General features: G+C 61.9%; 6 protein-coding genes across 6 annotated transcripts; 2 read left to right on the top strand and 4 right to left on the bottom strand.

The window, feature by feature from the left end:
* Positions 1-14,850: 14,850 nt before the first annotated feature.
* On the top strand, positions 14,851-15,990 carry KCNJ10 (potassium inwardly rectifying channel subfamily J member 10). Its single transcript, XM_068998893.1, has one exon. It carries the CDS (start codon positions 14,851-14,853, stop codon positions 15,988-15,990), a length of 1,140 nt encoding a protein of 379 aa, XP_068854994.1.
* Positions 15,991-20,213: 4,223 nt separating this feature from the next.
* On the bottom strand, positions 20,214-46,019 carry F11R (F11 receptor). The gene is made up of 9 exons (XM_068998895.1): positions 45,906-46,019; positions 40,474-40,530; positions 38,899-39,012; positions 36,385-36,528; positions 34,195-34,397; positions 29,170-29,272; positions 25,934-26,045; positions 22,812-22,860; positions 20,214-20,789 (listed from the first exon to the last, which is right to left on the bottom strand). Exons 1-9 carry the CDS (start codon positions 45,991-45,993, stop codon positions 20,754-20,756), a joined length of 906 nt encoding a protein of 301 aa, XP_068854996.1. The 5' UTR covers positions 45,994-46,019; the 3' UTR covers positions 20,214-20,753.
* Positions 46,020-50,947: 4,928 nt separating this feature from the next.
* Positions 50,948-78,794, bottom strand: USF1 (upstream transcription factor 1). The gene is made up of 11 exons (XM_068998894.1): positions 78,719-78,794; positions 71,837-71,905; positions 68,715-68,764; positions 66,870-66,988; positions 65,387-65,488; positions 61,525-61,714; positions 58,643-58,730; positions 57,861-57,919; positions 54,847-54,941; positions 54,622-54,750; positions 50,948-51,049 (listed from the first exon to the last, which is right to left on the bottom strand). The coding sequence occupies exons 1-11, from the start codon at positions 78,775-78,777 to the stop codon at positions 50,960-50,962; spliced, it is 1,050 nt and encodes a 349-aa protein (XP_068854995.1). The 5' UTR covers positions 78,778-78,794; the 3' UTR covers positions 50,948-50,959.
* A 7,434-nt stretch (positions 78,795-86,228) lies between these two features.
* Positions 86,229-112,467, bottom strand: ARHGAP30 (Rho GTPase activating protein 30). Its single transcript, XM_068998889.1, has 14 exons — positions 112,438-112,467; positions 111,574-111,898; positions 108,967-109,069; positions 103,115-103,259; positions 102,913-102,995; positions 102,701-102,808; positions 99,216-99,343; positions 96,929-97,064; positions 94,996-95,096; positions 94,811-94,907; positions 93,656-93,686; positions 91,802-92,138; positions 90,628-90,905; positions 86,229-89,258 (listed from the first exon to the last, which is right to left on the bottom strand). Exons 1-14 carry the CDS (start codon positions 112,465-112,467, stop codon positions 86,229-86,231), a joined length of 4,932 nt encoding a protein of 1,643 aa, XP_068854990.1.
* LOC138101042 (pulmonary surfactant-associated protein A-like) lies at positions 92,603-93,560 on the top strand. Its single transcript, XM_068998876.1, has 3 exons — positions 92,603-92,721; positions 93,041-93,116; positions 93,516-93,560. Exons 1-3 carry the CDS (start codon positions 92,603-92,605, stop codon positions 93,558-93,560), a joined length of 240 nt encoding a protein of 79 aa, XP_068854977.1.
* A 4,603-nt stretch (positions 112,468-117,070) lies between the features above and the next one.
* NECTIN4 (nectin cell adhesion molecule 4) lies at positions 117,071-139,400 on the bottom strand. The gene is made up of 9 exons (XM_068998877.1): positions 139,146-139,400; positions 133,065-133,412; positions 130,614-130,904; positions 129,461-129,575; positions 127,593-127,756; positions 125,094-125,241; positions 123,456-123,534; positions 120,409-120,528; positions 117,071-118,553 (listed from the first exon to the last, which is right to left on the bottom strand). The coding sequence occupies exons 1-9, from the start codon at positions 139,210-139,212 to the stop codon at positions 118,275-118,277; spliced, it is 1,611 nt and encodes a 536-aa protein (XP_068854978.1). The 5' UTR covers positions 139,213-139,400; the 3' UTR covers positions 117,071-118,274.
* Between the last annotated feature and the right edge of the window lie 1,195 nt (positions 139,401-140,595).

Here is a 140,595-nt window from a genome sequence, read left to right as displayed (position 1 = left end):
CCCCATATTCCCATATTCCAATATCCCCCTGTCCCTCTATCCCCATGTCCCCATGTCCCCATGTCCCCAAATCCCCATCCCCTTATTCCTATGTCCCCATATTCCCATGTCCCAATATCCCCATGTCCCCATATCCCAAAATCTCCATACCTCTCTCCCAATATCCCCATGTCCCCACGTCCCTCTATCCCCATGTCCCCATGTCCCAAAATCCCCATCCCTCTATCTCAATATCCCCATGTCCCAAAATCCCCATCTCTCTATCCCAAAATCCCCATCCCTCTCTCCCAATATCCCCATGTCCCCACCTCCCCATATCCCCATCCCTCTATCCCCATGTCCCCATGTCCCCATGTCCCAATATCCCCATCCCTCTATCCCAATATCCCCATGCCCCCAAATCCCCATTTCTCTATCCCAATATCCCCATCCCTCTATCCCAAAATCCCCATCCCTCTCTCCCTCTATCCCCATGTCCCCATATCCCCATGTTCCCACCTCCCCATATCCCCATCTCTCTATCCCAATATCCCCATGTCCCTCTATCCCAACATCCCCATGTCCCCATGTCCCAAGATCCCCATCCCTCTACCCCAATATCCCCAATATCCCCATGTCCCCACCTCCCCATATCCCCATCCCTCTATTCCCATGTCCCTCTATCCCCATATCCCCATATCCCCCTATCCCCCTATCCCCATATCCCCATCCCTCTATCCCAAAATGCTCATCCCTCTATCCCAACATCCCCATGTTCCCATGTCCCTCTATCCTAATATCCCCATCCCTCTATCCCAATATCCCCATGCCCCCATGTCCCAAAATCCCCATTTCTCTATCCCAATATCCCCATGTCCCTCTATCCCCATGTCCCTCTATCCCAAAATCCCCATCCCTCTCTCCCCATATCCCCATGTCCCCACGTCCCTATATCCCCATCCCTCTATCCCCATGTCCCCATGTCCCCATATCCCCATATCCCCATCTCTCTATCCCAAGATCCCCATCCCTCTCTCCCAATATCCCCATGTTCCCACCTCCCAACATCCCCATGTCCCCATGTCCCAAGATCCCCATCCCTCTACCCCAATATCCCCAATATCCCCTTGTCCCCATGTCCCAAGATCCCCATCCCTCTATCCCAAAATTGCCATCCCTCTCTCCCCATATCCCCATATCCCCATCCCCATGTTCCCATGTCCCTCTAACCCCATATCCCCGTATCCCCATATCCCCATGTCCCTCTAACCCCATATCCCCATATCTCCATATCCCCATACCCCATATCCCCATGTTCCCATGTCCCTCTAACCCCATAACCCCATATCCCCATATCCCCATATCCCCATATCCCCATATCCCCATATCCCCATATCCCCATGTCCCTCTATCCCCATATCCCCATATCCCCATATCCCCATATCCCCATGTCCCTCTATCCCCATAACCCCATATCCCCATATCCCCATATCCCCATGTCCCTCTAACCCCATATCCCCATATCCCCATATCCCCATATCCCCATGTCCCTCTATCCCCATGTCCCTCTAACCCCATGTCCCCATGTCCCCCTAACCCCATGTCCCTCTAACCCCATATCCCCGTATCCCCATATCCCCATGTCCCTCTAACCCCATATCCCCATATCCCCATATCCCCATATCCCCATGTCCCTCTAACCCCATATCCCCATGTCCCTCTAACCCCATATCCCCATGTCCCTCTAACCCCATGTCCCTCTAACCCCATATCCCCATGTCCCCCTAACCCCATGTCCCTCTAACCCCATATCCCCGTATCCCCATATTCCCATGTCCCTCTAACCCCATATCCCCATATCCCCATGTCCCTCTAACCCCATGTCCCTCTAACCCCATATCCCCATATCCCCATATCCCCATATCCCCATATCCCCATATCCCCATGTCCCCCTAACCCCATGTCCCTCTAACCCCATATCCCCATATCCCCATATCCCCATATCCCCATATCCCCATATCCCCATGTCCCTCTAACCCCATATCCCCATATCCCCATGTCCCTCTAACCCCATGTCCCTCTAACCCCATATCCCCATATCCCCATATCCCCATATCCCCATATCCCCATATCCCCATGTCCCTCTATCCCCATGTCCCTCTAACCCCATGTCCCTCTAACCCCATATCCCCATGTCCCCCTAACCCCATGTCCCTCTAACCCCATATCCCCGTATCCCCATATCCCCATATCCCCATATCCCCATATCCCCATATCCCCATGTTCCCATGTCCCTCTAACCCCATATTCCCATATCCCCATATCCCCATCCCTCTATCCCCATGTCCCTCTAACCCCATATCCCCATGTCCCTCTAACCCCATATCCCCATCCCTCTGTCCCCAGGTCCCTCTAACCCCATGTCCCTCTAACCCCATATCCCCATGTCCCCCTAACCCCATGTCCCCCTATCCCACTGTTCCCATTCCCTGTGGATTTTCCCTCTCTCCCAGCACAGGGACAGCGGATGGGGGGTGGGAGGTGGGGAGGGGGCTCACAACACCCCCTGGCTCCCCCAGAGGTGTCCCCCAGCCTCGGCTGGGATGGACCCCCCCCCCCCAGGATGGAACCCCCGGCTGGGCTGTGGTGAACTGGGATGTGGATTATTCTGGGATGTGGGTTATCCCGGGTGTGGGTTATCCCAAAATGTGGGTTATCCCAAAATGTGGGTTATCCCAAAATGTGGGTTATCCCAGGAATGGGTTCTCCCGGGAATGGGTTATCCCAGGAATGGGTTCTCCCGGGAATGGGTTCTCCTGGGTGTGAATTATCCCAAAATGTGGGTTATCCCGGGAATGGGTTATCCCAAAATGTGGGTTATCCCAAAATGTGGGTTATCCTGGGTGTGGGTTATCCCAGGAATGGGTTATCCCAGGAGTGGGTTATCCTGGGAGTGGGTTATCCCAAAATGTGGGTTATCCTGGGAGTGGGTTATCCCGGGAATGGGTTATCCCAAAATGTGGGTTATCCTGGGAGTGGGTTATCCCAAAATGTGGATTATCCCAAAATGTGGGTTATCCTGGGAGCGGGTTATCCTGGGAATGGGTTATCCCGGGAATGGGTTATCCCAAATTGTGGGTTATCCCAAAATGTGGGTTATCCTGGGAGTGGGTTATCCCAAAATGTGGGTTATCCCAGGAATGGGTTATCCCAGGAGTGGGTTATCCTGGGTGTGGGTTATCCCAAAATGTGGGTTATCCCGGGAGTGGGTTATCCCAGGAATGGGTTATCCCAAAATGTGGGTTATCCCAAAATGTGGGTTATCCCGGGAGTGGGTTATCCCAGGAATGGGTTCTCCTGGGTGTGAATTATCCCAAAATGTGGGTTATCCCGGGAATGGGTTATCCCAAAATGTGGGTTATCCCAAAATGTGGGTTATCCTGGGAGTGGGTTATCCCAAAATGTGGGTTATCCCGGGAATGGGTTCTCCCAGGAGTGGGTTATCCCAGGAGTGGTTTATCCTGGATGTGGATTATCCTGGGATGTGGTTTATCCCGCATGTGGATTATCCCGGGAGTGGGTTATCCTGGATGTGGCTTATCCCGGATGTGGTTTATTCCGGGATGAGGGTTATCTCAGGTGTGGGTTATTCCAGGTGAGGTTTATCCGCGTTATTCTGAGCATCCCAGGTGTGGGTTATCCTGGAATTTGGGTTATCCCGGAATTCGGGTAATTCCAGGTGTGGGTTATCCCAGGAGCTGGTTATATGTGTATGGGTTTTCCTGGAATTTGGGTTATCCCAGGTGTGAGTTATCCCAAATGTGAATTATCCCAGGTGTGGATTATCCTGAGTGTGGGTTATCCCAGGTGTGAGTTATCCCGAATTTGGGTTATCCCAGATTTGGGTTATCCCAGATTTGGGTTATCCTGGGTTTGGTTATCCTGGGTTTGGGTTATCCCAGGTGTGAATTATCCCAATGTGAATTATCCCAGATTTGGGTTATCCCAGATTTGGGTTATCCCGGATTTGGGTTATCCCAGGTTTGGGTTATCCCAGGTGTGAATTATCCCAATGTGAATTATCCCAGATTTGGGTTATCCCAATGTGAATTATCCCAGGTGTGAATTATCCCAGATTTGAGTTATCCCAGATTTTGGTTATCCCAGGTTTGGGTTACCCCAGGTGTGAATTATCCCAATGTGAATTATCCCAGATTTGGGTTATCCCAGATTTGGGTTATCCCGGATTTGGGTTATCCCAGATTTGGGTTATCCCTGGTGTGAATTATCCCAGATTTGGGTTATCCCAGATTTTGGTTATCCCGGATTTGGGTTATCCCGGATTTGGGTTATCCCAGGTGTGAATTATCCCAATGTGAATTATCCCAGATTTGGGTTATCCCGGATTTGGGTCATCCCAGGTGTGAATTATCCCAATGTGAATTATCCCAGATTTGGGTTATCCCGGATCTGGGTTATCCCTGGTGTGAATTATCCCAGATTTGGGTTATCCCAGATTTGGGTTATCCCGGGTTTGGGTCATCCCAGGTGTGAATTATCCCAATGTGAATTATCCCAGATTTGGGTTATCCCAGATTTGGGTTATCCCAATGTGAATTATCCCAGATTTGGGTTATCCCGGATTTGGGTTATCCCAGGTGTAAATTATCCCAATGTGAATTATCCCAGATTTGGGTTATCCCAGATTTGGGTTATCCCGGATTTGGGTCATCCCAGGTGTGAATTATCCCAATGTGAATTATCCCAATGTGAATTATCCCAGATTTGGGTTATCCCAGATTTGGGTTATCCCAGATTTGGGTTATCCCAATGTGAATTATCCCAATGTGAATTATCCCACATATGGATTATCCAGACATCCCTTATCCCGCATGTGAGCCACAGCATCATTTTGGGGTCCACCCTGGTGCTGTGAGGGGGCACCTGGGACCCCCACCTTGGCCATGACCGGGACCCCCCGTGGTCACCATGGGGGTGGGCGACATCCCCCAGAACCCCCAGTGGGGCCATGGGGTGGGCTGGGACCCCCTTCAGGGCCATGGTGGGGACAGGGGTCCCCCAGGACCCGCAGCGGGGCCAGAGCGGGGGGCCTGGGACCCCCATGGGGGCCGTGGCAGTGACAGGCGACCCCTGGCACCCCCGTGGTGGCCGTGGCAGTGACAGGGGACCCCTGGCACCCCCATGGTGGCCATAGCGCTGACAAGGGACCCCTGGGACCCCCATGGTGGCCGTGGCTGTAACAGGCGACCCCTGGGACCCCCGTGGTGGCCACAGCAGTGACAGGCGACCCCTGGGACCCCCGTGGTGGCCATAGCAGTGACAAGGGACCCCTGGGAACCCCGTGGTGGCCGTGGCTGTGACAGGGGACCCCTCTCACCCCCATGGTGGCCATAGCAGTGACAGGGGACCCCTGGGACCCCCATGGTGGCCGTAGCAGTGACAAGGGACCACTGGGACCCCCGTGGTGGCCATGGCAGTGACAGGCGACCCCTGGGACCCCCGTGGTGGCCGTGGCAGTGACAGGCGGCCCCTGGCACCCCCATGGGGGCTGTGGCAGTGACAGGCGACCCCTGGGACCCCCATGGTGGCCGTGGCAGTGACAGGGGACCCCTGGGAACCCCGTGGTGGCCATAGCAGTGACAGGGGACCCCTGGCACCCCCGTGGTGGCCATAGCAGTGACAGGGGACCCCTGGGAACCCCGTGGTGGCCGTGGCAGTGACAAGGGACCCCTGGGAACCCCGTGGTGGCCATAGCAGTGACAAGGGACCACTGGGACCCCCGTGGTGGCCATGGCAGTGACAAGGCGACCCCTGGGACCCCGATGGTGGCCATAGCAGTGACAGGCAACCCCTGGGACCCCCGTGGTGGCCATAGCAGTGACAAGGGACCACTGGGACCCCCATGGTGGCCATGGCAGTGACAGGGGACCCCTGGGACCCCCGTGGTGGCCGTGCCTGTGACAGGGGACCCCTGGGACCCCCATGGTGGCCATAGCAGTGACAAGGGACCACTGGGACCCCCATGGTGGCTGTGGCAGTGACAGGGGACCCCTGGCACCCCCATGGGGGCTGTGGCAGTGACAAGGGACCCCTGGCACCCCCGTGGTGGCCGTGGCAGTGACAGGCGACCCCTGGGACCCCCGTGGTGGCCGTGGCAGTGACAAGGGACCCCTGGGAACCCCGTGGTGGCCGTGGCTGTGACAGGGGACCCCTGGGACCCCCGTGGTGGCCATGGCTGTGACAGGGGACCCCTGAGACCCCCATGGTGGCCGTGGCTGTAACAGGCGACCCCTGGCACCCCCATGGTGGCCATGGCAGTGACAAGGGACCCCTGGGACCCCCGTGGTGGCCATAGCAGTGACAGGCGACCCCTGGCACCCCCATGGTGGCCATGGCAGTGACAAGGGACCCCTGGGAACCCCGTGGTGGCCACAGCAGTGACAGGGGACCCCTGGCACCCCCATGGTGGCCATAGCAGTGACAGGGGACCCCTGGCACCCCCATGGTGGCCGTGGCTGTGACAGGCGACCCCTGGGACCCCCACTGGGGTGGGTGAGGGGGGTCCCTGTGCCCCCCACGGCAGCCATGGCACTGTCGGGGGACCCCTGTGGTGACAGTGACAGTAATGACAGGGGTCCCTGTGCCCCTCCTGGTGGCAGTGGCGGTGGCAATGGGGGTCCTGTGCCCCTCTTGGTGGCAGTGGAAATGTTGGGGACCCCCCCGAGACTCCCGCCCTGGCGGTGTCGGTGGCAATGGGGGTCCCTGTGCCCCCCTCGGTGGCCCTGGCGGTGTCGGGGGTCCCCCGGGAGCCCCTCGGTGACAGTGACAGTAACGCTGGTAGCCCCTGTGCCCCCCTCGGTGGCCCTGGCGGTGTCGGGGGTCCCTGTGCCCCCCTCGGCGACAATGACAGTAACGATGGTAGCCCCTGTGCCCCCCTCAGTGGCCCTGGAGGTGTCGGGGGTCCCTGTGCCCCCCTTGGTGGCCCTGGCGGTGTCGGGGGTCCCTGTGCCCCCCTCGGTGACAGTGACAGTAACGATGGGGGTCCCTGTGCCCCCCTCGGTGACAGTAACGCTGGTAGCCCCTGTGCCCCCCTCGGTGGCCCTGGCGGTGTCGGGGGTCCCTGTGCCCCCCTCGGTGACAATAACGATGGGGGTCCCTGTGCCCCCCTCGGTGGCCCTGGCGGTGTCGGGGGTCCCCCGGGAGCCCCTCGGTGACAGTGACAATAACGATGGGGGTCCCTCGGCCCCCCTCGGTGGCCCTGGCGATGTCAGGGGCCCCCCAGGAGCCCCTCGGTGACAGTGACAGTAACGATGGTAGCCCCTGTGCCCCCCTCGGTGGCCCTGGAGGTGTCGGGGGTCCCTGTGCCCCCCTTGGTGGCCCTGGCGGTGTCGGGGGTCCCTGTGCCCCCCTCGGTGACAGTGACAGTAACGATGGGGGTCCCTGTGCCCCCCTCGGTGACAGTAACGCTGGTAGCCCCTGTGCCCCCCTCGGTGGCCCTGGCGGTGTCGGGGGTCCCTGTGCCCCCCTCGGTGGCCCTGGCAGTAACGATGGTGGCCCCTCGGCCCTCCTCGGTGGCCCTGGCGGTGTCGGGGGCCCCCTGGGACCCGCACAATGACAGTGACAGTAACGATGGTAGCCCCTGTGCCCCTCTCGGTGGCCCTGGCGGTGTCAGGGCCCCCCTGTGCCCCCCTCGGTGACAATGACAGTAACGCTGGTAGCCCCTGTGCCCCCCTCGGTGGCCCTGGCGGTGTCGGGGCCCCCCTGTGCCCCCCTCGGTGACAGTGACGGTAACGCTGGTAGCCCCTGTGCCCCCCTCGGTGGCCCTGGCGGTGTTGGGAGCCCCTGCGCCCCCCTCGGTGACAATGACAGTAACGCTGGTAGCCCCTGTGCCCCCCTCGGTGGCCCTGGCGGTGTCGGGGGTCCCTGTGCCCCCCTCGGTGACAGTGGCAGTAACGATGGTAGCCCTTGTGCCCCCCTCAGTGACAGTAACGATGGTAGCCCCTGTGCCCCCCTCGGTGGCCCTGGCAGTAACGATGGTGGCCCCTCGGCCCTCCTCGGTGGCCCTGGCGGTGTCGGGGGCCCCCTGGGACCCGCACAGTGACAGTGACAGTAACGATGGTAGCCCCTGTGCCCCCCTCGGTGGCCCTGGCGGTGTCGGGGGTCCCTGTGCCCCCCTCGGTGACAATGACAGTAACGATGGTAGCCCCTGTGCCCCCCTCGGTGGCCCTGGCGGTGTCGGGAGCCCCTGTGCCCCCCTCGGTGACAATGACAGTAACGATGGTAGCCCCTGTGCCCCCCTCGGTGACAGTAACGCTGGTAGCCCCTGTGCCCCCCTCGGTGGCCCTGGCGGTGTCGGGAGCCCCTGCGCCCCCCTCGGTGACAATGACGGTAACGCTGGTAGCCCCTGTGCCCCCCTCGGTGGCCCTGGCGGTGTCGGGGGTCCCTGTGCCCCCCTCGGTGGCCCTGGCGGTGTCGGGAGCCCCTGTGCCCCCCTCGGTGACAATGACAGTAACGCTGGTAGCCCTGTGCCCCCCTCGGTGACAGTAACGCTGGTAGCCCCTGTGCCCCCCTCGGTGGCCCTGGCGGTGTCGGGGGCCCCCCGGGACCCCCGCGCTGGCGGTGGCGGGCGCGCGGGGCTCTGCATCTTAACGAGGGCTCCGTCAAAGCGCCTTTGTCCCCCCGCCAGCCCCATTGAAACCTCGGCTCCGGCCGCACAATGGCCCCACTGTCCCCTGTCCCCGTCCCTGTCCCCCCCCCCCTCCGCCACTGCCACCCCACCGCCACCCCCCGCTCCAACCCCGCCGCACCCAACCCCGCACCCCCCGCACTCCCCTTCCTCAATTTGGGACCCCGCCGTGGGGTTGGGGGCCGGTCCCCTCCCCCCCCCCCCAAATCCCAGTTACCCCAGTGCGGAGCAGCCCCGCGCCCCAGTTTGGGGGTGGGGAGGGGGGGTGGGGGGGCGCGGCTGGCGGGGAGCCCGGTCACGCCTGGCACCGCCGTGGCGTGGGAACGGTGCCCGCGCCGCCGGTGCCAGCGGGACGCGGGGAACGGGGACGTGTCCCTGGGGCCCCCCCCAGCTCGAGCCGGGCCCCCCATGTAGGGCCGGGCCTCTGCGGTGACCCCCCCAAAGTGACCAGAACCCCCCCCCGGGGGGGGGGGGGGGGAAACTGAGGCACGGAGGGGGGGTAGTCGGGGAGGGGGGGTTAATGGGTAACCGGTTGTGCCGCGGGCACCGGGAACAAGCTCCGGCTTGTCCCGAGCCGTGTCCGGCCACCAGAGCACGGCCAGGGGGCACGGGGGGCACGCGGCCCCCGCGGGGCCCTCGGGGAGGGGGGGGGAAGGGGGGCGGCGACCCCAAAAATGAGGCGGAGAGACCGAAAACGGGGGTGGGGAGCAGAAAAGGGGGGGGTCAGGAGGCGAAAGAAGGGGGGCAGGGCCACAAAGAGGGCGGTTGGGACCACCCTAGAGGAGGGCAGGGGAGCCTGGAGTGTGCAGAGACCCCCAAAGAAGGGGTGGGGGGCAGGGTGGCTTTGGGGTCATGGTGGCTTTGGGGTCACCCAGTGGCTCTGGGGATGTTGGGGGCCCTTGAGGGGCACAGGGGCCATGGTGGGGTTCCAGGAACACCCAGTGACTCAAGGACTTGGTGTGGCTTTGGGGACATGGTGGCTCTGTGGGGACATGGGGGGCTCTGGGGACAGAGGGGGCTCCGGGGACCCCCAGAAGCTCCAGGACACATTGTGGCTTTGGGGACACCCAGTGGCTTTGGGGACACGGTGGCTCTGTGGGGACATGGGGGGCTCTGGAGACCCCCAGAAGCTCCAGGACATGCAGTGACTTTGGGGTCACCCAGTGACTTTGGGGTCACCCAGTGGCTTTGGGGACACGGTGGCTCCAGGGACAGAGGGGACTCCGGGGACCCCCAGAAGCTCCAGGACATGCTGTGACTTTGGGGACACCCAGTGGCTTTGGGGACACGGTGGTTCTATGGGGACACGGGGGGCTCTGGGGACCCCCAGAAGCTCCAGGACATGCTGTGACTTTGGGGTCACCCAGTGACTTTGGGGACACGGTGGCTCTATAGGGACACGGGGGGCTCTGGGGACCCCCAGAAGCTCCAGGACACATTGTGGCTCTGGGGACACCCAGTGGCTTTGGGGACATGGTGGCTCTATGGGGACATGGGGGGCTCTGGAGACCCCCAGAAACTCCAGGACATGCTGTGACTTTGGGGACACCCAGTGGCTCTGGGGACACGGTGGCTCTATGGGGACACGGGGGGCTCTGGGGTCCCCCAGAAGCTCCAGGACATGCTGTGACTTTGGGGTCACCCAGTGGCTCTATGGGGACATGGTGGCTCCAGGGACAGGGGGTCTCTGGGGACCCCCAGCAGCTCCAGGACATGCTGTGACTTTGGGGACACCCAGTGGCTTTGGGGACACCCAGTGGCTCTGTGGGGACACCCAGTGGTTCTGTGGGGACACGGGTGGCTCCAGGGACCCCCAGAAACTCCAGGACATGCTGTGACTTTGGGGTCACCCAGTGGCTCTATGGGGACATGGTGGCTCCAGGGACAGGGGGTCTCTGGGGACCCCCAGCAGCTCCAGGACATGCTGTGACTTTGGGGACACCCAGTGGCTTTGGGGACACGGTGGTTCTATGGGGACACGGGGGGCTCTGGGGACCCCCAGCAGCTCCAGGACATGCTGTGACTTTGGGGACACCCAGTGGCTTTGGGGACACGGTGGTTCTATGGGGACATGGGGGGCTCTGGGGACCCCCAGAAGCTCCAGGACATGCTGTGACTTTGGGGACATGGTGGCTCTATGGGGACATGGTGGCTCCAGGGACACGACGGCTCTATGGGGACATGGGGGGCTCTGGGGACCCCCAGCAGCTCCAGGACATGCAGTGACTTTGGGGACACCCAGTGGCTCTATGGGGACATGGTGGCTCCAGGGACAGGGGGTCTCTGGGGACCCCCAGCAGCTCCAGGACATGCTGTGACTTTGGGGTCACCCAGTGGCTTTGGGGACACGGTGGCTCTGTGGGGACACGGTGGCTCTATGGGGACATGGTGGCTCCAGGGACAGGGGGTCTCTGGGGACCCCCAGCAGCTCCAGGACATGCTGTGACTTTGGGGACACCCAGTGGCTTTGGGGACATGGTGGTTCTATGGGGACACGGGGGGCTCTGGGGACCCCCAGAAGCTCCAGGACATGCTGTGACTTTGGGGACACCCAGTGGCTCTATGGGGACATGGTGGCTCTGTGGGGACATGGGGGGCTCTGGGGACCCCCAGAAGCTCCAGGACATGCTGTGACTTTGGGGACACCCAGTGGCTTTGGGGACACCCAGTGGCTCTGTGGGGACACCCAGTGGTTCTGTGGGGACACGGGTGGCTCCAGGGACCCCCAGAAACTCCAGGACATGCTGTGACTTTGGGGACACCCAGTGGCTTTGGGGACACGGTGGCTCTATGGGGACATGGTGGCTCCAGGGACAGAGGGGGCTCTGGGGACCCCCAGAAGCTCCAGGACACCCAATGGCTCTGTGGGGACACGGTGGCTCTGTGGGGACACGGGTGGCTCCAGGGACCCCCCCACCAGCCCAGCTGCTGGAAAGGAGCAGCTCCGTGTCCCCTCTTTGGGGACACCGCTGTCCCCTCTGTCCCCTTCCAGGACCTTTCTCTGTGAGGGGACACGGCGCAACCGGAACAGTGGCAGTGCCACCCGTGTCCCCCTGCTTTGGCTGGCACACCGGGCTCCAAGGAGACCCCCCGTGGTGCCACCAGCTCCCGGTGTCCCCGTGTCCCCGTGTCCCCGTGTCCCCGGCACGCTGCCCTTCCGCGGCGGAAACGGTGGCGGGGGCCAGAGGCTGGCGGGGGCTGAAAGGGCCTTTTTTGGGATGGGGACACCGGGCTTTGGGGACACGGGGACACCGGGGAGGAGCCTGGCGCTGCCCCCGGCCATTTGTCCCTGTCACCTCCCATTCATCTCCTTCCTCTTCCTCCCGGACGCCGGGGACGATTCCACGGGCACCGGAGCTGCCAGGGGACAGGGGAGGAGACGGGGGGGGGACACGGAGGGGGTTGGGAATGGGGGCTGGGGGGGCACGTGGAGGGATGGAGGGAAATGGGGATGGACAGAGGGATGAAGGGATGGACAGGGATGAAGGGATGGACAGAGGGATGAAGGGATGGACAGAGGGGTGGAGAGAGGGGTGGACAGAGGGAAAAAGGGGTGGACAGAGGGGTGGACAGAGGGATATGGGGATGGACAGAGGGATAAAGGGGTGGACAGAGGGATAAAGGGGTGGACAGAGGGATGGGCAGAGGGGTGGACAGAGGGATAAAGGGGTGGACAGAGGGATATGGGGATGGACAGAGGGATGGGCAGAGGGGTGGGCAGAGGGGTGGACAGAGGGATAAAGGGATGGACAGAGGGGTGGACAGAGGGATACAGGGACGGACAGAGGGATAAAGGGATGGACAGAGGGGTGGACAGAGGGGTGGACAGAGGGATGAAGGGATGGACAGAGAGATACAGGAATGGACAGAGGAGTGGACAGAGGGATAAAGGGGTGGACAGAGGGGTTGACAGAGTGATGGACAGAGGGATGGACAGAGGAATAAAGGGGTGGACAGAGGGATACAGGGATGGAGAGAGGGATGGACAGAGGGATAAAGGGATGGACGGATGGACAGAGGGATACGGGGATGAACAGAGAAATACGGGGATGGACAGAGGGATGGACACAGGGATACGGGGATGGACAGAGGGATACGGGGATGGACAGAAGGAGATGGGGATGGACAGAGGGATACGGGGATGGACAGAAGGAGATGGGGATGGACAGAGGGATACGGGGATGGACAGAGGGATTTGGGGATGGACACAGGGATGGACACAGGGATACGGGGATGGACAGAGGGAGATGGGGATGGACAGAGGGATACGGGGATGGACAGAGGGATTTGGGGATGGACAGAGGGATACAGGGATGGACAGAGGGGTGGACAGAGGGAAATGGGGATGGACAAAGGGAGATGGGGATGGACAGAGGGATACGGGGATGGACAGAGATATGGGGATGGACAGAGGGATGGACAGAGGAATACGGGGATGGACAGAGGGATACAGGGATGGACAGAGAGATATGGGGATGGGCAGAGGGATGGACAGAGGAATACGGGGATGGACAGAGGGATTTGGGGATGGACAGACGGGTGGACAGAGAGACGGACAGAGGGATAAAGGGATGAACAGAGGGATACAGGGATGGACAGAGGGATACAGGGATGGACAGAGGGATACGGGGATGGACAGAAGGAGATGGGGATGACCCCCTGATGCTCCCTGAGGTGGGACGAGCCCACCTGGCCTCAGCCCCAGCTGAGGAGGGAGGGGGTGTCCCTGTCACCTGTCTCCCACGTCCACCCCCTCGATGACCTCCTTCACCCTCTCCTTGTCCCCAAAATGTCCCCCACCCCCTCACACGTCCCCCCACAACATCCTCCCCCCCGTCCCCCACACCCCCCCAGCTAACGTTCCTCCCCCACCCAACTGTCCCCCATGGCCTCCCCCCATGGCCTCCTCCACTCCCTGACGTGTCCCCCCCGAGGACATCCTCCACCTCCCCCTGCCCCCCGTAGCCTTCCTCTGTCCTCCACCTGTCCCTCACCTGTCCCTCACCTGTCCCTCACCTGTCCCTCACCTGTCCCTGTGTCCCCTTTCAGGACCTCTCCCGTGTCCCTCACCTGTCCCTGTGTCCCCTTTCACAACCCCCTCCACCTGTCCCTCACCTGTCCCTCACCTGTCCCTCACCTGTCCCTATGTCCCCTTTCAGGACCTCTCCACCTGTCCCTCACCTGTCCCTGTGTCCCCTTTCACAACCCTCTCCACCTGTCCCTCACCTGTTCCCGTGTCCCCTTTTATGACCTCTCCCCCTGTCCCTCACCTGTCCCTATGTCCCCTTTTATGACCTCTTCAGCTGTCCCTCACCTGTCCCTCACCTGTCCCTGTGTCCCCTTTCATGACCCCCTCCACCAGTCCCTCACCTGTCCCTCACCTGTCCCTCACCTGTCCCCGTGTCCCCTTTCACGACCCCCTCCACCTGGCCCCGTGTCCCCTTTCATGACCTTCTCCACCTGTCCCTCACCTGTCCCTCACCTGTCCCCGCCTCCCCTTTCATGACCCCCTCCACCTGTCCCTCACCTGACCCCGTGTCCCCTTTCATGACCTTCTCCACCTGTCCCTCACCTGTCCCTCACCTGTCCCTGTGTCCCCTTTCACAACCCCCTCCACCTGTCCCTCCATCTGTCCCTGTGTCCCCTTTCATGGTCTCTCCACCTGTCCCTCACCTGTCCCTCACCTGTTCCTCACCTGTCCCTCACCTGTCCCTGTGTCCCCTTTCACAACCCTCTCCACCTGTCCCTCACCTGTCCCCGTGTCCCCTTTCATGACCTTCTCCACCTGTCCCTCACCTGTCCCCATGTCCCTTTTCATGACCTTCTCCACCTGTCCCTCACCTGTCCCTCACCTGTCCCTCACCTGTCCCTGTGTCCCCTTTCAGGACCTCTCCCCCTGTCCCTCACCTGTCCCTGTGTCCCCTTTCATGACCCCCTCCACCTGTCCCTCACCTGTCCCCGTGTCCTCTTTTATGACCTCTTCAACCGTCCCTCACCTGTCCCTCATCTGTCCCTGTGTCCCCTTTCACAATCCCCTCTGCCTGTCCCTCACCTGTCCCTGTGTCCCCTTTCATGACCTCTCCACCTGTCCCTCACCTGTCCCTGTGTCCCCTTTCATGGTCTCTCCACCTGTCCCTCACCTGTCCCTCACCTGTCCCCCGCAGATGACGTCCTCCACCAAGGTGTACTACAGCCAGACCACGCAGACCGACAGCCGCCCGCTGATGGGGCCGGGGCTGCGGCGGCGCCGGGTGCTGACCAAGGACGGCCGCAGCAACGTGCGCATGGAGCACATCTCGGACAAGCGCTTCCTGTACCTCAAGGACCTGTGGACCACCTTCATCGACCTCCAGTGGCGCTACAAGCTCCTGCTCTTCTCCGCCACCTTCGCCGGCACCTGGTTCGCCTTCGGCGTGGTCTGGTACCTGGTGGCCGCGGCGCACGGCGACCTGCTGGAGTTCGAGCCGCCCGCCAACCACACGCCGTGCGTGATGCAGGTGCACACCTTGACCGGCGCTTTCCTCTTCTCCCTCGAGTCCCAGACCACCATCGGCTACGGCTTCCGCTACATCAGCGAGGAGTGTCCGCTGGCCATCGTGCTGCTCATCACCCAACTGGTGCTGACCACCATCCTGGAGATCTTCATCACCGGCACCTTCCTGGCCAAGATCGCGCGGCCCAAGAAACGCGCCGAGACCATCAAGTTCAGCCAGAACGCGGTGGTGGCGCAGCACGACGGCAAGACCTGCTTGATGATCCGCGTGGCCAACATGAGGAAGAGCCTCCTGATCGGCTGCCAGGTCACCGGGAAGCTGCTGCAGACCCACCTCACCAAGGAGGGCGAGAGCGTCCGGCTCAACCAGCTCAACGTGGACTTCCAGGTGGACACATCCTCGGACAGCCCCTTCCTCATCCTGCCGCTGACCTTCTACCACGTGGTGGACGAGGCCAGCCCGCTGCGGGACGTGTCCCTGCGCTCGGGGGACGGCGACTTCGAGCTCGTGGTCATCCTGAGCGGCACCGTGGAGTCGACGAGCGCCACGTGCCAGGTGCGCACATCCTACCTGCCCGAGGAGATCCTGTGGGGCTACGAGTTCACGCCGGCCATCTCCCTGTCGGCCAGCGGCAAGTACGTGGCCGACTTCAGCCTCTTCGACCGCGTGGTCAAGGTGGCGGCGCCCTGCTGTCACCACGAGGCCGTCCGGTTCGGGGACCCCGAGAAGGTGAAGTTGGAGGAGTCGCTGCGGGAGGCGGAGCGGGAGGGGGAGGGGGCCCCGCTCAGCGTCCGCATCAGCAACGTCTGAGGGGGGGCAGAGAGGTGACATCGGCACCGGGGTGGTACCGGAGCAAGGGGTGGCATTGGGCCCCAGGTGGCACCGGAGGAAGGGGTGGCGTTGGAGCGAGGGGGTGGCAGCAGATGCTGGAGGTGTCGCCAGATTCAAGGGGACATCAACATCTGGAGGTGTCGCCACGTCTGGAGGTGTCACCACGTCTGGAGGTGTCACCACGTCTGGAGGTGTTACCATGTCTGGAGGTGCCACCACGTCTGGAGGTGCCACCATGTCTGGAGGTGTCGCCATGTCTGGAGGTGTCACCACGTCTGGAGGTGTTACCATGTCTGGAGGTGTCACCACATCTGGAGGTGCCACCAGCCTTGGAGGTGTCACCACGTCTGGAGGTGTCACCACGTCTGGAGGTGCCACCAGCCTTGGAGGTGTCACCACGTCTGGAGGTGCCACCACGTCTGGAGGTGCCACCAGCCTCAGAGTGTCACCAGCCCTGCAGATGTCACCACATCTGGAGGTGTCACCATGTCTGGAGGTGTCACCACGTCTGGAGGTGCCACCAGCCCTGGAGGTGTCACCAGCCTCAGAGTGTCACCAGCCCTGCAGATGTCACCACATCTGAAGGTGTCACAGCCTGAGAATGTCACCAGCACCTGGAGGTGCCACCAGCCTCAGAGTGTCACCAAGTCTGGAATTGTCGCCAAGTCTGGAGTTTTCACCAGTTTCAATGGGACACCAATGTCTGGAGGTGTCACCAGCCCCAAAGTGTCACCAACGCCTGGAGGTGCCACCAGCCCTGGAACTGGCATCGGCCCCTGGAGGTGTCACCAGCCCCAGAGTGTCAACAAGTCTGGAGCGTCACCAACAACTGGAGGTGCCACCAGCCCCAAAGGGATACCAATGTCTGGAGGTGCCATCAAGCCCCTGGAGGTGTCACCGAGTCTGGAGGTGTCACCATCCCCAAGGAGACACCAATGCCTGGAGGTGTCACCGAGTCTGGAGGTGCCATCAGCTGCAGGTGTCACCAAGTCTGGAGGTGTCACCATCCCCAAGGAGACACCAATGCCTGGAGGTGTCACCAAGTCTGGAGGTGCCATCAGCTGCAGGTGTCACCAAGTCTGGAGGTGTCACCATCCCTGAGGAGACACCAATGCCTGGAGGTGTCACCAAGTCTGGAGGTGTCACCATCCCCAAGGAGACACCAATGCCTGGAGGTGTCACCAGCCCTGGAGGTGCCACCAGACCCCAAGGGACACCAACAACTGGAGGTGCCACCAGCCCTGAAGGCATCACCAATGCTTGAGGTGTCACCAGTGCCTGGAGGTGCCACCAGCCTCAGAGTGTCACCAAGTCTGGAGGTGCCACCAGCCCGAGGGGGACATCAATGTCTGGTGGTGTCACCAGCCCTGGAGGTGTCACCTGCCTCAGGGTATCACCAATGCCTGGAGGTGCCATCAATGTCTGGAGGTGCCACCAGCCCCAAAGGGACATCAACATCTGGAGATGTCACCAAGGCTGGAGGTGCCACCAATGTCTGAAGGAGCCACCAGTCCCAGAGCGTCAACAAGTGTGGAGTGTCACCAGCCCTGGTGGTGTCATCAGTCCTTGGAGGTGCCACCAGCATCTGGAGGTGCCACCAACCCCAAAGTGCCACCAATGCCTGCAGGTGCCACAAATCCTCCAGTCCTCCAAGGTGTCCCCAGTTCCAAGGTGCCACCAGCCCCTGGAGGTGCTGCCAGCCCCTGGAGGTGCTGCCAGGTCCTGGAGGCGCTGCCAGGTCCTGGAGTTGCCACCAGCCCCTGAAAGTTTCACCAGTGCCTGGAAGTGCCACCAACATCTGGAGGTGTCACCAACACCTGAAGTGCCACCAGCCCCAAGATGCCACCAAGCCTTGGAAATGCCACCAATACCTGGAGGTGCCACCAGGTCCTGAAAGTGCCACCGGTCCCAAAGTGTCACCAACACCTGGAAGTGCCACCAACACCAAGATGCCACCAACACCTGGAAGTGCCGCCAATCCCTGGAAGTGCCACCAACCTCTGGGGTGCCACCAACCCCTGGAAATGCCACCAGCCCCAAAGTGCCACCAACCCCTGGGGTGCCACCAACCCCTGGGAGTGCCACCAACCCCTGGAGATGCCACCAACCCCTGGGGGTGCCAACAACCCCTGGGAGTGCCACCAGCCCCAAGATGCCACCAACCCCTGGGGGTGCCACCAACCCCTGGGAGTGACACCAGCCCCAAAGTGCCACCAAGCCCTGGAGATGCCACCAACCCCTGGAGGTGCCACCACCCCCAAAGTGACACCAGCCCCAAAGTGCCACCAACCCCTGGGAGTGCCACCAACCCCCAGGGGTGACACCAGTCCCAAAGTGACACCAGCCCCAAAGTGCCACCAACCCCTGGAGATGCCACCAACCCCAAAGTGCCACCAACCCCTGGGAGTGCCACCAGCCCCAAGATGCCACCAACCCCTGGGGGTGCCACCAACGCCAGGGGGTGGCACCAGCCCCAAAGTGCCACCAACCCCTGGGGGTGTCACCAACACCTGGAGGTGTCAGCAGCCCCAAAGTGCCACCAACCTCTGGGGTGCCACCAACACCTGGAGGTGTCACCAGCCCCAAAGTGCCACCAACCTCTGGGGTGCCACCAACCCCTGGGAGTGACACCAACCCCAAAGTGCCACCAACCCCTGGGAGTGCCACCAGCCCCAAGATGCCACCAACCCCTGGGGGTGCCACCAACGCCAGGGGGTGGCACCAGCCCCAAAGTGCCACCAACCCCCGGGGGTGACACCAGCCCCAAAGTGACACCAGCCCCAAAGTGACACCAGCCCCAAAGTGCCACCAACCCCTGGGAGTGCCACCAACCCCTGGAGGTATCACCAACCCCAAAGTGCCACCAATGCCACCAACCCCTGGAGGTGCCACCACCCCAAAAGTGTCACCAACCAACCCCTGGAGATGCCACCAATCCCCAGGAGACCTCTGCTCCCCCCCCCCCCCAATCCCCAGGGGAAACTGAGGCAGGAGACCCCCCCCAAACCCCTCTGAGACCCCCCCCACAACCGCTGGACCCCCTCCCTGTCCCCCCTCCCCCACTCCGGGCAGTGTCGGGGGGTCCCCCCGGGGTGTCACCGATAATCGGCCACCGTGTCCCCTCCCCCTCCCCGGGCCGGGGTCCCCCCCCGCCCCCCGCCCGTCGCTGCTGCTTAACGTAGACCCCGCAATTAACGCGGCCCCCCCTCCCCCCCCGCGCCGGGGCAATTAGTGCCACTAATTAAAGGTGTCAGTAATGAGGAAGGAGCGGGACCCCCCCCACCCCCCCCACCCCGGGACCGCCCCCCGAAGCCGCCCCTCCCCCTCCCCCAGGGGGGGGGTCCGAGCTCGGGTTGGGGGGGCGGGGGGTGGGGGAGGGGGGGGAGGGGCAGAGGTTCAATAAAGGTGACGTCGATGGAGGGGACGGGGCTGCTCCGCTGGCGGGGGGGTCCCCACGGTGTCCCCAATGTCCCCTCAGCCCCCAGGGACCCCCTCGACATCCCCCAGGGTCCCCTCATGGTCCCCAGGGACCCCCCAATGTCTCCTCAATGTCACCAGAGACCCCCCCCCCAAATATCCCCCAAGTGACTCCCTAATGTCCCCTCAATGTCCCCAGAGATCCCCCAATGTCCCCACGGTGTCCCCAATGTCCCCTCAGCCCCCAGGGACCCCCTCGACATCCCCCAGGGTGCCCTCATGGTCCCCAGGGACCCCCCAATGTCCCCTCAGTGTTGCCAGAGCCCCCCCCCCGCCGATGTCCCCAGTGTCCCCCCAGTGTCCCCCCAATGTCCCCCAGTGCCTCCTGAATGTTCCCAGACACCTCGATGTCCCCAAGAATGTCCCCTCAGTGTCTCTCAGGTCCCCCCAATGTCCTCCCAGGGTCCCCTCAGTGTCCCCAGGGTTCCCTTAGCATCCCCCCAAGGACTCCCCCAATGTCCCCTCAATGTCCTCCAGGGTCCCCCCAATGTCCTTCAGGGTCCCCCCAGTGTCCCCTCAATGTCCCCAAGGCTCCCTCAGCGTCCCCAAGGGCTCCCCCAATGTCCCCCCAATGTCCTCCAAGGTCCCCCCAATGTCCCCCCAATGTCCTCCAGGCCCCTCCCAGCATCCCCAGAATCCTCCCAGTATCCCCCCAGTGTCTTCAGGGACCCCCCAATGTCCCCCCAATGTCCCCAGCCCCCCCCCCCCGATGTCACCACACCGAGTAAAGGACACAGGTTTATTTCCAGTACCCACCCCCCACCCTCCCAGTACAGGGTGGGCACTGGGACCAGTGGGACACGGGTCCCCAGATGGTGGCACCAGCCCCACCCCCTCCCAGAGCCCCCCTGGGGACAAAGAGGGGACGGGGGGGGGGGCAAAGGGGGGGTGAGGGGGACGAGGGGGGGGACAAAGGGGACGGGGAGGATGAAGGGGGGACAAAAATGGGGGACAGGGAGGGGGACAAGGGGAGGATGGGAGGGGACAAGGGGGGACAAAGGTGGAGGACAAGGGGGGACAATGGGGGACAAAGGGGGGGACAAGGGTGGGAATAAAGAGGGGACAAAGAGGGGGACAAGGAAGAGCCAGGGGGACAAGGAGGGGACAAAAGTGGGGACACGGGGACCCCCCCCCCCCCAAGTTCCAGAGGCAGCGGCAGCGAAGGCACCGGGCGAGGCATAAAAAAAAAAAACGGCGTCGAAAATCCCGTGGGAATTCCAGGAATTGGGAAAAAGTGTCCGGAGGGGGGGGCGGGGGGGGCGACTTCACACCAGGAACGAAGAGGTTTGCTTGAACTCGCCCTGTGGGGACAGGGGACAGCCATGGGGACAGGGATGGGGACAGGGATGGGGACAGGGAGGGGGAAAGGGATGGGGATGGGACAGGGATGGGGATGGGGATGGGATAGAGGGGACAGGGATGGGACAGGGATGGGGACAGGGATGGGGACAGGGACGGGGACAGGGATGGGGACAGGGATGGGGACAGGGATGGGGACAGGGATGGGATAGAGGGGACAGGAATGGGGAAAGGGATGGGACAGGGATGGGGATGGGGACAGGGATGGGGACATCGATGGGGACAGCCAGGGGGGACAGGGATGGGACAGGGATGGGGACAGGGACAGGGATGGGGACATCCATAGGGACAGCCAGTGGGACAGGGTCAGGGATGGGACAGGGATGGGGACAGCCAGGGGGACATCGATGGGGACAGCCAGGGGGACAGGGACGGGGATGGGGACAGGGATGGGGACATTGATGGGGACAGGGATAGGGACAGGGATGGGAACAGCCATGGGGACAGGGACTAGGACACTGATGGGGACATTCATGGGGACAGGGACATCGATGGGGACAGGGATGGGGACAGGGATGGGGACAGGGATGGGGACAGTGACAGGGCGTTAAGGGGGCCATTCATGGCGACAATAACAGGACAGTAACGGGACATTCATGGGGACAGCAATGGGGACACTGAGGGACATTAACGGGGACAGGGAGCCCCGTGACCCCCTCCCTTCACCCCCACCACAGGGACATCAATGGGGACCCAGGGACATCAATGGGGACATCGATGGGGACATCAATGGGGACATCAATGGGGACATCACTGGGGACATCACTGGGGACATCACTGGGGACCCGGGGACATCAATGGGGACATCAAAATGGGGACATCAATGGGGACATCAATGGGGACCCAGGGACATCGATGGGGACATCAATGGGGACATCAATGGGGACATCAATGGGGACATCAATGGGGACCCGGGGACATCACTGGGGACATCACTGGGGACATCACTGGGGACCCAGGGACATCACTGGGGACATCACTGGGGACATCAATGGGGACATCAATGGGGACCCAGAGACATCAATGGGGACATCAATGGGGACATCAATGGGGACCCAGGGACATCACTGGGGACATCGATGGGGACATCAATGGGGACATCACTGGGGACATCACTGGGGACATCACTGGGGACATCACTGGGGACCCAGGGACATCAATGGGGACCCAGGGACATCACTGGGGACATCACTGGGGACATCACTGGGGACATCAATGGGGACATCAGTGGGGACATCAGTGGGGACCCAGGGACATCACTGGGGACATCACTGGGGACATCACTGGGGACATCACTGGGGACATCAATGGGGACATCAGTGGGGACATCACTGGGGACCCAGGGACATCAATGGGGACATCACTGGGGACATCACTGGGGACATCAATGGGGACCCAGGGACATCACTGGGGACATCACTGGGGACATCAATGGGCACATCAATGGGGACCCAGGGACATCAATGGGGACATCAATGGGGACATCACTGGGGACATCAATGGGGACCCAGGGACATCAATGGGGACATCACCGGGGACATCACTGGGGACATCACTGGGGACCCAGGGACATCACTGGGGACATCGATGGGGACATCAATGGGGACATCACTGGGGACATCACTGGGGACATCACTGGGGACCCAGGGACATCACTGGGGACATCACTGGGGACATCACTGGGGACATCAGTGGGGACATCAGTGGGGACCCAGGGACATCACTGGGGACATCACTGGGGACATCACTGGGGACATCACTGGGGACATCGATGGGGACCCAGGGACGTTAACAAGGACACAGTGACATCACTGGGGACACCGTCACCTCCCACCACCCCTGCCAAGGGACACTGGGGACACCGGGGTGTCCCCCCCACCCCACCACCGGGGTGTCCCCATTGTGTCCCCCCCAGGGTGGTGGCAGGTCCCTGTGGTGTCCCCACGGTGTCCCCACGTCCTCACCTCGCTGCGCCTCGAGGGTTGGCTGTAAATCACCTTCTTCCCGCTGGCACTGCGGGAAAATCGGGATTGGGATGTGCCACCCCCTCCGGGTCCCCTCTGTCCCCACCGGGGGACACCCCAAGGGACCGAGGGGACACCGGGGTGACACCAAGGGGACACTGGGGGGGTGGGGTGGGATCACCCAGGAGGAGGAGGAGGAGGTGGCGCTGGTGTCACTCACTCTGTTTTTTCTGGAAAAAAAAAGGAACAAAAATGGGATCAGGGAGGGCTCAGGGAAGGGGGGATATGGGGGGGGGACACTTTGGGGACATTGGGGGGGACATTAATGGGACACGGGGACATTCACGGGGACATTGGGATATGAGGCCATTCCTGGGGCTGGTGGGAACGTCAGGGGGACATTCCCAGGCCATTCCTGGGTCATTCCCGGGGTCATTCCTGGGTCATTCCTGGGGTCATTCCTGGATCATTCCCAGGGTCATTCTTGGGGCCGTGGGGCCATTCCCGGGGTCATTCCCAGGCCATTCCCGGGGTCATTCCAGGGTCATTCCTGGATCATTCCCAGGGTCATTCCCAGGCCATTCCTGGGTCATTCCTGGGGTCATTCCCGGGGTCATTCCCAGGGTGATTCCTGGGGCCATTCCCGGGGTCATTCCTGGGTCATTCCTGGGCCATTCCCAGGGTCATTCCCAGGGTGATTCCTGGGGCCATTCCCGGGGTCATTCCCGGGCCATTCCCGGGGTCATTCCCGGGGTCATTCCTGGGTCATTCCTGGGCCATTCCTGGGTCATTCCTGGGCCATTCCTGGGTCATTCCCAGGCCATTCCTGGGTCATTCCCGGGGTCATTCCCAGGGTGATTCCTGGGGCCATTCCCGGGGTCATTCCCGGGGCCATTCCCAGGCCATTCCTGGGGCCATGGGGTCATTCCTGGGGTCATTTCCAGGCCATTCCTGGGCCATTCTCGGGGCCATGGGGCCATTCCCAGGGCCATTCCCGGGGCCATTCCTGGGCCATTCCCGGGGTCATTCCCAGGGTGATTCCTGGGGCCATTCCCGGGATCATTCCCAGGCCATTCCTGGGTCATTCCTGGGTCATTCCTGGGTTATTCCCAGGGTCATTCCCAGACCATTCCTGGGTCATCCCTGGGGTCATTCCCGGGATCATTCCCGGGGTCATTCCCAGGCCATTCCTGGGCCATTCCCAGGGTCATTCCTGGGTTATTCCTGGGCCATTCCCAGGGTCATTCCCAGGGTCATTCCCGGGGCCATTCCCGGGGCCATTCCCAGGCCATTCCTGGGGCCATGGGGTCATTCCTGGGGTCATTTCCAGGCCATTCCTGGGCCATTCTCGGGGCCATGGGGCCATTCCCAGGGCCCTTCCCGGGGTCATTCCCAGGGCCATTCCCAGGGTCATTCCCGGGGTCATTCCCAGGGTCATTCCCAGGCCATTCCTGGGTCATCCCTGGGGTCATTCCCGGGATCATTCCCGGGGTCATTCCTGGGTCATTCCTGGGTCATTCTCGGGTCATTCCTGGGCCATTCCCGGGGTCATTCCTGGGTCATTCCTGGGCCATTCCCGGGGTCATTCCTGGGGTCATTCCTGGGTCATTCCCGGGGTCATTCCCAGGGTGATTCCTGGGGCCATTCCCGGGGCCATTCCCAGGCCATTCCTGGGGCCATGGGGTCATTCCCGGGGTCATTCCCAGGGCCATTCCTGGGCCATTCCCGGGGTCATTCCTGGGGTCATTCCTGGGTCATTCCTGGGTCATTCTCGGGTCATTCCTGGGTCATTCCCAGGGCCATGGGGCCATTCCCGGGGTCATTCCCAGGCCATTCCCAGGGTCATTCCCGGGGTCATTCCTGGATCATTCCCAGGGTCATTCCCAGGCCATTCCCAGGCCATTCCTGGGTCATCCCTGGGGTCATTCCTGGGCCATTCCCGGGGTCATTCCTGGGTCATTCCTGGGGTCATTCCCAGGGTCATTCCCGGGGTCATTTCCGGGGCCATTCCCAGAGTCATTCCTGGGTCATTCCCAGGCCATTCCTGGGTCATTCCTGGGGTCATTCCTGGGCCATTCCTGGGGTCATTCCCGGGGTCATTCCCAGGCCATTCCTGGGTCATCCCTGGGGTCATTCCCGGGATCATTCCCGGGGTCATTCCTGGGTCATTCCCAGGGTCATTCCTGGGTCATTCCTGGGTCATTCCCAGGCCATTCCTGGGTCATTCCTGGGGTCATTCTCGGGTCATTCCCAGGCCATTCCCAGGGTCATTCCCGGGCCATTCCCGGGCCATTCCCAGGCCATTCCTGGGTCATTCCTGGGTCATTCCTGGGTCATCCCTGGGGTCATCCCTGGGGTCATTCCTGGGTCATTCCTGGGCCATTCCCGGGGTCATTCCCAGGGTGATTCCTAGGGTCATTCCCGGGGTCATTCCCAGGGTCATTCCCAGGCCATTCCTGGTCATTCCCAGACCATTCCTGGGGTCATTCCCAGACCATTCCCAGTCCATTCCTGGAGTCATTCCCACACCTCTCCCAGACCATTCCTGGTCATTCCCAGACCACTCCCAGTCCATCCCAGACCATTCCTAGTCCATCCCAGTCCATTCCTGGTCATTCCCAGACCACTCCCAGTCCATCCCAGACCATTCCCAGTCCATCCCAGTCCATTCCTGGTCATTCCCAGACCATTCCCAGTCCATCCCAGACCATTCCTAGTCCATCCCAGTCCATTCCTGGTCATTCCCAGACCACTCCTAGTCCATCCCAGACCATTCCCAGTCCATCCCAGTCCATTCCTGGTCATTCCCAGACCACTCCCAGTCCATCCCAGACCATTCCCAGTCCATCCCAGTCCATTGCTGGTCATTCCCAGGGCCATTCCCAGACCATTCCTGGCCATTCCCAGACCATTCCTGGTCATTCCCAGTCCATTCCCAGTCCATTCCCAGTCCATCCCCAGTCCATCCCAGTCCATCCCAGTCCATTCCCAGTCTATCCCAGTCCATTCCCAGACCATTCCCAGCCATTCCTGCTCATTCCCAGACCATTCCTAGTCCATCCCAGTCCATTCCTGGTCATTCCCAGTCCATTCCCAGTCCCTTCCCAGTCCATCCCAGTCACTCACTGCTGAAGTAGCCGCGCCTGTGGGCGAACCAGATCCCGAAGCCGGCGAGCGCCAGGACCAGGAGCAGCAGCACCACGGCGGCCACGATCCCGCCCACGTTCACCTCACCTGCGGGAAAAGGGGATCGGGATGGGATCCAACGGGATCAGGGGGATCCCAGCACGGACAGGGGGAATCCTGGGGATCCCGGATCCAAATGGGGCTGGGATCGGGGTTGGATCCAGTGGAGGGGGTGGATTCCAGCAGGGAGAGGGGTCCCAGTGGGAATTTTGGGATTCCTGGATCCAAACAGGGCTGGGATCGGGGTTGGATCTGGATGGAGGAGGGGGAAACTGCCAGGGAGAGGGGTCTGGGAAAAAAATGGGAAAAAAATGGGGGAAATGGGGGAAAAAAGGGGGGGAAAAGGGGGAAAATGGGAAAAAATGGGGTGGAATGGGGGGAAAAGGGGGGAAAAATGGGGTGGAATGGGGGGAAAAGGGGGGAAAATGGGGGGAATTTTGGGATTTCTGGATCCAAACAGGGCTGGGATTGGGGTTGGATCCAGTGGATGGGGTGGATTCCAGCAGGGAGAGGGATCCCAGTGGGAATTTTGGGATTCCTGGATCCAAACAGGGATGGGATTGGGGTTGGATCTGGATGGAGGAGGGGGAAACCGCCAGGGAGAGGGGTCTGGGAAAAAAATGGGGAAAAATGGGGGAGAAATGGGGGAAAAAAGGGGGGGAAAAGGGGGGAAAAAAGAGGGGAAAGGGGGGAAAAGGGGGGGAAAAAAGGGGGGAAAAAGGGGGGAATTTTGGGATTTCTGGAGCCAAACAGGGCTGGGATCGGGGTTGGATCCAGTGGAGGGGATGGATTCCAGCAGGGAGAGGGATCCCAGTGGGAATTTTGGGATTCCTGGATCCAAACAGGGCTGGGATCGGGGTTGGATCTGGATGGAGGAGGGGGAAATTGCCAGGGAGAGGGGTCTGGGAAAAAAATGGGGAAAAATGGGGGAAATGGGGGAAAAAAGGGGGGGAAAAGGGGGAAAATGGGAAAAAATGGGGTGGAATGGGGGGAAAAGGGGGGAAAAATGGGGGGGAAAAGGGGGGGAAAAGGGGGGGAAAAGGGGGGGAAAAGGGGGGGAAAAGGGGGGAAAATGGGAAAAAATGGGGTGGAATGGGGGGAAAAGGGGGGGAAAAAGGGGGGGAAATGGGGGGAATTTTGGGATTTCTGGAACTAAACAGGGCTGGGATCGGGGTTGGATCCAGTGGAGGGGATGGATTCCAGCAGGGAGAGGGATCCCAGTGGGAATTTTGGGATTCCTGGATCCAAACAGGGCTGGGATCGGGGTTGGATCTGGATGGAGGAGGGGGAAACCACCAGGGAGAGGGGTCTGGGAAAAAATGGGAAAAAATGGGGAAGAAATGGGGGAAATGGGGGAAAAAAGGGGGGGGAAAAGGGGGAAAATGGGAAAAAATGGGGTGGAATGGGGGGAAAAGGGGGGAAAAATGGGGCGGAATGGGGGGAAAAGGGGGGGGAAAAAGGGGGGGAAATGGGGGGAATTTTGGGATTTCTGGAACTAAACAGGGATGGGATTGGGGTTGGATCTGGATGGAGGAGGGGGAAACTGCCAGGGAGAGGGGTCTGGGAAAAAATGGGGAAGAAATGGGGGAAATGGGGGAAAAAAGGGGGGGAAAAGGGGGAAAATGGGAAAAAATGGGGTGGAATGGGGGGAAAAGGGGGGAAATGGGAGGAATTTTGGGATTTCTGGAACTAAACAGGGCTGGGATTGGGGTTGGATCCAGTGGAGGGGATGGATTCCAGCAGGGAGAGGGATCCCAGTGGGAATTTTGGGATTCCTGGATCCAAACAAGGATGGGATTGGGGTTGTAGTCAGTGGAGGGGGGTGGATTCCAGCAGGGAGAGGGGTCTGGGAAAAAAATGGGAAAAAATGGGAAAGAAATGGGGGAAAAAAGGGTGGAAAGGGGGGGAAAAAGGGGGGAAAAAGGAAGAATTTTGGGATTTCTGGAGCCAAATGGGGCTGGGATTGGGGTTGGATCCAGTGGAGGGGATGGATTCCAGCAGGGAGAGGGATCCCAGTGGGAATTTTGGGGTTCCTGGATCCAAACAAGGATGGGATCAGGGTTGGATCTGGATGGAGGAGGGGGGAAACCAGCAGGGAGAGGGGTCTGGGAAAAAATGGGGAAAAATGGGGGAAATGGGGGAAAAAAGGGGGGGAAAAGGGGGAAAATGGGAAAAAATGGGGTGGAATGGGGGGAAAAGGGGGGAAAAAAGGGGGGGAAAAGGGGGGGAAAAGGGGGGGGAAAGGGGGGGAAAAGGGGGGAAAATGGGAAAAAATGGGGTGGAATGGGGGGAAAAGGGGGGGAAAAAGGGGGGGAAATGGGGGGAATTTTGGGATTTCTGGAACTAAACAGGGCTGGGATCGGGGTTGGATCCAGTGGAGGGGATGGATTCCAGCAGGGAGAGGGATCCCAGTGGGAATTTTGGGATTCCTGGATCCAAACAGGGCTGGGATCGGGGTTGGATCTGGATGGAGGAGGGGGAAACCACCAGGGAGAGGGGTCTGGGAAAAAATGGGAAAAAAATGGGGGAAATGGGGGAAAAAAGGGGGGGAAAAGGGGGAAAATGGGAAAAAATGGGGTGGAATGGGGGGAAAAGGGGGGAAAAATGGGGTGGAATGGGGGGAAAAGGGGGGAAAAGGGGGGGAATTTTGGGATTTCTGGATCCAAACAGGGATGGGATCGGGGTTGGATCTGGATGGAGGAGGGGGAAACTGCCAGGGAGAGGGGTCTGGGAAAAAATGGGGAAAAATGGGGAAGAAATGGGGGAAAAAAGGGGGGAAAAAGGGGGGGGGAAAGGGGGGAAAAAATGGGGGGGAAATGGGGGGAAAAGGGGGGAAAAATGGGGTGGAATGGGGGGAAAAGGGGGGAAAATGGGGGGAATTTTGGGATTTCTGGAGCCAAACAGGGCTGGGATCGGGGTTGGATCCAGTGGAGGGGATGGATTCCAGCAGGGAGAGGGATCCCAGTGGGAATTTTGGGGTTCCTGGATCCAGCCAGGGCCGGGATCCAGCCCGGCTCTCCTTCACTCCCTTCGGGATCGGCTCCTCCCTCATCGCCGCCATCCCGGGAGACCACAGGGGGCTCATTAACATAATTAACGAGGCGATAACGAGGGCGGGGGCCGGGGAAAAGGGCTGGGAAAGGTGGGAACGGGATGGGGTCGGGTTCCTTACTGGCTTCCATGCGGAACACGTCGGATTTTTGGGGGGTCCCCACGTTGTTGGAGGCCTCGCAGTGATAATCGCCCGTGTCCCAGCCCCCCACGGGCTCAAAGACCTGGAAGGAGGGAGGGGGTCAGGGAAAAGGGGGAAAAGGGGGGGAAAATGGGGGGAAAAGGGGGGAAAATGGGAAAAAATGGGGTGGAATGGGGGGGAAAAGGGGGGGGAAATGGGGGAAATGGGGGGAAAAGGGGGGGAAATGGGGGAAAATGGGAAAAATGGGGGGGAAATGGGGGGAAAATGGGAAAAAATGGGGGGGAAATGGGGGGAAAATGGGAAAAAATGGGGTGGAATGGGGGGGAAAAGGGGGGAAGAGGGGGGAAATGGGGGGGAATGGGGGGGGAAATGGGGGAAATGGGGGAAAGTGGGGAAATGGGGGGAAAAGGGGGGAAAATGGGGAAAAATGGGGTGGAATGGGGGGGAAAAGGGGGGAAATGGGTGGAAAAAAGGGGGGAGAAATGGAAAAAATGGGGAAGAAATGGGGGGAAATGGGGGAAAAGGGGGGGAAAGGGGGAAAATGGGGGAAAAGGGGGGAAAAATGGGAAAAAATGGGGGAAAAGGGGGGAAAAATGGGGTGGAATGGGGGGAAAATGGGAAAAATGGGGTGGAATGGGGGAAATGGGGGGGAAAATGGGGGGAAATGGGGGGGAAATGGGGGGAAAAGGGGGGGAAAATGGGGGGAAAAGGGGGGGAAAGGGGGGGAAAAAGGGGGGAAAAATGGGAAAAAATGGGGGGAAAGGGGGGAAAATGGGGAAAAAGGGGGTGGAATGGGGAGAAATGGGGGGGAAATGGGGGAAATGGGGGGGAAAAGGGGGGGAAAAGGGGGTGGAATGGGGGGAAATGGGGGGGAAATGGGGGAAATGGGGAAAAATGGGGTGGAATGGGGGGGAAAAGGGGGGAAATGGGTGGAAAAAAGGGGGGAGAAATGGAAAAAATGGGGAAGAAATGGGGGGAAATGGGGGAAAAGGGGGGGAAAGGGGGAAAATGGGGGGGAAAAGGGGGGAAAATGGGAAAAAAAGGGGGTGGAATGGGGAGAAATGGGGGAAAAAGGGGGGAAAAGGGGGGGAAATGGGGGAAAATGGGGGAAAATGGGGGGAAAAAGGGGTGGAAATGGGAAAAAATGGGGAAGAAATGGGGGGAAATGGGGGAAAAAGGGGGGAAAATGGGAAAAAATGGGGTGGAATGGGGGGAAATGGGGGAAAAAGGGGGGAAAATGGGAAAAAATGGGGTGGAATGGGGGGGAAAAGGGGGGGAAATGGGGGAAAATGGGAAAAATGGGGGGGAAATGGGGGGAAAATGGGGAAGAAATGGGGGGAAATGGGGGAAAAGGGGGGAAAAAGGGGGTGGAATGGGGGGAAAAGGGGGGGAAAATGGGAAAAAATGGGGTGGAATGGGGGAAATGGGGGGGGAAATGGGGGGGGAAATGGGGGGGAAAATGGGGGGGAAAAGGAAAAAATGGGGGGGAAAGGGGGGAAAGGGGGGGAAAGGGGAGGAAATGAGGGGAAAAGGGAGGAAAAGGGGGGAAAAGGGGGGAAAATGGGGTGGAATGGGGAGAAAATGGGAAAAAATGGGGTGGAATGGGGGAAAATGGGCAGGAAAAGGAGAATAAAAAGGGAAAATAAAACAGGAAAAGGGAGAATAAAAAGGAGAAAAGGGCAGGAAAGGGGAGAGGAAAAGAGGGAAAATGGGTGAGAAAAGAGGAAAACTGGGAAAATGGGTGAGAAAAGGGAGAATAAAAAGGAAAAAGGGCAGGGAAAGGGAGAATAAAAAGGGAAAATAAAACAGAAAAAGGGAGAATAAAAAGGGACAAGGGCAGGAAAAGGGAGAATAAAACAGAAAATGGGTGAGAAAAGGGAGAGGAAAACAGGGAAAAAGGGCAGGGAAAGGGAGAATAAAAAGGGAAAAGGGAGAATAAAAAGGGAAAATAAAACAGGAAAAGGGAGAATAAAAAGGAAAAAGGGAGAATAAAAAGGGAAAAAGGGCAGGAAAGGGAGAATAAAAAGGGAAAATAAAACAGGGAAAGGGAGAATAAAAATGGACAAAGGCAGGAAAAGGGAGAGGAAAACAGAAAATGGGAGAATAAAAAGGAAAAAAGGGCAGGGAAAGGGAGAGGAAAAGAGGGAAAATGGGCAGGAAAAGAGGGAAAATGGGTGAGAAAAGGGAGAATAAAAAGGGAAAAAGGGCAGGGAAAGGGAGGAAAAAAGGGAGAATAAAACAGGAAAAGGGAGAATAAAAAGGGACAAGGGCAGGAAAGGGAGAATAAAAAGGGAAAATGGGTGAGAAAAGAGGAAAATAGGGAAAATGGGTGAGAAAAGGGAGAATAAAAAGGGAAAATAAAACAGGAAAAGGGAGAATAAAAAGGGACAAAGGCAGGAAAAGGGAGAATAAAACAGAAAATGGGAGAATAAAAAGGAAAAAAGGGCCGGGAAAGGGGAGAGGAAAAGAGGGAAAATGGGTGAGAAAAGAGGAAAACAGGGAAAATGGGTGAGAAAAGGGAGAATAAAAAGGAAAAAGGGCAGGGAAAGGGAGAATAAAAAGGGAAAATAAAACAGAAAAAGGGAGAATAAAAAGGGACAAGGGCAGGAAAAGGGAGAATAAAACAGAAAATGGGTGAGAAAAGGGAGAGGAAAACAGGGAAAAAGGGCAGGGAAAGGGAGAATAAAAAGGGAAAAGGGAGAATAAAAAGGGAAAATAAAACAGGAAAAGGGAGAATAAAAAGGAAAAAGGGAGAATAAAAAGGGAAAAAGGGCAGGAAAGGGAGAATAAAAAGGGAAAATAAAACAGGGAAAGGGAGAATAAAAATGGACAAAGGCAGGAAAAGGGAGAGGAAAACAGAAAATGGGAGAATAAAAAGGAAAAAAGGGCAGGGAAAGGGAGAGGAAAAGAGGGAAAATGGGCAGGAAAAGAGGGAAAATGGGTGAGAAAAGGGAGAATAAAAAGGGAAAAAGGGCAGGGAAAGGGAGGAAAAAAGGGAGAATAAAACAGGAAAAGGGAGAATAAAAAGGGAAAATAAAACAGGAAAAGGGAGAATAAAAAGGGAAAAGGGCAGGAAAAGGGAGAATAAAACAGAAAATGGGTGAGAAAAGAGGAAAATAGGGAAAATGGGTGAGAAAAGGGAGAATAAAAAGGAAAAAGGGCAGGAAAGGGAGAATAAAACAGAAAATGGGTGAGAAAAGGGAGAGGAAAACAGGGGAAAAGGGCAGGGAAAGGGAGAATAAAAAGGGAAAATAAAACAGGAAAAGGGAGAATAAAAAGGGAGAATAAAACAGGAAAAGGGAGAATAAAAAGGGAAAAAGGGAGAATAAAAAGGGAAAATAAAACAGAAAAAGGGAGAATAAAAAGGGAGAATAAAACAGGAAAAGGGAGAATAAAAAGGGAAAAGGGCAGGGAAAGGGAGAATAAAAAGGAAAAAGGGAGAATAAAAAGGGAAAAGGGAGAATAAAAAGGGAAAAGGGAGAATAAAAAGGAAAAAAGGGCAGGGAAAGGGAGAATAAAAAGGGAAAATAAAACAGAAAAAGGGAGAATAAAAAGGGAAAAAGGGAGAATAAAAAGGGAAAAAGGGAGAATAAAAAGGGAAAATAAAACAGAAAAAGGGAGAATAAAAAGGGAGAATAAAACAGGAAAAGGGAGAATAAAAATGGAAAAGGGCAGGAAAAGGGAGAATAAAAAGGGAAAAGGGCAGGAAAGGGAGAATAAAACAGAAAATGGGTGAGAAAAGGGAGAGGAAAACAGGGAAAAAGGGCAGGGAAAGGGAGAATAAAAAGGGAAAAGGGAGAATAAAAAGGGAAAATAAAACAGGAAAAGGGAGAATAAAAAGGGACAAAGGTAGGAAAAGGGAGAGGAAAACAGAAAATGGGAGAATAAAAAGGAAAAAAGGGCCGGGAAAGGGAGAGGAAAAGAGGGAAAATGGGCAGGAAAAGAGGGAAAATGGGTGAGAAAAAGGAGAATAAAAAGGAAAAAAGGGCAGGGAAAGGGAGAAAAAAAGGGAGAATAAAACAGGAAAAGGGAGAATAAAAAGGGACAAGGGCAGGGAAAGGGAGAATAAAACAGAAAATGGGTGAGAAAAGAGGAAAATAGGGAAAATGGGTGAGAAAAGGGAGAATAAAAAGGAAAAAAGGGCAGGAAAGGGAGAATAAAACAGAAAATGGGTGAGAAAAGGGAGAGGAAAACAGGGAAAAAGGGCAGGAAAAGGGAGAATAAAAAGGGAAAATAAAACAGAAAAAGGGAGAATAAAAAGGGAAAAAGGGAGAATAAAAAGGGAAAATAAAACACAAAAAGGGAGAATAAAAAGGGAGAATAAAACAGGAAAAGGGAGAATAAAAAGGGAAAAAGGGAGAATAAAAAGGGAAAATAAAACACAAAAAGGGAGAATAAAAAGGGAGAATAAAACAGGAAAAGGGAGAATAAAAAGGGAAAATAAAACAAGAAAAGGGAGAATAAAAATGGAAAAGGGCAGGAAAGGGAGAATAAAACAGAAAATGGGTGAGAAAAGGGAGAGGAAAACAGGGAAAAAGGGCAGGGAAAGGGAGAATAAAAAGGGAAAATAAAACAGGAAAAGGGAGAATAAAAAGGGGAAAAGGGCAGGAAAGGGAGAATAAAACAGAAAATGGGTGAGAAAAGAGGAAAACAGGGAAAATGGGTGAGAAAAGGGAGAATAAAAAGGGAAAAGGGAGAATAAAAAGGGAAAATAAAACAGGAAAAGGGAGAATAAAAAGGGACAAAGGCAGGAAAAGGGAGAATAAAACAGAAAATGGGAGAATAAAAAGGAAAAAAGGGCAGGGAAAGGGAGAGGAAAAGAGGGAAAATGGGCAGGAAAAGAGGAAAAAAGGGAAAATAAAACAGGAAAAGGGAGAATAAAAAGGGAAAAAGGGCAGGGAAAGGGAGAGGAAAAGAGGGAAAATGGGCAGGAAAAGAGGGAAAATGGGTGAGAAAAGGGAGAATAAAAAGGGAAAAAGGGCAGGGATGCCCCCTGGCACTGACCAGCTCGCCCGTGCTCGGGTCCAGGCTGTAGGAGGAGTTGCGGAAGGCGGGGCTGGATTTGGGGTCGGGGGGCAGCTCGGTGCCATCCTTGTACCAGCGGAAGGTGGGCGGGGGCGAGCCCTGGGCCTCGGAGCAGCGCAGGACCACCCGAGCCCCCACCGTGGCCGAGCTGGGCACGTGGGCCAGCGGCTTCCCGGGGGGCACTGCGGGGCAGGGAGAGCGATGGGCAGTGCCCGGACCCAGGGACAGGGATGGGCAGTGCCCGGACACGTCCCAGGGACAGGGAGAGGGATGGGCAGTGCCCGGACATACCCCCAGGGACAGGGATGGGCAGTGCCTGGACACACCCCAGGGACAGGGAGAGGGATGGGCAGTGCCCGGACATACCCCCAAGGAAAGGGAGAGGGATGGGCAGTGCCCGGACAGATCCCCAGGGACAGGGATGGGCAGTGCCCGCACACACCCCAGGGACAGGGAGAGGGATGGGCAGTGCCCGGACAGATCCCCAGGGACAGGGATGGGCAGTGCCCGGACACACTCCCAGGGACAGGGAGAGCGATGGGCAGTGCCCGGACATATCCCCAGGGACAGGGATGGGCAGTGCCCGGACACAGCCCCAAGGAAAGGGAGAGGGATGGGCAGTGCCTGGACACACCCCAGGGACAGGGAGAGCGATGGGCAGTGCCCGGACACACCCCAGGGACAGGGATGGGCAGTGCCCGGACACGTCCCAGGGAGAGCGATGGGCAGTGCCCGGACAGATCCCCAGGGACAGGGAGAGCGATGGGCAGTGCCCGGACAGATCCCCAGGGACAGCGATGGGCAGTGCCCGGACACACCCCAGGGACAGCGATGGGCAGTGCCCGGACACACCCCAGGAACAGGGATGGGCAGTGCCCGGACACACCCCAGGGACAGGGACAGAGATGGGCAGTGCCCGGACACACCCCAGGGACAGCAATGGGCAGTGCCCGGACACACCCCCAAGGAAAGGGAGAGGGATGGGCAGTGCCCGGACACACCCCAGGGACAGGGAGAGGGATGGGCAGTGCCCGGACACACCCCAGGGACAGCGATGGGCAGTGCCCGGACACACCCCAGGGACAGGGAGAGCGATGGGCAGTGCCCGCACACACCCCAGGGACAGGGACAGGGATGGGCAGTGCCCGGACACACCCCAGGGACAGGGACTGGCACTGCCCGGACACACCCCAGGGACAGCGATGGGCAGTGCCCGGAGCCACCCCAGGGACAGGGACAGGGATGGGCAGTGCCCGGAGCCACCCCAGGGACGGTGACCGGTGCCACCCGGAGCCACTCGGCCACAGGACGGGTCCCCCACAGCACAGGGACAGGGACAGCGATGGCACCACCCAGAGCCACTGGGACATGGGACATGGGACAGGGAGTGGCACTGCCCGGAGGCACCCGGGCACGGGACAGGGATGGGATGGAATGGGATGGAATGGGATGGGATTGGGATGGGATGGGATGGGATGGGATGGGATGGGATGGGATGGGATGGGATGGGATGGGATGGGATGGGATGGGGATGGGATGGGGATGGGATGGGATGGCATGGGATGGGATGGCATGGGATGGGATGGCATGGGATGGCATGGGATGGGATTGGGATTGGGATGGGATGGGGTGGGGTGGGGTGGGGTGGGGTGGGATGGGATGGGATGGAGTGGCATGGGATGGAGTGGAATGGGATGGGGTGGGATGGGATGGGATTGGGATGGAATGGGATGGAATGGGATGGGATTGGGATGGGATGGGATGGGATGGGATGGGATGGGATGGGATGGGATGGGATGGGATGGGATGGGATGGGATGGGATGGGGATGGGATGGGATGGGATGGGGATGGGGTGGGATGGGATGGGATGGGATGGGATGGCATGGGATGGCATGGGATGGCATGGGATGGGATTGGGATTGGGATGGGATGGGGTGGGGTGGGGTGGGGTGGGATGGGATGGGATGGAGGGGACAGCAGGGACAGCAGGGATGGTGTCCCTCCCCCAGGAAATGTCGGGACAAATCCTGGACCAGGAGGGGACGAGGACCAGAGCCAAGGCCAGGACCAGAGCCAAGGCCAAGGCCAGGGCCAAGGCCAGGACCAGAGCCAAGGCCAAGGCCAGGGCCAAGGCCAGGCTCAGGGATGGCGACACGGGGTGGCCTCACCTTGGACGATGAGGTTGACCTCGGACTTGGCGATTTGGCTACCATCCCCCACCACCTCGCAGATGTACTTCCCGCTGTCCTCCCGCGTCACCGACTGGAAACGGATGGACGTGCGCGAGAACTGGACACGCTCCCGGTACGGCTCTGGGGGGGGACACGGAGCTGGGACACCTCGGGGACACCCCCTGGACCCACAGGGACACCCCAATGTCCCCCCGGTATGGCTTTGGGGGGACACAGAGCTGGGACACCTTAGGGACACCCCATGGACCCACAGGGACACCCTGATGTCCCCCCAGTACGGCTCTGGGGGGGGACACGGAGCTGGGACACCTCGGGGACACCCCCTGGCCCCACAGGGACACCCCAATGTCCCCATGGGCACAGAGACCCCTGGATGGCCCCACAGGGACACCCCAATGTCCCCATGGGCACAGGGACACCCCAATGTCCCCCCGGTACGGCTTTGGGGGGGACACGGAGCTGGGACACCTCGGGGACACCCCCTGGCCCCACAGGGACACCCCAATGTCCCCATGGGCTCAGGGACCCCTGGATGGCCCCACAGGGACACCCCAATGTCCCCATGGGCACAGGGACACCCCAATGTCCCCCCGGTACGGCTCTGGGGGGGACACGGAGCTGGGACACCTCGGGGACACCCCATGGACCCACAGGGACACCCCAATGTCCCCATGGGCTCAGGGACCCCTGGATGGCCCCACAGGGACACCCCAATGTCCCCATGGGCACAGGGACACCCCAATGTCCCCCTGGTACGGCTCTGGGGGGGACACGGAGCTGGGACACCTTAGGGACACCCCATGGACCCACAGGGACACCCCAATGTCCCCATGGGCACAGAGACCCCTGGATGGCCCCACAGGGACACCCCGATGTCCCCATGGGCACAGGGACACCCCGATGTCCCCCCGGTATGGCTTTGGGGGGGACACGGAGCTGGGACACCTCGGGGACACCCCATGGACCCACAGGGACACCCCGATGTCCCCATGGGCACAGGGACGCCCCGATGTCCCCCCAGTATGGCTTTGGGGGGGACACGGAGCTGGGACACCTCAGCGACACCCCATGGACCCACAGGGACACCCCAATGTCCCCATGGGCACAGGGACCCCTGGATGGCCCCACAGGGACACCCCAATGTCCCCCCGGTACGGCTTTGGGGGGGACACGGAGCTGGGACACCTCGGGGACACCCCCTGGCCCTACAGGGACACCCCCTGGACCCACAGGGACACCCCGATGTCCCCCTGGCTCAGGGACCCCTGGATGGCCCTACAGGGACACCCCAATGTCCCCATGGGGACAGGGACCCCCCGATGTCCCCATAGGGACCCCCGATGTCCCCCTGGCTTAGGGACCCCCCGATGTCCCCATGGGCACAGGGACCCCCGTGGATTTGGAGGAGGGAAAATCGGGATTTGGAGGGGGGAAATGGGGATTTGGAGAGGGGGGAAATTGGGATTTGGAGGGGGGAAAATCAGGATTTGGACCCCCCGATGTCCCCCCAGGGCCCCCCCGGTGTCCCCCTGGCTTAGGGACCCCTCAATGTCCCCACAGGCACAGGGACCCCTCAATGTCCCCCTGGCTTAGGGACCCCCCGATGTCCCCATAGGGACCCCCCGATGTCCCCCTGGCTCAGGGACCCCCCGATGTCCCCATAGGGACCCCCCGATGTCCCCCTGGCTTAGGGGCCCCCCCAAAGTCCCCCTGGCTCAGGGACCCCCCGATGTCCCCCTGGCTTAGGGACCCCCCGATGTCCCCACAGGGACCCCCCGATGTCCCCCTGGCTTAGGGACCCCCCGATGTCCCCATAGGGACCCCTCGATGTCCCCCTGGCTTAGGGACCCCCCGATGTCCCCATGGGCACAGGGACCCCCCTGGATTTGGAGGGGGGAAAATTGGGATTTGGACCCCCCGGTGTCCCCCTGGCTTAGGGACCCCTTGGATGTCCCCACAGGGACCCCCCGATGTCCCCACAGGGCCCCCCCCGGTGTCCCCCTGGCTTAGGGACCCCCTGAATGTCCCCACAGGGACCCCCCAAAGTCCCCCTGGCTTAGGGACCCCCCGATGTCCCCATGGGCACAGGGACCCCCCTGGATTTGGAGGAGGGAAAATCGGGATTTTGGGGGGGGAAATTGGGATTTGGAGGGGGGAAAATCAGGATTTGGACCCCCCGGTGTCCCCCTGGCTTAGGGACCCCCCGATGTCCCCATAGGGACCCCCCGATGTCCCCACAGGGACACCCTGATGTCCCCCTGGCTCAGGGACCCCCCGATGTCCCCCTGGCTTAGGGACCCCCCGATGTCCCCATAGGGACCCCCCAAAGTCCCCCTGGCTTAGGGACCCCCCGATGGCCCCATGGGCACAGGGACCCCCCCTGGATTTGGAGGGGGGAAATTGGGATTTGGAGAGGGGGGAAATTGGGATTTGGAGGGGGGAAAATCAGGATTTGGACCCTCCGATGGCTCCCCAGGGCCCCCCCGGTACCTGTGAGCTCCCCCCCGTAGTAGAAGAGCACCAGGGAAGAGCCTTTCTGGAACTTCCACTCGATGCGGGGGTTGCTCCAGCTGGAGCGGAAGGCGGCGCACGGAATGTCCACGGCTGCGGAGAGGGAGCGGGGCCGGCCGGGAACACCGGGATCAGCCGGGAATACCGGGATCGGCCAGAACCGGGATCAGCCGGGAATACCGGGATCGGCCAGAACCGGGATCAGCCGGAAACACCGGGATTGGCCAGAACCGGGATCAGCCGGGAACACCGGGATCGGCCAAGAACACCGGGATCGGCCAAGAACACCGGGATCAGCCGGGAACACCGGGATTGGCCAGAACCGGGATCAGCCAGAACCGGGATCAGCCGGGAATACCGGGATTGGCCAGAACCGGGATCAGCCAGAACCAGGATCAGCTGGGAATACCGGGATCGGCCAGAACCGGGATCGGCCAGAACCGGGATCAGCCGGGAACACCGGGATTGGCCAGAACCGGGATCAGCCAGAACCAGGATCAGCTGGGAATACCGGGATCGGCCAGAACCGGGATCGGCCAGAACCGGGATCGGCCGGGAACACCGGGATCGGCCGGAAACACCGGGATTGGCCAGAACCGGGATCAGCCAGAACCGGGATCAGCCGGGAATACCGGGATCGGCCAGAACCGGGATCAGCCGGGAATACCGGGATCGGCCAGAACCGGGATCGGCCAGAACCGGGATCGGCCGGGAACACCGGGATCGGCCGGGAACACCGGGATTGGCCAGAACCGGGATCGGCCGGGAACACCGGGATCAGCCGGGAACACCGGGATTGGCCAGAACCGGGATCAGCCAGAACCGGGATCAGCCGGGAATACCGGGATCGGCCAGAACCGGGATCGGCCAGAACCAGGATCAGCCGGGAACACCGGGATCGGCCAAGAACACCGGGATCGGCCAGAACCGGGATCAGCCGGGAACACCGGGATCAGCCGGGAACACCGGGATTGGCCAGAACCGGGATCAGCCAGAACCGGGATCAGCCAGGAACACCGGGATTGGCCAGAACCGGGATCAGCCCGGAATGGGATCAGCCGGAACCGGGATCAGCCGGAACCGGGATTGGTCAGAACCGGGATCGGTCAGAACCGGGATCAGCCGGAACCAGGATCAGCCCGGAATGGGATCAGCCCGGAACCGGGATCAGCCGGAACCGGGATCAGCTCAGAACCGGGATCAGCTCAGAACCAGGATCAGCCCGGAATGGGATCAGCCAGAACCGGGATCACCCCAAACCGGGACCACCCCAAACCGGGATCACCCCAAAACCGGCACCACCCCAAACTGGGACCACCCCAAACCAGCACCACCCCAAACTGGGACCATCCCAAAACTGGGACCATCCCAAACCGGCACCACCCCAAAACCGGCACCACCCCAAACCGGCACCACCCCAAAACCGGGACCACCCCAAACCGAGCCCCTGTGATCCTCCCCAGGTGGAGCCCCCAGCCCTGGTTCCGGGGTGGCTCCCGGGATCCCCGGGGGTGACGGGGCCGGGTGACACCGGGGGCAACTGGGGCCACTCACGTTTGTGCTCCGGCACTTCCTTGTTCTCCGAGGTCACCTGGGCTCCGGCCAGCGCCGCTGCGGGAGGAAATCGGGGCCGGGAGGTCACCGGGAGCCTCAAGAGGTCACCGGGAGCCTTGAGAAGCCACCAGGAGCCTTGAGAAGCCACCGGGAGCCTCGGGGACGGTCACTGGGAGCCTCAGGAGGTCACCGGGAACCTCGAGAAGTCACTGGGACCCTCAGGGAGGTCACCGGGAGCCTCAGGAGGTCACCGGGAGCCTCAAGAGGTCACCGGGAGCCTCAGGGTGGTCACCGGGAGCCTCAGGAGGTCACCGGGAGCCTCAGGGACGGTCACTGGGAGCCTCAAGACGTCACTGGGAGCCTTGAGAGGTCACCGGGAACCTCGAGAAGTCACCGGGACCCTCATGGAGGTCACCGGGAGCCTCGGGGACGGTCACCAGGAGCCTGGAGAGGTCACCGGGAGCCTCAGGGTGGTCACCGGGAGCCTCAGGAGGTCACCGGGAGCCTCAGGGTGGTCACTGGGAACCTCAAGAGGTCACCGGGAGCCTTGAGAGGTCACCGGGAGCCTCAGGGTGGTCACTGGGAACCTCGAGAAGTCACTGGGACCCTCAAAATGTCACCAGGACCCTCATGGAGGTCACCGGGAGCCTCATGGAGGTCACCAGGAGACTCAGGGATGGCCACCGGGAGCCTCAAGAGGTCACTGGGAACCTCAAGAGGTCACCGGGAGCCTCAGGGAGGTCACCGGGAGCCTCAGGGTGGTCACTGGGAACCTCAAGAGGTCACCGGGAGCCTCAGGAGGTCACCGGGAGCCTCGGGGATGGTCACTGGGAGCCTCAGGAGGTCACCAGGACCCTCATGGAGGTCACTGGGAGCCTCGTGAAGCCACCGGGAGCCTCAGGGTGGTCACCGGGAACCTCGAGAAGTCACTGGGACCCTCAAAATGTCACCAGGACCCTCATGGAGGTCACCGGGAGCCTCAGGGATGGCCACTGGGAGCCTCAGGGTGGTCACTGGGAACCTCAAGAGCTCACCGGGAGCCTTGAGAGGTCACCAGGAGCCTCAAGAGGTCACCGGGAGCCTCGAGAAGCCACCGGGAGCCTGGAGAGGTCACCGGGAGCCTCAGGAGGTCACCGGGAGCCTCGGGAGGTCACTGGGACCCTCATGGAGGTCACTGGGAGCCTCAAGAAGTCACTGGGAACCTCAAGAGGTCACCGGGAGCCTTGAGAGGTCACCAGGAGCCTCAGGGAGGTCACCGGGAGCCTCGGGAGTTCACCGGGAGCCTCGAGAGGTCACCGGGAGCCTCAGGGTGGTCACCGGGAGCCTCGAGAAGTCACCGGGACCCTCATGGAGCTCACCGGGAGCCTCAGGGACGGTCACCGGGAGCCTCAGGGAGGTCACCGGTAGCCTCGGGGTGGTCACCGGGAGCCTCGAGAAGTCACTGGGACCCTCAAAATGTCACCAGGAGCCTCATGGAGGTCACCGGGAGCCTCAGGGTGGTCACTGGGAGCCTCAGGGTGGTCACTGGGAACCTCAAGAGGTCACCGGGAGCCTTGAGAGGTCACCGGGAGCCTCAAGAGGTCACCGGGAGCCTCAAGAGGTCACCGGGAGCCTCGAGAAGCCACCGGGAGCCTGGAGAGGTCACCGGGAGCCTCGGGACAGTCACCGGGAGCCTCGGGAGGTCACTGGGAGCCTCAGGGTGGTCACTGGGAGCCTCAGGGTGGTCACCGGGAACCTCAAGAGGTCACCGGGAGCCTCAGGAGTTCACCGGGAGCCTCAGGGACGGACACCAGGAGCCTGGAGAGGTCACTGGGAGCCTCAGGAGGTCACCGGGAGCCTCGGGAGGTCACTGGGAGCCTCATGGAGGTCACCAGGAGCCTCAGGGACGGACACCGGGAGCCTGGAGAGGTCACCGGGAGCCTCAGGAGGTCACCGGGAGCCTCAGGGACGGTCACCGCTCCCCACCCGGCAGCCGGAAAATCCCGTCCGGGCACCTCCCGCCCTGCCCAGTTATGTCCCAGTTTCTGTCCAGCTCCTGCCCAGCTCCTGCCCAGTTTCTGCCCAGTTTATGTCCCAATTTCTGTCCCAGTTTCTGCCCAGTTTCGCAGGAAACCAACCGGGAATGTCGCAATTCCCGGAGCTCCGAGTGGGTGGGGTACGGGGTCACCCCGGGGACACCCTGGGGACACCCCGGGGCACCCTGGGGGACACCTCGGGGACACCCTGGGGGACACCTCGGGGTCACCCTTGGGACACCTCAGGGACACCCTGGGGACACCCCCGGGACACCCCGGGGACACCTCGGGGACACCCTGGGGACACCCTGGGGACACCCCCGGGACACCCCGGGGACACCCTTGGGGACACCCTGGGGGGACACCTCGGGGACACCTCGGAGACACCTTGGGGACACCTTGGGGGACACCTTTGGGACACCCCGGGGACACCTCAGGGACACCCCCGGGGACACTTCGGGGTCACCCTTGGGACACCTCAGGGGACACCCTGGGGACACCCTGGGGACACCCTGGGGACACCCCGGGGCACCCTGGGGACACCTTGGGGGACACCTTTGGGACACGCCGGGGACACCCTGGGGACACTTGGGGGACACCCCCGGGGTCACCCTTGGGACACCTCAGGGGACACCCCCGGGGACACTTCAGGGACACCCCGGGGCACCCTGGGGACACCTTGGGGGACACCTTTGGGACACGCCGGGGACACCCTGGGGACACCCTGGGGACACCCTCGGGTACAACTCGGCGACATCTCAGGGACACCTCGGGGGACACCCTGGGGTCACCCTGGGGACCCTCGGGGACACCTCGGGGACATCTCAGGGACACCCTGGGGACACCTCAGGATCACCCTTGGGACACCCTGGGGACACCCTGGGGACACCTCAGGGGACACCCTCGGGGACACCTCGGGGTCACCCTTGGGACACCTCGGGGACACCCTGGGGACACCCTGGGGTCACCCTGGGGACACCTCGGAGACACCTTGGGGGACACCTTTGGGACACCCCGGGGACACCTTGGGGGACACCTTTGGGACACGCCAGGGACACCCCCAGGGACACCCTGGGGACACCTCGGGGACACCCTGGGGACACCCTGGGGACACCCTGGGGACACCCCCGGTGTCACCCCCGTGTCACCCCGGTGTCCCAGTGGGGCGTGCCCGGTGCCGCCGTTTGGCGCCGGTGGCTCATTCCAAGCGGGAATTGGCACCGGGAACGCCTCGGCCCCACCCTCCCGGGCCACCTTTGCACCCCCGAGCCGCTGCCAAGCGAAACCCGGGAGGGAAAAATGGGGATTTGGGGTGGGAAAAATGGGGATTTGGAAGGGGGAAAATGGGGATTTGGAGGGGGGAAAATTGGGATTTTGAAGGGGGAAAATTGGGATTTCGAAGGGGGAAAATGGGGATTTGGAAGGGGGAAAATGGGGATTTGGAAGGGGGAAAATTGGGATTTGGGGCGGGAAAAATCGGGTTTCGGAGGGGGAAAATTGGGGGGAAATTGGGATTTGGAGGGGGGGAAAAATCAGGATTTGGAGGGGGGGAATTGGGATTTGGAGGGGGGAAATTCGGGATTTGGAGGGGGGAAAAATTGGGATTTGAGGGGGGAAATTCGGGATTTGGAGGGGGGGAAAAATCGGGATTTGAGGGGGGGGGAATTGGGATTTGGAGGGGGAAAATGGGGATTTGGGGGCGGGAAAAACCCCAGGATCAGCTCAATCCCGACCCGTTTTGGGTCCAAATAAACCAAGATCAGGTTAATCCCGACCTGTTTTGGGTTCAAACCAGCCGGGATCGGGTTAATTCCGACCTGTTTTGGGTCCAAATAACCCAGGATCGGCTCAATCCTGACCCGGTTTGGGTTCAAATAAACCGAGATCAGGTTAATCCCAACCTGTTTAGAGTCCAAATAAAGCGGGATCGCGTTAATCCCGACCCGTTTTGGGCCCAAATAAACCAAAATCGGGTTAATCCCAAACTGTTTTGAGTCCAAATAAACCGGGATCGCGTTAATCCCGACCCGGTTTGGGCCCAAATAAACCAAGATCAGGTTAATCCTGACTCGTTTTGGGTCCAAATAAAGCGGGATCGGGTTAATCCCGACCCGTTTTGGGTCCAAATAAACCAAGATCAGGTTAATCCTGACTCGTTTTGGGTCCAAATAAACCAAGATCAGGTTAATCCCGACCCATTTTGGGTTCAAACCAGCCGGGATCGGGTTAATCCCGACCTGTTTTGGGTCCAAATAAAGCGGGATTGGGTTAATCCCGACCCGTTTTGAGTCCAAATAAACCAAGATCAGGTTCAATCCCGACCTGGTTTGGGTCCAAATAACCCAGGATCGGCTCAATCCTGACCCATTTTGGGTTCAAATAAAGCGGGATCGCGTTAATCCTGACCCGGTTTGGGTCCAAATAACCCAGGATCGGGTTAATCCCGACCCGGTTTGGGCCCAAATAAAGAGGGATCGCGTTAATCCCGACCCGTTTTGGGCCCAAATAAAGCGGGATCGGGTTAATCCCGACCGGTTTTGGGTTCAAACCAGCCAGGATCGGGTTAATCCCGACTCAGGCCAGGTCCAATCCAGGCGGGATCGGGTTAATCCCGGGATTGTTGGAACACAATGGAGAGGACAGGAAGGCCACCCCCGCCATTCCCGGCGCCGCTCCCGGTGCCGCCGCCACGGGAAGCGCGTCCGGATTCGCCCCCCGGGACCCCCCCCCCAAATTCCCGGGGGGCTCGGAGGGGTCGGGACCGGCTCATCCCGGTCCTGCTCGCCCGCTCCCGGCGCTCCGCGAGGTCCCTGGCGACTTTCGGGGCTCCCGGGGCCACTTCCCCTTCCCCTCCCGGCGACCTCAAGCCGGGGCATTCCGGGACTTTTCCCGGGGCTTTTCCCGGGGCTTTTCCCGGGATTTTTCCCGGGATTTTTTCCCGGGGGTCCCGGCAGTGCCGGTATCGGGACCCCCCCCCCCCCCCACCCCCACCCCCGGTACCACCGAGCCCCTCCCAGCACCGGCATCGCCCCCCAGGGACCTCCCGGTACCGGCACTGGGGGAAGGGGGGGTTCCCCATCCCCTCTCCGGTACCGGGAACCCCCCCCCCCCCCCCGAACCCTCCCCGGTACCTGAGGACCCCCCAGGACCGACCCAAAAGAACCCCCCCCCCCCGCTCGTCACGTGACCCTCGTTACCCAACGCCCCCCCCCCCTCCTTTCCCGAGCCCCCCCTGCCCCCTCCGGTCCTCACCGACCCCTCCCCCCCCCTTCCCGTGCCCCCCTCCGGTCCTCACCGACCCCTCCCCCCCCTCACCCCACACCGGAGCCCCCCGTGCCTCCCCCTCACGTGCCCCCTCCGCACCCATCAACCGAACCTCCCCCCCCCCCCTTAATTAATGACCCCTCCCGCACTCACCGAGCCCCCCCAGCAGCAGCAGCAGCAGCCGCAGGCCCCGCCCGGGCTCCCGGTGCCGGTGCCGGTGCCGCCGCTCCGCCGCCGCCATTTCGCCGCCGCCGCCCCGCGCCAGGTGCGCCCCGCCCCGCCAGGCCCCGCCCCCGGCCACAGGTGAGGAGGGAGGCCGCGCCTACTGACGGTCTCTATTGGCCGTGCGGCCTGTCAGTTTAAAGAGGCGGTCGGTGATTGGTCGGGACGGTCCCGCCCCCGTGCGGTGGTTGGTTGGGGGGAAGGGCGTGGGGAGGGCGGGAAGCGGCGGCCAATGGGAGAGCGCGCAGCAACTTCTGGCCAATGGGAGCGCGAGGGGGGCGGGGTGGGGGTTGCCATGGTGACGGAGCGGGCTCGGCCGGCAGGGGGCGCGCAGGGCTCGGCCAGGGCTCCCAGTTTGGAGCGGTGGCCACCAGTGAGCACCAGTGAGCACCCCAGTGACCACCCCAGTGAGCACCAGTGAGCACCAGTGAGCACCAGGGACCACCCCAGTGAGCACCAGTGAGCACCAGTGAGCACCAGTGAGCACCAGGGACCACCCCAGTGACCACCCCAGTGACCACCCCAGTGAGCACCAGTGAGCACCAGTGAGCACCCCAGTGAGCACCAGTGAGCACCAGTGAGCACCAGTGAGCACCCCAGTGAGCACCAGTGAGCACCAGTGAGCACCAGGGACCACCAGTGACCGCCCCAGTGAGCACCAGTGAGCACCAGGGACCACCCCAGTGAGCACCAGTGAGCACCAGTGAGCACCAGTGAGCACCCCAGTGAGCACCAGTGAGCACCAGGGACCACCCCAGTGAGCACCCCAGTGAGCACCAGTGAGCACCAGGGACCACCCCAGTGAGCACCAGTGAGCACCAGGGACCACCCCAGTGACCACCCCAGTGAGCACCAGTGAGCACCAGTGAGCACCAGGGACCACCCCAGTGACCACCCCAGTGAGCACCAGTGAGCACCCCAGTGAGCACCAGTGAGCACCAGTGAGCACCAGGGACCACCCCAGTGAGCACCAGTGAGCACCAGTGAGCACCAGGGACCACCCCAGTGAGCACCAGTGAGCACCAGGGACCACCCCAGTGACCACCCCAGTGAGCACCAGTGAGCACCAGTGAGCACCAGGGACCACCCCAGTGACCACCCCAGTGAGCACCAGTGAGCACCAGGGACCACCCCAGTGACCACCCCAGTGAGCACCAGTGAGCACCAGGGACCACCCCAGTGAGCACCAGTGAGCACCAGGGACCACCAGTGAGCACCCCAGTGAGCACCCCAGTGACCACCCCAGTGAGCACCAGTGACCGCCCCAGTGAGCACCAGTGACCGCCCCAGTGAGCACCAGTGAGCACCAGTGAGCACCAGGGACCACCCCAGTGACCACCCCAGTGAGCACCAGTGAGCACCAGGGACCACCAGTGACCGCCCCAGTGAGCACCAGTGACCAGTGAGCACCAGTGAGCACCCCCCAGTGAGCACCAGGGACCACCCCAGTGAGCACCAGTGAGCACCAGTGAGCACCAGTGACCACCAGTGACCGCCCCAGTGAGCACCAGTGAGCACCAGTGAGCACCAGTGACCACCCCACTGAGCACCAGGGACCAGTGAGCACCAGTGACCACCCCAGTGAGCGCCAGTGACCAGTGAGCACCCCAGTGAGCACCAGTGACCAGTGACCACCAGTGACCGCCCCAATGACCACCAGTGACCAGTGACTGCCCCAGTGAGCACCAGTGACCAGTGAGCACCAGTGACCACCCCAGTGAGCACCAGTGACCAGTGAGCACCAGTGACCGCCCCAGTGACCAGTGACCGCCCCACTGAGCACCAGTGACCAGTGAGCACCAGTGACCGCCCCAGTGAGCACCAGTGACCAGTGAGCACCAGTGACCGCCCCAGTGACCAGTGAGCACCAGTGACCACCCCAGTGAGCACCAGTGACCGCCCCAGTGACCAGTGACTGCCCCAGTGAGCACCAGTGACCAGTGACCACCCCAGTGAGCACCAGTGACCACCAGTGACCAGTGACTGCCCCAGTGACCGCCCCAGTGACCCCACAGTGAGCACCAGTGACCACCCCAGTGACCAGTGACCGTCCCAGTGAGCACCAGTGACCACCCCAGTGAGCACCAGTGACCGCCCCAGTGACCAGTGACCACCAGTGACCAGTGAGCACCCCAGTGAGCACCAGTGACCACCAGTGAGCACCAGTGACCAGTGAGCACCAGTGACCAGTGAGCACCCCAGTGAGCACCAGTGACAACCAGTGAGCACCAGTGACCGCCCCAGTGAGCACCAGTGACCGCCAGTGACCACCCCAGTGAGCACCAGTGAGCACCAGTGAGCACCAGTGAGCACCAGTGACCGCCCCAGTGACCCCGCAGTGACCGCCCCAGTGACCACCAGTGACCCTTCAGTGCCTGCCCGGGGCTCCCAGTTCAGACCAGTTCAAACCAGTGACCCCCAATGACCCCCAGTGACCACTGAGCGCTCCCAGTTCAGACCAGTTCAGACCCCCCAGTGCCCACCCTGTGACCCCCCCCAGTGACCCCCCCAGTGCCTGCCCAGGGCTCCCAGTTCAAACCAGTGACCCCCAGTGACCCCCCCAGTGCCTGCCCAGGGCTCCCAGTTCAAACCAGTGACCACCAGTGACCCCCAGTGACCCCCCCAGTGCCTGCCCAGGGCTCCCAGTTCAAACCAGTGACCCCGAGTGACCCTCCCCGTTCCTGCCCAGGGCTCCCAGTTCAAACCAGTGACCCCGAGTGACCCTCCCCGTTCCTGCCCAGGGCTCCCAGTTCAAACCAGTGACCCCCAGTGACCTCCCAGTGCCTGCCCAGGGCTCCCAGTTCAAACCAGTGAGCCCGAGTGACCCTCCCCGTTCCTGCCCAGGGCTCCCAGTTCAGACCAGTTCAAACCAGTGACCCCCCAGTGACCCCCCAGTGCCGGCCCAGGGCTCCCAGTTCAAACCAGTGACCTCCAGTGCCTCCCAGTTCAGGGGTCCCCGGGGAAGATCTGGAGTTTTTTAGGATCCCTTTGAGGAACTCAGGGGAATTTTGGGGTCCCTTTGGGGAGATTTGGGACATTTTGGGGTCCCTTTTGGGGGAATTCCGGGCACTTTTGGGGTCCCTGGTGGGGATTTAGGGGATTTTTGGGGTCCCTGGGTGGGATCTGGAATTTTTTAGGGTCCCTTTGATGAATTCAGGGGAATTTTGGGGTCCCTTTTGAGGGAACTTCGGGCACTTTTGGGGTCCCTTTTGGGGGGGTTTTGGGACATTTTGGGGTCCCTTTGGGGAGATTTGGGACATTTTGGGGTCCCTTTTGGGGGAATTCTGGGAACTTTTGGGGTTCTGGGGGGGTCAGGAATTTTTTGGGGTCCCTGGGGGGGATTTGGGGGAGTTTTGGGGTCCCTGGGTGGAACCAGGGCTTTTTAGGGTCCCTGGGGGGGATTCAGGGGAATTTTGGGGTCCCTTTTGGGGGGGATTTGGGACATTTTGGGGTCCCTTTTGAGGGAATTTCGGGCACTTTTGGGGTCCTTGGTGGGACCAGAATTTTTAGGGTCCCTTTGGGGGAATTCAGGGACATTTTGGGGTCCCTTTTGGGGGAATTCCGGGCACTTTTGGGGTCCCTGGGGGGGATTTAGGGGATTTTTGGGGTCCCTGGGTGGGATCTGGAATTTTTTAGGGTCCCTTTGGGGGAACTCAGGGGAATTTTGGGGTCCCTTTGGGGAGATTTGGGACATTTTGGGGTCCCTTTTGGGGGAATTCCGGGCACTTTTGGGGTCCCTTTTGGGGGGGATTTGGGACATTTTCGGGTCCCTTTTGGGGGAATTTCGGGCACTTTTGGGGTCCTTGGTGGGACCAGAATTTTTAGGGTCCCTTTGGGGGAATTCAGGGGAATTTTGGGGTCCCTTTTGGGGGGGATTTGGGACATTTTGGGGTCCCTTTTGGGGGAATTCCGGGCACTTTTGGGGTCCCTGGGGGGGATTTAGGGGATCTTTGGGGTCCCTGGTGGGATCCAGAATTTTTTAGGGTCCCTTTTGAGGGAATTTCGGGCACTTTTGGGGTCCTTGGTGGGACCAGGACATTTTAGGGTCCCTTTGGGGGAATTTTGGGCTTCCAGGAAGGACCTTTAGGACGCAAAAAAAAAAAAACCCAACCCAAAATCCCTATTTTTTTATTCCTTTTTTTTGGGTTTTTTTTTTTCTTTTTCCTCTTCGCTTTTTTTTTTTTTTTTTTCCTCCTCTTTTTTCCCGAAATTTTTTTTCTTTTTTTTTTTTTTCCTTTTTCTTTCTTGGTTTTTTTTTTTTTTGGGTTTTTTTTTTTTGCAATTCCCGAAAATTTAAAAAAAAAAAAAAAAACAAATCCCAAAAACCCCGCGGGGGGGGGAGGGGAAAGAGGGGGGGGGAGGGGCAATAGGGGTGGGGGAGGGGAGTGAGGAGAGCCCCCAACACCCCAAAAACCCCCCCAAAATCCGCTCCCCCCCCCCACCTCAAACCCCAAAACCGCCGCGGGGGGTCCCCCAAATCCTTTTTTTTGGGGGGGGGGGGGGATCCCAAAATTTATGGGGGATGGAGAGGGGGTTTCCCAAAATTTTAGGGGTGGGGGAGGGGGGATCCCTTGAGGGTGGGGGAGGGGCGGGGCCGGCACCCACCGGGCCGAGAGCGTGGGGGGTGGGAAGGGGGGGAGGGGATGAAATTTTGGGGGGGGTGGGGGCGGCATTTGAGGGGATTTGGGGGAATTCCGGGAATTTTGGGAATTCTGGGGGGGTCTCGGGGGGTCTCGGAGCCTCCCCCCCCCCCCGAGACCACGTGGGGGAGGGGTAGGGGTAGGGGTGGGGGAGGGGTGGGGGAGGGGTCACACGGTTCATGAATGGGGGGGGGGGGGGAGGGGCACAAACCGAGCGTGGGGAGGGGGGAAGGGGAGGGGTTTTGGGGGGGGGTGCTGAGGGGGATTTTGGGGGGTGCTGAGGGGGATTTTGGGGGTCCCGGGGGAGGTTTTGGGGTGCGGGGGGGGGGGGGGGTGGGGGAGGGGTCAGTGGGTGTCGTTTTTGATGACGATCTCCAGCCCGTGCTGGCGCAGCTGCGCCCGCAGCAGCAGGTTCTTGTTCTTCAGCTCCTCCACCTGCATTTGGGGAGGGGTCCCGGGGGGCGTCAGGCACCCCCCGCACCCCAAAATATCCCCCAGTGCTCTCCCAGTGCTCCCAGTAACTCCCAGTAACTCCCAGTACCCCAAACCCGCAGCAGCAGGTTCTTGTTCTTCAGCTCCTCTGCCGGGATTTGGGGAGGGGTCCCGAGGGGGTTTGGGGGGGGGTCAGAGCCTCCTCGCACCCCAAAAGATCCCCCTGCACCCCAAAATATCCCCCAGTGCTCTCCCAGTACAGCCCAGTGCTCCCAGTAACTCCCAGTACCCCAAACCCGCAGCAGCAGGTTCTTGTTCTTCAGCTCCTCCACCGGAATTTGGGGAGGGGTCCCGGGGGGGTCCGGCACCCCCTCGCACCCCAAAACATTCTCCAGGATCCCAAAATATCCCCCTGCACCCCAAAATATCCCCCAGTGCTCTCCCAGTAACTCCCAGTGCTCTCCCAGTAACTCCCAGTGCTCCCAGTAACTCCCAGTAACTCCCAGTACCCCAAACCCGCAGCTGCAGGTTCTTGTTCTTCGGCTCCTCCACCGGAATTTGGGGAGGGGTCCCGGGGGGTTTGGGGGGGGTCAGAGCCTCCTCGCACCCCAAAATATCCTCCAGGACCCCAAAAGATCCCCCTGCACCCCAAAATATCCCCCAGTGCTCTCCCAGTGCTCTCCCAGTAACTCCCAGTAACTCCCAGTACCCCAAACCCGCAGCAGCAGGTTCTTGTTCTTCAGCTCCTCTGCCGGGATTTGGGGAGGGGTCCCGAGGGGGTTTGGGGGGGGGTCAGAGCCTCCTCGCACCCCAAAAGATCCCCCTGCACCCCAAAATATCCCCCAGTGCTCTCCCAGTAACTCCCAGTGCTCCCAGTAACTCCCAGTAACTCCCAGTACCCCAAACCCGCAGCAGCAGGTTCTTGTTCTTCGGCTCCTCCACCGGAATTTGGGGAGGGGTCCCGGGGGGGTTGGGGGGGGGGGGTCAGGCACCCCCTGCACCCCAAAATATCCCCCAGTGCTCTCCCAGTACAGCCCAGTCCCTCCCAGTGCCCTCCCAGTCCATCCCAGTCCCTCCCAGTGCCCCCCACTGCCATCCCAGTGCCTCCCAGTGCTCCCAGTCCCCACCTGCTGCCGCAGGACCTCGTTGTCCATCTGGGGCCGCTCCAGGCCCCCGGCCCATCCCAGTCCATCCCAGTCCATCCCAGTCCATCCCAGTCCAGTCCAGTCCAGTCCCTCTCAATTCAATCCCAGTTGCTCTCAATCCAATCCCAGTCCCTCCCAGTGCCTCCCAATCCAACCCCAGTGCCTCCCAGTGCCTCTCAATCCAATCCCAGTGCCTCTCAATCCCAGTCCATCCCAGTGCCTCCCAATCCAATCCCAGTGCTTCCCAGTCCCTCTCAATCCACCCCCAATCCCTCCCAGTCCATCCCAGTGCCTCCCAGTGCTCCCAGTTCCCACCTGCTGCCGCAGGACCTCGTTGTCCATCTGCAGCTGCTCCAGGCCCCCGTCCCATCCCAGTGCCTCCCAATCCAATCCCAGTCCATCCCAGTGCCTCCCAATCCAATCCCAATCCAATCCCAGTCCATCCCAGTCCCTCCCAATCCAATCTCAGTGCCTCCCAATCCCTCCCAATCCAATCCCAGTCCCTCTCAATCCAATCCCAGTCCATCCCAGTCCCTCCCAATCCAATCCCAGTGCCTCCCAGTGCCTCCCAATCCAATCCCAGTGCCTCCCAGTGCCTCCCAATCCAATCCCAGTGCCTCCCAATCCAATCCCAGTGCCTCCCAGTGCCTCCCAATCCAATCCCAGTCCATCCCAGTCCCTCTCAATCCAATCTCAGTGCCTCCCAATCCCTCCCAATCCAATCCCAGTGCCTCCCAATCCAGTCCCAGTCCATCCCAATCCAATCCCAGTCCATCCCAGCGCCTCCCAGTGCTCCCAGTTCCCACCTGCTGCCGCAGGACCTCGCTGTCCATCTGCAGCTGCTCCAGGCCCCCGTCCCATCCCAGTGCCTCCCAATCCAATCCCAGTCCAGCCCAGTGCCTCCCAATCCAATCCCAGTGCCTCCCAGTCCCTCCCAATCCAATCCTAGTCCATCCCAGTGCCTCCCAATCCAATCCCAGTCCATCCCAGTCCCTCTCAATCCAATCTCAGTGCCTCCCAATCCCTCCCAATCCAATCCCAGTCCATCCCAGTGCCTCCCAATCCAATCCCAGTCCATCCCAATCCAATCCCAGTCCAGCCCAGTGCCCCCCACTGCTATCCCAGTCCCTCCCAATCCAATCCCAGTCCATCCCAGTGCCTCCCAATCCCTCCCAATCCAATCCCAGTGCCTCCCAATCCAATCCCAGTGCCTCTCAATCCCTCCCAATCCAATCCCAGTGCCTCCCAGTGCCTCCCAGTTCCCACCTGCTGCCACAGGACCTCGTTGTCCATCTGCAGCTGCTCCACGCTCCCATCCCATCCCAGTCCATCCCAATCCAATCCCAGTCCACCCCAGTCCATCCAAGTCCCTCTCAATCCAATCCCCAGTCCCCTCCCAATCCAATCCCAGTCCATCCCAGCACCTCCCAGTGCCTCCCAATCCCATCCCAGTCCATCCCAGTCCATCCCAGTGCCTCCCAATCCAATCCCAGTCCATCCCAGTGCCTCCCAGTGCCTCCTAGTGCCTCTCAATCCAATCCCAATCCCATCCCAGTGCCTCCCAGTGCTCCCAGTTCCCACCTGCTGCCGCAGGACCTCGTTGTCCATCTGCAGCTGCTCCAGGCCCCCGTCCCATCCCAGTGCCTCCCAATCCAATCCCAGTCCATCCCAGTGCCTCCCTGCGCCTCCCAGTCCCTCCCAATCCAATCCCAGTCCATCCCAGTGCCTCCCAATCCAATCCCAGTGCCTCCCAATCCAATCCCAGTCCCTCTCAATCCAATCCCAGTCCATCCCAGTGCCTCCCAATCCCTCCCAATCCAATCCCAGTGCCTCCCAATCCAATCCCAGTGCCTCTCAATCCCTCCCAATCCCATCCCAGTCCATCCCAGTGCTCCCAGTTGCCCACCTGCTGCCGCAGGACCTCGTTGTCCATCTGCAGCTGCTCCAGGCCCCCGTCTCATCCCAGTCCCTCCCAATCCAATCCCAGTCCATCCCAGTGCCTCCCAATCCAATCCCAATCCAATCCCAGTCCATCCCAGTCCCTCCCAATCCAATCTCAGTGCCTCCCAATCCCTCCCAATCCAATCCCAGTCCCTCTCAATCCAATCCCAGTCCATCCCAGTCCCTCCCAATCCAATCCCAGTGCCTCCCAGTGCCTCCCAATCCAATCCCAGTGCCTCCCAATCCAATCCCAGTGCCTCCCAGTGCCTCCCAATCCAATCCCAGTCCATCCCAGTGCCCCCCACTGCTATCCCAGTCCCTCCCAATCCAATCCCAGTCCATCCCAGTCCCTCTCAATCCAATCTCAGTGCCTCCCAATCCCTCCCAATCCAATCCCAGTCCATCCCAGTGCCTCCCAATCCAATCCCAGTCCATCCCAATCCCATCCCAATCCCATCCCAGTCCATCCCAGTGCTCCCAGTTGCCCACCTGCTGCCGCAGGACCTCGTTGTCCATCTGCAGCTGGTCCAGGCCCTGCAGCTCCTCGCTCAGCCGGAGGTTGCTCTGCCGCAGCTCCTGGATGTAATCGCAGGCCTTGGACAGGATCCCGCCCTTGCTCTGGGAATTCGGGAATTCGGGGTCACGGGGGGGGGGGGGTGGGGGATCCCCAAAAACCCCAAACGCGGCCCCAAATCCCCGGGGAAGGGCTGGGACCTGTCCGGATTTGGTGTTTTCCATGGAGCAGTCGGGGATGATCTTGGAGAGCTGCACGATCCAGTTGTTGATCTTGTCCCGGCGCCGGCGCTCCACTGGGAACGGGATCGGGAATTGGGGTTGGGAACTGGGATTGGGGGTTGGGAACTGGGATTGGGGGTTGGGAACTGGGATTGGGGGTTGGGGTTGGGAATTGGGGTTGGGATTGGGAACTGGAATTGGGGTTGGGGATTGGGAATTGGGGTTGGGAATTGGGGATTCCCAGTAGGGATGGGGGATTGGGAATGGGGGATTGGGAATTGGGGTTGGGAATTGGGGTTGGGGTTGGGAACTGGGGTTGGGGTTGGGATTGGGAATGGGGGTTGGGGTTGGGAACTGGGATTGGGATTGGGGTTGGGAATTGGGATTGGGGTTGGGGTTGGGAATTGGGGTTGGGAATTGGGGTTGGGAATTGGGGTTGGGAACTGGGATTGGGGTTGGGAACTGGGATTGGGGGTTGGGGTTGGGAATTGGGGTTGGGGTTGGGAACTGGGATTGGGATTGGGGTTGGGAATTGGGGTTGGGGTTGGGAATTGGGGTTGGGAATTGGGGTTGGGGTTGAGAACTGGGGTTGGGGTTGGGATTGGGGTTGGGGTTGGGAATTGGGGTTGGGAACTGGGATTGGGGTTGGGATTGGGAATGGGGGTTGGGGTTGGGAATGGGAATTGGGGTTGGGAACTGGGATTGGGGTTGGGAACTGGGATTGGGGTTGGGGTTGGGATTGGGGTTGGGAATTGGGGTTGGGAATTGGGGTTGGGAACTGGGATTGGGATTGGGGTTGGGGTTGGGAATTGGGGTTGGGGATTGGGGATTCCCAGTGGGGATGGGGGATTGGGAATGGGGGATTGGGAATTGGAGTTGGGAATTGGGGTTGGGAACTGGGTTGGGAATTCGGGTTGGGAACTGGGTTGGGGATTGGGAATTGGGGTTGGGAATTGGGATTGGGAACTGGGGTTGGGGTTGGGAACTGGGATTGGGGGTTGGGGTTGGGAATTGGGGTTGGGGATTGGGGTTGGGGTTGGGAACTGGGATTGGGATTGGGGTTGGGAACTGGGATTGGGGTTGGGAACTGGGATTGGGGTTGGGGTTGGGAACTGGGATTGGGGTTGGGAACTGGGATTGGGGTTGGGAACTGGGATTGGGGTTGGGGTTGGGAATGGGAATTGGGGTTGGGAACTGGGATTGGGGTTGGGAATTGGGGTTGGGAATTGGGGTTGGGGTTGGGAATTGGGGTTGGGGTTGGGGTTGGGAACTGGGGTTGGGAATTGGGGTTGGGAATTGGGGTTGGGAATTGGGATTGGGGTTGGGAATTGGGGTTGGGGTTGGGAACTGGGATTGGGATTGGGGTTGGGATTGGGGTTGGGAATTGGGGTTGGGAATTGGGGTTGGGAACTGGGATTGGGATTGGGGTTGGGGTTGGGAATTGGGGTTGGGGATTGGGGATTCCCAGTGGGGATGGGGGATTGGGAATGGGGGATTGGGAATTGGAGTTGGGAATTGGAGTTGGGAATTGGGGTTGGGAACTGGGTTGGGAATTCGGGTTGGGAACTGGGTTGGGGATTGGGAATTGGGGTTGGGAATTGGGATTGGGAACTGGGGTTGGGGATTGGGAATTGGGGTTGGGAACTGGGGTTGGGAATTGGGGTTGGGAATTGGGATTGGGGTTGAGAATCGGGGTTGGGGTTGGGAACTGGGATTGGGATTGGGAATTGGGGTTGGGAACTGGGATTGGGATTGGGGTTGGGAATGGGAATTGGAGTTGGGAATGGGGGATTCCCAGTGGGAATGGGGGATTGGGAATGGGGGGTTGGGAATTGGGATTGGGAATTGGGATTGGGGTTGGGAACTGGGATTGGGATTGGGGTTGGGGTTGGGAATTGGGGTTGGGAATTGGGATTGGGGTTGGGGTTGGGAATTGGGGTTGGGAACTGGGTTGGGGATTGGGAATTGGGGTTGGGAACTGGGAATGGGGATTGGGGTTGGGAATGGGGTTGGGAATTGGGGTTGGGGATTGGGGGATTCCCAGTGGGGATGGGGGATTGGGAATGGGAATTGGGAATTGGGATTGGGGTTGGGATTGGGGTTGGGAATTGGGGTTGGGAGTGGGGGATTCCCAGTGGGAATGGGGGATTGGGAATGGGAGATTGGGAATTGGGGTTGGGAATTGGGGCTGGGAATTGGGGTTGGGAATTGGGGTTGGGAACTGGGATTGGGAACTGGGATTGGGAATTCGGGTTGGGAATTGGGATTGGGAATTGGGGTTGGGAATTGGGAATTGGGATTGGGATTGGGATTGGGGTTGGGAATTGGGGTTGGGAATGGGGGATTCCCAGTGGGAATGGGGGATTGGGAATGGGGATTGGGAACTGGGAATTCCCAGTGGAGATGGGGGATTGGGAACGGGGGATTGGGAACGGAGGATTCCCAGTTGGGATTGGGGGACTGGAAATGGGGATGAGGAACGGGGGATTGGGAATGAGGATTGGGAATTGGGGTTGGGAATAGGGGTTGGGAACGGGGATTCCCAGTGGAAATGGGGGATTGGGAATGGGGGACTGGGAATGGGGATTGGGAATGGGGATTCCCAGTTGGGAATGGGGGATTGGGAATGGGGCATTGGGAATGGGGGGGTAACCCCGGGACCAGGATGACCCTTCAGGATTGGGGTGCCCCCTGGGGGATTGGGGTGTCCCCTGGGATTAGGGTGCCCCCTGGGATTTGGGGTGCCCCCTGGGATTGGGGTGTCCCCTGGGATTAGGGTGACCCCTCAGGTTTGGGGTGCCCCCTGGGATTTGGGGTGCCCCCTGGGGAACTGGGGTGCCCCGTGGGATTGGGGTGCCCCCTGGGAATTGGGGTGACCCCTCAGGTTTGGGGTGCCCCCTGGGAATTAGGGTGACCCCTGGGATGGTCCCTCGGGAATTGGGGTGCCCCCTGGGGAACTGGGGTGCCCCCTGGGATTGGGGTGCCCCCGGTACCTTCGTTGTGCTGTGCCCGGCGCTTCTCGTCCCGGGTGGCTCGGGGAGCCTCCGACTTCCTGCGGGGAACGGCGCCGGGGGGGGCTCAGGTGGGCACAAGTGTGCCCCAGGTGTGCCCCAGGTGTGCCTGGGTGTGCCCAGGTGTGCCCCAGGTGTGCCCCAGGTGTGCCTGGGTGTGCCCAGGTGTGCCCCAGGTGTGCCCCAAGTCTTCCCAGGTGTGCCCCAGGTGTGCCCTGGGTGTGCCCCAGGTGTGCCCAGGTGTGTCCCAAGTCTTCCCAGGTGTGCCCCAGGTGTGCCCCGGGTGTGCCCCAGGTGTGCCCAGGTGTGTCCCAAGTCTTCCCAGGTGTGCCTCGGTGTGACCCAGGTGTGACCAGGTGTGCCCAGGTATGACCCAGGTGTGCCCCAGGTGTGCCTCAGGTGTGCCCCAGGTGTGCCCAGGTGTGTCCCAGGTGTGGCCGGGTGTGCCCCAAATGTTCCCAGGTGTGTCCCAGGTGTGTCCAGGTGTGCCCCAGGTATGCCTAGGTATGACCCAGGTGTATCCAGGTGTGCCCAGGTATGACCCAGGTGTGCCCCAGGTGTTCCCAGGTGTGTCCCAGCTGTGCCCAGCTATGCCCAGCTGTGCCCAGATGTGCCCCAGGTGTGCCCCGGGTGTGCCCCGGGTGTGCCCAGGTGTGTCCTAGGTATGACCCAGGTGTGCCCAGGTGTTCCTGGGTGTGCCCAGGTGTGCCCAGGTGTGCCCCAGGTACGACCCAGGTGTGCCCCAGCTGTGCCCAGGTACTCACGGCGAGTAGGGGTGGGCACGGGGGGCGATGGAGCGCTGGGCCCCGCCCGGGAGCACCTCCTGAGGTGACATCATCACGAAAAACTGCCCTGCGAGCCCGAACGGGACAGGTGAGAGCCCAAATCCCACAGGGGAGAGCCCAAATCCCACAGGTGAGAGCCCAATCCCACAGGTGAGACCCCAAATGGGACAGGGGAGAGCCCAATCCCACAGGGGAGAGCCCAAATCCCACAGGGGAGACCCCAAATGGGACAGGGGAGACCCCAAATGGGACAGGGGAGAGCCCAAATCCCACAGGGGAGACCCCAAATCCCACAGGTGAGACCCCAAATGGGACAGGGGAGAGCCCAATCCCACAGCTGAGACCCCAATCCCATAGGTGAGACCCCAAATCCCACAGGTGAGAGCCCAAATCCCACAGGTGAGAGCCCAAATCCCACAGGGGAGAGCCCAAATCCCACAGGGGAAACCCCAAATCCCACAGGGGAGACCCCAAATGGGACAGGGGAGAGCCCAATCCCACAGGGGAGACCCCAAATCCCACAGGGGAGACCCCAAATCCCACAGGGGAGACCCCAAATCCCACAGGTGAGAGCCCAATCCCCGAGGTGAAACCCCAAATCCCACAGGGGAGACCCCAATCCCACAGGTGAGAGCCCAATCCCTGAGGTGAAACCCCAAATCCCACAAGGGAGACCCCAATCCCACAGGTGAGACCCCAAATGGGACAGGGGAGACCCCAAATGGGATGAGTGAGACCCCAAATCCCCCAGGGGAGACCCCAAATCTCCCAGGGGAGACCCCAAATGCATCCAGGTGAGTCCCAACCCCATCCAGGTGCCCCCCAAACCCCACCCAGCTGAGTCCCAACCCCACCCAGATGCCCCCAAACCCCATCCAGGTGCCCCCAAACCCCACCCAGGTGCCCCCCAACCCCACCCAGATGCCCCCAAACCTCATCCAGGTGCCCCCCAACCCCACCCAGAAGCCCCCAACCCCATTCAGGTACCCCCAAACCCCACCCAAGTGAGTCCCAATCCCACCCAGGTGCCCCCAAACCCCATCCAGCTGAGTCCAAACCCCACCCAGGTGTCCCCAAACCCCATCCAGGTGCCCCCAAACCCCACCCAGATGCCCCCAAACCCCATCCAGCTGCCCCCCAAACCCCACCCAGGTGAGTCCCAACCCCCCCCAGGTGCCCCCAAGCCCCTCCCAGGTGCCCCAAACCCCATCCAGGTGCCCCCAAACCCCACCCAGATGCCCCCAAACCCCATCCAGCTGCCCCCCAAACCCCACCCAAGTGAGTCCCAACCCCATCCAGGTGCCCTCAAACCCCATCCAGGTGCCCCCCAAACCCTTCCAGATGCCACCAAACCCCATCCAGGTGCCCCCCAACCTCACCCAGATGCCCTCAAACCCCACCCAGGTGCCCCCAAACCCCACCCAAGTGAGTCCCAACCCCACCCAGGTGCCCCCAAACCCCACCCAGCTGCCCCCCAAACCCCACCCAGGTGAGTCCCAACCCCCCCCCAGGTGCCCCCAAGCCCCTCCCAGGTGCCCCAAACCCCATCCAGGTGCCCCCAAACCCCACCCAGGTGCCCCCAAACCCCATCCAGCTGCCCCCCAAACCCCACCCAGATGCCCCCAAGCCCCACCCAGGTGAGTCGCGACCCCATCCACGTGCCCCAAACCCCACCCAAGTGAGTCCCAACCCCACCCAGGTACCCCCAAACCCCATCCAGATGAGTCCCAACCCCATCCAGCTGCCCCCCAACCCCACCCAGATGCCCCCAAACCCCACCCAGGTGCCCCCCACACCCTTCCAGATGCCACCAAACCCCATCCAGGTGCCCCCCAACCTCACCCAGATGTCCCCAAACCCCACCCAGATGCCCCCAAACCCCACCCAGATGCCCCCAAACCCCACCCAGGTGCCCCCAAACCCCACCCAGGTGCCCCCCAACCCCACCCAGGTGAGTCCCAACCCCATCCAGGTGCCCTCAAACCCCACCCAGGTGTCCCCAAACCCCACCCAAGTGAGCCCCAACCCCATCCAGGTGCCCCCAAACCCCACCCAGCTGCCCTCAAACCCCACCCAGGTGCCCTCAACCCCACCCAAGTGAGTCCCAACCCCATCCAGGTGCCCTCAAACCCCACCCAGGTGCCCCCAAACCCCATCCAGCTGCCCCCCAAACCCCACCCAGCTGAGTCCAAACCCCACCCAGGTGTCCCCAAACCCCATCCAGGTGCCCTCAAACCCCACCCAGGTGCCCCCAAACCCCACCCAGGTGCCCCCCAACCCCACCCAAGTGAGTCCCAACCCCATCCAGGTGTCCCCAAACCCCACCCAGGTGAGTCCCAACCCCACCCAGCTGCCCCTCAAACCCCATCCAGGTGCCCCCCAAACCCTTCCAGATGCCACCAAACCCCATCCAGGTGCCCCCCAACCTCACCCAGATGCCCTCAAACCCCACCCAGGTACCCCCAAACCCCACCCAAGTGAGTCCCAACCCCATCCAGGTGTCCCCAAACCCCACCCAAGTGAGTCCCAACCCCATCCAGGTGCCCTCAAACCCCACCCAGGTGCCCCCAAACCCCACCCAGGTGAGTCCCAACCCCATCCAGGTGAGTCCCAACCCCACCCAGGTGCCCCCAAACCCCACCCAGGTGAGTCCCAACCCCACCCAAGTGAGTCCCAACCCCACCCAGGTGCCCTCAAACCCCTTCCAGATGCCACCAAACCCCATCCAGGTGCCCCCCAACCTCACCCAGATGTCCCCAAACCCCACCCAGGTGCCCTCAAACCCCACCCAGGTGCCACCAAACCCCACCCAGCTGCCCCTCAAACCCCACCCAGGTGCCCCCCTCGCCCCCGTCCCTCACCTGTGGGCGTGGGCTGCCCCAGCAGCGCCTCGGAGCTCTGGGTGGTGACGACGGCGGTGGCGGCGGTGGCGGCGGTGGCGGCGGCGCCGTCGGCCACGCCCGCGGCGGGGAAATAGGTGTAGTGGGTCTCGGTGGCCGCCGCCTCCGTCTCCACCGCGTCCTCGCTCGTGAAGGCGCCCTGGATCACCGCCTGTGCGTGTGGGGGGGGGGACAGGTGAGGGACAGGTGGGGGGCAGGGGAGAGGTGGGGGGAGAGGTGGGGGGCAGGGGAGGGGCAGGTGAGGGACAGGTGAGGGGCAGGTGGGGGGCAGGTGAGGGAAAAGTGGGGGGCAGGGAGGGGCAGGTGAGGAACAGGTGGGGGGCAGGGGGAGAGGTGGGGGGAGAGGTGGGGGGCAGGGGAGGGGCAGGTGAGGGACAGGTGGGGGAGAGGTGAGGGGCAGGGGAGGGATGGGGAGGGAGAGGTGGGGGACAGGTGGGGGGCAGGTGGGGGACAGGGGAGGGAGAGGTGGGGGGCAGGTGGGGGAGAGGTGGGGGGCAGGTGGGGGGCACGGGAGGGATGGAGAGGGACAAGTGGGGGGTAGGGGAGAGACAGGTGGGGGGCAGGTGGGGGGCAGGGGAGGGGCAGGTGGGGGACACGGGAGGGATGGAGAGGGAGAGGTGAGGGAGAGGTGAGGGAGAGGTGAGGGACAGGTGTGGGAGAGGTGAGGGACAGGTGTGGGGCAGGTGGGGGGCAGGGGAGGGATGGAGAGAGAGAGGTGAGGGGCAGGGGAGGGACAGGGGAAGGACAGGTGGGGGGCAGGGGAGGGAGAGGGGAGGAACAGGTGGGGCAGTGGTGGGGGCAGGGGAGGGGCAGGGGAGGGAGAGGTGGGGGGCGGGGGAGGAGCAGGTGGGGGGCAGGTGAGGGAGAGGTGGGGGGCACGGGAGGGATGGGAAGAGAGAGGTGAGGGACAGGAGAGTGACAGGTGGGGGGCAGGGGAGGGACAGGTGGGGGGCAGGGGAGGGACAGGTGGGGGGCAGGTGGGGGAGAGGTGGGGGGCAGGTGGGGGAGAGGTGGGGGGCAGGTGGGGGGCACGGGAGGGACAGGGGAGGGGCAGGTGGGGGAGAGGTGGGGGGCAGGGGGGGGCACACAGGTGGGACAGGTGGGAGAGATGTGGGGGACACAGGTGGCACAGGTGAGACATGGGGGCACAGGTGAGACATGGGGGCACACGTGAGACATGGGAGCACAGGTGGCACAGGTGGGGGGGACACAGGTGACACAGGTGGCACAGGTGAGGGGGACACAGGTGGCACAGGTGGGGGGGACACAGGTGACACAGGTGGCACAGGTGGGGGGGACACAGGTGGCACAGGTGGGGGGGACACAGGTGACACAGGTGGCACAGGTGGCACAGGTGAGAGGGACACAGGTGGCACAGGTGAGACATGGGGGCACAGGTGAGACATGGGGGCACAGATGGCACAGGTGAGGTACAGGGGCACGGGTGAGACACGGGGGCACAGGTGAGACGGGGGGCACAGGTGAGACATGGGGGCACAGGTGGCACAGGTGAGACACGGGCACAGGTGAGACATGGGAGCACACGTGAGACAGGGGGACACAGGTGGCACAGGTGAGACACGGGGGCACAGGTGGGGCACGGGGGCACAGGAGAGATGGGGGCACAGGTGGCACAGGTGAGACACGGGGGCACAGGTGGGGCACAGGGGCACAGGAGAGACGGGGGCACAGGTGGCACAGGTGAGACACGGGGGCACAGGTGAGACGGGGGCACAGGTGAGACATGGGGGCACAGGTGAGAGGGGGGCACAGGTGGCACAGGTGAGCCCCAAGGGCACAGGTGGGGCACAGGGGCACAGCTGAGCTCAAGGCTACAGGTGGCACAGGTGGGACGGGGGGTGTGGCAGGGGCGTGGCACACCTGGGCCACCCCCCTGGGTGGGGCACAGGTGGCACAGGTGAGACCCAGGGGGGTGTGGCAGGGGCGTGGCCCAGTGCCACACCTGTGTCATGGATGGCATGGGGCACAGGTGGCACAGGTGGGCACAGAGGGGACAGCGGGCATGGCCAGGTGACCCACCTGTGTCATGGATGGTGTGGGGCACAGGTGGGCACAGAGGGGGCAGTGGGCATGGCCAGGTGACCCAGCTGTGTCATGGATGTCATGGGTGGCACAGGTGGGCACAGAGGGGACAGTGGGCATGGCCAGGTGACCCACCTGTGTCATGGGTGGTGTGGGGCACAGGTGGGCACAGAGGGGGCAGCGGGTGTGGCCAGGTGACCCACCTGTGTCATGGATGGTGTGGGGCACAGGTGGGCACAGAGGGGGCAGCGGGCGTGGCCAGGTGACCCACCTGTGTCATGGATGGCACAGGTGGCACAGGTGGGCACAGTGGGCGTGGCCCAGTGCCGCACCTGTGTCATGGATGGCACAGGTGGCACAGAGGGCACAGAGGGCACAGGTGGGCGTGCCCAGGTGACCCACCTGTGTCATGGATGGTACAGGTGGCACAGGTGGGCACAGCGGGCATGGCCAGGTGACCCACCTGTGTCACGGATGTCATGGGTGGCACAGGTGGGCACAGAGGGGACACAGGTGGGCGTGCCCAGGTGACCCACCTGTGTCATGGGTGGTGTGGGGCACAGGTGGGCACAGAGGGGACAGTGGGCGTGCCCAGGTGACCCACCTGTGTCATGGATGGCACAGGTGGCACAGGTGGGCACAGAGGGGGCACAGGTGGGCGTGGCCAGGTGACCCACCTGTGTCATGGATGGCACAGGTGGGCACAGGTGGGCACAGTGGGCGTGGCCCAGTGCCGCACCTGTGTCATGGATGGCACAGGTGGCACAGGTGGCACAGAGGGCACAGGTGGGCGTGCCCAGGTGACCCACCTGTGTCATGGATGGCACAGGTGGCACAGGTGGCACAGGTGGGCACAGAGGGGGCAGCAGGCATGCCCAGGTGACCCACCTGTGTCATGGGTGGTGTGGGGCACAGGTGGGCACAGAGGGGGCACAGTGGGTGTGCCCAGGTGACCCACCTGTGTCATGGATGGCACAGGTGGCACAGGTGGGCACAGAGAGGACAGTGGGCATGGCCAGGTGACCCACCTGTGTCATGGATGGCACAGGTGGCACAGGTGGCACAGAGGGCACAGGTGGGCGTGGCCAGGTGACCCACCTGTGTCATGGGTGGTGTGGGGCACAGGTGGCACAGGTGGCACAGGTGGGCACAGTGGGCGTGCCCAGGTGACCCACCTGTGTCATGGATGGCACAGGTGGCACAGGTAGGCACAGAGGGCACAGGTGGGCGTGGCCAGGTGACCCACCTGTGTCATGGATGGCACAGGTGGCACAGGTGGGCACAGTGGGCGTGGCCCAGTGCCGCACCTGTGTCATGGATGGCACAGGTGGCACAGAGGGCACAGAGGGCACAGGTGGGCATGCCCAGGTGACCCACCTGTGTCATGGGTGGTGTGGGGCACAGGTGGCACAGGTGGCACAGGTGGGCACAGTGGGCGTGGCCAGGTGACCCACCTGTGTCATGGATGGCACAGGTGGCACAGGTGGGCACAGAGAGGGCACAGGTGGGCGTGGCCAGGTGACCCACCTGTGTCATGGATGGCACAGGTGGCAGAGGTGGGCACAGAGGGGGCACAGGTGGGCACAGAGGGCACAGGTGGGCGTGCCCAGGTGACCCACCTGTGTCATGTATGGTGTGGGGCACAGGTGGCACAGAGGGGGCAGCGAGCATGGCCAGGTGACCCACCTGTATCATGGATGGCACAGGTGGCATAGGTGGGCACAGAGAGGGCACAGGTGGGCACAGAGGGGGCACAGGTGGGCGTGCCCAGGTGACCCACCTGTGTCATGGACTGCGTGGCCGGGTAGCCGCTGATGGCGCTGGTGCCCTCGGTCTGCGCGTCCAGCTGCCCGTCAGCCACCTGGATCACCCGGTACATCACCTGGCACAGGTGGGCACATCGCACAGGTGGGCACACGGGCACCCCCCCAAAGCCACCCGGTGTCCCCGCCTGGTACCGCACCTGCCACAGGTGGGCTACCTCAGGTATGCCCAGGTAGACCTGGGTGTGCCCAGGTGTGCCCAGGTGTATCCCAGGTGCCCCCCAGGTGCCCCCAACCCCCCCCGGGTGTGCCCAGGTGTGCCCAGGTGTATCCAGGTGTGCCCAGGTGCATCCCAGCTGTTCCCAGGTGCCCCCAACCCCCCACAGGTGTGCCCAGGTGGATCCCAGGTGTGCCCAAGTGTATCCAGGTGTGCCCAGGTGCCCCCCCAGGTGTGCCCAAGTGTATCCCAGGTGCCCCCCAGGTGTGCCCAGGTGTACCCAGCTGTTCCCAGGTGCCCCCCAGGTGTGCCCAGGTGTATCCCAGGTGTGCCCAGGTGTGCCCAGGTGCCCCCCACGTGTGCCCAGATGTACCCAGGTGTGTCCAAGTATATCCCAGGTGTCCCCCAGGTGTGCCCAGGTGTACCCAGCTGTTCCTAGGTGCCCCCCAGGTGTGCCCAGGTGTATCCCAGATGTGCCCAGGTGTATCCCAGGTGCCCCCCAGGTGTGCCCAGGTGTATCCCAGGTGCCCCCAACCCCCCCCCAGGTGTGCCCAGGTGTATCCAGGTGTATCCCAGCTGTGCCCAGGTGCCCCCAGGTGTGCCCAGGTGAATCCCAGGTGTGCCAACGTGTGCCCAGGTGTATCCCAGGTACCCCCAGGCTGCCCCCAGTTGTGCCCAGGTGTACCCAGGTGTTCCCAGGTGTGCCCAGATGTATCCCAGCTGTTCCCAGGTGCCCCCCAGGTGTATCCCAGCTGTGCCCAGGTGTGCCCAGGTGTATCCCAGGTGTGCCAACATGTGCCCAGGTGTGCCCAGGTGTATCCCAGGTGCCCCCAACCCCCCCCCAGGGTGTGCCCAGGTGTATCCCAGCTGTTCCCAGGTGCCCCCCAGGTGTGCCCAGGTGCCCCCCAGGTGTACCCCAGGTGTATCCCAGCTGTTCCCAGCTGTGCCCAGGTGTATCCCAGCTGTTCCCAGGTGCCCCCCAGGTGCCCCCAGGTGTATCCCAGGTGTATCCCAGCTGTTCCCAGTTGTGCCCAGGTGTATCCCAGCTGTGCCCAGGTGCCCCCCAGCTGTTCCCAGGTGCCCCCCAGGTGCCCCCCAGGTGCCCCCAGGTGTTCCCAGGTGTGCCCAGGTGTATCCCAGGTGTGCCAACATGTGCCCAGGTGTGCCCAGGTGTATCCTAGGTGCCCCCAACCCCCCCCAGGGTGTGCCCAGGTGTACCCCAGCTGTATCCCAGCTGTTCCCAGGTGCCCCCCAGGTGCCCCCAGGTGTGCCAGGTGCGGTACCTGCGTGCCGCCGCCCTCGGTCCTGAACACATACTTGACGCCGGGGTCGGGGAAGGTGGCGGCCGATTGGATGCTGGCGATGGCCACGCTCGTGGGGTCCTCGCCGGTGGCCACCGAGCCTGGGGGGGGAGGGGGGGGCTGACACCCAAAATTGGGGGGGGAGGCACCCCAAACTGGGGATGGGCACCCGAAAATGGGGATGGGCACCTGAAAATGGGGAGGGGGCACCCGAAACTGGGGATGGGCACCTGAAACTGGGAGGGGGCACCCAAAATTGGGGGGAATACCTGAAATCGGGGAGGGGGCACCCAAAATGGGGAGGGGGCAACCAAACTGGGGATAGGGTACCCAAAACTGGGAGGGGGCACCCAAACTGGGGGGAGGGCACCCAAAATTGGGAGGGGGTACCCAAAACTGGGGGAAGGGCACCCAAAACTGGGGGGAGGGCACCCAAAACTGGGAGGGGGCACCCAAACTGGGAGGGGGCACCCAAACTGGGGGGAGGGCACCCAAAATTGGGGGGGGGGGGAGGGGAGGGCACTGCCCCCCCTCAGACCCACCTCAGACCCCCCCAACCCCCCCAAAATCCCCCATGACCCCTCTTGACCCCCCCTTATCCCCCATAACCCCACAAAGACCCCCCAAAACCCCCCACAGACCCCCCCAATCCCCCCTTAGCCCCACAAAGCCCCCCCAAAACCCCCTCACGGACCCCATAATGCCCCAAAACTCCCCAAATATCCCCCCCAAAATCACCCCATAACCCCCCAAAACTCCCCAAAACCCCCTCACAGACCCCCAAAACCCCCTCATGGACACCCATAACCCCCCCAACCCCCTCCCAGCCCCCCCATAACCCCACAAAGACCCCCCCAATCCCCCCAACCCCCACAAAGCCCCCCCAAAACTCCCTCCTGGACCCCCATAACCCCCCAAAACCCCCCCAAATATCACCCCATAACCCTCATAACCCCCCAAAACCCCACCAAACCCCCCCCCCAAAATCACCCTGTACCCTCCCATAACCCCCCAAAACCTCCCAAAATCACCCCATGCCCCCCATAACCCCCCAAACCCCCCCAAAAATCACCCCATACCCCCCATACCCTCCCATAACCCCCCAAAACCCCCCAAACCCTCCCAAAATCACCCCAAAATCACCCCAAAATCACCCCATACCCCCCAAAACACCCCCAAAATCACCCCATACCCTCCCAAAACCCCCCCAAACTCCCCCATAACCCCCCCCAAACCCCCCATAACCCCCCAAAACACCCCCAAAATCACCCCATAGCCCCCCAAAACCCCCCCAAACTCCCCCATAACCCCCCCATACCCCCCAAAACCCCCCCAAACTCCCCCATAACCCCCCAAAACCACCCCATATCCCCCCATTACCCCCCCCAAACCACCCCGTACCCCCCCAAAACACCCCCAAACTCCCCCATAACCCCCCCAAACTCCCCCATAACCCCCCCAAAACCCCCCAAAACCCCCCCAAACTCCCCCATAACCCCCCCAAAACGACCCCATACCCCCCAAAACACCCCCAAAATCACCCCATGCCCTCCCAAAACCTCCCCAAAACCCCCCCAAACTCCCCCATAACCCCCCCAAAACGACCCCATACCCCCCAAAACACCCCCAAAATCACCCCATAACCCCCCAAAACCCCCACAAACTCCCCCATAACCCCCCAAAACCACCCCATACCCCCCCATTACCCCCCCCCAAACCACCCCGTACCCCCCAGACCCCCCTAATCCCACCACACCCCCCCCAAAAATAACCCCATAACCCCCCCAAAGACCCCCCAAACCCCATTTTGGGGGGTCCCCCCCTCACCCTCTTGGATCTGCACCGTCCCCTCCTCCGTCTCAGCTGCTTTTTGCTGCCTGGGGATGGGGAGGGGGTTAAGGGGGGGGTCCCTGAGCCCCCCAAACCCCAAATCCGGGACCCCCCAAATCACCCCCTCCCCCCACGGGGCAGTTTTGGGGGTCCCAGCATGAGGGGGATGGGTCCCTGTGCTGATTTGAGGGGGGGTCTTGGGACCCAGAGGGGTCCCAGAGCTGTTTTGGGGGTCCCAGTTTGAATTTTGGGGGTTCTGGGGCAGTTTGGGGGGGTCCCAGTGCTGTTTAAGGGAGGTCTCGGGGCACTTTTGGGGGTCCTGGGGCAATTTTAGGGGTCCCAGATCGGATTTGGGGGGTCCTGGATCACATTTGGGTATCCCAGGGTGGTTTTGGGGGCACCCGAGGGCCTTTTATGGGGTTCTGGGGCAGTTTTGGGGGTCCCAGCATGGGGGGGATGGGTCCCTGTGCTGATTTGAGGGGGGGTCTTGGGACCCAGAGGGGTCCCAGAGCTGTTTTGGGGGTCCCAGTTTGAATTTTGGGGGTTCTGGGGCAGTTTTGGGGGGGGTCCAAGGGTCATTTAAGGGGTTCTGGGATGGTTTTGGGGGTCCTGGGGCCATTTTGGGGATCCTGGGGCAGTTTTGGGGGGGTCCAAGGGCTGTTTAAGGGGTTCCAGGATGGTTTTGGGGGTCTCAGATTGAATTTTGGGGGTCCTGGGGCACTTCTGGGGGGGTCCAAGGGTCATTTAAGGGGTTCCTGGATGGTTTTGGGGGTCCTGGGGCCATTTTGGGGGTCCTGGATCAGATTTGGGTGTCCCAGGGCAGTTTTGGGGGGGGTCCCAGTGCTGTTTTAGGGAGGTCTCGGGGCAGTTTTGGGGGTCCTGGGGCAATTTTAGGGGTCCCAGATCGGATTTGGGGGGTCCTGGATCAGATTTGGGTGTCCCAGGGTGGTTTTGGGGGGATCTGAGGGCCTTTTATGGGGTTCTGGGGCCGTTTTGGGGGTCCTGGGGCAATTTTGGGGGTCCCAGATCAGATTTGGGGGGGTCCTGGATCAGATTTGGGTATCCCAGGGTGGTTTTGGGGGGTCCCGAGGGCCTTTTATGGGGTTCTGGGGCAGTTTTGGGGGTCCCAGCATGGGGGGGATGGGTCCCTGTGCTGATTTGAGGGGGGGTCTTGGGACCCAGAGGGGTCCCAGAGCTGTTTTGGGGGGCCAAGATTGAATTTTGGGGCTTCTGGTGCAGTTTTGGGGGGGTCCAAGGGTCATTTAAGGGGTTCTGGGATGGTTTTGGGGGTCCTGGGGCCATTTTGGGGATCCTGGGGCAGTTTTGGGGGGGTCCAAGGGCTGTTTAAGGGGTTCCAGGATGGTTTTGGGGGTCTCAGATTGAATTTTGGGGGTCCTGGGGCAGTTCTGGGGGGGGTCCAAGGGTCATTTAAGGGGTTCCTGGATGGTTTTGGGGGTCCTGGGGCCATTTTGGGGGTCCTGGATCAGATTTGGGTGTCCCAGGGCAGTTTTGGGGGGGGTCCCAGTGCTGTTTTAGGGAGGTCTCGGGGCAGTTTTGGGGGTCCTGGGGCAATTTTAGGGGTCCCAGATCGGATTTGGGGGGTCCTGGATCAGATTTGGGTGTCCCAGGGTGGTTTTGGGGGCACCCGAAGGCCTTTTATGGGGTTCTGGGGCAGTTTTGGGGGTCCCAGCATGGGGGGGATGGGTCCCTGTGCTGATTTGAGGGGGGGTCTTGGGACCCAGAGGGGTCCCAGAGCTGTTTTGGGGGTCCCAGATTGAATTTTGGGGGTTCTGGGGCAGTTTTGGGGGGGTCCCAGTGCTGTTTAAGGGAGGTCTTGGGGCAGTTTTGGGGGTCCTGGGGCAATTTTGGGGGTCCCAGATCAGATTTGGGGGGGTCCTGGATCAGATTTGGGTGTCCCAGGGTGGTTTTGGGGGGTCTTGAGGGCCTTTTATGGGGTTCTGGGGCCGTTTTGGGGGTCCCAGATGGGATTTGGGGAATCCTGGGTTCAGTTTTGGGGGGGTCCCAGGTCTGTTTGAGGGGTCCCAGAGCAGATTTTGGGGGTCCTGGGTCAATTTTGGGGGCCTTAGGTCAGATTTCAGGGGGTCCTAGAGCTGTTTGGGGGTTCTGGGGTAGTTATGGGGGGTCCTGGGTCCATTTTGGAGTCCTGACTCAGATTTAGGCAGTCCCAGAGCAGATTTTGGGGCTCCTGGGTCCATTTTGGGGTCCTGTCTCAGATTTGGGGGGGTCCCAAGTCTGTTTTGGGGTCCTGAGTCAGATTTGGGGTGTTCTGAGCCAGATTTGGGGGGGTCCCAGGGCTGTTTTGGGGATCCTGGGTTGGATTTAGGGGGTCCTGGGTGAGTTTTGGGCAGTCCTAGGTCAGTTTGGGGGCTCCCAGGTCAGATTTTGGGGCTTCCAGGTGAGTTTTGGGGGTCCCAGGTCAGGTTTTGGGGCTTCCAGGTGAGTTTTGGGGGTCCCAGGACAGATTCTGGGGCTTCCAGTTGAGTTTTCGGGGTCCCAGGTCAGATTTTGGGGGTCCTAGATCAGATTTTGGGGGTCCCGGGTGAGATTCTGGGGGTTCCAGGTGAGATTCTGGGGGTCCGAGGTCAGATTTTGGGGGTCCCAGGTGAGATTCTGGGGGTTCCAGGTGAGTTTTGGGGGGCCCAGGACAGATTTTGGGGCTTCCAGGTGAGTTTTGGGGGTCCCAGATCAGATTTTGGGGGTCCCAGGTGAGATTCTGGGGGTCCCAGGTGAGTTTTGGGGGTCCCAGGTCAGGTTTTGGGGGTTCCAGATCAGATTTTGGGGGTCCCAGGTGACATTCTGGGGATTCCAGGTCAGATTTTGGGGGTCCCAGGTCAGGTTTTGGGGCTTCCAGGTGAGTTTTGGGGCTTCCAGGTGAGTTTTGGGGGTCTCAGGTCAGGTTTTGGGGCTTCCAGGTGAGTTTTGGGGGTCCCAGGTCAGGTTTTGGGGGTCCCAGGTGAGTTTTGGGGTCCCAGGTCAGGTTTTGGGGGTCCCAGGTCAGGTTTTGGGGGTCCCAGGTGAGTTTTGGGGTCCCAGGTCAGGTTTTCGGGGTCCCAGGTCAGGTTTTGGGGGTCCCAGGTGAGTTTTGGGGTCCCACTCACCCCTTCATGGCTCGGCTCCCTCGGGCATCAGCGGGGCGGGAGCGGAGCAGCCTCACGGCCTTCAGAGCCCTGCGGGGACAGCGGGGTCAGGGACAATGGGGACATAGGGACAGCGGGGTCAGGGACAATGGGGTCAGGGACAATGGGGTCAGGGACAATGGGGTCAGGGACAGCGGGGTCAGGGACACAGGGACATGGGGACAGCGGGGTCAGGGACAGCGGGGTCAGGGACAGTGGGGTCAGGGACAGCGGGGTCAGGGACAGTGGGGACATAGGGACAGCGGGGTCAGGGACACAGGGACATGGGGACAGCGGGGTCAGGGGCAATGGGGTCAGGGACAGCGGGGTCAGGGACAATGGGGACATAGGGACAGCGGGGTCAGGGACACAGGGACATGGGGACAGCGGGGTCAGGGGCAATGGGGTCAGGGACAATGGGGTCAGGGACAGTGGGGACATGGGGACATGGGGACAGCGGGGTCAGGGACAGTGGGGTCAGGGACAGCGGGGTCAGGGACAATGGGGTCAGGGACAATGGGGTCAGGGACAGGGGAACAGTGGGACACAGGGACAGTGGGGTCAGGGACAATGGGGTCAGGGACAATGGGGTCAGGGACAGGGGAACAGTGGGACACAGGGACAGTGGGGTCAGGGACAATGGGGTCAGGGACAATGGGGTCAGGGACAGGGGAACAGTGGGACACAGGGACAGCGGGGTCAGGGACAGCGGGGTCAGGGACAGTGGGGACATGGGAAAATGGGGACAGCGGGGTCAGGGACAGCAGGGTCAGGGACAGCAGGGTCAGGGACAATGGGGACATGGGGACATGGGGACAGCGGGGACATGGGGACAGCGGGGTCAGGGACAGCGGGGTCAGGGACAGTGGGGACATGGGGACATGGGGACAGCGGGGACATGGGGACAGCGGGGTCAGGGACAGTGGGGTCAGGGACACAGGGACATGGGGACATGGGGACAGCGGGGTCAGAGACAGTGGGGTCAGGGACAGCGGGCTCAGGGACGGGGGAACAGTGGGACACAGGGACAGTGGGGTCAGGGACAGTGGGGTCAGGGACAGTGGGGTCAGGGACAGCGGGGACATGGGGACAGCAGGATCAGGGACAATGGGGTCAGGGACAGGGGGGTCAGGGACACAGGGACAGTGGGGTCAGGGACAGCGGGGTCAGGGACAGCGGGGTCAGGGACAGCGGGACATGGGGACAGCCGGACAGCGGGGTGGGGGACATGGGGACATGGGGACAGCGGGGTCAGGGACAGCAGGGTCAAGGACAATGGGACACCGGGACAGCGGGGTCAGGGACACGGGGACATGGGGATATGGGGACATGAGGACGGCTGGACAGCGGGGTCAGGGACAGTGGGGTCGGGGACATGGGGACACAGGGACAGCCGGACAGCAGGGTCAGGGACATGGGGTCAGTGGGACATGGGGACAGGGGGGGTCAGGGACAGTGGGGTCAGGGACACAGAGACATGGCGACATGGGGACATGGGGACAGCGGGACACAGGGACAGCGGGGTCAGGGACATGGGGACATGGGGACAGTGGGGTCAGGGACAGCGGGGTCAAGGACAGTGGGACACAGGGACAGTGGGGTCAGGGACACAAGGACATGGGGACAGCGGGGTCAGGGACAGTGGGGTCAGGGACAGGGAGACATGGGGACATGGGGACAGCGGGGTCAGGGACAGTGGGGTCAGGGACACGGGAACATGGGGCAGCCGGACAGTGGGGTCAGGGACAGGAGGATCAGGGACACAGGGACAGCCGAACAGCGGGGTCAGGGACACAGGGACAGTGGGACATGGGGACAGTGGGGTCAGGGACAGCAGGGTCAGGAACATCAGGATAAAGGGACACTGGGGTCAGGGACACTGGGATAATGGGACACCAGGGTCAGGGACATTGGGATAAGGGGATAATGGGACACTGGGGTCAGGAATACCAGGACACAGGGACATTGGGGTGAGGGACATTGGGATAAGGGGATACAGGGACACCGGGGTCAGGGACACCGGGATAATGGGACACCGGGGTCAGGGACATTGGGGTCAGGGACATTAGGATAAGGGGATACAGGGACACCGGGGTCAGGGACACCGGGATAATGGGACACCGGGGTCAGGGACATTGGGGTCAGGGACATTAGGATAAGGGGATACAGGGACACCGGGGTCAGGGACACCAGGATAATGGGACACCGGGGTCAGGGACATTGGGGTCAGGGACATTAGGATAAGGGGATACAGGGACACCGGGGTCAGGGACACCAGGATAATGGGACATCGGGGTCAGGGACATTGGGGTCAGGGACATTGGGATAAGGGGATACAGGGACACCGGGGTCAGGGACACCAGGATAATGGGATACAGGGACACTGGGGTCAGGGACACCGGGATAATGGGACACCAGGACACCGGGGTCAGGGATAGCAGGACACAGGGACATTGGGGTGAGGGACACTGGGATAAGGGGATACAGGGACACCGGGGTCAGGGACATTGGGATAATGGGACACTGGGGTCAGGGACACTGGGATAAGGGGATACAGGGACTCTGGGGTCAGGGACATTGGGATAAGGGGATACAGGAACACTGGGGTTCAAGGACATTGGGATAATGGGACATCAGGGTCAGGGACATTGGGATAATGGGATACAGGGACACTGGGGTCAGGGACATTGGGATAATGGGACACCAGGACACCGGGGTCAGGGATAGCAGGACACAGGGACATTGGGGTGAGGGACACTGGGATAAGGGGATACAGGGACACCGGGGTCAGGGACATTGGGATAAGGGCATACAGGGACACTGGGGTCAGGGACATCGGGATAATGGGACACCGGGGTCAGGGACATTGGGATAAGGGGATACAGGGACACTGGGGTCAGGGACACCCGGACACAGGGACATTGGGGTCAGGGACATCGGGATAAGGGGACACTGGGGTCAGGGACATTGGGATAATGGGACACCAGGGTCAGGGACATCGGGATAAGGAGACACAGGGACACCGGGGTCAGGGACATCGGGATAATGGGATGGGGTCAGGGACACCGGGATATCAGGATACAGCAGGATTGGGATAAGGGGATACAGGGACACTGGGGTCAGGGACACCCGGACACAGGGACATTGGGGTCAGGAACATCGGGATAAGGGGACACCGGGGTCAGGAACATCGGGATGCAGGGATGGGGTCAGGGACACCGGGATATCGGGATACAGCGGGATGGGGCCATGGATAGCAGGACAGGGGGGGACAGGGACACAGGGATGGGGACAGGGACACGGGGACTCGCATTTAGGGACAAGGAGGGTCAGGGATTGGGATATGGGGACAGGGACAGGGACATGGGAACAGGGATGGGGACAGAGACACAGCGATGGGGACAGGACAGGGATATGGGAACAGGGGTCAGGGATGGGAACAGGGATATGGGGTCACAGGGACACAGGGATGGAGACAGGACAGGGATATGGGAACAGGGGGACAGGGATGGGGACAGGACAGGGATATGGGAACAGGTACACAGGGATGGGGACAGGGATATGGGAACAGAGGACAGGGATGGGGACAGGGATATAGGAACGGGTCAGGGATGGGGACAGGGGGACAGGGATATGGGAACAGGACAGGGATGGGGACAGGACTGGGATATGGGGTCACAGGGGGACAGGGATGGGGACAGGACAGGGATATGGGGTCACAGGGACACAGGGATGGGAACAGGACAGGGAGATGGGAACAGGGACACAGGGATGGGGACAGGGATATGGGGTCACAGGGGGTCAGGGATGGGGACAGGAAAGGGATATGGGGTCAAAGACGGACAGGAATGGGAACAGGGATATGGGAACAGGGGGTCAGGGATGGGGACAGGGATATGGGAACAGGGGGACAGGGATGGGGACAGGACAGGGATATGGGAACAGGGACACAGGGATGGGGACAGGGATATGGGAACAGGGGTCAGGGATGGGGACAGGGGGACAGGGATATGGGAACAGGGACACAGGGATGGGGACAGGACTGGGATATGGGGTCACAGGGGGACAGGGATGGGGACAGGACAGGGATATGGGGTCACAGGGATGGAGACAGGACAGGGATATGGGAACAGGGGGACAGGGATGGGGACAGGACAGGGATATGGGAACAGGGACAGGGATGGGGAGAGGGATATAGGAACAGGGGTCAGGGATGGGGACAGGGGGACAGGGATATGGGAACAGGACAGGGATGGGGACAGGACAGGGATATGGGAACAGGGACAGGGATATGGGAACAGAGGACAGGGATGGGGAGAGGGATATAGGAACAGGGGTCAGGGATGGGGACAGGGGGACAGGGATATGGGAACAGGACAGGGATGGGGACAGGACTGGGATATGGGGTCACAGGGATGGGGACAGGACTGGGATATGGGGTCACAGGGACACAGGGATGGGAACAGGGACTGGGACACCAGAATGGGACAGCGGGATGGGACACCGGCCACCCTGCCCAGGCATTGGTCACCACAATGGACCACTGGCCACCACGAACAGCCACCGGCCACCACGATGGGACACCGGTCACCACCACGGGACACCGGCCACCACAGCAGGACAGTGACCACTGGGATCAGACACCAGTGGGACACCGGTCACCTCTATGGGACACTGGTCATTGTGACTGGACACTGGCCATGACAGGACACTGGCCACCATGACCACACACTGGCCACCCCAACTGGCCACCACTAAGGGACACTTGTGACCAGCTACAGCCACCATTTCCAGGTGTCCCCCCAGGTGACAACGTGTCCCCCAAACCCACAGGATTTGTCCCCAAACCCACCAGCACCCCCAGGGTGACACTTTGGGGGTGACCCCAGGGTGGCCATAACCCCTCACGCCCCCTCAATAGGGACACCCCAACCGGTGGCAGGTCCCCACTTTGGGGTGGCACTGGGGGAGGTGACAAGTTGGGGGTCACTGAAGGGGGGGTGACAGATGGGGGTGGCAGAGGGGACAGTGACACACCCGGAGGGACAAGAATGAGGCTGGGGGGGGACATTTAGTGGGGTGACAGAGAAGGGGGGACACGGAGGGGGGTGACAGTGATGGGGGGGACACAGCTGAAGGGGGGAGGGGTGACAGTGACAGACCCCGGGGAGGGACATGGGGTGGGGGAAGGGGGGGGGGTGACAGAATTGGAGGGGGTGACAGAGAAAGGGGGGGGTGACACGAAAAGGGGTGACATGAAAGGGGGGTGACATGAAAAGGGGGTGACAGAGAAAGGGGGGGTGACACGAAAAGGGGTGACATGAAAGGGGGGTGACAGAGAAAGGGGGGGTGACACGAAAAGGGGTGACATGAAAAGGGGGTGACATGAAAAGGGGGTGACATGAAAGGGGGGTGACAGAGAAAGGGGGGGTGACACGGAGAGGGGGGACATGAAAGGGGGGTGACAGTGACGGAGTGGGGGTGACACGAAAAGGGGTGACATGAAAGGGGGGTGACACGAAAAGGGGTGACGTGAAAGGGGGGTGACAGAGAAAGGGGGGGGTGACATGAAAGGGGGGTGACAGTGATTGGGGGGGTGACACAAAAAGGGGTGACATGAAACGGGGGTGACATGAAAGGGGGGGTGACACGAAGAGGGGTTGACAGTGATGGAGCAGGGGTGACACGAAAAGGGGTGACATGAAAGGGGGGTGACAGAGAAAGGGGGGGTGACACGAAAAGGGGTGACATGAAAGGGGGGGTGACAGTGATTGGGGGGTTGACACGAAAAGGGGGTGACACGAAAGGGGGGTGACAGAGAAAGGGGGGTGACACGAAGAGGGGTGACATGAAAGGGGGGTGACAGTGATTGGGGGGGTGACACGAAGAGGGGTGACATGAAAGGGGGGTGACAGTGACGGGGTGGGGGTGACACGAAGAGGGGTGACATGAAAGGGGGGCGACAGTGATTGGGGGGGTGACACGAAAAGGGGTGACACGAAAGGGGGGTGACATGAAAGGGGGGGGTCGACACGAAAAGGGGTGACAGAGAAAGGGGGGTGACACGAAAAGGGGTGACATGAAAGGGGGGTGACAGTGATTGGGGTGGGGGTGACACGAAGAGGGATGACATGAAAGGGGGGTGACACGAAGAGGGGTTGACAGTGATGGGGCAGGGGTGACACGAAGAGGGGTGACATGAAAGGGGGGTGACAGAGAAAGGGGGGTGACACGAAAAGGGGTGACATGAAAGGGGGGTGACAATGATTGGGGGGGGTGACACGATGGCGGCTGAGGGACCCTGGGGGAGAGAGGAGAACACGGAGCAGAGGTGACAAATTGAGGGGGGGACACGCAAGGGGTGACAGCGACAGCTCGGGGACACACACACGGAGCGGGGGGGGGGGGGGAGGGGACACAAAAGGGGTGACAAAATGGGGGGGGAGGGGAGGGAAAGGCCACCAAGGGGGCGACACTGACAGAGCGGGGCGGGGGGGGGGGGGGACACGAAGGGGTGACAAAGTGGGTGTGGGGGGGGGAGGGGCGCGACACCGACACACGGGGGGGGTCGTTACCGAGCGCGGGGGAGGGGACACGAACGGGGGACCTGGGGGGGGGGTGACAGTGACAACCGGCTGCGCGCGCCTGAGGGGGGGGGCGGGGGGATCACCCCCACGGGCCTCCACCACCCCCCCCCTTCCCTTCCCTTCCCCTCCCCTCCCCCGCCCTTCCCCGCGGGCCCGGCGGGCGCGGCCGCTCCCTTTCCGCGGCCGGGGCTGTGGCGGGGTCGCGGTGTCCCCGTTCACGGCGGGGTTCGCCCCTCGGTGTCCCCCGGGGACCCCCCCCCTCCGCCCCCCCCGGTACCTCTCGGCCTCGGGCCCTGCGCGCCTTCGGCCCCTTGTCTCGCCATGGGCCCCGCACATGCGCACGGCGCCGCCGCGCCGCCATCTTGGGCGCGGGCGGAAGCTCCCCCCCCTCTCCTCACGCAGCCCCCGCCCGGCTTCGCGCCGCCATCTTGGGCCGGGGCGCCGCTCCGCGCGGGGCCGCGACCGCCATCTTGGCGCCGGGCACGGCCGCCCTCACGGCCGGGCGCCATCTTAGCGCGCGGGGCCGCGCGCGGCGCCATCTTAGACGGCGAGGCTCGAGGCGCTTCCGCCCCGCCGCCGCCATCTTGGGTGAGGGCGGCGCCATGTTGGAAGAGGGAGGCGCTCGGTGCGGGTCGCGACCGGGGTGGAGGAACAGGCCCGGACACTCTTGAGGGTGAGGGATGCCCGCCCGGTTCATCGGTCCCGGAGGGGTTTGGGGGCTGCGTTCGGAGAGCCCGGTTCGTTCCCGCTGTGAGGGCGCTGAGGGCGCCGCCATGTTGAGGCAAAGATGGCGGCGGTGTAAAACAAAGGCCTGGGTGTGTTGCTGGGCTTGTGTCCCCTCAGGGTCCCCTCAGGGTCCCCTCACGGTCCCCACAGTGTCCCCTCAGTGTCCCCTCAGGGTCCCCTCAGTGTCCCTGCGTCTCTGTGGATCTAGATCCCAATATCACCATGTTCTCCTGTCCCCATGTCCCCAACATCCCGCTGTCCCGATGTGTCCCTGTGCCCATCTCGCCATGTCCTCATAGCCCAGTTTCCCTACGTCCCCGTGTCCCCATATCCCAATGTCCCCGTATCCTAATGTCCCAATGCCACCGTGTCCCAATGTCCCCCTGTCCCCAATGTCCCTGTATCCTAATGTCCCCATATCCCCGTGTCCCCATATCCCAATGTCCCCATATCCTAATGTCCCCGTGCCACCGTGTCCCAATGTCCCTATATCCCCATGTCCCCGTATCCCAGTGTCCCCATACCCCAATGTCCCCATATCCTAATGTTCCCATGCCCGAATGTCCCAATGTCCCCGTATCCCAATGTCCCCCTGTCCCCAATGCCCCCAAATGTCCCAATGTCCCCGTATCCCAATGTCCCCCTGTCCCCAATGTCCCCAAATGTCCCAATGTCCCCCTGTCCCCAAAGTCCCCTTGTCCCAATGTCCCCATATCCCAACGCCCCCAAATGTCCCAATGTCCCCAAATGTCCCAATGTCCCCCTGTCCCCAATGTCCTCCATCCCAATGTCCCCAAATGTCCCAATGCCCCCAAATGTCCCAATGTCCCCCTGTCCCCAATGTCCCCCATCCCAATGTCCCCATATCCCAATGCCCCAAATGTCCCAACGCCCCCAAATGTCCCAATGTCCCCAAATGTCCCCATGTCTCCCATCCCAATGTCCCCATATCCCAATGTCCCCATATCCCAATGTCCCCCCATCCCAACACCCCCAAATGTCCCAATGTCCCTATATCCCCATGTCCCCGTATCCCAATGTCCCCATATCCCAATGTCCCCCTGTCCCCAATGTCCCCAAATGTCCCAATGTCACCCTGTCCCCAACGCCCCCAAATGTCCCCAATGTCCCCAAATGTCCCAACGCCCCAAATGTCCCAATGTCTCCATATCCCAATGTCCCCCTGTCCCCAATGTCCCCCTGTCCCCAATGTCCCCAAATGTCCCAATGTCCCCAAATGTCCCAACGCCCCAAATGTTCCAATGCCCCCAAATGTCCCAATGTCCCCAAATGTCCCAACGCGCCCAAATGTCCCCATGTCCCAATGTCCCCAAATGTCCCAATGTCCCCAATGTCCCCAGTGTCCCCAAATGTCCCAATGTCCCCAATGTCCCCCTGTCCCCAATGTCCCCAAATGTCCCAACGCCCCCAAATGTCCCAATGTCCCCAAATGTCCCAATGTCCCCCTGTCCCCAGTGTCCCCAAAGTCCCCCTGTCCCCAAATGTCCCCCTGTCCCCAATGTCCCCAAAGTCCCCCTGTCCCCAATGTCCCCAATGTCCCAATGTCCCCATATCCCAATGTCCCCCATCCCAACACCCCCAAATGTCCCAATGTCCCCCTGTCCCCAATGTCCCCCTGTCCCCAATGTCCCCAAATGTCCCAATGTCCCCAAATGTCCCAACGGCCCCAAATGTTCCAATGTCCCCAATGTCCCCCTGTCCCCAATGCCCCCAAATGTTCCAATGTCCCCAAATGTCCCAATGTCCCCCATCCCAATGCCCCAAATGTCCCCAATGTCCCCAAATGTCCCAACGTGCCCAAATGTCCCAATGTCCCCAAATGTCCCAATGTCCCCCTGTCCCCAATGTCCCCATATCCCAATGTCCCCCTGTCCCCAGTGTCCCCAATGTCCCCCTGTCCCCAAAGTCCCCCTGTCCCCAATGTCCCCAAATATCCCAATGTCCCCAGATGTCCCCAATGTCCCCCATCCCAATGCTCCCAAATGTCCCAATGTCCCCATATCCCAATGTCTCCCTGTCCCCAATGTCCCCAAATGTCCCCAATGTCCCCAAATGTCCCAATGTCCCCCTGTCCCCAAAGTCCCCCCGTCCCCAAATGTCCCCCTGTCCCCAAAGTCCCCCTGTCCCCAAAGTCCCCATATCCCAATGTCCCCCTGTCCCCAAAGTCCCCAATGTCCCCAAATGTCCCCAAAGTCCCCCTGTCCCCAAATGTCCCCCTGTCCCCAAAGTCCCCCTGTCCCCAAAGTCCCCCATATCCCAATGTCCCCTGTCCCCAAAGTCCCCCTGTCCCCAAAGTCCCCAATGTCCCCAATGTCCCCAGTGTCCCCAAATGTCCCCAAAGTCCCCCTGTCCCCAATGTCCCCAAATATCCCGAAGTCCCCCTGTCCCCAAAGTCCCCCTGTCCCCACGTCCTTCATCCTCCATTCCCCCCATCCCCGATGTCCCCGAATGTCCCCAAAAATGCCCAAATTTCCATTAAAAAGAGCCATTTTTTGGTGTTTGATCTTTGCCACTTCCCAGCTCTGAGCGGTGTCCGGAGGCCGGGAAAATCCATTTCCGGGCCTCGTTAAGGGTCAGTCGTTAATTAGCTGTTAATTGTGGTCTTACACGTAATTAATTTATATAATATTGATATTATTTATATGTAGATCTCTAACGATTTCTTTTTCTGCTTTTTTTTTAATTAATCTATGGCTGTTATTTTTTGTATTCAAGTGTATTTGCGTGTATTTGCATGTGTTTGCATGTATTTGCATATATTTGCATGCGGCGGTGCTGCTTAGGAATAATCCAGGAATTAAAAGTAGTAAAAAGTTTGTGTTGTTTTAGGCTGGATTTGATGACTCAAGTGTAAAACACGAAGTAAAATATTATAAAAAAATAAAATGTAATTGGTGAGTATTTATATTTATATTTTATATTTTATATTTATATTTTATATTTTATATTTATATTTGATATTTATATTTATATTTATATTTATATTTTTATCTCTCTCTATATTTGTGTATGTATTTATATTTATATTTATATTTATATTTATATTTATATTTATATTTATATTTATATTTATATCTCTCTATATTTGTGTATGTATTTATATTTATGTTTGATATTCATATTTATATTTTATATTTGTATTTATATCTCTCTCTATATTTGTGTTTGTATTTATATTTGATATTTATATTTATATCTCTATCTATGTTTGTATTTGTATGTATATTTATATTTATATTTATATTTTATATTTATATTTTATATTAATATTTATATCTATATATTTGTATTTGTATTTATATTTATATTTTATATTTATATTTATATCTAGATCTAGATCTATATTTGTATTTATATCTATATTTATAATTTATGTTTGTATTATATTTATATTTTTATTGCATTTAAATTTATATCTGTATTTGTATTCATATTATATTTATACAGTATTTATATTTACATCTATATTGTATTTATATTTATGTTTATATTTATATTTATATCTATATTTATATTTATATTTATATTTATATTTATATTTATATTTATATTTATATTTATATTTATATTTATATTTATATTTATATTTATATTTATATTTATGTTTATATATAGGTTTATATTTATGTTTATATTTATATTGTATTTATATTTCTATTTTCATTTATATTCGCATTATATTTACATTTATATTTAGAGCTATATTTGTATTTATATTATATCTGTATTTTTACTTATATTTATATTTATATTAATATTTTTATTTGCATTTATATTTATGTTTACGTTTATATTTACGTTTATATTTATATTTGTATTTATATTTATATTTACATTTATATTTGCATTTATATTTATATTTGCATTTATATTTATATTCACATTCATGTTTATATTTGTATTTACATTTATTTTTATATTTTCACTTATATTTATATTGCTTTTATACTTACATGTATACTTATATTTATATTTACATTTACATTTATTTTATATTTGTATTTACATTCATATTTTTATGTATATTTATATTTTCATTTACATTTATATTTACATTTTATTTATATTTATATTTATATTTATATTTACATTTTTATTTATATTTATACTTATATTCATATTCATATTCATATTTATACTTATATTTTAATTTATGCTTATGTTTATATTTACATTTTTATTTATATTTATATTACATTTATATTTACATTTTTATTTATATTTTTATTATATTTATATTTACATTTATATTTATCTTTATTTATATTTTTATATTTATATTTACATTCATATTTATATTTTCATTTATACTTGTATTGTATTTACATTTCTATTTCTATTTCTATTTCTATTTTATTTTTATTTTTATTAGTTTTTTCTTTATATTTATATTTTCATTTTCATTTACCTTTACATTTACATTTATTTTTTATTTATATTTATATTTTATTTATATTTATATTTATATTTTTATTTTTATTTTTATTTTTATTTTTATTTTTATTTTTATTTTTATTTTTATTTTTATTTTTATTTATAATTTATTTTTATTTTTATTTCTATTTTTATTTTTATATTTATCATTTCTATTCCATGCCATTATTACAAATAATATTTCCATGATCCATATATTAAATGTAAATCTCAATATTGACAACATTATTTACAGAATTCCATAGAATTATTACCAGCTGTTACCTACAGATAATTATTCTAAATAATCTTGGGTATTTTAATAAAAATACATTTGGAATTTAAAAATGAACAAAAAAAAAGCCAAAAATGAGCAAAAAAATAAAATAAAAGCCAAAAATGAACAAAAAAAAGCCAAAAATGAACAAAAAAAGCCAAAAATGAACAAAAAAATAAAAATAAAAGCCAAAAATGAGCAAAAAAAACCCCAAAAATGAAAAAAAACCAAAAATGAACAAAAAATAAAACCCAAAAATGAACAAAAAAATAAATAAAAGCCAAAAATGAACAAAAAAATAAAAATAAAAGCCAAAAATGAACAAAAAAATAAATAAAAGCCAAAAATGAACAAAAAATAAAAATACAAGCCAAAAATGAACCAAAATAAAATAAAAGCCAAAAATGAACCAAAAAAAAAGCCAAAAATGAACAAAAAAATAAAAATAAAAGCCAAAAATGAACCAAAAAAAAAAGCCAAAAATGAACAAAAAAATAAAAATAAAAGCCAAAAATGAGCAAAAAAATAAAAATAAAAGCCAAAAATGAACAAAAAAAAGCCAAAAATGAACCAAAAAAAAAAGCCAAAAATGAGCAAAAAAATAAAAATAAAAGCCAAAAATGAACAAAAAAAAGCCAAAAATGAACAAAAAAAAGCCCAAAAATGAGCAAAAAAATAAAAATAAAAGCCAAAAATGAACAACAAAAAAAAAAAGCCAAAAATGAACCAAAAGTTTTGCTGGTTTTGGGTTTGATTTGTGTCAGAAATAAATCAATCAATAAATGCAGCAATAATGGGGGGGATAAAGGGAAATTAATTGAATTGGAGTGAAAGGAAATCTGATTAAATTAAGGAAAGGAAAATTAAAATATAAAATAAAATAAAATAAAATAAAATAAAATAAAATAAAATAAAATAAAATAAAATATAGTAAAATTTTAAAAAGTAAAGTAAAATAAAATAAAATAAAAATAAAACAAAATAAAAATAAAGTACAATAAAGTAAAATAAAATAAAATAAAATAACTAAATAATAAAGTAAAATCAATAAAAATAAAATAAAATAAAGTAAAGTAAAATAAAATAAAATAAAATATAGTAAAAATAAAATAAAACAAAAATAAAACAAAATAAAATTAAAGTACACTAAAGTAAAATAAAATAAAATAAAATAAAAATAAAATAAATAAAAAATAAATTAAAATAAAATAAAATAAAATAAAATAAAATAAGTAAAATAAAATAAAATAAAGTAAAATAAAATAAAATAAAACAAAAACAAAATAAAAATAAAATACATTAAAGTAAAATAAAATAAAATAAAATAAATAAATAATAAAATAAAATAAATAAAAAATAAAATAAAATAAAATAAATAAGATAAGATGAGATAAAATAAAATAAAATAAAATAAAATAAAAATAAAGTACAATAAAGTACAATAAACTAAAATAAATAAATAAAAAATAAAATTAAATAAAATAAATAGAACAAACAAAACAAATAAAATAAAATATTAAAAAAATAAAATCAACCAAAACAAAATATGAAAATCTCAGAATAAATCCAACCAACCACCCGGCATCTCTCGAGGCCCAATCGAGCCTAATTCCATTTTTATTATTATTCCTTTTATTCTCATTTGATTCTTATTTGATCCTTATTTGATCCTTATTTTTTTCTCATTTTATTCTCATTTGATTCTTATTTGATTCTCATTTTATTCTCATTTTATTCTCATTTTATTCTTATTTTATTCTCATTTTATTCTTATCTTTTTCTTATTTTATTCTCATTTTATTCTTATTTTATTCTTATTTGATTCTTACTGCATTCTCATTTGATTCTCATTTTATTCTCATTTTATTCTTATTTTTTTCTTATTTTATTCTTATTTGATTCTCATTTGATTCTCATTTTATTCTCATTTGATTCTCATTTGATTCTCATTTTATTCTCATTTTATTCTTATTTTATTCTCATTTTATTCTCATTTTATTCTCATTTTATTCTTATTTTATTCTCATTTGATTCCTATTACATTCTCATTTGATTCTCATTTGATTCTCATTTTATTCTCATTTTATTCTTATTTTATTCTCATTTTATTGTCATTTTATTCTTTTTTTTTTCTCATTTTATTCTCATTTTATTCTCATTTGATTCTCATTTTATTCTCATTTGATTCTCATTTGATTCTCATTTGATTCTCATTTGATTCTCATTTTATTCTCATTTTATTCTTATTTTATTCTTATTTTATTCTCATTTTATTCTCATTTTATTCTCATTTTTTTCTTCTTTTTTCACCATTTCTTTGCCCTCCGCTCTGGGGGGGCCCCGCCCGCGCTCAGCGCTTGCCCCCCCCCATGGCCGCGCTCGGGGCTCCCGGGGGGGCTCTGGGGGGGTCCCACCCGGGGGGGCTCTCGGGGGTCCCGGGGGGTCCCAGGAGGGCACGGGCGAAGTGGGGTTTGGGGGGCACCACGGGCACGGCCCGGGCCAGCAGCACCCGGCCCCCCAAAATGGGGAGGGGGCGGCGGCAGCTGCGCGGGGGGAACGGGAGGGGCTCCAAGGATTTGGGGCGCCCGGCCCGGAGCAGTTTTGGGGTTCCGGCGGTGTCCCGGGATTTGGGGGGATCAGCCAGGATCGGCTCCAGGGATTTGGGGCGTCCGTCCCGGATCGGCTCCAGAGATTTGGGGGTGTCCCGGGATTTGGGGGGATCAGCCAGGATCGGATCCAGGGATTTGGGGCGTCCGTCCCGGATCGGCTCCAGAGATTTGGGGGTGTCCCGGGATTTGGGGGGATCAGCCAGGATCGGCTCCAGAGATTTGGGGGTGTCCCAGGATTTGGGGGGATCAGCCAGGATCGGCTCCAGGGGTCTGGGGGTGTCCCGGGATTTGGGGGCGTCATCCTGGATCACCTTCAGGGGGTTGGGGGTGTCCCGGGATTTGGGGGGATCAGCCAGGATCGGCTCCGAGGGTCTGGGGGTGTCCCGGGATTTGGGGGCGTCATCCTGGATCACCTTCAGGGGTTTGGGGGTGTCCCGGGATTTGGGGGGATCAGCCAGGATCGGCTCCAGGGATTTGGGGCGTCCGTCCCGGATCGGCTCCAGAGATTTGGGGGTGTCCCGGGATTTGGGGGGATCAGCCAGGATCGGCTCCGAGGGTCTGGGGGTGTCCCAGGATTTGGGGGGATCAGCCAGGATCGGCTCCGAGGGTCTGGGGGTGTCCCGGGATTTGGGGGGATCAGCCAGGATCGGCTCCAGGGGTCTGGGGGTGTCCCAGGATTTGGGGGGATCAGCCAGGATCGGCTCCAGGGATTTGGGGCGTCCGTCCTGGAGCAGCTCCAGGGGTCTGGGGGTGTCCCAGGATTTGGGGGGATCAGCCAGGATCAGCTCCAGGGATTTGGGGCATCCATCCCAAATCAGTTTTGGGGATCCAGCGGGGTCCTGGGGTTTGGGGGATTCATCCTGGATCAGCTCCAGGGGTCCCGGGGGGTCCCAGGATTTGGGGGCGTCATCCTGGATCGCCTTCAGGGGTCTGGGAGGCTCATCCCAGATCGGATCCAGGGTTTTGGGGGGCTCTGGGAATCGGGGGGGCTCATCCTGGATCAGCTCCAGGGTTTTGGGGGGCTCTGGGAATCGGGGGGGCTCATCCTGGATCAGCTCCAGGGATTTGTGGGGGTCACCCCAGCTCGGCTTTGGGGGTTTGGGGGTCTCCGGGGATTTGGGGGGCTCTGGGGGCCTGGGGGGCTTATCCTGGATCAGCTCCAGGGATTTGTGGGGGTCACCCCAGCTCGGCTCCAGGGATTTTGGGGGCTCCTCCTGGACCAGCTCGAGGGGGCCGGGGGGCTCTGGGCATCCAGGGAGCTCCGGAGATTTGGGGGGGTCAGCATAGATGGGCTCCAGGTTTTTGGGGGGCTCATCCTGGATAGAGTTCGGGGGTCTCGGGGGCACATCTTGAATCAACTCTGGGAATTTGGGGGGCTCCGAGATCCTGGGGGGCTCCGGCAATTGGGGATCCTGCTCCTGGCTCAGCTCCAGGTTTTTGGGGGGCTCATCCTGGATAGAGTTCGGGGGTCTCGGGGGCACATCTTGAATCAACTCCGGGAATTTGGGGGGCTCTGAGATCCTGGGGGGCTCCGGCAATTGGGAATCCTGCTCCTGGCTCAGCTCCAGGTTTTTGGGGGGCTCATCCCAGATCGGCTCCAGGTTTTTGGGGGAAGCTGCAGGGGCCGAGGCGGGGGGAGAGGGAGAAGTCGGGGTGACCCCGGGAGTGACCCCGACCCCATCCGGGACAACCTCGGGAACAACTCCAGGGATTGGGGGCTCCCGGGGGGGCTCTGCCGAGGACGGGGCTGGGGGAGACCCCTCTAAAACCCGGGAATTCCCCTCCCCCGGGATGAGGGGTCGGGATCCAGCTCCGTCCTCTCCCCCATTCCCAGCGGGATCCCCCTCGACCACCCCTCCCTCATCCCACACCCCCGTCTGGGATCCCTCCGCAGCCCCCTCCTCTTCACCCCCTTCCCCATGGGGGTCCCGGGGGGGGTCCCCTCCTCCCGGACCATCCTTTCCCAGGGGTTTTGGGGTCGGGATCTCCTCTGGGATCTCTGGGATTTTTGGGATCTTCAGGGTCTCTGGGATCTCTGGGATCTCTGGGACTTTTGGGATCTTCAGGATCTCCAAGGTCTCCGGGATCTCTGAGATCTCTGGGACTTTTGGGATCTTCAGGGTCTCTGGGATCTCTGAGATCTCTGGGACTTTTGGGATCTTCAGGATCTCCAAGGTCTCCGGGATCTCTGGGATCTCTGGGACTTTTGGGATCTCCAGGGTCTCTGGGATCTCTGGGACTTTTGGGATCTCCAGGGTCTCTGGGATCTCTGGGATCTTTGGGACTTTTGGGATCTTCAGGATCTCCAAGGTGTCTGGGATCTCTGGGATCTCTGGGACTTTTGGGATCTTCAGGGTCTCTGGGATCTCTGGGATCTCTGGGACTTTTGGGATCTCCAGGGTCTCTGGGATCTCTGGGATCTCTGGGACTTTTGGGATCTTCAGGATCTCCAAGGTCTCCGGGATCTCTGGGATCTCTGGGACTTTTGGGATCTCCAGGGTCTCTGGGATCTCTGGGACTTTTGGGATCTTCAGGACCTCCAAGGTCTCCGGGATCTCTGGGATCTCCGGGGCCATCCCCACGGCCGGGGGTCCCTCGGGGATGTCCGGGGCAGCCCCCAGCGGGCTGAGCTCGTCGTGGGCGCTCAGGAAGATTTCGTCGGAGTCGGAGTCGGGCTCGGAGGCGCCGGGAGCCAGGAAGAACATGTCCTGCTCCGTGCACTCCTCGATGGACAGGTAACCGGCCGGCTGCTCCGGCCACCGCTCGCCGGGCTGGGGGTGGGGGGGGGACAGGGCTGAGACCCCCGGGAATAGCTGGGACAGAGCCCCAGGATCCCAAGGATGTCACAGTGTTCCCCATCCCATCCCAAATTCCATCCCAAATTCCATCCCATCCCATCCCATCCTATCCCATCCCATCCCATATTCCATCTCAAACTCCATCCCATCCCATCCCATCCCATATTCTATCCCATCCCATCCCATCCCATATTCCATCCCATATTCCATCCCATCCCAAATTCGATCCCATCCCATCCCATATTCCATCCCATATTCCATCCCATATTCCATCCCATCCCATCCCATCCCATCCCATCCCATCCCATCCCATCCCATATTCTATCCCAAATTCCATCCCATCCCATCCCATATGCCATCCCATATTCCATCCCATCCCAAATTCCATCCCATCCCAAATTCCATCCCATGTTCCATCCCAAATTCCATCCCATCCCATATTCCATCCCATGTTCCGTCCCATCCCATCCCATCCCATATTCTATCCCAAATTCCATCCCATCCCAAATTCCATCCCATCCCATCCAATCCCATATTCCATCCCATCCCAAATTCCATCCCATCCCAAATTCCATCCCATATTCCGTCCCATATTCCATCCCATCCCATCCCATCCCATCCCATCCCATCCCATCCCATCCCATCCCATCCCATGTTCCATCCCAAATTCCATCCCATTCCATCACTTCCCATATTCCATCCCATCGCATCCCAAATTCTATCCCAAATTCCATCCCATCCCATCCCATCTCCCATCTCAAACTCCATCCCATCTCATATTCCATCCCATCCCATCCCATGTTCCATCCCAAATTCCATCCCATCCCATATTCCATCCCAAATTCCATCCCATATTCCATCCCATCCCATCCCATATTCCATCCCATCCCAAATTCCATCCCATCCCATCCCATCCCATCCCATCCCATCCCATATTCCATCTCATATTCCATTCCATCCCATGTTCCATCCCATATTGCATCCCATCCCATCCCAAATTCCATCCCAAATTCCATCCCATCCCATCCCATCCCATCCCATCCCATCCCATATTCCATCCCAAATTCCATCCCATCCCATCCCAAATTCCATCCCATCCCATCACATCCCATCCCATCCCATCCCATCCCATATTCCATCCCAAATTCCATCCCATCCCATCCCAAATTCCATCCCATCCCATATTCCATCCCATCCCAAATTCCATCCCATCCCATCCCATCCCATCCCATATTCCGTCCCAAATTCCATCCCATCCCACCCCATCCCAGTGCCCCCATCCCAAACCCTTCCCCCCCTCCCCGTCCCACCCCAAATCCCGGGAATGCCGCCAGGAACTCACGTTCATGAAGCCGCTCTCCATCCCCTCCTCCACGGCCGGGAACCCTTCCCCGATCCCGGGGCTCTCATCTCCGATCCCGGGGGTCCCATCTCCGATCCCGGGGGTCCCACCCCCGATCCCGGGGGTCCCATCCTCGATCCCGGGGGTCCCATCCTCGATCCCGGGGCTCGGCGCCGCCGCCTCCGCGTCCCCGCCGCCCTCCAGCCACGTCTCGGGGCAGTCCAGGAAGGCGAAGGAATCCCGGAGCTCCAGGGACAGCCGGGTCTGCTCCGCGTCCCCTGCGGGCAGAACGGGAGCGGTCGGTCCCGGGATCGTCCCCATCCCGGTGTTCCCCAGATCCCGGGGTCACCCCCATGCCGGTGTCACCCCCATCCCGGTGTCCTGCCCATCCCGGTGTCCCCCTGATCCCGGTGTCCTCCCCATCCCGGTGTCCCCCGAATCCCGGTGTCCTCCCCATCCCGGTGTCCCCCCGATCCCGGTGTCCCCCTGATCCCGGTGCCTCCCCATCCCGTTGTCCCCCAATCCCGGTGTCCTCCCAATCCCGGTGTCCCCCGGATCTCGGTGTCCTCCCCATCCCGGTGTCACCCGGATCCCGTTGTCCCCCAATCCCGGTGTCCCCCCGATCCCGGTGTCCCCCTGATCCCGGTGTCCTCCCCATCCTGGTGTTCTCCGATCCCGGTGTCCTCCCAATCCCGGTGTCCCCCGGATCTCGGTGTCCTCCCCATCCCGGCGTCCCCCGAATCCCGGTGTCCTCCCCATCCCGGTGTCCCCCCGATCCCGGTGTTCCCCAGATCCCGGTGTCCCCCGATCCCGTTGTCCCCCAATCCTGGTGTCCTCCCCATCCCGGTGTCCCCCCGATCCCGGTGTCACCTGGATCCCGGTGTCCTCCCCATCCCGGTGTTCCCCGATCCCGGTGTCCCCCAATGCCAGTGTCACCTGGATCCCGTTGTCCCCCGATCCCGGTGTCCCCCCGATCCCGGTGTCCCCCTGATCCCGGTGTACCCCCGATCCCGGTGTCCCCCTAATCCCGTTGTCCCCCCAATCCCGTTGTCCCCCCAATCCCGATGTCCCCCCGATCCCGCTGTCCTCCCCATCCCGTTATCCCCCCAATCCCGGTTTTCCCCCCGATCCCGTTGTCCCCAGATCCCACAGCGATCCCACAGCGGGATCTCACCGGAAGAGGACCGGGGGTCCCGTGCGGGCTCGGGGGGGCTGTCGGGACCCCGTTCCCGTTCCAGCGCGGGGCACGGCAGCCCGCGGGTGAGGCGGGACAGGTTGGAGGTGATGTGGAACGGGACGGTGACCGAGAAGGGGCCCGAGATGTGGAGCCCCGCACATTTCTCGGCGCGGGAGCGGCCGCAGAGCCCCGGCCCGGCCCGGGGGGCTTTGGGGGTGGTGGGCTCCGATTTGGTGCTGCTCTCGGCCGCCGCTTCCAGCGGCTCCTCCAGGCTCTCATCCAGCTCCGGGTGGGATTCCGGGAGCGCCGGGGCGGCGTCCGAGCTCTGCTGCCGCTGCGGCCGCAGCTTCACCGACAGCTTCGGGAGCAGCCCGGCGGTGTCCGCGCCTGGAAGGGGCGAGTCCGGAGCGGGCACGGGGTGCGGGGGGGTCCTGGGGTGCCGAGGGGGGGATCCCGGGGTGCTGGGAGGGTCCTGGGGTGCCGGGGGGATCCCGGGGTGCTGGGAGGGTCCCGGGGTGCCGGGGGGATCCCGGGGCGCGGGGGCATCCCGGGGTGCCGAGGGGGGTACCGGGATATGGGAGGGTCCCGGGGTGCCGGGGGGGATCCCGGGGTGCTGGGAGGGTCCCGGGATATGGGAGGGATCCCGGGGTGTGGGGGGATCCCGGGGCGCGGGGGGATTCCGGGGTGCCGGGGGGATCCCGGGGTGCCGAGGGGGGTCCCGGGGCGCGGGGGGATCCCGGGGTGTGGGGAGATCCTGGGGCGCGGGGGCATCCCAGGGTGCCGAGGGGGTACCGGGATATGGGAGGGATCCCGGGGTGCGGGGGGGTCTCGGGGTGCCGGGGGGGGGGAGTCCCGGGGTGCGGGGGGGATCCCGGGGTGCGGGGGGGATCCCGGGGTGCCGAGGGGGGGATCCCGGGGTGCTGGGAGGGTCCCGGGGCGCGGGGGGATCCCGGGGTGCTGGGGGGATCCCGGGGTGCCGAGGGGGGGATCCCGGGGTGCTGGGAGGGTCCCGGGGCGCGGGGGGATCCCGGGGTGCTGGGGGGGTCCCGGGGTGCCGGGGGGGATCCCGGGGCGCGGGGGCATCCCAGGGTGCCGAGGGGGGTACCGGGATATGGGAGGGATCCCAGGGTGCTGGGGGGGGTCCCGGGGTGCTGGGAGGGTCCCGGGGTGCGGGGGAGTCCCGGGGTGCGGGGGGGATCCCGGGGTGCCGAGGGGGGGATCCCGGGGTGCTGGGAGGGTCCCGGGGCGCGGGGGGATCCCGGGGTGCTGGGGGGATCCCGGGGTGCGGGGGGATCCCGGGGTGCCGAGGGGGGTACCGGGATATGGGAGGGATCCCGGGATGCCGAGGGGGGGATTCCGGGGTGCCGAGGGGGGTACCGGGATATGGGAGGGATCCCGGGGTGTGGGGGGATCCCGGGGCGCGGGGGGATCCCGGGGTGCCGAGGGGGTACCGGGATATGGGAGGGATCCCGGGGTGCCGAGGGGGGTCCCGGGGCGCGGGGGGGGGAGTCCCGGGGTGCCGGGGGAGTCCCGGGGTGCGGGGGGATTCCGGGGTGCCGGGGGGATCCCGGGGTGCCGAGGGGGTACCGGGATATGGGAGGGATCCCGGGGTGCCGAGGGGGGTCCCGGGGCGCGGGAGGATCCCGGGGTGCTGAGGGGGTACCGGGATATGGGAGGGATCCCGGGGTGCGGGGGGGTCTCGGGGTGCCAGGGGGGGGGGGGAGTCCCGGGGTGCGGGGGGATCCCGGGGTGCTGAGGGGGGGATCCCGGGGTGCTGGGAGGGTCCCGGGGCGCGGGGGGGTCTCGGGGTGCGGGGGGATCCCGGGATATGGGAGGGATCCCGGGGTGCACGGGGGGGGGGGTCCCGGGGCGAGGGAGGGTCCCGGGGTGCCGGGGGGGGTCCCGAGGTGCGGGGGGATCCCGGGGTGCCGGGGGGGTACCAGGATATGGGAGGGATCCCGGGGTGCCGAGGGGGGTCCCGGGGTGCCGAGGGGGAATCCCGGGGTGCCGTGGGGGGATCCCGGGGTGCCGGGGGGGATCCCAGGGGCTGGGGAGCGGATCCCGGGCTCCAGAGGGGATTTCAGGGTCCAGGGGAAGGTTTTGGGTCAGGAGGGGGTCCCGGAATCCCGAAGGAAGGGTCAGGGTCCAGAGGGGATCCCAGAATTTCATCCCACTGATCCCAGAACCCCATCCCATCCCCGCTCCACTTCCGCCATTCCCACCCTGGCCCAACGATCCCTCCTTGGGATCAGGGACAATCCCAAAGGATCAGAGGGACAATCCCAAAGGGATCAGAGGGACAATCCCTCGGGATCGGAGGGACAAATCCCAAGGGGTCGGAGGGACAATTCCCAAGGAGTTGGAGGGACAATCCCAAACGGTCAGAGGGACAATTCCCAAAGGATCAGAGGGACAATCCCAAAGGGTCAGAGGGACAATCCCAAAGGATCAGAGGGACAAATCCCGAGGGATCAGAGGGACAATTCCCAAAGGGTCAGAGGGACAATTCCAAGGGATCAGAGGGACAATCCCAAAGGATCAGAAGGACAAATCCCGAGGGATCAGAGAGACAATTCCCAAAGGGATCAGAGGGACAATCCCAAAGGGTCGGAGGGACAATCCCAAAGGATCAGAAGGACAATTCCCAAAGGGTCAGAGGGACAATCCCAAAGGATCAGAAGGACAATCCCAAAGGGTCAGAGGGACAATCCCAAAGGGCCAGGGACAATCCCAAAGGATCAGAGGGACAATTCCCAAAGGATCAGAAGGACAATTCCCAAAGGATCTGTGGGACAATCCCAAGGGATCAGAGGGACAATCCCAAAGGGATCAGAGGGACAATCCCAAAGGATCAGAGGGACAATTCCCAAAGGATCTGTGGGACAATCCCAAGGGATCAGAGGGACAATTCCCAAAGGGTCAGAGGGACAATCCCAAAGGGTCAGAAGGACAATCCCAAAGGATCAGAAGGACAATCCCAAGGGATCTGTGGGACAATCCCAAGGGATCAGAGGGTCCCTCTTACCAGGGGGTCCGGAGGGGCCGGAGCTGAGCGAGTCCATGCTCTTGGCCGGCCGCAGACTGACCTTCCCTCCCTTCTCCTCTGGGAATGGGGGCGGGAGAATGGGATTGGGGTGGATTTGGGAACACGACCACCCCCCCAATCCATGGGATCCCCCCGGAATTCCCACCTTTCTCCTCCGCCTTCCCCGGCTTCCGCTTGGCCTCGTGCCCAGAGCGGCCCAGGTTGAAGATGGATCTCCACTTCTTGGCCTTGAGGGAGCCCTTGCGCCTGTGGGGACACCTGGGATGCACCTGGGGCACACCTGGGCACAGCTGGGCACAGCTGGGGGGTGCCTGGATACACCTGGGGCACACCTGGGCACACCTGGGCACAGCTGGGGCACACCTGGGCACAGCTGGGGGTGCCTGGATACACCTGGGCTCACCTGGGGACACCTAGGGCACGCCTGGGGGCATCTGGGCACATCTGGGATACACCTGGGCTCACCTGGGGGCACCTGGATACACCTGGGGCACACCTGGGGACACCTGGGCTCACCTGGGGGCACCTGGATACACCTGGGGCACACCTGGGGACACCTAGGGCACACCTGGGGGCATCTGAGCACACCTGAGGGTGCCTGGGATACAGCTGGGGGCACCTGGATACACCTGGGGCACAGCTGGGCACATCTTGGGTCATCTGGGCACACCTGGGATACACCTGGGCACACCTGGGGGCACCTGGATACACCTGGGCTCACCTGGGGGCATGTGGGCACACCTGGACACACCTGGGATACACCTGGGATACACCTGGGCACACCTGGGGGCACCTGGATACACCTGGGGGCACCTGGGGTACACCTGGGGTACACCTGGATCATGCCCAGGTAGGACCACCTGAGCCACACCCCAGCTGGGGGGTTCCTGGGGGTCCCCGGGGTGGGCTGGGGGTGTCACCTGTCCCTGTTCCTGTCCCTGGGTGTCCCCGGGGTGCGCTGGGGGTGTCACCTGTCCCTGTCCCTGTCCCCAGGTGTCCCCGGGGTGGGGTGAGGGTGTCACCTGTCCCCAGGTGTCCCCGGGTGTCCCCAGGTGTCCCCGGGGTGGGGTGAGGGTGTCACCTGTCCCTGTCCCTGGGGGTCCCTAGGGTGGGCTGGGGGTGTCACCTGTCCCTGTCCGTGGGGGTCCCCAGGGTGGTCTGCGGGTGTCACCTGTCCCTGGGGGTCCCCGGGGTGGGCTGGGGGTGTCACCTGTCCCTGTCCCCAGGTGTCCCCAGGTGTCCCAGGGTGGGCTGGGGGTGTCACCCATCCCTGTCCCCAGGTGTCCCCGGGGTGCGCTGGGGGTGTCACCTGTCCCTGTCCCCGGGGTGGGCTGGGGGTGTCACCTGTCCCTGTCCCCTGGGTGTCCCTGGGGTGGGCTGGGGGTGTCACCTGTCCCTGTCCGTGGGGGTCCCCAGGGTGGTCTGCGGGTGTCACCTGTCCCTGGGGGTCCCCGGGGTGGGCTTGGGGTGTCACTTGTCCCTGTCCCCAGGTGTCCCCAGGTGTCCCCGGGGTGGGGTGAGGGTGTCACCTGTCCCTGTCCCTGGGGGTCCCTAGGGTGGGCTGGGGGTGTCACCTGTTCCTGTCCGTGGGGGTCCCCGGGGTGCGCTGGGGGTGTCACCTGTCCCTGTCCCCAGGTGTCCCCAGGTGTCCCCGGGGTGCGCTGGGGGTGTCACCTGTCCCTGTCCCCTGGGTGTCCCCGGGGTGGGCTGGGGGTGTCACCTGTCCCCAGGTGTCCCCAGGTGTCCCAGGGTGGGCTGGGGGTGTCACCTGTCCCTGTCCCCAGGTGTCCCCGGGGAGGGGTGAGGGTGTCACCTGTCCCTGTTCCTGTCCGTGGGGGTCCCCGGGGTGCGCTGGGGGTGTCACCTGTCCCTGTCCCCAGGGTGGGCCCGGGTGTCACCCGTCCCTGTCCCCTGGGTGTCCCCGGGGTGCGCTGGGGGTGTCACCTGTCCCCAGGTGTCCCCAGGTGTCCCAGGGTGGACTGGGGGTGTCACCTGTCCCTGTCCCTGTCCCCAGGTGTCCCCGGGGTGGGGTGAGGGTGTCACCTGTCCCCAGGTGTCCCCAGGTGTCCCAGCCGTACCTGTGCTCGCCGAGCTCGATGATGGTGTGGTAGGGCCGCATTTGGGGGGGTCCGTCCCCCTGGCTCAGCGCGGCCGGGACGTGCAGCGGGGGCGTCCCCCCGGGCAGCAGCAGCGAGCGACGGGGCGAGTCCCCACCTGGAGACCCCAAAAAAGGTGGGACAGTGTCACCCCAAAGACCCTCGGTGTCCCCTGGGGACCCCCAACCCAGGATCAAGGAGTGATGGGGGGAGTCCCCACCTGGAGACCCCAAAAAGGTGGGACAGTGTCACCCCGGGATTCCTGGGGAATCCCCAGGACCCCCAACCCAGGATCAGGGAGTGTCAGGGGGATTCCCCACCTGGAGACCCCAAAAAGTCACCCTGGGACCCCTGGGGAATCCCCCGGGACCCCAACCCAGGATCAGGGAGTGATGGGGGGAGTCCCCACCTGGAGACCCCAAAAAGGCGGGACAGTGTCACCCCGGGATCAGGGAATGTCAGGGGAATTCCACACATGGAGACCCCCAAAAAAAGGGGTGTCAGTGTCACCCCAAAGACCCTCGGTGTCCCCTGGGGACCCCCAACCCAGGATCAAGGAGTGATGGGGCGAATCCCCACCTGGAGACCCCAAAAAGTCACCCTGGGACCCCTGGAGAATCCCCGGGACCCCCAACCCAGGATCAGGGAGTGACGGGGGGATTCCCCACCTGGAGACCCCAAAAAGGTGGGACAGTGTCACCCCGGGATCAGGGAATGTCAGGGGAATTCCACACATGGAGACCCCCCAAAAAAGGGGTGTCCGTGTCCCACCAGGAACAGGGAACGCTGGGGTGAATCCCCACTGGGAGACCCCCAAATTGGGGTGTCCGTGTCCCACCGGGAACAGGGAACGCTGGGGTGAATCCCCACTGGGAGACCCCCAAATTGGGGTGTCCGTGTCCCACCAGGAACAGGGAACGCTGGGGTGAATCCCCACTGGGAGACCCCCAAATTGGGGTGTCCGTGTCCCACCGGGAACAGGGAACGCTGGGGTGAATCCCCACTGGGAGACCCCCAAATTGGGGTGTCCGTGTCCCACCGGGAACAGGGAACGCTGGGGTGAATCCCCACCGGGAGACCCCCAAATTGGGGTGTCCGTGTCCCACCGGGAACAGGGAACGCTGGGGTGAATCCCCACTGGGAGACCCCCAAATTGGGGTGTCCGTGTCCCACCGGGAACAGGGAACGCTGGGGTGAATCCCCACTGGGAGACCCCCAAATTGGGGTGTCCGTGTCCCACCGGGAACAGGGAACGCTGGGGTGAATCCCCACCGGGAGACCCCCAAATTGGGGTGTCCGTGTCCCACCGGGAACAGGGAACGCTGGGGTGAATCCCCACTGGGAGACCCTCAAATTGGGGTGTCCGTGTCCCACCGGGAACAGGGAACGCTGGGGTGAATCCCCACTGGGAGACCCCCAAATTGGGGTGTCCGTGTCCCACCGGGAACAGGGAACGCTGGGGTGAATCCCCACTGGGAGACCCCCAAATTGGGGTGTCCGTGTCCCACCGGGAACAGGGAACGCTGGGGTGAATCCCCACTGGGAGACCCCCAAATTGGGGTGTCCGTGTCCCACCGGGAACAGGGAACGCTGGGGTGAATCCCCACTGGGAGACCCCCAAATTGGGGTGTCCGTGTCCCACCAGGAACAGGGAACGCTGGGGTGAATCCCCACCGGGAGACCCCCAAATTGGGGTGTCCGTGTCCCACCAGGAACAGGGAACGCTGGGGTGAATCCCCACTGGGAGACCCCCAAATTGGGGTGTCCGTGTCCCACCGGGAACAGGGAACGCTGGGGTGAAGCCCCACCGGGAGACCCCCAAATTGGGGTGTCCGTGTCCCACCAGGAACAGGGAACGCTGGGGTGAATCCCCACTGGGAGACCCCCAAATTGGGGTGTCCGTGTCCCACCAGGAACAGGGAACGCTGGGGTGAATCCCCACTGGGAGACCCCCAAATTGGGGTGTCCGTGTCCCACCGGGAACAGGGAACGCTGGGGTGAATCCCCACTGGGAGGCCCCCAAATTGGGGTGTCCGTGTCCCACCGGGAACAGGGAACGCTGGGGTGAATCCCCACTGGGAGGCCCCCAAATTGGGGTGTCCGTGTCCCACCAGGAACAGGGAACGCTGGGGTGAATCCCCACTGGGAGGCCCCCAAATTGGGGTGTCCGTGTCCCACCAGGAACAGGGAACGCTGGGGTGAATCCCCACTGGGAGACCCCCGAATTGGGGTGTCCGTGACCCCCGTGCCCCCCGTGCCCCCCGGGTACCTCGGAGCGGGGCATCCCCGAAGAGCTGCTCCACGTGGGTGAGGATGAACTCCACCACGATGGACTGGACCCGCACCTCCATGAACGCGGCCGTGCCATTGAACCCCGAGGCCTCGATGTCCCTCGAGCTGGGGACAGCGGGGGGGGAACACGCGGGGTCACCCCGGGGTGGGGGGGACAGGTGGGGTCAGCTCGGGGTGAGGGGGACAGAGGGGGACAAGCGGGGTCAGCTGGGGGTGGGGGGACAGTGGGGGACACACGGGGTCACCTCGGGGTGGGGGGGACAGGTGGGGTCACCTCGGGGGGGGAGGACAGCAGGGGGTCAGCTCGGGGTAAGGGGGACAGAGGGGGACACGCGGGGTCAGCTCGGGGTGGGGGGGCATCGGGGGTCACCTCGGGGTGGGGGGGACGGGGAGGGACACGCGGGGTCAGCTCGGGGTGGGAGGGACAGGTGGGGTCAGCTCAGGGTGGGGGGGACAGAGGGGGTCAGCTCAGGGTGGGGGGGACACGCGGGGTCAGCTCGGGGTGGGGGTGACAGGTGGGGTCACCTCAGGGTGGGGGGAGAGAGGGGGACAAGCGGGGTCAGCTCGGGGTGGGGGGGACAGGTGGGGTCAGCTCAGGGTGGGAGGGAAAGTGGGGGACACACGGGGTCACCTGGGGGTGGAGGGACAGTGGGGGACACGCGGGGTCAGCTCAGGGTGGGGGGGACAGGTGGGGTCACCTCGGGGTGGGGGGGACAGAGGGGGACATGCGAGGTCACCTCGGGGTGCGGGGGACAGAGGGGGTCAGCTCAGGGTGGGGGGGACAGGTGGGGTCACCCTGGGGTGGGGGGGACAGGTGGGGTCAGCTCAGGGTGGGGGGGACAGAGGGGGTCAGCTCGGGGTGGGGGGGAAAGTGGGGGACACGTGGGGTCAGCTCAGGGTGGGGGGAGAGAGGGGGACATGTGGGGTCAGCTCGGGGTGGGGGGGCAGGGGCGTGGGATTGGGGGGATGGCATTGGGGGGATGGCATCGGGGGGATGGCATCGGGGGGATGGCATCGGGGGATGGCATTGGGGGGATGGCATTGGGGGGATGGCATCGGGGGGATGGCATCGGGGGGATGGAGGGTATGGCAGGGACAGGGGGATGGGATCAGAGAGATGATGGTGACAGGGATGCTGGGGACAGGGGGATGGCATCGGGGGGGTGGCATCGGGGAGATGGCATCGGGAGGGTGGCATCGGGGGGATGGCATCGGGGGGATGCTGGTGACAGGGCTGGCAGGGACAGGGGGAGAGCGGGGACATTCGGGCAGCGGGGACAGGGCTGGCGGGACGCGGGTGGCGATGCCAGTGACAAGGATGGCAAGAACCGGGATGTAGATGCCAGGGATGGCCGGAGAGGGGACAGCAGGGACAGAGCTGACGGGAACAAGGCTGGCGGTGCCAGGGCTGGCAGTGACGGGGCTGGGAGTGACAGGGCTGGCAGTGACAGGGGCTGGCAGTGACTGGGCTGGCAGTGACGGGGCTGGCAGTGACAGGGGCTGGCAGTGACGGGGCTGGCAGTGATGGGGCTGGCAGTGACGGGGCTGGCAGTGATGGGCCTGGCAGTGATGGGGCTGGCAGTGACGGGGCTGGCAGTGATGGGGCTGGCAGTGACGGGGCTGGCAGTGGCTGGCAGTGATGGGGCTGGCAGTGACGGGGCTGGCAGTGACAGGGGCTGGCAGTGACGGGGCTGGCAGTGACGGGGGCTGGCAGTGATGGGGTGGCAGTGACGGGGCTGGCAGTGATGGGGGCTGGCAGTGATGGGGGCTGGCAGTGATGGGGCTGGCAGTGACGGGGCTGGCAGTGATGGGGTGGCAGTGACGCGGCTGGCAGTGACAGGGGCTGGCAGTGATGGGGGCTGGCAGTGATGGGGCTGGCAGTGACAGGGCTGGCAGTGACGGGGCTGGCAGTGACAGGGGCTGGCAGTGGCTGGCAGTGGCAGGGCTGGCAGTGATGGGGTGGCAGTGACGGGGCTGGCAGTGACTGGCAGTGACGGGGTGGCAGTGACAGGGCCTGGCAGTGACGGGGCTGGCAGTGACTGGCAGTGACGGGGCTGGCAGTGATGGGCTGGCAGTGACAGGGGCTGGCAGTGGCTGGCAGTGGTGGGGCTGGCAGTGACGAGGCTGGCAGTGATGGGGTGGCAGTGACGGGGCTGGCATTGACGGGGCTGGCAGTGACGGGGGCTGGCAGTGATGGGGTGGCAGTGACGGGGCTGGCAGTGATGGGGTGGCAGTGACAGGGCTGGCAGTGGCTGGCAGTGGCAGGGCTGGCAGTGATGGGGTGGCAGTGGCGGGGTGGCAGTGACGGGGCTGGCAGTGACGGGGCTGGCAGTGACAGGGGCTGGCAGTGACGGGGCTGGCAGTGACTGGGCTGGCGGTGACTGGGCTGGCAGTGGCTGGCAGTGACGGGACTGGCATTGACGGGGGCTGGCAGTGATGGGGTGGCAGTGATGGGGCTGGCAGTGACGGGGTGGCAGTGATGGGGTGGCAGTGACGGGGCTGGCAGTGACAGGGGCTGGCAGTGATGGGGTGGCAGTGATGGGGTGGCAGTGACGGGGCTGGCAGTGACGGGGCTGGCAGTGACGGGGCTGGCAGTGGTGGGGCTGGCAGTGACGGGGTGGCAGTGATGGGGTGGCAGTGATGGGGTGGCAGTGACGGGGTGGCAGTGACGGGGCTGGCAGTGACGGGGCTGGCAGTGACGGGGCTGGCAGTGGTGGGGCTGGCAGTGACGGGGCTGGCAGTGATGGGGTGGCAGTGATGGGGTGGCAGTGACGGGGCTGGCAGTGGTGGGGCTGGCAGTGACGGGGTGGCAGTGACGGGGCTGGCAGTGGTGGGGTGGCAGTGATGGGGCTGGCAGTGACGGGGTGGCAGTGATGGGGTGGCAGTGACGGGGCTGGCAGTGACGGGGCTGGCAGTGACAGGGGCTGGCAGTGACGGGGCTGGCAGTGACGGGGCTGGCAGTGGTGGGGCTGGCAGTGACGGGGCTGGCAGTGATGGGGCTGGCAGTGATGGGGTGGCAGTGGTGGGGGCTGGCAGTGACGGGGCTGGCAGTGGTGGGCTGGCAGTGATGGGGCTGGCAGTGACGGGGTGGCAGTGGTGGGGTGGCAGTGACGGGGCTGGCAGTGACGGGGCTGGCAGTGATGGGCTGGCAGTGATGGGGCTGGCAGTGACGGGGCTGGCAGTGACGAGGCTGGCAGTGACAGGGCTGGCAGTGATGGGGTGGCAGTGACAGGGCTGGCAGTGACTGGCAGTGACAGGGCTGGCAGTGACAGGGGCTGACAGTGACGGGGCTGGCAGTGACTGGCAGTGACAGGGGCTGGCAGTGACTGGCAGTGACAGGACTGACATTGACGGGGCTGGCAGTGACTGGCAGTGCCGGCTCTGGCGGTACCAGTGCCGGTGATACCAGGGCTGCCAGTGGCAGGGCTGCCAGTGGCGGGGCTGTCCCCGCTATCCCCTCACCGCAGCAGGTTGGGTGCCCACACGATGGCCAGGTTCCGCGCGTGCATGTTGGTGCGGCCGCTGTGCCCGGCCATGCGCAGCAGGTGCCGCATCAGGAACTCCAGCGTCCTGCCACACCGGCCACACCTCAGCCACCGGGCCACCGGAGGGGCCACCGGAGGGGCCACCGGAGGGGCCACCGGGATGTCCCCACCCACCCCTCCCCCCTTCACCTGTAGTGAGGCACCGGCAGCTCCTTGAGCACCTCTTTGATCTTCACCAGCCGCGCCTCCTCCATCTGGATGGCCACGGCGTCCTGCGGGGACAGCGCGGCCACCAGCGCGGTGAGACGGCCACCAGCGGCGCTGGGGACGCTTTGGGGCCATTTGGGGATATTTGGGGGTATTTTGGGGATATTTGGGGGCAGGGACTGACGGCGAACTTGTCGTAGAGCTGGTAGGTGAGCAGCGGGTTGGGCAGCTCGCGGCAGTAGGCCTTGCACAGGGAGCTGACGCAGTGAACGTCCTGCAGGTAAACGGGCCGGGCCAGCTCCGGGCTGCGCTGGGCCTCGAACTCGGCGCTGCGGGGGGAGAGGGGATATGGGATTTGGGGTCGGGGATACGGGATTGGGGATTTGGGGTCGGGGATATGGGATTGGGGATTTGGGATCGGGGATATGGGATTGGGATCGGGAATATGGGATTGGGAATATGGGATTGGGATGGGCACTGGGATCAGGGTCTGGGCTGCGCTGAGCCTCGAACTCGGCGCTGCGGGGGGAGAGGGGATATGGGATGGGGATTTGGGGTCGGGGATATGGGATGGGGATTTGGGATCGGGGATATGGGATTGGGGATTTGGGATCGGGGATATGGGATGGGGATTTGGGAGCGGGGATATGGGATCGGATTTGGGATCGGGGATATGGGATTGGGATCAGGGTCTGGGCTGCGCTGGGCCTCGAACTCGGCGCTGCGGGGGGAGCGGGGATATGGGATCGGGATTTGGGGTCGGGGATATGGGATGGGGATTTGGGAGGGGGATATGGGATCGGATTTGGGATCGGGGATATGGGATTGGGATCAGGGTCTGGGCTGCGCTGGGCCTCGAACTCGGCGCTGCGGGGGGAGCGGGGATATGGGATCGGGATTTGGGGTCGGGGATATGGGATCAGGATCGGGAATATGGGATTGGAAATATGGGATCGGGAATATGGGCATTGGGATGGGCACTGGGATCAGGGTCTGGGCTGCGCTGAGCCTCGAACTCGGCGCTGCGGGGGGAGCAGGGATATGGGATCGGGATTTGGGGTCGGGGATACGGGATTGGGGATTTGGGGTCGGGGATATGGGATTGGGATCGGGAATATGGGATCAGGAATATGGGACTGGGATTTGGGATCGGGGTCTGGGCTGCGCTGGGCCTCGAACTCGGCGCTGTGGGGGGAGCGGGGATATGGGATTTGGGGTCGGGGATATGGGATTGGGATTTGGGGTCGGGGATATGGGATTGGGGATTTGGGATCGGGGATATGGGATTGGGGATTTGGGATCGGGGATATGGGATTGGGATCGGGAATATGGGATTGGGAATATGGGATTGGGATGGGCACTGGGATCAGGGTCTGGGCTGCGCTGAGCCTCGAACTCGGCGCTGCGGGGGGAGAGGGGATATGGGATGGGGATTTGGGGTCGGGGATATGGGATGGGGATTTGGGATCGGGGATATGGGATTGGGGATTTGGGATCGGGGATATGGGATGGGGATTTGGGAGCGGGGATATGGGATCGGATTTGGGATCGGGGATATGGGATTGGGATCAGGGTCTGGGCTGCGCTGGGCCTCGAACTCGGCGCTGCGGGGGGAGCGGGGATATGGGATCGGGATTTGGGGTCGGGGATATGGGATGGGGATTTGGGAGGGGGATATGGGATCGGATTTGGGATCGGGGATATGGGATTGGGATCAGGGTCTGGGCTGCGCTGGGCCTCGAACTCGGCGCTGCGGGGGGAGCGGGGATATGGGATCGGGATTTGGGGTCGGGGATATGGGATCAGGATCGGGAATATGGGATTGGAAATATGGGATCGGGAATATGGGCATTGGGATGGGCACTGGGATCAGGGTCTGGGCTGCGCTGAGCCTCGAACTCGGCGCTGCGGGGGGAGCAGGGATATGGGATCGGGATTTGGGGTCGGGGATACGGGATTGGGGATTTGGGGTCGGGGATATGGGATTGGGATCGGGAATATGGGATCAGGAATATGGGACTGGGATTTGGGATCGGGGTCTGGGCTGCGCTGGGCCTCGAACTCGGCGCTGTGGGGGGAGCGGGGATATGGGATTTGGGATCGGGGATATGGGATTGGGAATATGGGATTGGGATTTAGGATCGGGGATATGGGATCGGGATTTGGGATCGGGAATATGGGATCGGGAATATGGGATCAGGAATATGGGATCGGGATTTGGGATCGGGAATATGGGATTGGGAATATGGGATTGGGATTTGGGGTCGGGGATATGGGATTGGGATTTGGGATCGGGAATATGGGATTGGGATTTGGGGTCGGGGATATGGGATTGGGATTTGGGATCGGGGATATGGGATCGGGGATTTGGGGTCGGGGATATGGGATGGGGATTTGGGATCGGGGATATGGGATTGGGATCGGGAATATGGGATCAGGAATATGGGACTGGGATTTGGGATCGGGGTCTGGGCTGCGCTGGGCCTCGAACTCGGCGCTGCGGGGGGAGCGGGGATATGGGATCGGGATTTGGGGTCGGGGATATGGGATTGGGATTTGGGATCGGGGATTTGGGATCGGGAATATGGGACTGGAATGGGGCATTGGGATCGGGAATATGGGCATTGGGATGGGCACTGGGATCAGGGTCTGGGCTGCGCTGAGCCTCGAACTCAGCGCTGCGAGGGGATCGGGAATATGGGATTGGGATTTGGGATCGGGGATATGGGATTGGGATTTGGGATCGGGGACATGGGATTGGGATCGTGAATATGGGATTGGGAATATGGGATTGGGATGGGCACTGGGATCAGGGTCTGGGCTGCGCTGGGCCTCGAACTCGGCGCTGCGAGGGGATCGGGAATAGGGCATCGGGATCGGGAATATGGCATCGGGAATATGGGATTGGGACTGGGATTTGGGGTTTGGGAATAGGGGGTTTGGGATCAGGGTCCGGGTTGTGCTGTGCCTCGAACTCTGCACTGGGATGGGATTGGGATTGGGATTGGGATTGGGATTGGTGTGTGGGGTATGGACTGGGGGAGAAGGGGACATGGGGACATGGGGACATGGGGACATGGGGACAGGGGGACGGGGGGACAGGGGGACGGGGGGACAGGGGGACATGGGGACATGGGGACATGGGGACAGGGGGACACGGGGACATGGGGACAAGGGGACAGGGGACAGGGGGACATGGGGACATGGGGACAGGGGGACGGGGGGACAGGGGGACATGGGGACATGGGGACAAGGGGACAGGGGACAGGGGACAGGGGGACATGGGGACAGGGGGACATAGGGACATGGGGACATAGGGACATGGGGACAGCCGGAAAGCGGGGTCAGAGACATGGGGACAGTGGGACAGGGGGACAAGGGGACACGGGGACATGGGGACGGGGGATGGCTGGGTCGCCCTCCCTGGGACAGGGGGGCCAGGGTTGGGATGGGAGGGGGCCCTGGGGTGGGGGTGGGGGGACAGGGATGGAGGGGACAGGGGGAGGTGCCAGGGACACCGAGGATGTGGGAAAAGCTGGCACAGGAGGATCCTGGGCACAGGGGGACACTGGGGACATCATTGGGGACATCATTGGGGACACAGAGGACCCCGGCAATTCTGGGGTTCCCCAGGAATAGGGGAGAACTCAGGGGAAAGAAGCAAAAGAGGGAAAAACTGACCCAAAACCGGGGAGGGTGGAAGAGAACGGGCAGGAAAACCCCAAAACCAATAAAGAGGGGAAAAGGGAAGGAAAGGAGCGGGGGAAGAGGGGCCGGAGCGGGGTGGGGGGAAGGGAAGGGGCCGGGGGGAGGGGGGAGGGGGCTGGATCCGGCGGCTCCCCACGGGGTGGGGGAGAAATGGGGCTTTGGGGGGGAGGGGGAGGGGGTCCTGTGGCCCATCCCCCCCCCCGGCCCTGTCACCCCAAGTCCGGTCCCATCCCCGGTTCCGCCTGATTTTATCCCAGCCCTGTCCCCTCCCTCCCTCTCAGTCCCGGCATCCTCCAGTCTCCACCCCCATCCCATCCCATCCCATCCCATCCCATCCCATCCCACCCCACCCCATCCCATCCCATCCCCATCCCCATCCCAATCTCGACCCCCGATCTGTCCCCATCTCGATCCCCACTCCGTCCCCGCTCCCGCTCCCGATCCCGATCCCGCCCCGTTCCCGATCCCGATCCTGCTCCCGATCCCGCCCCGTTCCCATCCTGCTCCCAAACCCCATCCCCGCTCCGTCCCCATCCTGATCTCCGCCCCATCCCGATCCCGATCCCGCTCCCGATCCCGCCCCGTTCCCATCCCGCTCCCGATCCCGCTCCCGATCCCGCCCCGTTCCCTTCCCGATCCCGCTCCCGATCCCGCCCCGTTCCCATCCCGATCCTGCTCCCGATCCCGCCCCGTTCCCTTCCCGATCCCGCTCCCGCTCCCGATCCCGCCCCGTTCCCATCCCGATCCCGCCCCGTTCCCGTTCCCGTTCCCGATCCCGATCTCGCCCCGTTCCCTTCCCGATCCCGCTCCCGCTCCCGCTCCCGATCCCGCCCCGTTCCCATCCTGCTCCCGACCCGCTCCCGATCCCGCCCCGTTCCCATCCCGATCCCGATCCCGATCCCGATCCCCATCCCGATCCCCATCCCGATCCCCATCCCGATCCCGCTCCCGCCCCGTTCCCATCCTGCTCCCGACCCGCTCCCGATCCCGCCCCGTTCCCATCCCGATCCCGATCCCGATCCCCATCCCGATCCCCATCCCGATCCCCATCCCGATCCCGCTCCCGATCCCGCCCCATTCCCATCCCGCTCCCGATCCCCATCCCCGCTCCGTCCCCATCCCGATCTCCGTCCCCATCCCGATCTCCGCCCCATCCCGATCCCGATCCCGCCCCATTCCCATCCCGATCCCGCTCCCGATCCCGCCCCGTTCCCGTTCCCGATCCCGATCTCGCCCCGTTCCCTTCCCGATCCCGCTCCCGCTCCCGATCCCGCCCCGTTCCCGTTCCCGCTCCCGATCCCGCCCCGTTCCCATCCCGATCCCGCCCCGTTCCCGTTCCCGATCCCGATCTCGCCCCGTTCCCTTCCCGATCCCGCTCCCGCTCCCGCTCCCGATCCCGCCCCGTTCCCATCCCGCTCCCGATCCCGCCCCGTTCCCTTCCCGATCCCGCTCCCGATCCCGCCCCGTTCCCATCCTGCTCCCGATCCCCATCCCCGCTCCGTCCCCATCCCGATCTCCGTCCCCATCCCGATCTCCGCCCCATCCCGATCCCGATCCCGATCCCGCCCCATTCCCATCCCGATCCTGCTCCCGATCCCGCCCCGTTCCCTTCCCGATCCCGCTCCCGCTCCCGATCCCGCCCCGTTCCCATCCCGATCCCGCCCCGTTCCCGTTCCCGTTCCCGATCCCGATCTCGCCCCGTTCCCTTCCCGATCCCGCTCCCGCTCCCGCTCCCGATCCCGCCCCGTTCCCATCCTGCTCCCGACCCGCTCCCGATCCCGCCCCGTTCCCATCCCGATCCCGATCCCGATCCCGATCCCCATCCCGATCCCCATCCCGATCCCCATCCCGATCCCGCTCCCGCCCCGTTCCCATCCTGCTCCCGACCCGCTCCCGATCCCGCCCCGTTCCCATCCCGATCCCGATCCCGATCCCCATCCCGATCCCCATCCCGATCCCCATCCCGATCCCGCTCCCGATCCCGCCCCATTCCCATCCCGCTCCCGATCCCCATCCCCGCTCCGTCCCCATCCCGATCTCCGCCCCATCCCGATCCTGCTCCCGGATCCCGCTCCCCATCCCTGCCCCGTCCCCATCCCGATCCCGATGCCGCTCCCGCCCCACCCGGTGCCCGGTGCCCTCTGCCCGCTGCCCACTGCCCGGTGCCCTCTGCCCGCCGCCCTCTGCCCTCTGCCCTCTGCCCGCTGCCCTCTGCCCGCTGCCCTCTGCCCGCTGCCCGGTGCCCGCTGCCCTCTGCCCACTGCCCTCTGCCCTCTGCCCGCTGCCCGCTGCCCTCTGCCCGCCGCCCGCCGCCCGCCGCCCGCTGACCGCAGCCGCTGGATGTTGGAGGACACCCCGGACAGGCGGTAGATGCCATCGACCACCCCGTGCTGCTCCACGAACTCCGTGCAGCTCCGGAGCACCTGCGGCACTGCGGGACACGGACCGCGATCCCACGGGATCCCACCGAGCCCGGATCCACCAGGATCCCACCGAGCCCGGATCCCGTGGGGTCTGACTGAGCCCGGATCCCACTGAGCCCAGCTGAGCCCGGGTCTGACTGAGCCTGGATCCCACTGAGCCCAACTGAGCCTGGATCCAAGAGCATCCAACTGATCCCGGATCCCACAGAGCCCAGCTGAGCCCGGGTCTGACTGAGCCTGGATCCCACAGAGCCCAACTGAGCCCGGGTCTGACAGGGTCTGACTGAGCCTGGATCCCACCGAGCCCAGCTGAGCCCAGGTCTGACTGAGCCTGGATCCCACAGAGCCCAACTGAGCCCGGGTCTGACTGAGCCTGGATCCCACCGAGCCCGGCTGAGCCCAGGTCTGACTGAGCCTGGATCCCACAGAGCCCAGCTGAGCCCAGGTCTGACTGAGCCTGGATCCCACAGAGCCCAACTGAGCCCGGGTCTGACAGGGTCTGACTGAGCCTGGATCCCACTGAGCCCAACTGAGCCTGGATCCAAGAGCATCCAACTGATCCCGGATCCCACAGAGCCCAGCTGAGCCCAGGTCTGACAGGGTCTGACTGAGCCTGGATCCCACTGAGCCCAGCTGAGCCCAGATCTAAGAGCATCCAGCTGATCCCAGATCCCACAGAGCCCAGCTGAGCCTGGATCCCACTGAGCATCCAACTGATCCCAGATCCGAGAGCATCCAGCTGATCCCAGATCCCACAGAGCCCAGCTGAGCCTGGATCCCACTGAGTCCGACCGATCCCGGATCCGAGAGCATCCAGCTGATCCCAGATCCCACAGAGCCCTACTGAGCCCAGATCCAAGAGCATCCAAGTGATCTCGGATCTGCCAGAGCCCAACTGACCCTGGTTCCTACAGAACCCAGCTGATCCTGGATCCATCAGCACCCACCAGATCCCGTCCCCAGCTCCAGATCCCAAATCCACCGACACCCACCTGATCCCAAACCCGAATCCTGGATCTGGCATCACCCACCTGGGCCCAGTCCTGGCCCCACCAGTGCCAGGGGAATGGGGAGGACCTCGGCCACCACCCCAGGTGTCCCCAGAGTCCCTGCACCAGTCCTGGGCCAGCAGCTCCGCAGGGGTGGGGACACGGGATCCCCATGGGTGGGGACACCAACTTCATAGGGATGTGGCCACCGACTCCCAGGGGATGGGGCCACCGAGTCCACAAGGGTGGGGCCACTGTGGGGTCATCAGCTCTGCAGGGACAAGGCCACAGACCCCACAGGGAGGGGCCAGCAACGCCACATCGGGACCACTGATTCCACAGGGACAAGGCCACCACATCCCAAAGGATGGAGCCACCAAATCCCAAAGGGTGGAGCCACCAAACCCACAGGGATGAGGCCACCACATCCCAAAGGATGAGGCCACCAACCCCACAGCGATGAGGCCACCAAATCCCAAAGGATGAGGCCACCAAATCCCAAAGGATGAGGCCACCAAATCCCAAAGGATGGAGCCACCAACCCCACAGGGATGGAGCCACCAAATCCCAAAGGATGGAGCCACTAACCCCACAGGGATGGAGCCACCAAATCCCAAAGGATGGAGCCACTAACCCCACAGGGATGGAGCCACCAAATCCCAAAGGATGGAGCCACCAACCCCACAGCGATGAGGCCACCAAATCCCAAAGGGTGGAGCCACCAACCCCACAGGGATGAGGCCACCACATCCTGAAGGATGAGGCCACCAACCCCACGAGGATGAGGCCACCAAATCCCAAAGGATGAGGCCACCAACCCCACGGGGATGGAGCCACCAAATTCCAAAGGATGGAGCCACCAAATCCCGAAAGATGAGGCCACCAACCCCACAGGGATGAGGCCACCAAATCCCAAAGGGTGGAGCCACCAAATCCCAAAGGATGAGGCCACCAACCCCACGGGGATGAGGCCACCAAATCCCAAAGGATGGAGCCACCAAATCCCAAAAGATGAGGCCACCAAATCCCAAAGGATGAGGCCACCAACCCCACGGGGATGAGGCCACCAAATCCCAAAGGATGGAGCCACCAAATCCCAAAAGATGAGGCCACCAAATCCCAAAGGATGAGGCCACCAACCCCACAGCGATGAGGCCACCAAATTCCAAAGGATGGAGCCACCAAATCCCGAAAGATGAGGCCACCAAATCCCAAAGGATGGAGCCACCAACCCCACAGCAATGAGGCCACCAAATCCTGAAGGATGAGGCCACCAAATCCCAAAGGACGGAGCCCCCAGCACCAACCCCCCTGAGATTGAAGCCCCACCGAGCTCCAACCCCCCCAAATCCCGGCAGAGCCTCGGTGGCCACGGCGCTTCCTGGAGCGGCGATGACGCAACGCGTGGCGCAAGTCCCCCTCCCGTCCCCTCTGGGGCCCCCTCCCCGCTTCCGTCGGTGGCCCCGGTGGCCCCGGTGGCCCCCCGGAGGGCTCGGGGGGCCGGGTTGGGTGCTGGCACTCACCGTCCTGCCCCGAGCGCTGGAGATGCTCGCGGAGGTCGCAGCCGAAGAGCCGCTCCCGGGAGCCGCCCTTGCGCCTCGCCCGCTGCCGGGCCTTGAGCGCCAGGGACATGGGGCCACGGGGCCACGGGGCCGGGGCCACCACGGGGCCGGCGCTGGCGACACGGCCGGGGCCACCACGGGGGCCACGCCAGGGGGGTCCCGGGGCCGTCCCCGCGAGGGTGACAGGAAGGCGGAGGCCGCGCTCGAGGCGCTTCCTGCTCCCGTGGCCGCGAAACCGCGGCGAGGGCGGGGACGCCTGCGCACACGCGTGTGCAAGGGACACGCCCTGGGGACATGGGGACACGGGGGTGTGCAAGGGACACGCCCTGGGGACACACGGGTGTGCAAGGGACACGCCCTGGGGACATGGGGACACGGGGGTGTGCAAGGGACACGCCCTGGGGACATGTGAGTGTGCAAGGGACACACCCTGGGGACACAGGGGTGTGCAAGGGACACGCCCTGGGGACATGGGGACACGGGGATGTGCAAGGGACACACCCTGGGGATGTGAGTGTGCAAGGGACACACCCTGGGGACACACGGGTGTGCAAGGGACATGTCCTGGGGACATAGGGACACTTGGGTGTGCAAGGGACACGCCCTGGGGATATGGGGACACATGGGTGTGCAAGGGACACGCCCTGGGGACACACGGGTGTGCAAGGGACACACCCTGGGGATATGGGGACAATGGAGTGTGCAAGGGACACGCCCTGGGGACATGGGGACACACGGGTGTGCAAGGGACACGCCCTGGGGACATGGGGACACGGGGGTGTGCAAGGGACACGCCCTGGGGATGTGAGTGTGCAAGGGACACACCCTGGGGACACACGGGTGTGCAAGGGACATGTCCTGGGGACATGGGGACACTTGGGTGTGCAAGGGACATGCCCTGGGGACACACGGGTGTGCAAGGGACACACCCTGGGGATATGGGGACAATGGAGTGTGCAAGGGACACGCCCTGGGGACATGGGGACACGGGGGTGTGCAAGGGACACGCCCTGGGGATGTGAGTGTGCAAGGGACACGCCCTGGGGACACACGGGTGTGCAAGGGACACGCCCTGGCGATGTGAGTGTGCAAGGGACACTCCCTGGGGATGTGAGTGTGCAAGGGACACACCCTGGGGACACACGGGTGTGCAAGGGACACGCCCTGGGGACACTGGAGTGTGCAAGGGACATGCCCTGGGGACACATGGGTGTGCAAGGGACACACCCTGGGGACATGGGGACACCCGGGTGTGCAAAGGGACACGTGAGTGTGCAAGGGGACACGCCCACAGGAGCCGGGCTGGGGACACAGGCGCGTGTGCAAGGCGCTCGAGCCTCGCCCTTGCACGTGCCTTGCACACCCGCGGGCGCTGCCGGTGGCTCGCACGCCCCTGCTCGCCCTCGCTCGCCCTCGCACGCCCTCGCTCACCCTTACACGCCCCTGCTTGCCCTTGCACGCCCTTGCATGCCCTTGCACGCCCCTGCTCACCCCTGCTTGCCCTCGCTCGCCCTTGCACGCCCCCGCTTGCCCTCGCACGCCTTCGCACGCCTTCGCTCGCCCTCGCTCGCCCCTGCTCGCCCCTGCTCGCCCTCCCTCACCCTCGCTCGCCCTCGCTCACCCTTGCTTGCCCCTGCTCGCCCTCGCTCGCCCTCGCTCGCCCTCGCACGCCCTCGCTCACCCCTGCTCGCCCCTGCTCGCCCTTGCACGCCCCTGCTCACCCTTGCTCGCCCCTGCTCACCCCTGCTCACCCCTGCTCGCCCTTGCACACCCCTGCTCACCCTTACACGTCCCTGCTCGCCCCTGCTCGCCCTCCCTCGCCCTTGCTCGCCCCTGCTCGCCCCTGCTCGCCCCTGCTTGCCCTCGCTCGCCCTCGCTCGCCCTCGCTCACCCCCGCTCGCCCTTGCACGCCCCTGCTCGCCCCTGCTCACCCCTGCTCGCCCTCGCACACCCCTGCTCGCCCTCGCTCGCCCTTGCACGCCCTCGCTCACCCTTGCTCGCCCCTGCACGCTCTTGCACACCCCTGCTCACCCTTACACGCCCCTGCTCGCCCCTGCTCGTCCTTGCACGCCCCTGCTCGCCCTCGCTCGCCCCTGCTCGCCCCTGCTCGCCCTTGCATGCCCTTGCTCACCCCTGCTCGCCCCTGCTCGCCCCTGCTCGCCCTCCCTCGCCCTTGCACGCCCTTGCTCGCCCTCGCTCGCCCTCGCACGCCCCTGCTCGCCCTCGCTCGCCCCTGCTCGCCCTTGCACGCCCTTGCACGCCCCTGCTCGCCCCTGCTCACCCCTGCTCGCCCTCGCACGCCCCTGCTCGCCCTCGCTCGCCCCTGCACGCTCTTGCTCTTCCTTGCACGCCCCTGCTCGCCCTTGCTCACCCCTGCTCGCCCCTGCTCGCCCCTGCTCGCCCCCGCTCGCCCTCGCACACCCCTGCTCGCCCTCGCTCGCCCTTGCACGCCCTCGCTCACCCTTGCTCGCCCCTGCACGCTCTTGCACACCCCTGCTCACCCTTACACGTCCCTGCTCGCCCTCGCTCGCCCTCGCTCGCCCTCGCATGCCCTCACTCGCCCTTGCTCGCCCCTGCTCGCCCCTGCTCGCCCTCGCTCGCCCTCGCTCGCCCTCGCTCGCCCTCGCATGCCCTCACTCGCCCCTGCTCGCCCCTGCTCGCCCCTGCTCGCCCTCGCTCGCCCTCGCTCGCCCTCGCACGCCCTTGCACGCCCCTGCTCGCCCCTGCTCACCCCTGCTCGCCCTCGCACACCCCTGCTCGCCCTCGCTCGCCCTTGCACGCCCTCGCTCACCCTTGCTCGCCCCTGCACGCTCTTGCACACCCCTGCTCACCCTTACACGCCCCTGCTCGCCCCTGCTCGTCCTTGCACGCCCCTGCTCGCCCTCGCTCGCCCCTGCTCACCCCTGCTCGCCCTCGCACACCCTTGCTCGCCCCTGCTCGCCCCTGCTCGCCCCTGCTCGCCCCTGCTCGCCCTCGCTCGCCCCCGTGGCTCTTCGCACGCCCTCAGTCCCCTCGCACGCCCCCCCGTGCCCACTCGCACGTGCCCTTGCACACTCCTTTGCACGCCCTGGCACACTCACCCATGTGCCACCCGTGTCACCCCCATGTCACCCCTGTGTCACCCATGTCACACGTTACGTGTGTTACCTGTGTGCCACCCCCGTGGCTCGGTGTCACCCTCATGTCACCCATGTGTCTCAGTGTCACCCCTGTGTCACCCGTGTCACCCCCGTGTCACCCCCGTGTCACCCATGTGCCACCCATGTGTCACCCGTGTCACCCCCATGTCACACCCGTGTCACCCATGTGCCACCCATGTGCCACCCGTGTCACCCCCGTGTCACACCCGTGTCACCCATGTGCCACCCATGTGCCACCCGTGTCACCCCCATGTGTCACCCGTGTCGCACGTGTGTCTCGGCGTCACACACGTCGTTACGTGTGCCACCCCTGTGCCACCCCCGTGTCACCCGCGTGTCTCAGTGTCACCCCCGTGCCACCGTGTCACCCTCATGTCACCCATGTGCCACCCATGTCACCCCCATGTCACCCATGTGCCACCCATGTCACACGTTACATGTGTTACCTGTGTGTCACCCCGTGGCTCAGTGTCACCCTCATGTCACCCATGTGTCTCTGTGTCACCCATGTGCCACCCGTGTCACCCCATGTGTCACCCCCGTGTCACCCATGTGCCACCCATGTGCCACCCGTGTCACCCCATGTGTCACACCCGTGTCACCCATGTGCCGCCCATGTGTCACCCGTGTCACCCCCATGTGTCACCCGTGTCACACGTGTGTCTCGGCGTCACACACGTCGTTACGTGTGCCACCCCTGTGCCACCCCCGTGTCACCCACGTGGCTCAGTGTCACCCCCGTGCCACCGTGTCACCCTCATGTCACCCGTGTGTCACCCGTGTCACCCCCATGTCACCCATGTGTCACCCATGTCACACGTTACGTGTGTTACCTGTGTGTCACCCCCGTGGTTCGGTGTCACCCTCATGTCACCCATGTGTCTCAGTGTCACCCATGTGTCACCCGTGTCACCCCTGTGCCACCCATGTGCCACCCATGTGCCACCCGTGTCACCCCCGTGTCACACCCGTGTCACCCACGTGTCCCGGTGTCCCCCCAGTGTCCCCCACGTGTCCCGGTGTCCCCCGTGTCCCCTGTGTCCCCCCCCGTGTCCCCAGTGTCACCCCCATGTCTCGGTGTCACCCACGTGTCCCCCCTGTGTCACCCACGTGTCTCGGTGTCCCCCCAGTGTCCCCCCGTGTCCCCCATGTCCCCTGTGTCCCCAGTGTCCCCCCCGTGTCTCGGTGTCCCCCACGCGTCTCAATGTCACCCCCATGTCTCGGTGTCACCCATGTGTCCCCCCCGTGTCCCCCACGTGTCTCAGTGTCACCCCCATGTCTCGGTGTCCCCCCCATGTCCCCAGTGTCACCCCCGTGTCTCGGTGTCCCCCCAGTGTCCCCCATGTCCCCCGTGTCCCCCCCGTGTCTCAGTGTCACCCCCATGTCTCGGTGTCCCCCCCGTGTCCCCCCCGTGTCCCCTATGTCCCCCGTGTCCCCTCCGTGTCCCCCCCGTGTCCCCTCCGTGTCCCCTCCGTGTCCCCGGTGTCACCCACGTGTCTCAATGTCACCCCCATGTCTCGGTGTCACCCCTGTGTCCCCCCCGCGTCCCCCCCGTGTCCCCCACGTGTCTCAGTGTCCCCCCAGTGTCCCCCCGTGTCCCCCCCGTGTCCCCAGTGTCTCAGTGTCCCCCCAGTGTCCCCCCGTGTCCCCCCCGTGTCCCCAGTGTCCCCCACATGTCTCAGTGTCCCCCGCGTGTCTCGGTGTCCCCCCCCGTGTCCCCCCGCGTCCCCCCCGTGTCCCCCACGTGTCCCCCGCGTGTCTCAGTGTCACCCCCGTGTCTCGGTGTCCCCCACGTGTCCCCCCCGTGTCCCCAGGGTCCCCCACGTGCCTCAGTGTCACCCCCATGTCTCGGTGTCACCCCTGTGTCCCCCCCGTGTCACCCACGTGTCTCGGTGTCCCCCCAGTGTCCCCCCCGTGTCTCAGTGTCCCCCCCGTGTCCCTCGTGTCCCCTGTGTCACCCACGTGTCTCGGTGTTCCCCCAGTTTCCCCCCCATGTCCCCCGTGTCCCCCGTGTCCCCTGTGTCCCCCCCGTGTCCCCAGTGTCCCCCGCGTGTCTCAGTGTCCCCCCCGTGTCTCAGTGTCACCCCCATGTCTCGGTGTCCCCCCCGTGTCCCCCGTGTCCCCTGTGTCCCCCCCGTGTCCCCAGTGTCCCCCGCGTGTCTCAGTGTCCCCCCCGTGTCCCCCGTGTCCCCTGTGTCCCCCCCGTGTCCCCAGTGTCCCCCGCGTGTCTCAGTGTCCCCCCCGTGTCTCAGTGTCACCCCCATGTCTCGGTGTCCCCCCCGTGTCCCCCCCGTGTCCCCAGGCTGTCACACTCGGGCCCAGCCCCGCGGGTCGTTTATTTACAGGGTCTATACACGGCTGTACAGCCCCTCCCCCAGCCCGGGGGGGAGGGGACACGGCTGTCACCAGTGCCACCACAGCCCGGGGGGGAGGGGACACGGCTGTCACCGGTGCCACCACAGTCCCGGGGGGGGGTTGGGGGCACGCAGGGGCTCCTGCCCTGCTCAGTCCTGGGGAGTTTGGGGAGTCCTGGGAGGTCGCCGGTGTCACCACCAGCGTCCCCAGCCTGGGGTCGGGTGACACCTGGGGACAGGAGCTTGTCCTGGGGTTTGTCCCCAAGTCGGTGCCAGCAAGGAGGTGGCACTTGGGGACCAGAGTCCATCCTTGACCCTACACCAGCAGGGAGGGGACACTTGGGGACCGGAGCATGTCCTAGGGGTCAGCGGTGTCCCCATGCCTGTGACAGCAGGGAGGTGGCACCTGGGGACAGGAGTTTGTCCTGGGGGCTTGTCCCCAAGCCTGTGCCAGCAGGGGGGTGACACTCAGGGACCAGAGAATGTCCTGGGGCTTGGTGGTGTCCCCAAGCCTGTGCCAGCAGGGAGGTGGCACTTGGGGACCAGAGCATGTCCAGGGGTGCCATGCGTGTCCCCAAGCCTGTGCCAGCAGCCAGGTGACACTTGGGGACTGCAGAATGTCCTGGAGCTTGGTGGTGTCCCCAACCCCATGTGCCAGCAGGGAGGTGACACTTGGGGACCAGAGTCCATCCTTGACCCCACACCAGCAGCGAGGTGGCCCTTGGGGCACTGTCCTTGTCCCCAACCCCACGCCAGCAGCAAGGTGACACCCGGGGCACTGTCCTTGTCCCCAACCCCACGCCAGCAGGGCGGTGACACCCGGGGCACTGTCCTTGTCCCCAGCCCCACGCCAGCAGGGTGGTGACACTTGGGGCACTGTCCTTGTCCCCAACCCCACGCCAGCAGGGCGGTGACACCCGGGGCACTGTCCTTGTCCCCAACCCCACGCCCGCAGCGAGGTGGCCCTTGGGGCACTGTCCTTGTCCCCAACCCCACGCCAGCAGCGAGGTGGCCCTTGGGGACTGAAGTCCATCCTTGACCCCACACCAGCAGCGAGGTGACACCCGGGGACCGGAGCGGCGGGGGCAGAGCCAGGCGGGCACGGGGTGGGGCTGGCTGTCCCCTGGCTGTCCCCTGGCTGTCCCCAGGTGTCCCCCCGGTGCCCGGCTCACACCAGGTGGCCACGGCCGTTGATGTAGATGCCATTGGAGCTGGGCTTGGCCTGCAGCATCCCGTTCTCCTGCACGAAGTGGGTCATGGCCTGCTTGATGGGGTCCCCCCCGCCGCCCCCCTCCTCCTCCTCCTCCTTGGGCTCCTTCCCGGCCGGGTCCGGCGGCGGCGGCAGCGTCGAGGGGACAACGGGGACGACAACGGGAACGTCCGTCTGCGTCTCGATCTCCCGCACCGTGGACAGCGTGGAGTAACTGCGGCCCTCGGGCTCCTCGCTCTGGGGACAAGGGACACGTCAGCGGTGCCAGCGGTGCCAGCGGGCAGGGGGACGCGGGGATTGATGGGGACACGGGCACCGTGGGGACACGGGGGGTGAGAGGGATGTGGGCACTGCTGGGGACACGGGTGCCACCAGGGACGTGGCATTGATGGGGACACGGGTGCCATGGGGACATGGCATTGATGGGGACACGGGTGCCACCAGGGACGTGGCATTGATGGGGACACGGGTGCCATGGGGGATGTGGGCACCACGGGGACACAGGGACTGATGGGGACATGGGCGTCACCAAGGACCTTGGGCAGTAGTGGGGACCTGGGCATGGACAGGGACGTGGCATTGATGGGGACACTGGCGCTGATGGGGACGCGGGTGCCACCAGGAGCACGGGCACTGCTGGGGACACAGGGACCAACAGGGACACTGGTGCCACCAGGGTCATGGGCACTGATGGGGACACTGGGGCTGATGGGGACACGGGTGCCACCAGGGACGTGGCATTGATGGGGACACAGGGACCAACAGGGACACAGGTGCCACCAGCGTCATGGGCACCGATGGGGACACTGGGGCTGATGGGGACACGGGTGCCACCAGGGACGTGGCATTGATGGGGACACAGGGACCAACAGGGACACAGGTGCCACCAGCGTCATGGGCACCGATGGGGACACTGGGGCTGATGGGGACACGGGTGCCACCAGGGACGTGGCATTGATGGGGACACAGGGGCTGATGGGGACACAGGTGCCACCAGGAGCACGGGCACTGCTGGGGACACAGGGACCAACAGGGACACAGGTGCCACCAGCGTCATGGGCACCGATGGGGACACTGGGGCTGATGGGGACATGGGTGCCACCAGGGACATGGGCACCGATGGGGACACTGGGACCAACAGGGACACAGGTGCCACCAGCATCACGGGCACTGCTGGGGACACTGGGGCTGATGGGGACACTGGGGCTGATGGGGACATGAGTGCCACCAGGAGCACGGGCACTGCTGGGGACACAGGGACCAACAGGGACACAGGTGCCACCAGCGTCATGGGCACCGATAGGGACACAGGGACTGATGGGGACACGGGTGCCACCAGGGACGTGGCATTGATGGGGACACAGGGTCTGATGGGGACATGGGTGCCACCAGCATCACGGGCACTGCTGGGGACACTGGGGCTGATGGGGACACGAGTGCCACCAGCATCACGGGCACCGATGGGGACACAGGGACCAACAGGGACACGGGTGCCACCAGCGTCATGGATACTACTGGGGACACTGGGGCTGATGGGGACACAGGTGCCACCAGGGACGTGGCATTGATGGGGACACAGGGGCTGATGGGGACACGGGTGCCACCAGGGACGTGGGCACCGATGGGGACACTGGGGCTGATGGCGACACAGGGGCTGATGGGGACATGGGTGCCACCAGGGACATGGCATTGATGGGGAAACAGGTGCCACCAGCGACATGGGCACCAATGGGGACACAGGGGCTGATGGGGACACAGGTGCCACCAGGGACGTGGCACTGCTGGAGACACAGGGACCAACAGGGACACAGGTGCCACCAGGGACATGGCATTGATGGGGACACAGGGACCAACAGGGACACACAGGTGCCACCAGGGACATGGGCACCGATGGGGACACAGGGACCAACAGGGACCAACAGGGACACAGGTGCCACCAGCGTCACGGGCACTGCTGGGGACACAAGGACACAGGTGCCACCAGCGTCACGGGCACCGATGGGGGACCCTGGGGCTGATGAGGACATGGCCACCAGTGGGGACACAGACACGGGTGGGGACACGGACAGCACCAGTGTGCCCCATGGCTCACCATGGCCGAGCAGATGCTGGTGCCACGCAGGCTGTCCCCTCGCAGGCTGTCCCCTCGCAGGCTGTCCCCTCGCAGGCTGCCCTGGCGACTCTCCGTCCGCAGCTGCAGCGTCTCCTCCAGCTGGGACAGGCTGGTCAGTGCCCAGGACACCCCACGGACACCCCCCGGACAATGCCCGGACACCCCAAGGACACCCCATGGACACCTCACGGACACCCCATGGACAATGCCCGGACACCCCAAGGACACCTCATGGACACCCCATGGACAATGCCTGGACACCCCATGGACACCTCATGGACACCCCATGGACACCTCATGGACACCCATGGACAATGCCCGGACACCCATGGACACCTCACGGAGACCCCCTGACAATGCCCAGACACCCCACGGACACCCCCGGACAATGCCCGGACACCCCAAGGACACCCCATGGACACCTCACGGAGACCCCCTGACAATGCCCAGACACCCCACGGACACCCCCGGACAATGCCCAGACACCCCAAGGACACCCCATGGACACCTCACGGACACCCCATGGACAATGCCTGGACACCCCGTGGACACCTCATGGACACCCCATGGACAATGCCCAAACACCCATGGACACCTCATGGAGACCCCCTGACAATGCCCGGACACCCCAAGGACACCCCATGGACACCTCACGGACACCTCACGGACACCCCCAGACACTCCACAGACACCCCATGGACACCCCATGGACACCCCATGGACACCCCTGGACACTCCACAGACACCCCATGGACACCTCATGGACACTCCACAGACACCCCATGGACACCTCATGGACACTCCATGGACACCCCACAGTCCAGCGGCCTGATCCCATGGACACTCCACAGACACCCCATGGACACCCCATGGACACCCCTGGATGCTCCATGGACCCCCCACGGTCCAGCCCTATGTACACCCCATGGACACTCCGTGGACACCCCTGGACACTCCATGGACACCCCACGGTCCAGCCCTACGGACACCCCATGGACACTCCATGGACACCCCACGGTCCAGCCCTATGGACACCCCATGGACACCCCTGGACACCCCACAGTCCAGCCCTATGGACACCCCATGGACACCCCATGGACACTCCATGGACACCCCACAGTCCAGCCCTACGGACACCCCTGGACACCCCATGGACACCCCACAGTCCAGCCCTATGGACACCCCTGGACACTCCATGGACACTCCATGGTCCAGCCCTATGGACACTCCATGGGCACCCCATGGTCCAGCAGCCTGATCCCATGGACACCCTATGGACACTCCATGGACACCCCACGGTCCAGCCCTATGGACACCCCACAGTCCAGCCCTATGGACACCCCATGGACACCCCTGGACACCCCATGGACACCACATGGTCCAGCCCTATGGATACTCCAAGGACACCCCATGGACACTCCATGGACACCCCTGGACACCCCATGGACACTCCATGGTCCAGCCCTATGGACACTCCATGGACACCCCTGGACACCCCATGGACACCCCACAGTCCAGCCCTATGAACACTCCATGGACATTCCATGGACACCCCACGGTCCAGCCCTATGGACACCCCATGGACACCCCTGGACACCCCACAGTCCAGCCCTATGGACACCCCATGGACACTCCATGGACACCCCTGGACACTCCATGGACACTCCATGGTCCAGCCCTATGGACACTCCATGGGCACCCCATGGTCCAGCAGCCTGATCCCATGGACACCCTATGGACACTCCATGGACACCCCACGGTCCAGCCCTATGGACACCCCACAGTCCAGCCCTATGGACACCCCATGGACACCCCTGGACACCCCATGGACACCACATGGTCCAGCCCTATGGATACTCCAAGGACACCCCATGGACACTCCATGGACACCCCTGGACACCCCATGGACACTCCATGGTCCAGCCCTATGGACACTCCATGGACACCCCTGGACACCCCATGGACACCCCACAGTCCAGCCCTATGAACACTCCATGGACATTCCATGGACACCCCACGGTCCAGCCCTATGGACACCCCATGGACACCCCTGGACACCCCACAGTCCAGCCCTATGGACACCCCATGGACACTCCATGGACACCCCTGGACACTCCATGGACACTCCATGGTCCAGCCCTATGGACACTCCATGGGCACCCCATGGTCCAGCAGCCTGATCCCATGGACACCCTATGGACACTCCATGGACACCCCACGGTCCAGCCCTATGGACACCCCACAGTCCAGCCCTATGGACACCCCATGGACACCCCTGGACACCCCATGGACACCACATGGTCCAGCCCTATGGATACTCCAAGGACACCCCATGGACACTCCATGGACACCCCTGGACACCCCATGGACACCCCACAGTCCAGCCCTATGAACACTCCATGGACATTCCATGGACACCCCACGGTCCAGCCCTATGGACACCCCATGGACACCCCTGGACACCCCACAGTCCAGCCCTATGGACACCCCATGGACACTCCATGGACACCCCTGGACACTCCATGGACACTCCATGGTCCAGCCCTATGGACACTCCATGGGCACCCCGTGGTCCAGCAGCCTGATCCCATGGACACCCTATGGACACTCCATGGACACCCCACGGTCCAGCCCTATGGACACCCCACAGTCCAGCCCTATGGACACCCCATGGACACCCCTGGACACCCCATGGACACTCCATGGACACCCCTGGACACTCCATGGATACCCCTGGACACCCCATGGACACCCCACAGTCCAGCCCTATGGACACCCCATGGACACCCCTGGACACTCCATGGGCACCCCACAGTCCAGCGGCCTGATCCCATGGACACCCCATGGACACCCCATGGACACTCCATGGATACCCACAGACATCCCACAGTCTGACCCCACGGACACCCCACGGACACCCCACAGCCCAACCCAAGCCCCCCTTCCGTGGGTTCCCCCACCACCCAGGGCCCCCCAAGCCCTGTCCCACATCCCCCCACCCCGTGTCCCCAAACCCCTGTCCCCACCTGTGCCCGGGGGTCGCTGCTGTGGCTGGAGTGGAGCCTCCGGATGGAATTTTCCCGGGTCAGCGTCAGCTCCTCCTCGCTGGGGACACGGGGGACACTCAGCACCGGCCCCGCCGTGTCCCCCGTGTCCCCCGTGTCCTACTGTGTCCTACTGTGTCCTACCGTGTCCCCCCATGTCCCTCGTGTGCCCCCACATCCCCCGTATCCGTCCCGTGTCCCTCTCGCGTCCCCAACGTCCCATGTGCTGTCCACGTCTCCCTGTGTCCCCCCAATGTCCCCAATGTCCCTCATATCTCCTTCATGTCCCCAGTGTCCCCCATGTCCCCATGTCCTCCATGTCCCCAATGTCCCTCATATCTCCTTCATGTCCCCAATGTCCCTCGTGTCCCCATATACCTATGTCCCCAATATCCCCAACGTCCCAATGTCCCCATGTCCCCCATGTCCCCAATGTCCCCAATGTCCCTCATATCTCCTCCATGTCCCCAATGTCCCCCATGTCCCCATATACCCATGTCCTCCATGTCCCCAATATCCCCAACGTCCCAATGTCCCCATGTCCCCCATGTCCCCATGTCCCCAATGTCCCTCATATCTCCTCCATGTCCCCAGTGTCCCCCATGTCCCCATGTCCCCAATGTCCCCAATGTCCCTCATATCTCCTCCATGTCCCCAATGTCCCCCATGTCCCCATATACCCATGTCCTCCATGTCCCCAATATCCCCCACGTCCCAATGTCCCCATGTCCCCATGTCCCCAATGTCCCTCATATCTCCTCCATGTCCCCAATGTCCCTCATGTCCCCATACCCCCCATGTCCCCAATGTCCCCAATGTCCCCAATGTCCCTCATATCTCCTTCATGTCCCCAGTGTCCCCCATGTCCCCATGTCCTCCATGTCCCCAATGTCCCTCATATCTCCTTCATGTCCCCAATGTCCCTCGTGTCCCCATATACCCATGTCCCCAATATCCCCAACGTCCCAATGTCCCCATGTCCCCCATGTCCCCATGTCCCCAATGTCCCCAATGTCCCTCATATCTCCTCCATGTCCCCAATGTCCCCCATGTCCCCATATACCCATGTCCTCCATGTCCCCAATATCCCCCACGTCCCAATGTCCCCATGTCCTCTATGTCCCCAATGTCCCCATGTCCCCAATGTCCCTCATATCTCCTCCATGTCCCCAATGTCCCTCATGTCCCCATACCCCCCATGTCCCCAGTGTCCCTCATGTCCCCAGTCCCTCATATCTCCTCCATGTCCCCATGTCCCCAATGTCCCTCATGTCCCCTATGTCCCTCATGTTCCCATACCCCCATGTCCCCAATGTCCCTCATATCTCCTCCATGTCCCCCATGTCCCTTGTGTCCCCGTGTCCCCATGTCCCCAATGTCCCTCATGTCCCCCATGTCCCCAATGTCCCCAATGTCCCTCATATCTCCTCCATGTCCCCCGTATCCCTCGTGTCCCCATGTCCCCCATGTCCCCATATACCCATGTCCCCAATATCCCCCATCTCCCCAATGTCCCTCATATCTCCTCCACGTCCCCATGTCCACCGTGCCCTTCCATGTACCTGTTCTCCCCCCATGTCCCCCCCCTGTCCCCCAATGTCCCCGTGTCCCCTCCCTTACTACTTCTCGGAGATGCGCTGGGTCTTGCGTTTGTGGTACAGGGTCATGACCACAACGACGATGACGAGGACACAGAGCAGGACGGCGGCGATGACCCCGACCACGACCACCGAGGCCGACACCAGGTCCACGCGGCGCACGGGGTCCTCTGTGGGCACCCCACAGGGGTCAGGGGGACACCCCGAAGAGAGGGGACACCCAAAGGGGTCAGGGGGACACCCCGAAGAGGGGAGAGACCTCAAAGAGGGTCAGAGGGACATCAGAAAGACAGGAGATACCTCAGAGGGGTCAGAGGGACACCCCAAAAGGGGGACACCCCGAAGAGGGGAGAGACCTCAAAGGGGGTCAGGGGACGTCCCAGAGAGGGAGGGCAACCCTAAGAGGGTCAGGGGACACCCCAAGGGGGTCAGGGGGACGTCCAGGGATGGATGGATGGATGGACAGATGGACGAGTCCATGGATGGACAGATGGTCAGGTACATCCATGGATGGACGGATGGACAGATGGATGAGTCCATGGATGGACAGATGGACAGGTACATCCATGGATGGGCAGATGGACAGATGGACGAGTCCATGGATGGACAGATGGACAGGTACATCCATGGATGGACAGATGGACGAGTTCATGGATGGACAGATGGACAGGTACATCCACGGATGGACAGATGGATGAGTCTATGGATGGACAGATGGACAAGTCCATGGATGGACAGATGGACAGGTACATCCATGGATGGACGGATGGACAGATGGACAGGTACATCCATGGATGGACGGATGGACAGATGGACGAGTCCATGGATGGACAGATGGACAGGTACATCCATGGATGGACAGATGGACAGATGGACGAGTCCATGGATGGACAGATGGTCAAGTACATCCATGGATGGACGGATGGACAGATGGACGAGTCCATGGATGGACAGATGGACAAGTCCATGGATGGACAGATGGACAGGTACATCCACAGATGGATGGATGGACAGATGGACGAGTCCATGGATGGACAGATGGACAAGTCCATGGATGGACAGATGGACAGGTACATCCACAGATGGATGGATGGACAGATGGACGAGTCCATGGATGGACAGATGGACAAGTCCATCCACGGGCAGATGAATCTATGGACGGGTGGACTGATCAATACATCCGGGGTGGGTGGATGGACAGATGGACAGATGGACAATCCACGGATGGACAAGCCCATGGACAATGGGTGAGTGGGTGACCAGTGGGTGGGGATGGACAGCGAGAGGTGCCGGAGGGACGGATGGACAGACGGACGGAACGACGGACGGACGAGCAGGAATCCAGAGGGATGAGCAGGCGGGTGAGTGGACGGAAGGGCGGGTGAGTAAGGAGTGAGTAAAGCAGGCGGCGATGAGCACACGGTGAGTGGGCGGGCGTGGAAAAGGGACGGACGAGGGTGGGATGGGCACGGGATGGGAGGAGCGGGGGCGGGAGGGACGGACGGACAGACGGACGGACGGACGGATGGATGGAGGGATGGATGAATGGACGGATGGGTGGACAAACGGATGGGTGGGTGGATGAATGGACAGATGGGTGGACAGACGGATGGGTGGGTGGATGAATGGACAGATGGGTGGACAGATGGATGGGTGGGTGGATGAATGGACGGACAGACAGATGGACAGGTGGATGAATGGGTGGGTGGATGGAGGGATGGGTGGGCAGATGGATGGATGGATGGACGGATGGATGGATGGATGGATGGATGGATGGACAGATGGACGGATGGGTGGACAGGTGGACAGATGGACAGATGGGTGGACAGACGGATGGGTGGGTGGATGAATGGGTGGGTGGATGGAGGGATGGATGGACAGACGGATGGGTGGACAGACGGATGGGTGGGTGGATGAATGGACGGATGGACAGATGGACAGGTGGATGAATGGGGGGGTGGATGGACAGACAGATGGGTGGACAGACAGATGGGTGGGTGGATGAATGGACGGACGGACAGATGGACAGGTGGATGAATGGGTGGGTGGATGGACGGATGGGTGGACAGACAAATGGGTGGATGGACAGGTGGATGAATGGACGGATGGACGGACAGACAGATGGGTGGGTGGACAGGTGGATGAACGGGTGGGCGGATGGACGGAGGGGTGGACAGATGGGTGGGTGGACAAGTGGATGAATGGACAGACAGATGAATGGACAGATGGGTGGACAGAGGGATGGGTTGAGGAACAGACAGCTGAGTGGACTGGTGGGTGGGTGGGTGGACAAGTGGATGAATGGACGGACAGAGGGATGGACGGACAGACAGATGGATAATTGGATGAATGGACACACAGATAGATGGACATAGAAACAGACGGATGAGTGGACAGATGGACAGCTGAATGAACGGACGGACACACGGACACACGGACGGAGAAACCCAACCCAGCTCTCCCCGCTGCCACCCTCCCGACCTCCCTGCTCCGGAGGTGCCCCCGCCGGCCCTGTCCCCACCTGTGGCACGTCCCCGGATGCTGACGTTGGCCCGGGCCTCCTTGGCGGCCACGCGGTTGGACACTCGGCACACGTAGTCGCCGGCATCGGCCACGGCCAGGGGCCGCTGGAACAGCAGCGTGTCCCCCTTGGCCCTGACGCCCGCGGGCAGCGGCGCGTCCACCCTGCGGGGACACCCCGGTGTCAGCCCCCGGCGACAGCCCCCGGCCTGCCCGGGCGGGCACGGGCGGGTGGCGGTGGCGGCATCAAAGCCGGCGGTGCCGGTTCCCACGGGTGACGCCCAGCCGGGCACCGCGGGACCTGTCCGGGCATGCGGCACTGCCAGGCACAGCCGCGGCGGCACCGGCACGGGCACGGGCGTGGGCAGGGACGTGGCGGGGACGGGCGTGGGAGAGGGATTTGGGGGGTGGGAGATGTGGCAGGGATGGGGGGACATGGCAGGGACATGGAGGGACATGGAGGGACATGGCAGGGACATGGCAGGGACATGGCAGAGGCAGGGACATGGCAGGGACACCACAGGGACATGGCACAGGCAGGGACATGGCAGGGACATGGAGGGACATGGCAGGGACCTGGCAGGGACATGGAGGGACATGGCACAAGCAGGGACGTGGCATAGGCAGGGATGTGGCACAGGCAGCCAGGACACCACAGGGACGTGGGACATGGAGGGACATGGCAGGGACCTGGCAGGGACATGGAGGGACATGGCACAAGCAGGGACGTGGCATAGGCAGGGACATGGCAGGGACATAGCAGGGACATGGCAGGGACATGGCAGAGGCAGGGACATGGCACAGGCAGCCAGGACACCACAGGGACGTGGGACATGGCAGGGACATGGAGGGACATGGCAGGTACATGGCAGGGACATGGAGGGACATGGCAGGGACACCACAGGGACATGGCACAGGCAGGGACATGGCAGGGACATGGCAGGGACACGGCACAGGCAGGGACATGGCACAGGCAGCCAGGACACCACAGGGACGTGGAGGGACATGGCAGGGACATGGAGGGACATGGCACAGGCAGGGATGTGGCACAGGCAGGGACATGGCAGGGACGTGGAGGGACATGGCAGGGACATGGCACAGGCAGGGACACAGACATGGTCAGGGGACATGGCACAGGCAGGGACATGGCACAGGCAGCCAGGACACCACAGGAACATGGGACATGGCAGGGACATGGAGGGACATGGCAGGGACATGGCACAGGCAGGGACACAGACATGGTCAGGGGACATGCCAGGGACATGGCACAGGCAGGGACATGGCACAGGCAGCCAGGACACCACAGGGACATGGGACATGGCAGGGACATAGCAGGGACATGGAGGGACATGGCAGGGACGTGGCACAGGCAGGGACACGGCACAGGCAGCTGGGACACCACAGGAACATGGGACAAGACAGGGACATGGCAGGGACATGGCACAGGCAGGGACGTGGCACAGGTAGCCGGGACACCACAGGAACATGGGACATGGCAGGGACATGGCACGGACATGGAGGGACATGGCAGGGACATGGCACAGGCAGGGTCACGGACATGGTCAGGGGGACGTGGTGGGGACATGGCACAGGCAGGGACATGGCACAGGCAGGGTCACGGACATGGTCAGGGGGACATGGTGGGGACATGGCACAGGCAGGGACATGGCACAGGCAGGGACACGGACATGGTCAGGGGGACGTGGTGGGGACATGGCACAGAGCTGGGGCAGGGACACGACCGTGCACCAGAGCCTGGTGGGGACACGGAGGGACACGGGCGAGGGGATGCAGGGCAGGTGGCCGTGGGGAGGTGCCAGCAGGTGCCAGCAGGTGCCAGCAGGTGCCAGCAGGTGCCGGTGGCCTCACCGTGTCCAGTTGTAGGTCGGGGGGGGGTTGCCGTCCCCCAGGCAGGTCAGCGCCGCCCCCTCCATGCCCTCCTGCCACTCGGCCGTGTGGCCGAGCACGGACGCATCCGACAGGTCTGGGGACACCGAGGGGACAGTCAGGGGACGAGGTGCCATGGCCCCGCTGTGCCCCCCATGCCCACGGTGTCCCCCCCACTGCGTCCTTCATCCCGCCCCCCCCCCGCTTCCAACGCGCCGCCCTCCGTGCCCCCAGGGTCCTCACAGTGCCACCTGTGTCCCCCACGTTCTCAGTGCCACCTGTGTCCCCCCCCGTGTCCCCAGTGCCTCTAGTGACCCCCCCGGTGATTGCCACGTCCCCAAATGTCCCTCAGGGCCCCTCCGTGTCCCCAAGGTCCCCAGGGACTCCTGGCATCTCCATGTCCCCCCCCGTGCCCGCGTCACCCTCCGTGCCCTCTGTACCCGCGATGTCCCCAATACCCTCGATGTCCCCCACATCCCTCAATGTCCCCGATGTCCCCCACATCCCTCAATGTCCCCGATGCCCTCCATGTCCCTCAATGCCCCCCCAAAGGCCATCCGTGGTCCCAGTGCCCCCCACACCCCTAAAACCGCCCAGGTCCCCCAGTACCCATCACACCCCCCACGTCCCCAGGGTCCCCCATGTCCCCAGTGCCCCCCATGTCCCCAGTGCCCCCCATGTCCCCAGTGCCCCCCATGTCTCCAGTGCCTCCCACACCCCCATGTTCCCAGTGCCCCCCATGTCCCCAGTGCCCTCCACACCCCTAAAGTCCCCCACGTCCCCCAATACCCATTACACCCCCCATGTCCCCAGGGTCCCCCATGTCCCCAGTGCCCCCCACATCCCCAATGCCCCCCATGTCCCCAGTGCCCTCCACACCCCCATGTCCCCAGTGCCCCCCATGTCCCCAGTGTCCCCCACACCCCTAAAGTCCCCCACATTCCCCAATACCCATTACACCCCCCATGTCCCCAGTGCCCTCCACACCCCCGATGTCCCCAGTGCCCCCCACGTCCCCAGTGCCCCCCATGTCCCCAGTGCCCTCCACACCCCTAAAGTCCCCCACGTCCCCCCAGACCCCCATCCCCCTCCCCACATCCCCCCCCCCGCCCCTCGGCGGTGCCCGGTGGCTCACAGGCCACGCTGAGCAGGTGCGTGATCCTCTTCTCGTGGCGCAGGCCGGGGTGTGCCACCACGCAGGTGAGGCTCTTGCCGTTCATGCTGCGCCCGGGCACCAGGAAGAACTCGCTGGTGACCGAGGCCGAGCGGGCATGGGCCGAGCGCCGCGTGGCATTGGTGCCACGCACCTCGGTCTCCCAGCGCACCGATGGCACCGGGCTGCCCTCGGCCGTGCACGAGGCCGCCAGCGTCCGGCCTTGGCCCTCCTCCAGCGGCGGGCCGGGGTTCAGGATGGGCAGCGGTGGCACTGTGAGGGTGGACGTGGCGGTCAGGTGGTGGGCGATGGTGCCAGGGGGGGTTTTGTGGGGTGCTCAGCGGTCGGCGCGTCACCGGTGTGTGGCTTGTGCCGCACGGCCCTCGATGGCCCCCGTGGCACCGGTGCCCGTTGTGTCCCCCGTGCCCTCCACGTACCCCACGACCCCAGGGCTCCCCCATGTCCCCTTGTGCCCGTCGTGTCCCCAATGCCCATCACACCCCCACGTCCCCAATGTCCCCTCCACGTCGCCAATGCCCCCCATGTCCCCCGTGTCCCTCATATCCCCCATGCCCCCCATGTCTCCCGTATCCCACGTCATCTGGGCCCCCTATGTCACCCGTGGTCCCCTGTGCCCCCATGCCCCTCCATGTCCCTCATACCCCCCCATGTCCCCTGTGCCCCCATGCACCCTGTGCCCCTCATACCCCCCATGCCCCCCAAACCCCCCATGTCCCCCATGCCCCCCGTGCCCCCCATGTCCCCCTGTGATCCCCAAGCCCCCCATGCCCCCCATGTTCCCCATGTCCCCCCTGTCCCCCATGCCACCTCTGCCCCCCATGCCCCCCATGTCCCTCATACCCCCCCATGTCCCCCTGTGATCCCCAAGCCCCCCATGTCCCCCATGTCCCCCATGCCACCTCTGCCCCCCATGCCCCCCATGTCCCTCATACCCCCCCATGTCCCCTGTGCCCCCATGCACCCTGTGCCCCTCATATCCCCCATGGCCCCCAAACCCCCCCATGTCCCCCATGCCCCCCGTGCCATCTGTGTCCCATATCCCCTCTGTCCTCCATGTCCTCTGGGTCCTGTGCCCCTATAACCCCCATGCCCCCCATGCCCTCTGTGTCCCCCATGCCACCTGTGCCCCCCACATCCCCCATGTCCCCCAAACCCCTCATGTTCCCCATGCCCCCCATGTCCCCCATGCCACCTGTGATCCCCATGTCCCCCTGTGATCCCCAAGCCCCCCATGCTCCCCATGTTCCCCATGTCCCCTGTGCCCCCCATGCCACCTCTGCCCCCCATGTCCCCCATGTCCCCCATGCCACCTGTGATCCCCAAGCCCCCCATGTCCCCCATGTCCCCCATGTCCCCCATGCCACCTGTGATCCCCAAGCCCCCCATGTCCCTCATGTCCCCCATGTCCCCCATGTCCCCTGTGCCCCTCATGTCCCCCATGCCACCTGTGATCCTCAAGCCCCCCATATCCCCCATATCCCCCATGTCCCCCATGTCCCCTGTGTCCCCCATACCCCCCGTGTCCCCCATGTCCCCCATACCCCCCAAACCCCCCCTGTCCCCCATGCCCCCCGTGTCCCCCGTGCCCCCCAAACCCCCCATGCCCCCCATGTCCCCCATGCCCCCCAACCCCCCCGTGCCCCCCATGTCCCCCGTGCTCCCCAAACCCCCATACCCCCCATATCCCCCAAACCCCCCGTGTCCCCCGTGTCCCCCATACCCCCCATGTCCCCCGTGTCCCCCATGCCCCCCAAACCCCCCCTGTCCCCCATGTCCCCCATGCCCCCATACCCCCCATGCCCCCAAACCCCCCGTGCCCCCCATGTCCCCCATGCCCCCATACCCCCCGTGCCCCCCATGTCCCCCGTGCTCCCCAAACCCCCATACCCCCCATATCCCCCAAACCCCCCATGCCCCCCGTGTCCCCCATGCCCCCCAAACCCCCCATGCCCCCCATGTCCCCCATGTCCCCCATGCCCCCCAACCCCCCCGTGCCCCCCATGTCCCCCATGCCCCCCAAACCCTCATACCCCCCATGCCCCCCAAACCCCCCATGCCCCCCATGTCCCCCATGCCCCCCAACCCCCCCGTGCCCCCCATGTCCCCCGTGCTCCCCAAACCCCCATACCCCCCATATCCCCCAAACCCCCCGTGTCCCCCGTGTCCCCCAAACCCCCCGTGTCCCCCGTGTCCCCCATGCCCCCCAAACCCCCCATGCCCGCCATGTCCCCCATGCCCCCCAACCCCCCCGTGCCCCCCATGTCCCCCGTGCTCCCCAGACCCCCATACCCCCCATATCCCCCAAACCCCCCGTGTCCCCCGTGTCCCCCAAACCCCCCGTGTCCCCCGTGTCCCCCATGCCCCCCAAACCCCCCATGCCCCCCATGCCCGCCTTGCCTCCCCCGGGCTCACCCAGCACCCTGAGCGTGAGCCGCCCCTCGAAGTTGCCCAAGGGGAAGGTGATGAGGTGACACTCGTAGTCGCCCTCGTCGCCCTGCACGGCGTTGCGCAGGAGGATGGCCCCGTCCTCGAGGTCGCCGTGGCCGTGGCGCAGGACGCGCCCCACGAAGGGCTCCTGCACGTGCTCGCCGTGCTGCGGGTTCAGCACGGCCACCTCGGTGGCCACCGAGCCCGGCCCGCGCTTCAGCCACGTCACCTGCACCACCTGCTCCTGCTCCTGCGCCCGGTACCGGCACGGCAGCACCACGTCCTGGCCCAGCACGGCCGTCACGCTGCGCGGCACCTCCACGCGGCCCCCGCCTGTGGGACATGGGCACGGGGATGGGACACTTCTGGGTGTCCCCTGTGCCACCAGGTGTGGGCACAGGCACCTCCACGCGGCCCCCGCCTGTGGGACATGGGCACGGGGATGGGACACTTCTGGGTGTCCCCTGTGCCACCAGGTATGGGCACAGGCACCTCCACGCGGCCCCTGCTCGCAGGGACACGGGCACGGGGATGGGACACTTCTGGGTGTCCCCTGTGCCACCAGGTGTGGGCACAGCCACCTCCATGCGGCCCCCACCTGTGGGACATGGGCACGGGGATGGGTGTCCCTTCTGGGTGTCCCCTGTGCCACCAGGTGTGGGCACAGCCACCTCCACACAGCCCCCACCTGTGGGACACGGGCACGGGGATGGGACACTTCTGAGTGTCCCCTGTGCCACCAGGTGTGGGCACAGCCACCTCCACGCAGCCCCCACCTGTGGGGACACGGGCACGGGGATGGGACACTTCTGGGTGTCCCCTGTGCCACCAGGTGTGGGCACAGGCACCTCCACACAGCCCCCACCTGTGGGACATGGTGGGACACGGTGGGGACAGGGATGTGGCACTGCCACACAGCCCCTGCTCGCAGGGACACGGGCACGGGGATGGGACACTTCTGGGTGTCCCCTGTGCCACCAGGTGTGGGCACAGCCACCTCCATGCGGCCCCCACCTGCGGGGACATGGGCACGGGGATGTGACACTTCTGGGTGTCCCCTGTGCCACCAGGTGTGGGCACAGGCACCTCCACGCGGCCCCCACCTGCGGGGACATGGGCACAGGGATGGGACACTTCTGGGTGTCCTCTGTGCCACCAGGTGTGGGCACAGCCACCTCCACGCGGCCCCCGCCTGCGGGGACACGGGCACGGGGATGGGACACTTCTGGGTGTCCCCTGTGCCACCAGGTGTGGGCACAGGCACCTCCACACAGCCCCCACCTGTGGGACATGGTGGGACACGGTGGGGACAGGGATGTGGCACTGCCACACAGCCCCTGCTCGCAGGGACACGGGCACGGGGATGGGACACTTCTGGGTGTCCCCTGTGCCACCAGGTGTGGGCACAGCCACCTCCATGCGGCCCCCACCTGCGGGGACATGGGCACGGGGATGTGACACTTCTGGGTGTCCCCTGTGCCACCAGGTGTGGGCACAGGCACCTCCACGCGGCCCCCACCTACGGGGACATGGGCACAGGGATGGGACACTTCTGGGTGTCCCCTGTGCCACCAGGTGTGGGCACAGGCACCTCCACACGGCCCCCGCCTGTGGGACATGGTGGGACACGGTGGGGACAGGGATGTGGCACTGCCACACAGCCCCTGCCCGCAGGGACACGGGCACAGGGATGGGACACTTCTGGGTGTCCCCTGTGCCACCAGGTGTGGGCACAGCCACCTCCACACGGCCCCCGCCTGTGGGACATGGGCACGGGGATGGGTGTCCCTTCTGGGTGTCCCCTGTGCCACCAGGTGTGGGCACAGCCACCTCCATGCGGCCCCCGCCTGTGGGACACGGGCACGGGGATGGGACACTTCTGGGTGTCCCCTGTGCCACCAGGTGTGGGCACAGCCACCTCCACACAGCCCCTGCCCGCAGGGATACGGGCACGGGGATGGGACACTTCTGGGTGTCCCCTGTGCCACCAGGTGTGGGCACAGGCACCTCCACGTGGCCCCTGCTCGCAGGGACATGGGCATGGGGATGGGACACTTCTGGGTGTCCCCTGTGCCACCAGGTGTGGGCACAGCCACCTCCACACAGCCCCTGCCCGCAGGGACACGGGGGACGGGGATGGGACACTTCAGGTGCCACCAGGTGTGGGACTGAGCGGGCACAGGGACGCCCACGATGCCCCCTGTGCCACGGGGACACGGGGGACAGGGGTGTGACACCCCTGCCACTGCCTGCAAGGACACAGCAGGACACGATGGGCACGCGGAGGTGGCATCTCCACCTGGCCCGCCGCTGTCACCTGTGGGGACACAGTGGGCACGGGCATGGGGGGTGTGTCCCTTGTGCCACCATCTGTGGGCACCGGGGGTGGGACAGGGACGTCCGCGTGGCCCCTGTGCCATCACCTGTGGGCGCCAGGTGTGATACCAGGTGTGCCAGGGGCTGTGGGACACCCACGTGTCCCCCGTGCCACCACCTGCGTGTGGGAGTGAGCGTGCAAAGGGCCCTGGCACCTGCACGTGTCCCCTGTGCCACCACCTGCGGGCACCGGGGGAGATAGCGAGTGTGCAAGAGCACACCTGGGCACACCTGGGCACACCTGAGCACACCTGGGCACACCTGTGCTTACACTCGGGTCTGTGCAGGAGCACACCTGGGCACACCTGGGCACACCTGGGTACACCTGGGTACACCTGGGCACACCTGGGCACCTGTGCTTACACTCGGGTCTGTGCAGGAGCACACCTGGGTGCACCTGGGCACACCTGGGTACACCTGGGCACACCTGGGCACACCTGGGCACCTGTGCTTGCACTCGGGTCTGTGCAGGAGCACACCTGGGCACACCTGGGCACACCTGGGCACACCTGCAAGACTCGGGGTTGGGGGTGCAGAATTTGGGGTGCAGGATTTGGGGTGCGGTTTTGGGGGCCGGCTGGGGGGTGGTTGGGTGGTTTGGGATGCAGAATTTGGGGTGCAGGATTTGGAGTGCGATGTTTGGGGTCCCGGATTTGGGGAGTGGGTTTGGGGGGGCTTTGAGGTGCATTTTTGGGGCTGCAGGATTTGGGGGTGCGGTTTTGGGGACCGGCTGGGGGATGGTTTGGGATGCAGAATTTGGGGTGCAGTTTTGGGGCCCCGGATTTGGGGAGCGGCTTTGGGGGGGGGCTGACCGAGGGGGGGGGTCTTTCAGGTGCATTTTTGGGGGTGCAGGATTTGGGGTGCCGTTTTGGGGACCGGCTGGGGTGTGGCTGGGTGGTTTGGGATGCAGAATTTGGGGTGCAGGATTTGGGGTGCGGTTTTGGGGACCGGCTGGGGGGTGGCTGGGTGGTTTGGGATGCAGAATTTGGGGTGCAGGATTTGGGGTCCCGGATTTGGGGAGTGGGTTTGGGGGGGCTTTGAGGTGCATTTTTGGGGCTGCAGGATTTGGGGGTGCGGTTTTGGGGACCGGCTGGGGGGTGGCTGGGTGGTTTGGGATGCAGAATTTGGGGTGCGGTTTTGGGGTCCCGGATTTGGGGAGCGGCTTTGGGGGGGGGCTGACCAAGGGGGGGGGTCTTTCAGGTGCATTTTTGGGGGTGCAGGATTTGGGGTGCCGTTTTGGGGACCGGCTGAGGGGTGGCTGGGTGGTTTGGGATGCAGAATTTGGGGTGCAGGATTTGGGGTGCGGTTTTGGGGACCGGCTGGGGGGTGGTTTGGGATGCAGAATTTGGGGTGCGGTTTTGGGGACCGGCTGGGGGGTGGCTGGGAGGTTTGGGATGCAGAATTTGGGGTGCGGTTTTGGGGTCCCGGATTTGGGGAGCGGCTTTGGGGGGGGGCTTTGAGGTGCATTTTTGGGGGTGCATTTTTGGGAGGGGGCGTGTCCCGGGGGGCGTGTCCCGCGGGAGGGGGGGGCGTGTCCCGTCCCGTCCCGCCGCCGCCGCCGCCAGAAGCGGCCGGGCCGGCCCGTCCAGCCCAACCGGCCGGGACGGATCCGCGCTGCCGCCCCCGCCGAGCCCCCCCGAGGGCTCCCCAAAAAACCTCCCCGACCCCCCCCCAAGAACCCCCCGACTCATTAACCCCTTCATGAACCGCGCCGCTGCCTCCCCGCGCCGCGCTCCCCGCCCGCACGTGCCTCAGTTTCCCCCAAGCGAACGGGGAGAGATCGGTGGGGGGGGGGGGGTGACGGGGGGTCCCGGGAGGGGTCTGGGGGCGTCCCACGGGGGTCGCGGCGGGGCGGCGGGTGCGTGCGTGTGTGTGTGGGGAGTGGGGGTGCGGGGAGGGGGGGGGAAGTTTCTGGGGTTCCGTGGGGAGGTTCCCCCCCTCGGGGCGTCCCCACCCAGCGGGGCCCGAGCGCGTGGGAACCGGAGCGGGGAACCGGCTGAACCGGCTCCCGCGGCCCCCACGCCCCGGCCGCGCGCGGGGGGGGGGGGGGCCCCAAAACACGCCGGGAACGGTTGGGGGGGGGGGGGGGAGGGGGTGGTGGGGACCCCCAGCCCGAATTCCCGCGGGGGTCCCGGGGTGTGCGGTGGGGTGGCACGTGGGAGGTCACCCGCTGTCCCCTCGGCCCGGGGGGGGACACACAGGCGTGATGGGACCCCCGCACCCACCCCCGCACCCACCCACCCACCCCAACAAAGCGCTGGCCCGCGCGTGGGAACCCTTTGCACACGCGCGGGTCCCCCTTGCACACGCGTGTGCGCCCCGCACCCCCCCAGGGCTCCAAGGCCTTGACGTGACGGGAACCCCACCCCCCCCGCCGGCCGACCCCCAGGACCCCCCACCCCACCCCCGTGGGGTGCGAGCCGCGTGGAGGGGGGGGCGGGGGTCAGCACCCCGGTGACCCGCGTGGGGAGGGGAGGGGTGGTCCCCAGCCCGTTCCCACGGGTCCCGTGGGGAAACTGAGGCACGGCGGGCTGGGAGGGGGCGGGGCAGAGCAGGGGATCCCCCTCCGCCCCCCCACCTTGTGCAGCACCCGTGGGTGCAGCTGCCCCCCCCCCCCCGCAATCCTGAGTGGGAGACCCCGCGGGGGGAGACCCCCAAAGTGGGGGGCGTGGGGGACAACGGGGAGGGGGCGGGACCCCCCCCCCCCGGGCATGGCGGTGTCGCCGTTCCCACGGTTTGTGTCCCCCCCTCGTGTCCCCAGAGGGGTCCGCGCCCCCCCCCGCCCCCCGGCATTCCCTGAGGGGGGGGGGAGGGGAGCCCACGCAGAGCCGCAGGTGCGCACCCACGGGCACGCGGGCAGGTGTGCGCGCACACGCGTGTGAAGCGCCCGAGGCGCGGCGGCCCCGCCACCCCCCACCCCCCCCCCCCCCCACCCCCAGCTCCCCCCCCCACGGCGCGGGGGACCCGCGGGCACGAGCCCCCGGACGCTCGGGCACGCGCCCAGCGGACGCTCGGACCCTCGGACGCGCGCCCACGGACCCGCGCGCGGCCGCAGGTGCACACGCGAGCGCTCCCACGTACACACGCGCACACCTGCGCACGGGAGCGCGCGCCCGCGCGTGCCCCGACCGACGACCCCCCCCCCCCCCCCCTCCCCGGGGGTCCTCCCTCCACCGTCCCGACCGCCGCTCCCGGTCCCGATGTCCCGGTCCCGGTTTCAGTGTCCAGGTCCCGGTTTCGGTGTCCCGGTTCCACTTTCACGGTCCCGCTTTCACCGTCCCGGTCCCGGTTTCGGTGTCCCGGTTCCGCTTTCACCGTCCCGGTCCCGGTTTCACCATCCCGGTTCCGGTTTCGGTGTCCCGGTTCCGCTTTCACCGTCCCGGTTCCGTTTTCACCGTCCCGGTTCCGCTTTCACCATCCCGGTCCCGATTTCACCATCCCGGTCCCGGTTTCATCCCCCTCCTTTCCTTCCCCCGCTCCGTGGCAGCCGCTGCCCCCCCCCCCCGGTCCCGGTTCGCCACTTCGGGCGCTGCCGGTGGCCCCCGCGTGGGAAGCGGTGGCCCCGGTGCCCTCCGCGCCCCTCGGTGCCCCTCCGCCCGTGCAGCCGGTGCCGCCGCCCCCACGGCCACCCCCGTCCCCCCTCGCAGCCGGTGCCGGTGCCGGTGCCGCCGTGTCCCACCCGGGCCTTACCGGTAACGGCGAGGAGGAAGGTGAGGAGGAGGACGGGCGCCCCGGGCCGCATCCCGCGGGGGTCCATGCGGAGCGCTCCGGGGCTCACGGCGCGGCTCGGCCCCCGGCCAGCACCATCCGGGCGGGACCGAGCCCCACCGACACCCACCGGGACCCTCCGGGGGGGGAAGGGGGGGCGGCACCGGCACCCACCGGGACACCCCGGTACCCACCGGGACACCCCGGCTCCCACTGGGCAGAGCCTCGGCGGGTCCCTCCGGGAGCCACCGGCACCCACCGGGATGCACCGGGTGGGGCGGGGGGGGGGCTCCGGGCTGAGCCTGGCCGGGCCGCGCCGGGCGGGACCGGGCGGGACCGGGGCCGATCGGGCCGAGCCGGGCCGGTGGCGGCGGAGGGGCCGGTGCTGCTCGGCTGCGGGACGGGACGGGAGCGGGCAGGGGGCGGGGCCGGGGGCTCGGGGGGCGGGGCCGGGCGGGGAGGGGGCGGGGCCGGGCGGGGCGGACCGGTCCGGCAGGTCCGGGCGGGGGGCGGGGCCGAGGGCGCGGCCTTAAAGGGGCGATGGCCGCGGGGGGGGGGAGCGGTGGGGCCACACCCGGGCCGGGCCCCGCGGGGAGCCCTGCCAGTGCTTCCCAGTGCTTCCCAGTGCTTCCCAGTGATTCCCGGTGCTTCCCAGTGCTCCCAGTGATTCCCAGTGATTCCCAGTGATTCCCAGTGCTCCCAGTGCTTCCCAGTGATTCCCGGTGATTCCCAGTGATTCCCAGTGATTCCCAGTGATTCCCAGTGCTTCCCAGTGCTCCCAGTGATTCCCAGTGATTCCCAGTGATTCCCAGTGCTTCCCAGTGATTCACCCATGGACCTCCCAGTGGCTCCCAGTGGCTCCCAGTGATCCCCCATGGACCTCCCAGTGCTCCCAGTGCTTCCCAGTGCTTCCCAGTGATTCACCGATGGACCTCCCAGTGCTCCCAGTGCTCCCAGTGCTTCCCAGTGCTTCCCAGTGCTTCCCAGTGATTCACCCATGGACCTCCCAGTGGCTCCCAGTGGCTCCCAGTGATTCCCAGTGCTCCCAGTGCTTCTCAGTGCTTCCCAGTGATTCACCGATGGACCTCCCAGTGGCTCCCAGTGGCTCCCAGTGATCCCCCATGGACCTCCCAGTGCTTCCCAGTGCTCCCAGTGCTTCCCAGTGCTTCCCAGTGATTCACCCATGGACCTCCCAGTGCTCCCAGTGATTCCCAGTGCTTCCCAGTGCTCCCAGTGATTCACCCATGGACCTCCCAGTGCTCCCAGTGCTTCCCAGTGCTTCCCAGTGATTCACCCATGGACCTCCCAGTGCTCCCAGTGCTTCCCAGTGATTCCCAGTGCTCCCAGTGCTTCCCAGTGCTTCCCAGTGCTCCCAGTGCTTCCAGGGATTCCCAGTGCTTCACCCATGGCACTCCCAGTGCTTCCCCCATAG

Source organism: Aphelocoma coerulescens, unplaced genomic scaffold, assembly GCF_041296385.1.
Source record: "Aphelocoma coerulescens isolate FSJ_1873_10779 unplaced genomic scaffold, UR_Acoe_1.0 HiC_scaffold_186, whole genome shotgun sequence".
Taxonomy (NCBI): Eukaryota; Metazoa; Chordata; class Aves; order Passeriformes; family Corvidae; genus Aphelocoma; species Aphelocoma coerulescens.
This window is presented reverse-complemented; position numbering and strand designations above follow the sequence as displayed.

Excerpts from the sequence above, each read along its gene's own strand:
- KCNJ10 (XM_068998893.1), top strand. The coding sequence starts at position 14,851 with ATGACGTCCTCCACCAAGGTGTACTACAGCCAGACCACGCAGACCGAC.
- F11R (XM_068998895.1), bottom strand. The coding sequence starts at position 45,993 with ATGGCGGCGGCGGAGCGGCGGCACCGGCACCGGCACCGGGAGCCCGGG. Across the intron at positions 29,273-34,194 it reads ACCCGAGCACGGGCGAGCTG|GTCTTTGAGCCCGTGGGGGG; the intron begins GTCAGTGCCAGG and ends CCCTCCTTCCAG. Across the intron at positions 22,861-25,933 it reads CGCGGCTACTTCAGCAGTGA|TGCCAGCGGGAAGAAGGTGA; the intron begins GTGACTGGGATG and ends ATTTTCCCGCAG.
- USF1 (XM_068998894.1), bottom strand. The coding sequence starts at position 78,777 with ATGTGCGGGGCCCATGGCGAGACAAGGGGCCGAAGGCGCGCAGGGCCC. Across the intron at positions 65,489-66,869 it reads CCGAGGGCGGCGGCACGCAG|GTGATGTACCGGGTGATCCA; the intron begins GTACCGCACCTG and ends CACCTGTGCCAG. Across the intron at positions 58,731-61,524 it reads GGGGCAGCCCACGCCCACAG|GGCAGTTTTTCGTGATGATG; the intron begins GTGAGGGACGGG and ends TCGGGCTCGCAG.
- LOC138101042 (XM_068998876.1), top strand. The coding sequence starts at position 92,603 with ATGGGAGGGATCCCGGGGTGCGGGGGGGTCTCGGGGTGCCGGGGGGGG. Across the intron at positions 92,722-93,040 it reads GCCGAGGGGGGGATCCCGGG|GGTCCCGGGGCGCGGGGGGA; the intron begins GTGCTGGGAGGG and ends GGGTGCTGGGAG. Across the intron at positions 93,117-93,515 it reads ATCCCGGGGTGCCGAGGGGG|GGGGGGGGGGGAGTCCCGGG; the intron begins GTACCGGGATAT and ends TCGGGGTGCCAG.
- ARHGAP30 (XM_068998889.1), bottom strand. The coding sequence starts at position 112,467 with ATGTCCCTTGCACACCCGTGTGTCCCCAGG. Across the intron at positions 99,344-102,700 it reads TGGGCACCCAACCTGCTGCG|CTCGAGGGACATCGAGGCCT; the intron begins GTGAGGGGATAG and ends CGCTGTCCCCAG. Across the intron at positions 90,906-91,801 it reads GGACCCCCGGTCCTCTTCCG|GGGACGCGGAGCAGACCCGG; the intron begins GTGAGATCCCGC and ends TTCTGCCCGCAG.
- NECTIN4 (XM_068998877.1), bottom strand. The coding sequence starts at position 139,212 with ATGGACCCCCGCGGGATGCGGCCCGGGGCGCCCGTCCTCCTCCTCACC. Across the intron at positions 130,905-133,064 it reads GCTCACGCTCAGGGTGCTGG|TGCCACCGCTGCCCATCCTG; the intron begins GTGAGCCCGGGG and ends CCACCCTCACAG. Across the intron at positions 120,529-123,455 it reads GCAGCGACCCCCGGGCACAG|CTGGAGGAGACGCTGCAGCT; the intron begins GTGGGGACAGGG and ends AGCCTGTCCCAG.